Consider the following 143727-nt stretch of genomic DNA (forward strand, 5'->3'; position numbering starts at 1 on the left):
GTCTTTCATGGGCGGACTGGCACCTCACATTGCCTAGGGTGCTTGGCACCTATATTTCATTTCTGGCTTTTGTGGTGTCAACTGACACTTAGCTAGAAACAGGCCATCTCCACACCTGAGATGTCTCAACACACCTCAACACCCTGCGATTCAACATATCATTGAATTTTCACAAGGACCCTGCAACACAGATGTCTTTATCTCTATTTTGTGGATAGGGAAACTGAAGCTCAGAGAGTCTACCCTCTCTGGTCTCTGAACCCAAATAAATGCTCATGAAGTATTTGTCTCTCATTTGCCCTAGAGAGCTACGGGTAATGCTGTCTTCAGCCCCTGGATGCCACCAACCAATGAGTCCGGGTCTGCTGTCTGCTGTCTGCTGTTTTCTGTGTAGGACTCTGCCTCCCACCCTGTCATCAGAACATTCTCTACCCTGCAACTAGGCAGTGCCAGAGGAGTTGCTGACCCCGATCAGCTGGACTGCTTATCCATTGCTGCAATAAGCAGCTTGGTGGGGAGATAAATGGATGTGATTATTAGCTCAAATGAGGCTTAGGGATTATCTCTGGATTTTCTCTATCCCTATGGCAGACACAATGGAGAGGGGAGGGGCTGTGATTTCAGGAGCCAGGGGAGGGGACTAAGTACCTTGAATTGTACCAGCTTGAGGGTGAAGTGGGTTTGGGTTTGGATCCAAGCTCTGTGACTTTGAATAAGTCAGTTCACCTCTCTGAGCCTATTCCCTTTCTCTGTACAGGCAAGTGGAGCCATATTCAGAATGTTCTCCACCAGAAGAAGATGACTCTCAAAGTTCTGCTTTGAAGGATTTTACATACAACTCTAAAGTTCTACATTAATTATCTCTAATCATCTTATCTCCTATTGCAACTCCTCAGCAAATCTTGAGAGAGCAAGCTGAGTTACTATTCAAAACAGCTATAATAATAGCAACCAACATTTACTGAGCTCTTTTTATATACAAGCACTTTACAGGCATATTACCATTTAATCCCCTCGATAATCCTAAAAAAATAGATTCTATTTTATTCTCACTTTAGGTATGAGGAAATTTGGTTTCAAGTGGTTTTCCCAATGTCACATATTTCTTAAGGGATAAGACCAAGTCTAGAACCCAAGTTCTATTCCCCTAAATCAAATTTAAATCTTCTGCTAAATGCCTTATTTTCATGTGCCACAAATTCTGTGGAATTGTTCTGACATGGGCTTGAACTGGCTTCATTGTGCAATCTTTGTGCAATCTGATTAAACTATTTTTATGAGGACTGACTCTACTATGAGCCTCTCTGAGTCCCTATTTCCTCATCTGTCAATTGAAGGTGAGAACACTTTCCTTCAAATGGCTGTTTTGGGTTGAATGAGATAAGTGCTCAAGAAATAACAATGTTTCTCGTTTTCTCCTCAAAAATTAGGAGAATTCCCCTCATAAATTGATTTGATGAAATAATGACAGCTGGGATTTTAAGAACATCAATAAAAATAGGAAAATAAGTCAGGTGTGAAATTGATAATGTTGGAAATTTTCATGTCACACAACACTACAACTTTTGAGACGCTGTGCACTGCACTAACACAAGAGTTGGGTGACGTGGAAAACAGAGTGGAGAAGGTGTCGCTCTCACTGAGTCAAAACCGTTCCTTGAGCCACCTTTTCCAGCACTGTGAGCTCAGAGATAAAAGCAGTTGACTTGCTCTCATGGAGATTATATTCTGGTAAGAGAAATGGAAAACAAATGTTTCAAAGGGCAGTCAGTGTTATTGAAAACAAAACAAGGTAATCATATGGAATGTAACTTGGGATGAGAAGGGGCAGTTTTGGAGAACATAGGCAGCTAAAACTTCCCAGAGAAGACATTTGTAAAAATGTCTGCATGTCAAGACTACTCAACAACGGAAAGAGCTGAGGTCTTGAGCTGTGAATGAGATGTATATATCCAAGGAATGAAAAGAAACGTGCACCTAGTGTGGAGTGAGCGAGAGGGAAAGTGGTGGAATAAAAGGCCTGACTAACAGGGGCCAGACCACATGGAACCTTTAAGGGCATGATAGGAAGTTTGCCTTTTATTCTGGACTCAACAGGAATGATGTATTAGAGATGTAAGAGGCTAACAACTCAATCTGTTTCATACTTTTAAAAGCCACATTGGACCCAAACAAATATGAACACTCGATTTATGACAAAAATAGCATATAGAACAGTGCAAGAGAAAATGGTCTTTCAATTAATGGTGTTGTATCAATGGCATAGCCATACAGTCAAAACAATTGATCTTAACCCCTACTTCATACCATGACTAAAATCAATTCTTTTCGGGCTGTAAATCTAAATATAAAAAATAAAGCAATAAAGATTCTAAAAGATAACAAGGAGAATGTTTTCGTCATCTTGTATGGACAAAAATTTCTTAAACAGAACACAAAAATCACTAACTGTAAAGGAAATTTTGATAAATTAAAAATAAAGCTAGCAACTTTTGTTCCTCAAAAGATACCATCAAGAGAGGAAAAAGGCAAGTCCCAGGCTGGGAGAAGATATTTACAATATATGTAGCCTGAAAGGATTCTTACCCAGCATATGTAAAGAATTCCCACAAATCAATAAGGAAATGACAGATAACACAATAGAAAAGCTGATAAAAGAAATGAACAACCATTTCCCAAAAGAAATTTTCTGAATAATCATTAAACATGTGAATAAGCACTTGATCAGCCATTCAAATTGAAACCACTACATATTCACTGCATACATAAAATGGCTGAAAGTAAAAATAGGTTGACAATGCAGAGTGTTGTCAAGAATGTGGAGCAAGCAGAACTCTCAGACCCAGCTTTGAAGAGTGTAAATTGGTATCTCCATTTTGGAGAACTTTTTGGAAATAACTACTAAAGTTGAATATATATACACACCTCACACATTTATTTCATTCATGGGAATATTAAAAAAAACTTACACATATGTATCAAAAGATCTACACAAAATTTGAGAACAACTGAAAAATCCATCAACAAATTGAGATATAGTCATATACTTGTTGTTATTCAGTCCCTAAGTCATGTTCAACTCTTTGTGACCCCCATGGACTGCAGCACGCCAGGCTTCCCCGTCCTTCACCATCTCCTAGAGTTTGCTCAAACTCATGTCCATGAGTTGGTGATGTCATCCAACAGTCTCATCCTCTGATGTCCCCTTCCTCTTGCCTTCAATCTTTCCCAGCATCAGGGTCTTTTCCAATGAATCAGCTCTTCGCATCAGCTGGTCAAAGTATTGGAGTTCCAACTTCAGCATTAGTCCTTCAAATGAATATTTAGAGTTTATTTCCTTTAGGATTGACTGGTTTGATCTCTTGACTGTCCAAGGGACTCTCAAGAGTCTTCTCCAGCACCACATTTTGAAAGCATCAATTCTTCAGCACTCAGCCTTCTTTATGGTCCAGCTCTCATGTCCGTACATGACTACTGAAAAAAACCATAACTTTGACTATCTGGACATTTGACAGCAAAGTGATGTCTCTGCTTTTAATAGGCTGTCTAGGTTTGTCACAGCTTTCCTTCCAAGGAGCAAGCGTCTTTTAATTTTATGGTGGTGTCATCATCCACAGTGACTTTGGAGCCCAAGAAAATAAAGTCTGTCACTGTTTCCAATTTTTCCACATCTATTTGCCATGGAGTGATGGGATCAGATGCTGTGATTTAAGTTTTCTGAATGCTGAATTTTAAGTCAACTTTTTTACTCTCCCTTTTCACTCTTATCAAGAGGCTCTTTAGTTCCTCTTTGCTTTCTGCCATTGGGATGGTGTCATCTGCATATCTGAAGTTATTACTCTTTCTTCCTGCAATCTTGGTTCTGGCTTGTACTTCAACTAGCTTGGCATTTCACATGATGTACTCTGCATAGAAGTTAAATAAAAAGGGTGACAATATACAGCCTTGACGTAATTCTTTCTCAGTTTGGAACAAGTCTGTTGTTCCATGTTTGGTCCTAACTGTTTCTTCTTGACCTGAATACAGGTTTCTCAGGAGCAGGTAAGGTGGCCTGGTATTCCCATCTCTTAAAGAATTTTCCGCAGTTTGTTGTGATCCACACAGTCAAAGGTTTTAGCATAGTCAATGAAGTAGAAGTTTTTCTGGAATTCCCTTGCTTTGTCTATGATCCAACAGATGTTGGCAATTTGATCTCTGGTTCCCCTGCCTTTTCTAAATCCAACTTGTACATCTAGAAATTCTCAGTTCATGTATTGTTGAAGCATAGCTTGAAGGATTTTGAGAATTACCTTGCTAGCATGTGAAGTCGCTCAGTCGTGTCCAACTCTTTTCGACCCCATGGACTGTAGCCTACCAGGCTCCTCTGTTCATGGGATTTTCCAGGCAATAGTACTGGAGTGGATTGCCATTTCCTTCTCCAGCAGATCTTCCCAACCCAGGGATTGAACCCAGGTCTCCCTCATTGTAGACAGATGCTTTTACTGTCTGAGATGTGAAATGAGTGCAATTGTTTGGTAGTTTGAACATTCTTCAGGATTGCACTTTGAGACTGGAATGAAAACTGACCTTTCCCAGTCCTGTGGCCACTGATGAGTTTTCCAAATTTACTGGTATATTGAGTGCAGCGCTTTCACAGCATCATCTCTGAGGATTTGAAACAGCTCAGCTGGAATCCCATCACCTCCACTAGCTTTGTTCTTACTAATGCTTCCTAAGGCCCACTTGACTTCACATTCCAGGATGTCTGACTCTAGTTGAGTGACCATACACACCACTGTGGTTATCCAGATCATTAAGACCTTTTTTGTACAGTTCTGTGTATTCTTGCCACCTCTTCTTAATCTCTTCTGCTTCTGTTAAGTTCTTGCCATTTCTGTCCTTTATTGAGCCCATCTTTGCATGAAATGTTCCCTTGGTCTCTCTAATTTTCTTGAAGAGATCTCTAGTCTTTCCCATTCTATTGTCTCACTCTATTTCTTTGCATCGCTCACTTAAGAACGCTTTCTTATCTCTCCTTGCTATTCTTTGGAACTCTGCATTCAGATGGGTGTACCTTTCCCACTGTGTGGTGGAATACTACACAGTGAGGAAAAGCAACATGTTGCTGACAAAGGCAACAATATCAAACATGGTACTGAGCAGAAGATGCCAAATACAAAGCGCATGGTGTATGATTTTATAAGTCAGCACACTCCTCTAGAGTGTCAGAATTCAGACATGTGGCTACCTTTGAAGCAGAGTAAGCGAGTAGCAACTGAGATGCCATGAAAGGGCCTTTACTGTCTGGGTGCTGGTTGCACAGTTGTGATCACTCTGTGGTGATTAACTGAACAAACTGTTTTCCCAATTTTTGTTCTTTTTTGTTTGGGATTAGCATTTTAAAAATCACATTTGGGAGCAAGAGTGGAACCAGGGAGATCAGCTTAAAAGCTCTTGCAATAGTCCACGAAGAAGATAATGGTGGGGTGGGAAGATGGGATGTGGTGAAGAGGGAAAGAAGTAGACGAAAACATGAATTATTTTGGTGGGAAAGCTTGAATGATCTGCTGATGGACTGGAGGCTGAGGAGAAGGAAGAATTTCCTAGTGGCCCCAGCAGCTGAGCAGATGTGGGACTGCTGGCCCAGATGAGGAAGACCAGGGAAGGACACAGCACCATTTGGTTGCCTTCATATATTACCTCACTTATTTCCCCACCAACCTGCCTTAGTGGCTACTTTTATCCCTGTTTTACAGAAGAGGAAACTGGGGCTCTCCGAGATTAAATTATTTTCCAGGCTTACACGAGCAGTCTGGGAGGAAACAAAATAGGAAATTTTGTATCTGGGAGACAGTCAGGTATATTGTTGACTATAGACTCAAGTCAAATAGCCAAAGTTTGAGGTCTGCCTCCGTCAGGCAAATCTCATGACTTCTTTTTTTTCTTCATCAGAGTCATACCTACCTCACAGGGTTAATATATGTCAAGGGCTATAAAGTGGGGGAAAAAAAGTGAAAGTGTTAGTTGCTCAGTCATGTAACTCTCTGCAATCCTGTGGACTGCAGCCTGGCAGGCTCCTCTGTCCATGGGATTCTCCAGGCAAGACCAAACCAGGGATCAAACCCTGGTATCCTACATTGCATACAGATTCTTTACCATCCGAGCCACCAGAGAGGCCCCGAGTGCTATAAAGGAACCTAATATGAGTCAGTCATCTGTAAGTTAGCTATTATCAGGGTCCACGTGGACTTTCCAGAGGGGTGGAGAAACAGAAGGTAGATTTGAGTTCTTGAGCCAAGACTGAGTTTCATTAGCATGGTGATTGCCCTTTAAAACGCTGAAGCAAACAACGGCATGTAATGTTATTGCCAAATAATAGAGACCACTGGGACCAAAATCCAGGAGCCAAAAGACATAAAGAGTATACAACAGAGGAAATCCTGGCTTGGCTGGGTTTTGGCCGCCTAGGTGCCAATTTTCTTTTTGGTATGTTGGAGAGGAAAATTGTTGCAATTATTCAGCAACCATTTTGGATAACTATATTCCAACCTCTTGAAGGTGCTTGGAGGTAGGAGGCCATAGGTTTTTCCTTTCCAGAGTCAGTAGTTCAAAGAATTCTACACTCGTGGATTAAGTGATGCTTCTCATCACTTCTCTCTTACTTAAATTATTGCAGCAGCTTCTAAACTAGATTCCTCCAATTTTTTCCTCTTCAACAGATACTTACTTACTGAGCTCCTACATTGTACCAGCTTCTCTGCTAGGTACTAGGAACAATAAGAAAAGCCCAAGGATATGGGGCTGTCATGGAGCTTCAGGTACACCTCACTCTGGAGAAGTATTTCTGTTAGTATTATAGAAAGCACTTTGCAAATTATAAAGGACTTATCCAATGTTATTCTTGAGAGATGATCAAGCTGATGATGGCAGTTATTAAAGAAGAGCTCTTGCCTTTCAATGATTCTCTGCTGCCTGTAGGATAAAGGCATACAGTCAACTCCAAACTGCATCCCAGACTCATTTCCCATCTCTCATCCTTTCCATCAGCCTTAGTCTCCATTCACATCAAACCAAGTCCCTTAATTTCTGTACTTCAAGGATCTTGTACATTCCATTCCCTCTGACTGATATACTTTACCTTTTTTCTGCCTAGAAACTCTTAATCCTTCAAGACCAAGTCTCAGCCTCCCTTCCCCATGGATAGCTTTCATCCCTTTTTCCTCTCCTTCTGCCATACTCTCTACAGGAATGCTTCTCAAAGGAGTTAAGATACAATAGAATGACCTAAAGATCATCTTCAAATTCCAGGCCATCCCTGCTAACCAGACATTCAGATTCAGTAGGTCTGGGGTGCATAATGGTTAGGAATTCAGGCTTTGAGTCAAACAAACTTAAGTCCCAGCTGAGCTGTTTACCAGCCTCATGACCTCAGCCAAGTTAGTCGGCCTCCCTAAGGTTCTGTTGCATGCTAAGTTGCTCAGTCGTGTCCCATTGTTGCAACCCCATGGACTGTAGCTCGCCAGCATCCTCTGTCCATTGGATTCTCCAGGCAAGAATACTGGAGTGGGTTGCCATGCCCTCCTCGAGGGGAACTTCCTGGCCCAAAGGTTCTATTAGCTCTGAAAGAATGGGGATAGAAATAGGTAGGAATGATAAATGGAGACAACATGTGTAAGACCCTTAGTATAGTACCTGATACCTGGAAAGGACTGAACAAATTGAAATAGTTATTGAAAAGAATTTCAGTTTATTCCGCAGCTGGTAGCCTATTCATTTCTTTTCCAACTCAACCATCTCCAGGTTGAGAACCACTACTGTTATTCATAAAACTGCATTGAAAGTTGTTGAAAGTGTTAGTCGCTCAGTCGTGTCTGACTCTTTGAGACCGCATGGACTGCAGCCCACCTGGCTCCTCCATCCATGGGATTTTCCAGGCAAGAGGACTGGAGTGGGTTGTCTTTTCCTTCTCCAGGGTCCATGTCTTAGTTCTAGATCCCTAGCACACAGCACAGTACCAGGAATGGCATCACCACTTACAATTTGTGTGATCTTGGTTAAGTGAGTCTTGCTCTTGTGGCCTCAGCTATTTTTTATGTTGGGGACAACAATATCTACCAGATCAGGTTACTATGAATATCAAATGGGACTGTGGGTATGAAAGTGCTTTCTATGGTATGGAGAAGCAAGCCAGCATGGTGAAAAGAGACTGTGATTCAGGCCTGTCATCTCACAGCCACATATCTATGGCCCTCCACTTCGTCTTCTTCCCCATCCCATGGAATGTCAGTGTGATCTTCTTCCCTTAATATTCTTGGTTAATTTACACCTAGCAGAAGATTGCATAATGACCAGCACAATAGTTAAATCTTCCCAGGGAGAAACGGACTATAGATGCATTGGTATGAGGTAAGTGCCCCTCGGATTGCTAATCACTTAAATACTGCATGGAGTAAGACATTCATGATATTTGCCTTAGTCTCAATTCCAGTTGAAGGAAAGCCAATGATCAGCAAGAAAACCTACAAATAAAATAATGTCAGAATAATAATTACTAAGAAAAATGAAGCAGACAATGTCAAAGAGTAATTCAGAAAGCAAACATTAGTGTCTCCAGTAAGGGCCTCTTTAGGAGCAGACATTTGAGCTGAAACCCAAAAGACAAGAAGGACTCAGATCAAGGTTTCAAGGAGAAAACAGAAAAAAAGAATTTTTTTTTTTTTAAGTTTTAAAAAACAGCTTGGTGGGACTGGATCCTTCAGTCACACTGGTTTGCTCCAAACAGGACCTACTGGATATGTGGCTCTTACCTGTGGGTTTGACTTCCCCCTGGCTGGATAGGAAGATGCACCCTAGGTCTAACTTTTACTCATGGCTTCATATTTTCACAGCTTCCAGAGACGCCTACCAATCTGCCACACCCTAAAACTCGTAGGGCAAGATCTATATTTCACTGGTATGATTATCTGGCTACAATATTTGTTCCCTCTCTGGGAACCACAGATCAGATATTATCCTATGAGTTGATGCTCTGACTAACTTTCAGCCCTTAATGCTGAACAAATACAAATTAGAAAGGTGGTTTTACAAAACAGATTGGCCTTAGAAATTCTAACAGCTGCACAAGGAGGAACTTGTGCCATTATTCATACCCAACATGAGTACTAATGTTACTCACTTTACTAAACACATGAACAAGATGATTCAGACTATGGATTCTCCTGAAGCCTCAGTCACCTCACTTTGAGAAATGTTAACTAGCTCCCCATGGTGGAAAACTATCTTAATCATAATAATTCTAATTGTTTTTGCTGTTTGCCTTACATCTGTAACTGTAAAACAGGGTTTGTTTCTAACCGTCTGAAAGCTTTTAGGTTACAAATGGTTGTCCAAGCTCCTACGAGTGCCACAACTTCCTCCAACTATTACTTGGGGCCCCTGGATTAGAGACCCTCAATATGAGGGTTAGGAGAATATGTTGCCTCAACAATTTAGGGACAGTGCCCCATCACAGCAGGAAGTAGTTATGAAATGAAACAACACCCCTTCCCTTGGCAACATAATTCTCCTAAAAGAAAAGGGGAGGAATGAGAGAGTCAATTTCTAGGCAGGTTGATAAGAAGTCCAAGGGTCCCCAAGGAAAGGGGGGTCTGGGTTTCTCAAGGAGGAGGAAAGGACAAGCATCTCTTTTTCTCTACATTCTTTAGTCTTAGTAACATAAAACATTTTTTTCTTTAAGCCTGGAAGTGATGATTACACAAGGAACAACTCAGTTTAAACTCTGTACTAACATTATATAACAACAATGTATCCTCCTTGAGGACAGTTTCTCCTTCCTGAAAACCTTCTGACTAATCTTAATATCTTAAAATGTAAATTATGGGAGTGGGTCTAGTAAGATCTTTACAACCTTGAGACATTCTTTTGATTTATTGTAACAACTAATTAAAAAAGTTATAACTCCCTTGCTAACACTAGCAAGGGGGGCACTCTCCGTCCCCCTTCTGATGTCTATGTCAGAAGATTTCTCTGCCCCTTTTCTTACTTTAATAAAACTCTGCTACACACACACACACACACACACAAAGAGCAGCTTGGTACAAAACAGAAGTTGCTGTAGCTGAAATTACTGAGTCAGGGGAGAGTTGATGGTGATGAGGCAGGAAGGCTAGGCAAGAATGCTGCCACGTGAGACTTTGCAGGCTGTGATTTTATATATCTATTTAATATATACATACATGTATATATTCCTTTCCTTTATAAGATTGCTCCCTTGAATATATATTCATATGTTGAACGAATTTTCTGTTGATACAATCAATACATATGTGAGTGAGTGAAGTCGCTCAGTCGTGTCCTACTCTTTGCGACCCCATGGACTATAGCCTATCAGGCTCCTCCGTCCATGGGATTTTCCAGGCAAGAGTGCTGGAGTGGATTGCCATTTCCTTCTCCAGGGGATCTACCCGACCCAGGAATCAAACCCGGGTCTCCCGCATTGCAGGCAGACGCTTTACCGTCTGAGCCACCAGGGAAGCCTCAATATATATGTACATATATTCAAATGAACAATCACATGAAGGAAGGGAAGTTCCTTTGACCTCTTTTCTCATGTGTGCTTTCATTCAGCATATATAATTCAGCTATTCTGTTGTGTGTCAATCACCAATGCTAGGAGACAGAGATACAGAGGAAGACAAAATATGAAACCAGTTTTCATGAGCCTGGTAACAGAGGATATAGATACATAAGTAATTATAAAACAGTGTGACAAGAAGTCTAGTAAAGGAATGTAGAGGCTGAGGGGGCTTAGAAAAGAGAGTTGATTGTGCTTTAGAGATTAGGGAAATTTTCATTAAAAATGAAGACACCTTGACTCTCAGACAAAGCATAAGTAGTAAGGGGGAAGAACGTTCCAGTCAAAAGGAGCAGCAGGTGCTAAGGCACTGCAGTGATCCTGTTCAGAAGGAATGCTCACTGTCCCGACAAGAACACAGCTGGAGAGGAGGCCCTTGGTCTTCCTGGTAGAAGATCTTTAAGTTCCACACCAAAGCACTTATATTTTATTACTGGTGCTAGTGCTTAGTCGCTCAGTCGTGTCCGACTCTCTGTGACCCCATGGAGTGCAGCCCACCAGGCTTCTCTGTCCATGGGAATTCTCCAGAATACTGGAGTGGGTTGCCATCCTCTCCTCCAGGGGATCTTCCCAACCAGGGATCGAACCCAGGTCTCCAGCACTGCAGACGGATTCACCGTCTGAGCCACCAGGGAAGCTTGTGTTTTATTACAGATGCACGATAAATAGGGCAGGTTTAGAAAGCTCTCTCTACGGAATGGTAGATGATGGCCTGGAGTTAGGTACGAAAGGCAGCTGGACCAGCGAATGGAGTTTGCAGCTGAGCAGGTACAAGATCTGCATTTGGTCGTTAATCCCGGAAACGAAGAGGGGCGCGGGGTGGGGGGAGAGATGTTTCCAAAGCAGGATGCCCTTTGTCCCTTAAGCAACAGGACCCTGTTGTTTCTAAACTTCAGGACAGAAATGACTCTGGGGAGCTCCCCCATGCCTCCCTCTGGGTTACAGACACCTCTGCTGGCGCCCTCTCTCGTCCCCGTCGCGAGCCCCCGCCTCCTTTCTCAGGAAGCTTGGGTCTCCCTGGGAGCGGGTCTGCCCTTGGGGGAGGCCTGTCGACTCGGCGCCCTGCAGCCCGACGGACATTCGGGGCGGATCGAAGAGGGGCTCGGCGCCCCCTGCGTGCACATGTGCTAGCCCGGGCAGGAGGGAGCGCCTCCGCGGAGGAGTCCAGGAAGAGGGGGCAGGGAGAGGCGCTCCAGAACCTCGGTCCCGGGCGCCCTGGTCGGCCGCGGTGGAGCTGCAGCTTCCAACAGGTTCGTAGAACTCGCGCTCGCTCTCCGTTGCGGAGCCGCCACCTCCTCCGCTGGAGCAGGTTCGCGGGAGAGACCCTAGCCATAGGCCCCGCGCTGCTGCGCTCCCTGAGGGCGGCTTCCTCCGCCCTCCTTCCTTCTCCGGGTAGCTCTGCGCTGCCGCCGGCTCTTCCGGGGCGAGGCGGAGGGCGCCACGGGCTCCAACTCGCTTCAGCACCACCTCGGGGACAGCTCCCGCGCCCCGCCGCGTCCTCTCCCTGGGGTCAGGTCTCGCACAGGCGGACCGCGCCCGGCGGGCCGGCTCCTCTAATGGTTTTGTCTGGGTTCAGTACCACGGTCGCGGAGGACAGTCCTCCGCCCCCGCGGGCTCCGTTCCCCGCGTCAGCACCGTAGCGGCGGACAGCTCTCGCCGGGCGCCAGCTTCCTAGCGAGCCGCGAACAAAGACAGGGGGCTGGCTGGGGCCTCCCGCGTTCCTTGGGAGTGGGTGGTTACCTCCGTGGGGGTCTTTCGACTTCCCCCAGAGCAGTGCCAGAGGCGAGCAGAGGAGGGGGCCTAGTCATATTCGCGCGTTTCTTGGCTTGGGTCTGCAGTTCGCCAAGGCCTGGCGGTGCAATGGCGGGTCCCAGCTGGAAGTCGGAAAGAGGATGGGAGGGGAGACGGCACAGAAAGGTCCCGGGCTACAGTTGGGCAGGTTGGGCCTAGGCTAAGAGGAAGGAGTGCGCCGCCCCCTCTCTCTTCCAAATCCCCGCCTCCACGCTAGCTCGGGACCACGGACTTCATCGGAAAGCCTAACACAGATGCCTAAGGCTGGCAGCTGCAATCACTGACTCCGACTGTCCCCGAACATCCCTAGAAAGTGTGAGGCTGAGTTTCCGTGGGGGGAAGGGGGCCGAGAAACCGCGGGGAAGCCTCACGAAGCCGGCGGCTACACGCTCCCCCTCCCTCCTGCCTAGGGTTCCGCCCCCACCTCCAGAGTGAAGCCCACAAGGAAAGAAGGGGGAAGGAGGGGACCTGGGCAGCTGGTTGTGAAAATGGCTTGACTCTGGGAGGTTGCAAGTGGCCAGAAAAGAGGATGAGAAGCTGGGAGATTCCCAAACAGGGAGGCCACTTTGGCTACAGGAGATCAAATGTGGAAGAGGAAACCTTTCCTCTGCTGAAGCAGGGAGGGCCCTGGAATCACGTGATCCTCGCTTACTGAGAGTCTCCCTGGGAGATGGAAAGACTGAGCTTAGGGGGCAAAGGTAATTTGCCCAAGGTCACTTAGCAATTTTGTAGCAAAATTGAGCCTAAAATTCATGCTCCCCAAATCCTGGACTTGTTGTGTGAGATTGATAGAGAAGTCTTAAAATACCAGATGTGCAAAGAAAGGCCAAGTAGTTTCAGTTGAGTCCAAATCTCAGCTCTGTCACTTACAAGTCTGTGACCTTGGAAGTGACCTTCTGAGAAGACAGGTTAATAGTGCCCACTTGTAGTGAGGCTTTAATGAAATACCTATATAATGAGATTAGGGCAGTGCCTGGCACATAATAAGTGCTCAAAAAATAATAACTACTATTCCTGATATTATTGCCTCTGTAAACACGTGCTGAGGAGTCATGTGCCCTGGCTGTGAGCTAGGGAGACAGAGAAGTGTCCTGAAAAGGACACAGACCAGCACAAGAAGCAGAAAGTAAACAATTGCAATATGATATGAGTGTGCTGTAATTAAGGTGAGTATGCGAGGCTGTGAGATCACAGAGGCAGGAAAGGAGGAAAACTACCTTGGACAGATGGAGCTGTGAGTAGGAGCCCCACGTGTGAAATCACAGCCCCCAGGGTGATGTCACTGTGACACAGGGTCCTCAGGGTGGGGACTAGGAAATGAGAGTGTAGAGAAAGCTGGAGTCAGTCTCCAAAGGCCCTTTTGTGATGAAATATTTCAAACATATTTTTAAAAATAGAAAGAATAGTATAATAAACCCCCCATGTACCCATCATCTAGCTTCAACAGTTGGGCAATTTATTTCATCTGTACCCCCACCCACTCTCATCACATATACATGTACAAACACACACAAACACAGACTTATTTTGAAGCAAAGTTAAGACATCCTATCATTTCATACAGAAGGATTTTTAACATCAACAACAACCTCTGCCATTCAAATGCCATTCCACCTTAGAAGTCACTAACTCAAACCATGGCTTTCTCCTCTTAATGTGTTCTGAACATTCCTGTTCCTTAGTATAAAGTTTTGAGAGAAGCAATCACTGTGGTGATAAGCCACATGCTTTAGAGAAACTATTTTAGGAAAACCAAAGGGTACATCAACTCTCTACAAATTTTACCAAGCCAGAATACTCTCTACTACCTATACTGTGACCAGGGGCCAGTGACTATTGGCAAAACTGATCAAAAGACAAATAGAGCCCCATAAAGAAGAAGAAAAAACTGAGATTCCTTTCAAAGTCATCTGAATCATAAGCTCATAAATACAGAAGGTATGAAGTCATGGAAACCATCCAACCCAACAGCCATATTTTACAGATGAAGAAGACAAGGGACACAGGTGGGGAGGAATGTATCCAAGTTCCTACGGGGCTGAGACCAGAGCCAAGACCTTTGAACTTAAAATTCAAGTTCTCCATTTTGCCCAAAAGATTAGGCCTTAGAGTTTCTCAGCCCCTCCACTTGAGATGCCATTTCCTTCCCCATCTCAAAGAAGGCGGAAGGAAGAGGTAGAAGTAGGGCAAGAAGGGTCCTTTCTGGCTCTCCAGAGGATGACAATGTGTGACAGTTGGTCTCTGAGGTACCCTGACACAGCTCCCTCTCATATCTTTTTGGAGAAAGTTGAGGATGATGGTGCCTCTGTTCTGGCTGCTGCACATCAGCAATAGCTCTGCAGTCAGACACCTAGACCTTAATTCTGTGCATGTGTGTCCATCCCGCCTGCTTTAACCAGAAGTATGTGAAGACTTCCCATTTGCCCTGAATTTGGCTGCACATCCCTCTTGGCTACAGATAGCCACTCCTTTGGGGTGTTAAATGAGTAGCGTTTGGCCCGGACACTGGCAGTGCTCAGCTCTTGTGCCTTCCTGGAGCATGATGTCTCTCCTGTTGTTGATGAAATGTGATGGCTGTGACGAGAGTGTGTGCTCCCATTGGGCTCTGGGCACTTCTCAAATCAGCAGTTTTGCTTTTCAGGGATGTCCCTGCCTGCAAAATGGTGAGGGCAATATCTCACAAGTTTCCTTGAGTCTTAGTTGGACAAATTAAAACATGTATAAGAAGTTTAAGCATCCCTGATGAAGAGAAGTCAGCAGAGAATAGTCAATAAAGTGGCCTTATTTCTAGGAGTATGATTGCAGGTAAGATGTAGGAGGGTAATGAAGATCATGAATTTCAGCTTGTGAAATTATCCCAGCTTTTAGCCTGAGAAGAGACCAAATTAGATAAGTTATATTATATTATCTGGGCTTAATTGAATTGTATCTCCCCAAAGAGACCTTGGAGAGCATCTACTCTTCCTTCAACATGAACTCATTGAGCGGCTATTATGTCAGGCACTGTTCCATGTGCTGAGCAAGACCCTCCAGACCCCTGCTGTCACGGGGCTTACAGACTTGCAATAGACACAGTCATTAACAGTAAGTAAAAGGTAAATATGAAAACAGTTAAGCAAACAAACAAACAAACAATAGGGGAGGTCTGTCTGCAATGGAGACGTGGGACTGAAGCCCAAATTATAAAAAAAGTCAGTCATATGTGGATGTGTGGCAAAACGTTCCAGGCAGAAGAAATAGCTCAACAGAGCATTTGTTGTGAGCCTGGACTGTCTGCAGACAGACAGGAACCAAAGTGGCTAGAAGCCAAGTGAGTGAGAAGGAGAGTGACAGCAGATAAGGGGGTGTGGGCAGGGACCAGACCGTGCAAAGCCTTCTAAGTGCAATGGATCGTCACTGGATGTTCAAGCAGTGGAGTGATAAAAACTAGTTTTGTTTCTAAAAGCTGCCTCTGGTTGCAGCATGGAGAGTGCATGATCTGGGAATGCTGGGCTGGGCAAGAGGGAGCAGAGAGGGTGAAACACAGCCTCCCCCGTTGAGATGCTCAGCATCCAATAGAGAAGACAATACACAAACCAGAACAACAGTATTCCACGGGAAGAGTTACTGTGGGGAGATGTGCAAGGCGTTGCGGGAACCCAGAGACAAGAATAACTCATTCAACCTCGGAGACGTCAGGGGAGGCTTCCTGGAAGTGGGCAATGTCTGTTGAGTTGTATCTAGAAAAGGAGATGGCAGGACTGGTGTCCGAAACAGGCAGGGAGGGAAAGTAGAGGCCGTGGGATTCAGGGAGAGAGCGCCAGCCTGCCTGGTCCATTTAGCAGCTGTGTACCCTCAAGCAAATTGCCTACCTCTCTGTGTCTCTGGGTCCTCATCTTTAAGATGGAGATGAGAATTACAACACATTTCAAGGTGTTTCTGTTAGGATTAAACAGGTTACATTTTGTGAAGCATTTAGACAGTGCCTGGCACTTAGAAAGTGACAAACGAGTGTTGGTTAAATAAAAATGTGGCAAAATGCAATGGGAAGGCAGGGAACATGTGCTGGGAAAGTTCAGCTAGAGCCCAACACTGAGGGGCCTTGGAGCTCAGGCCAGGGAGGCCCATCTTGGTTTGCCTGTTTTTTGTCTGCAAGCCAATTGTTATGGCTGCTCTGGGTCTCTGTTGGAGCACTCGGACTTTCTCTAGTCAAGGTGTGTGGGCTTGTCCGGTTGCAGGGCGCAGTAGTCGTGGCGCATGGCCTTAGTTGCCCTCAGGCATGTGAATCTTAGTTCCCTGGCCAGGGATCAACTTAGGTCCCCTGCTTTGGAAGGTGATTCTTTACCTCTGGACCACCAGGGAAGTTTCCCATCTTGCTTTTTTTTTTTTCTTTTTTTGCAGTGAGAAGTCATCAGTCTCTTAAACAGGGGGGATTAGAGGTGGAGAATAAACTGAAACCCAAAGGCCCAGAAATAGAAAGGAACCTACCCAGAGTCACACAGCCAGTTACTAGACATTGTCATCTGTCTCCCCTACAGATCCATTATTGTAGGAGGGCAAGGACACTGTATATTTTATTTTGTTCTCCGTTGCAGCCTCAGGGTTATAAGAATGCCTAGGATAGTCTCAGTAAATATTTGTAGATACGCTGCTGAACCAATGAACAAATGGGGCAGGGAAAGTCAGAATCCTTGAATCCTCGAGAAGGTCAGGGCATTTTAGACAGTGGAGGAACTGCTCTCAGGAAAATAAACTCCTGGAGATGTTGACTTGGGGGCCTCAAGCCCCTCCAAACCCCAGCTTTCCCTGTGACAGAGACACTGCTGGCCACAGTCCCCCAGGCACCCCCTCAAACTGCAGCAAGCAGTGCTGCATAGGGTTCAGAAGTTAATCTTGGTAAAGTGCCTGGAAGATGAGAACCGTTCCCCAGACATTCAGTGTGGTAATTGCCAATGCAGAGAAAATGTATCTCTCCATTGGCAAGAAGCAGGACTTTGTGTTCCACAAAAACCAGCCATTAGAATTCCTGTCTCTGACTTGTCAGATAGCTGTGACAGCCGGGCGGGCAAGTAGGGTCTTGCAGTTCAAGCAGCAGATGGCAAGATACTCAGAGGCACTCAGATCCAGTTTTCACATTGCTGACTGCCTCCTCTGAGCAAGGCATGGAAGCGGGCACTTCTCCAGACTGGGGAGAACCCCAGCCCCAGACCTTCCCACCTGGGTGAACTTGGGCAAGTCCTTGTACCTCCCTGGGCTTCAGGTTCATCAACTGTGAAATGCGAACACTACAGCCAGTCCGCTCAGGCTGTTTGGCCTCTGATTCTGACAGTGTGGACTTAGAGTTGTACTTCATTTCACAAATGTGGAAACCGAAGCTCAGGATATGGCTCATTGATCCCTCAATACTTACTGAGCACCTGTGATGGGCCAGTAACTCTTGCGGGAGCTGGAGAGTCAGTGAAGAATGAAATAAAAACACATTCTAGTGGAGACAGAGGGAATAAGCGAGTAAACAAGTATAATTCCACCAAGTTACGTAAGTGCTAGGAAGGAAATAAAAGAAGAGGTGTGCTAAGGAGAGTGGGGCTGCTTAGGTAAGGAAGGCTGGGGAGGCTTGACGGAAGAGACATTGAAACCAACATCTGGATAGGGAGAAGCAGCTGGCCATGAAGCAGCTGTCCAGGCAGAAAGTGCAAAGGTCCTGGGGTAGGAATAAGCCTGATGAGATCACAGGACAGAAACCTACTGAGCAAAGGGGAAGGTGGTAGAGAAGAGGGCAGAGCTGGCAGGGCCTTGAAGACTGGTTGAAGCAGAGAGGTGACAGAATCTTTAAGTTCTGAGTCATTTACCTCAATCACGCTAGCCATAAGGGACCTTATGTGACAAAGCCCACATCAGAGAGATCCCTGGGACCTCTTCAGACCCACAGTCCCCACTGCCATCTCCAGAGCAGGTCAGCCAAAAGGCAAGCAAAGTGATGGATTCTCCTGCTGGGAAATAAATCCATCAGCTGGCTGGCTGCCGGGTGGGCACTGCAGTGCCTCGCAGGCAGCATCCTAATGCCATGAGGCAGGAGAGGGAGAGAGAAGACTAGGGGCCAGCCCAGGCTGGGGGGTGGCAGGTGGAGAGGCACCTGTCTTAGATGCAAAATGTAAGGGGATGCTAAAAAGCTCAGCCATCAACATAAATATCATTTTGTGCAGTATTTTTTAATAAGATTAATGCAAAAAATCTATGATGATTAAAATACAAAATATTTTCAAATAAAGACAGGATTCCAAAAGAGGTTGAAAGATGAGTCATTCGTGTACAGGATGTAATCCTGACCCTCAGATGCTCACTCCCCTGCAGGGACACTTCCTGGGCCAGGGCCCTGTTCCCACAGGGAGCCAGCATCTAAAACTAGTCTCTTCTTGATGAACTGAAAGAAACAAACATCCCCAAACAGGGACTCAGAGATCACCGCTTGCTTCAGTTGTGGAGACAGAGCTCAAGCAGGGACCACACAGCTTGGAGGCACTGCAAGGCCCACAACCCCCAGGGCACTACATTAGTCAAGCAGTTCAAACCCATGTCTTGTACATGGTGGGATCCTGAGTAAGGTATATTGCATCTCAAGCCTCAGTTCCCCATCTGTGACCCTGGGGCCAACTAAACCTGATCCCCAGGATTTACTAAGATAAAGTCCCCTGGTGACTCTGAGGGTAAAGCATCTGCCTGCAATGCAGGAGACCCTGGGTCAGGAAGATTCCTCTGGAGAAGAAAATGGCAACCCACTCCAGTATTCTTGCCTGGAAAAATCCCATGGACGGAGGAGCCTGGTAGGCTACAGTCCACGGGGTCACAAAGAGTTGGACATGACTTCAATTTCGCTTTCACTTTCACTTTAAAGTCTTCTAGGACCTAGCTGGGCCTTCCCTGGTGGCTCAGTGGTAAAGAATTTACCTGCGATGCAGAAGACGCAGGATATACCAGTTTGATCCCTGGGCTAGGAAGATCCCCTGGAGGAGAGTATGGCAACCCACTCCAGTGTTCTTGCCTGGAAAATCCCATGGACTGAGGAGCCTGGGGGGCTATCGTCCATAGGGTTGCAGAGAGTTGAACGTGACCGAAGCAAATGAGCGTGCACGGATGCACGCGTGGGACCCAGCTACTCCAGGTGTGATCACAAACCAGGAAAGTCAGTATCTTCTGGGAACTTATTAGAAATGAGGAAGTGCAGCTGCTTCCAAGACCCATGGAATCAGAATCTGCATTTTAACGGGACTCCCTGGGAGGGGGTGGCATGCTTGTGAAAGCCTGAGAAAGTGGTCAATTCTTGGCACTTGGAAGATGCACAAAAAATGACAAGGTTGCCCCTGTACCCACCAGACCCTGAGTTAGATCCTGACTTGAGGCAAGAGGCAAAACCAAAGATGGAGAGACGAGATGCTGGTGTGGCCACCTCATTAAATTTCGAACAGTCAAGTTTTGAAGCCAGGGGGTCTGGCTGAGCTCCTTCTATACTTAACCATGAAGGGCCCCCATTTGTTCACCTGGAAAATGGGAATAATAATAGCTACCTTATTGGTTGTTGTGAATATGAAATTGTTGTGCTAAAGATCACTGAATGCTTGCTCTTGTTTCTGGTGGGGTGGGTGGCTTTTAATACATCATTACTGAGCACTGTCCGTGTGATGAAATAGGTAACATTCGTGTAGCTCTTTGTCATTTACAAAGCACTTTCTTACAAACCATCACCTGACTCTCAACCCTTTGGGTGAGATAGCATTTGATTTATTTACTTTATAGAGAAAAGTACTCTAGGCTCAGAAATGTACAGTGACTTGTCCAAGCAAACCAGGATTTAAATGCCTGCAGTCCAACACTAAAATCCATGCCATCATCAGAGCATCCAACCAATAACCACAGAAAAGATTAAACACAGGGATAACTGGAATAAGACAATATTATACACTAGAGACGGTCTTGTCCAATCTCCTTATTTTACTGAAGGGAAAACTGAGGCCCCAGGAGTGGGAGATACTGGACCAAGGTTACTCAGACGAGCACCAGGCCTTCAGTCAGAACACAGCTCAGGAGGTTCTCAGTCCAAGGCTTGTCCCATGTCCAGACCCACATCCCTCATCACATAGGCCAGCCTCCACCTGATCAGCCCCAGGGTGCTGGCAGTCACGGGTGCAAGGCAAGTCTGGTGGACGGGAGGGACCGCAACTCCTCCTTCCACTCCAGCCCAGCCAGAATAGGGGAGAGGAGAGGATGCAGTTGCCAAGGTGAAGCCTGCAAGGTTGCTAGGACACATTTTGGGAGCAGTCAGGTGGCAGAGGAGGGCTTGGCTGGGCTGAGGCTGGGGCAGAGATAAGGACCTGACCCACTGGTCTTCTCGGAGCTGCGGGAGGGCTTCCAACTCTGCAGGGTGGGTCAGCCAACCAGAGGGCTGACTCACAGAGAACCCACATCTCTGTACTCAACACATCGCCCAAGCCTGGAGGCTGAGAGGCTCTTTCCTCTACCCTGCGCCTCATCAAACACAAGCTTTGCCGCTGAGTCTTCCCGTCCCCCAACTCATCAGCTGTCTCCCAGAGGAGCTCTCTAGAGCACAAAGTCAAGCCCTCCAGGATCCTCAGGGTGAAGCTCACACTCTGCTAAACTGAGACCCCCTACCTGGCACAGACAATCTCCCAGCCTCATCTTTCTTTCTCCCCAAGTCTCTGGCCAAACCTAACTCCTCCAAGTGCCTGGGAAGACCATGCTCTCTTGATGCCTTTGCAGACGCTCTTCCCTCTGCCTGGGAAACCCTTCCAGCCCCACTGTCCCTAAGCCTCAGCTCCAGACTCTTCATCTCAGGGAAGCCCTCCCACTGCCTCCTGACAGTGAGTCTCCTCTGACCAACCCCCCCTCAGGTGGATATCACATCATATTTTAACTATCCACTTTCCTCTTTGGGTCCCAATTAGGTTGTGAGCTTTTTAACACCTCACTCTAGAGTAAACCTGGGTTCCAACTGTGCAAGATTAACACTTCTCAGAGCATCTGCGCCCTCCTCTGTGATGATAAGTATGACCTCGGCTACTCTAATGAGAGAGATGGTGGATGTGAAGGACTTGACGCAGCTCAGTTACGCTGAAACTGCTGTCCCCATCCTGTTGCTTATGTCAATAACACTAACACCCAGCGCAGAGGGCTCACTTGTAAACCTGTGCCAAATGGGCCTTCACCTGCTCAGTGAGCATAATCACCACGGCATGAAAGCTCTGGAAAGAGCAAAGCCCCATTCAAGTGTGAGTCATAATAACTCCAGTAGTTAACACTCTTGATTCCCACAAGTCCCTAGACCTGTGTTGTCCCAACACACTCTCTGCCTACCCTTCACTCACTAAACAAAATTTACTAAGTACCTACTATGTGCCAGGCAACATGCTACCTCTTTGGGACTCAGCAGTAGGTAGACGCAAAGCCCTTGACTGCAACACCTCCATTCCTCTCCTTGCCCTCCCCACCTTTTTTTGGAAGTATAGTTGATTTACAATGTTTTGTTAATTTCTGCTATACAACAGAATGATTCAGTTACACACATGTTCTTTTTTAATTATTTTCCATTCTGGCTTATTCCAAGCGATTGGATATAGTTCCCCGTGCTGTACAGTAGGACCTTGTTGTGTATCCATTCCAAATGTAACAGTTCACCCCCACTGACCCCAATCTGCCTATCAGGGTCAGCCTCCCAACTCAACACGCAGACCCTGCTCAGAGATGCTCCCGGCAGCCAGCACCCCCAACCAGAGACCCCCTCCCCCACCCCACCTCACCAGTGAGGAAGAAGCCACGCTGCCCTTCGGCCAATCCAGCTGCTAGCTTTAAATTCAAGCACTGTCAGCCTCCCCAGAGCAGGCAGCCCGCCTGCTCTGTTCACTGTGCTGTTACCAGCGTTTAGAACAGGGCCTGGCACAGTCATCCAGCCTCTTATTTACTTGTTCATTCACTCGCTCAGCAGATATTTATCAAGCCCTGCTAAGTGCCAGGCTCTGGGGAGCCAGCAGCAGGGCCCGTCCTCACTCGGCTCCTGTCTCAGTGGAGGGGCTGAGGGGGCAGAGGGGATTCTGTGAGGAGGCGATAGTGCCGGGAGCCGTTGAGACAGCGGGTTAGGGCTGTGCTACCCAGGGTGGTCCCAGAAGACCGCCAATGACACGAAGGGCCTGGAGTCGGCTGATCTACTGGAACCCCTGACCTAGGGCCAATCCCCCATCCCCAGCCCTGTTGCCGAGCCCGGAATCTGCACGTCGTGTGTCATTCACAGCAAGCAGGACGCTGGTGGCGGCAGGAAGAGAAAATATTCGAGGAGGTGACAGGCTGTGCTCAGGTCCCTGCAGCGGCTGAGGCCTTGGCGTCCAGCCCAGAGCGGAGCGGACTGCAGCGGGAGAGAGAGAGTGAGGGCTGCCGGGTCTCGCCCCGCTCCCCGCTCAGCCCCGCGCAAACCGAGAGGATCATGCCCCCTTCCAGCCCCTGTGTGCGCACCTACGATGTGAGAGCGGAGCATCGACCTCGTTCTTCCGAACCATGTGAAGGCAAATCTAGCGAACTTGCTGAGCTTTGCTCGATCGACAAATACTTACTGGGTACCCTTTGCCTTTTTAGGTTTATCTGGTACCTCCTAGAAGAGAGCAGAGGAAGGTAACTAGGATTTCAGGGGCTACCATGAAATAGAAACCCTCACAGGCATTATCTTATGTCACACCACCACCAATAATAATAGAAGCTTCCCTGGTGGCTCAAACAGTAGAGACTCTGCTGGCAATGCAGGAGACGCGGGTTCAATCTCTGGGTGGGGAAGATCCCCTGGAGAGGGGCGTGGCAACTCCAGTATTCTTGCCAGGAGAATCCCGTGGTCAGAGGGGCCTGGGGGGACTACAGTCCACAGCGTCACAAAGGATTGGACGTGACTGAGTGACTAACACTAATAGTAACTAACCCAAAATAATAACAAGCAGCTGTATGGCACAGTATATGAGGTGGGTGCTCTTAGTAGCCCCATTCTATACAGGAGGAAACTGAGGCTCAGAGAAATGGAATGGATTTCCCCAAAGCCAGAACTCAAACCCAGATCTGACTGACCGTAAATCCCACCCACTGACACCGGTCAGAAATCACAATGAAGCCAGAAAGCAGTGTGGTCAGTGGTACCGCAGCAGCCTTGCCTGAACCGGTGACCAAGACGGCCGACTGCTGTCAGGAGCAGGTGAGGTGGGGTCAGGGCTGGGTCTCCTGCCAAGCAGGACCCCACCCTGAACTGCCCAGCCCTTTGCCAGAATCCAGAGGATCAGTGTGGCCTCAACAGGGGCAAGGGCTCATCTGTCAGAGGGGTCTGGGGAGGGGTGCCCATTCAGGAAGCCTCCCCACCCCCTGCAGCCCTCTTCTCCCCGCCCTTACCACCCTCGGCCCCCTTCCGGGAAGTCTGTGGGTCTCTGGCATGCTATCTGCTCTGACTGGCAACTGAAGGCTCCTGCATCTCAGCTCAGCCAGGAAGCAAAGGTGAGGGTGCTGTCCAGGCTCATGCCCGTACGCAGTGTTCAGAGCGCCCCCCGCTCCTGGTGAAGGTGGTCATGATGTTACTTCCCCTTGGCGGTCCCCAAGAGCACTCCCCAGTGGGAATGAGATGGGTCAATCTGGCCACGTGTTAGAATGGCACTAGCTTACATTACAACAGAGAAGAACATCTTTGTCTGTGTTACCTTATTCAATGAAGACCCTCCCTCCCCCAAAAACACCTTGAGGTATTATCCCAGGTTACACATGAGGAAACTGAAGCACAGAGCAAGGGAAGGACTTGCCTGAAGACGGACAGCTGCAGGTAGCTAAGCCTGAGCTCCTACTCTCTTTTTCCTGTCTGTATCCCCAAGTGGTCTACGTACCTTTTAGGCGGTTGATGTTTGTTTGACAAATGAATGAGTGAACTAATGAATTGCCTAAGATCAATGGCAGGGCAGGGCAGAGCTGGAAGCTTACTCTCCTCTCACTCCCAGTTCCTATGCCTTTTGTTGAGCTGCTGCGTTGATGAGCTTAACACTCCCCTCTGCACCCCCGCCCCAGGATCCCAAGCGTCTCATGTGCATGTTCATTACCCCCACCCCCGCAGCAGACAAAAGGATGAAAGGTGGACCTGTCAGCCTCGGTTCCTCTTCCAGGTGGCCCCCAAGCTTGGATCACACCCAGCATCCCTTCATCCATCCACCTCGCCTCTTCCTCACCACCCACTACCAGTAATCCAACGTGCTTAGTTGTAAACTTGTTTCTTTAAATAAACAGTCTTGAGTTTCATACCAAATAGTCTTTTAAGAGGAGGAACGTCTCCAGGCCACCTCGTATTTAGCATACACTGAGCCACATATTTGCACAGAGAGAGTGTGTGTGGATATAGAGATCGCTTGATCGCTATAGATATCATTGCTCATCCAGATGGGAGCTATTTATGATGCTGAGTCACTCGCAGAGAATGCCACTGAGGGATTCCAGGCTGGGCTCTGAGCCCCAGCATCACAGACCTCGTGGCTCTTTGCCTCATCCTCACTTTTCACAAATGAGAGAGACAGAGACAGAGAGTGGTCTCTCCCACCGCAGCTCGGGGACAGGAAGAGATGTGCTGGCCGCAGTGCGTGCAGACTTTCTCATAACCAAGCCCTGTTCCCAATCCTTGTCCTCCATCCAGGACACCACAGCCCTTTCATCTCGTCCAACTTCTTCATTGTATAAGAGCAGAAACTGGGAGCCAGAGAGGGAAGGGGCTCGCCCAGAGTCACACAGCAAGTCGGTAGTGGTCCCAGAGCTCAGATTTTCTGATTGCTGTCTGGTGCTCCCTTCCATCCCCCAGCAACCTTCTCCAATTGCTCTCCGAGGTCATGCCATTCACAGGAGCTTCTCTGTAAACCCCTGAGCATCCTCTTTCGTGGGATCTTCCAAGAGGGGAACTGAGCCTGGCTTGTGTGGATACCCCCGTGCTTAATGCAGGGCCTGTACACACTAGGGGTTCAATGCTAGTGCACTGGGTGTTATATAAGACCAAACTTGGTGCCGATTCCTGGGGAATCCTAGTTCCCTGTTTGAAAAAGCACCCATTTATCTCCACCCTCTCTTTCTTGTCTCTAAGCCAGTTCTCTATCCATGCAAAAATAGACTCCCTCCCACTCACCACCCACCTCTGCCCAGTTCTATAATGAATCAATTTTATTAATAGGCTTTGGGATGAAAACTTGACAAAGGCTTTTTGTAAAAGTCACCCTTTATCTCCGTATATAGTTCACTTCTCAAAGCATTCTACTAAACTGGTCAGGTGGGATTTTGCCTCACATAAAATATTCATTAATCCACTCTTTCCCTCCATATAGAATGTGTTTGTTTAAGCATTTGGGGATCTCTATGCTTTATTATGGATTCTACTCAATTGTTCTAAGAGACCGTGGGATGAGACAGAAAGAGAACAGGCTTTGGAATTAGGACTGAGTTACATCCTAGCTGACCACTTAATGGTTCTGCATCCACACTGATTGCTGTGAGAATTAAATGGTATAATGGCTGTAAAGTACCTGGCACGTAAAATGCTCAATACATGTTTGTGAATGAATAAATGAATGAATGAATTATCCTATTCTGAAGTGTGAGAGGCCACTGACTCTGCAGTCTGAAGTCTTGAGGTCAGACAAGTCCAAGGGGAGTTTGAAAAGTCTTATGGCGCCGACCACAGAAATTAAGCTACTGGTCGGACTGTCTCCAAGCCAGAAAGCGACGTTCTTTCTGTGGCCCCTTTGGAAGGTATTCATTCCCTCAGGAAATTTTGTGCTAAATCTAGGTTCAAAATAGAAAACTCCTTGAGAGTAAAGATTGTGTCTTGTTGTCAGATTCTAACTTTTCCCAAACAAGAGCTGGACTCAAGGTAGTAAGACAAAGAGGTGTGCAGTAAGTATGCATTGAAGTATGAATGTGCAGGAATTATGCACTGGACTTTAAGGAGATCCATCCTAAAGGAAATCAACCCCGAATATTCACTGGAAGGACTGATGCTGAAGCTGAAGCTCCAGTACTTTGGCCACCTGATACAAAGAGCTGACTCCGTGGAAAAGCCCCTGATGCTAGGAAAGACTGAGGGCAGGAGAATAAGGGGATAACAGAGGATGAGATGGTTGGATGGCATCACTGACTCAATGGACATGAGTTTGAGAAAATTCCAGGAGATAGTGAAGGACGGGAAAGTCTGGTGTGCTGCAGTCCATGAGATCACAAAGAGTTCAGACTGAGCGACTGACCAACAACAAGTGCATAGAGTTGGGTTGAGTTGGGTAGAATTGACTTGAGTTGACTTGGCTTGAACTGACTTGTTTTGCATTTGTTAATGGACTCAAATTAAGGACTACCAAGGGAGAAGCTTCCTAGAACTTGAGCCTGACTTAGACATGGTCCCTCAGCACAGAGGAGACCCCAAGTGTGCTGTTCTGGGGACATTCGGAGCCTTCCAAAGATGGAGGCATTTCAGAGAGGACAGGGCCATTGCCAAAAAGTAGCAGCACTGGCTTGGTTGGGGGTACCGCAAGGCTGAACATCCTTCAGGAATCTTTAAAACTTATTGGCACTCTGTGAGGATCTTTCCATATTTTAGGGCAACAGAGTCTTCTCTTCCTGGGAGACAGAGGACTTTGGGGGATACCCACTTCAGTGGGAGGTGGACTCTAGCTTTGAGGGGCCAAATCAGCTCCACCATGAGGGGAGGAGGCCCGTGGCAGCCCACAGTTAGGCAGAGCCCTCATACTGCAGATGCTGGCAGAGTCATAAACTGGTCTTCCTGCTGGAGGGAAGGTTTGGGGTTCTTAGCGAGTATGAGTCTAACTCAAGACTTCCATCCGGCAGTGGTTACTAAAGGGAGCAGCGATGCAGGAGCATTAGTGAGTGATCAGACAAGGCTTCTGGCGTCCCAACGCTGATGCCAGCCAGCACTGCTGGGGTCCCCTCTGCTGGCTCCGTCTCAGTCACCACCCATCACAGGATGTGACCAGGCATCTGAGGGAGAGGGAACGGAGGGAACAAATGGGATTCCGGTGAAGTGCGGCTGCCCCAGCCTTTGTTCTGCGCAGCTCTGTCTGTGAGTCCCTCTCCCACGCTGGCTTGAGAACCCATCAGAGGCAGGGCATCTACTCTCCTCAGTCCCCCATGCCGTCTAAGAACCTGGGCACAGGTTAGACGCCAGTGTTCAATGAATGAATAATGAGAGGAGAGTAAGGCTTGCAATGCCAGTGGAAGATTTCCGGAGGGGAAGATGGAAAATGTCAAGATTTCAAGATGGCAAAAGCCCAGGGTGAAGACGTCCAGCCAGAAAGGATAGCATAGATTCAAAAGTTGTCCCTCAGAAGTGTGGCCTATAGGGAAAATTGGACTAAGGAGAGTCAAGAAAGAGTGGTTCTGTGCAGGTTTAAAATAATGTTCCTCAGAGTACCAGGCTTCAGAGGCAGACTCTCATCCCCGACCACCAGGGGATGAGTTTGAGCAAGGGAAATTCCCCTGACCCACTCTAGACCATGCCATTCAAATTTTTAAAACTGCAATTTTATCTATTTTTTACATTGGATTGGACTCCCCAAGTGGTGCTAGTGGTAAAGAGAATCCAACTGCCAATGCAGGAGACATATGACGTGGGTTCGATCCCTGGGCCGGGATGATCCCCTGGAGGAGGTCATGGCAACCCACTCCAGTATTCTTGCCTGGAGAATCCCATGGACAGAGAAGCCTGGTGGACTACAGTCCCTGGGGTCGCAAAGTGTTGGACACGACTGAAGTGACTGCGCGCACACGTATATTGGGTTTCCACACATTTTCATTTTTAAAGGATTCTTTGGATTGAAAAAAATCGTTTGGAAAGCACCAATGTTGAAATAGTCTAGGCATCCGCATTAGGCCGTCTGGATACAAATCTCAGCCCCTAGACTTTCTGCCTATGGACATGAGATGGGGCCCTTCTGAGCCTCCACATTCTTGTCTGTAAACCATCCTTCTTCCAAGGATATGTGAGCATTAGCTAAGATGCTGTTGTATTTCCCGAAGGCTGGTACACATGTGATTGATGGTGTGTGCGATGGTTTTAGGTGGTACAGGGATAAACATTTATTATTTTAATAGCTCACGATTGATGCATGTTAGAAAAATATAAGCAGCATATTAGACTTCATGATTTATGAAAATAATATAGCATTTCCTTTTAAAATAAAATTCTGTGCTTTTTGAAAGGTAAATCGATTTAAAGAAAAACACTAAGTAAATGAACAGCGCTGATAACAGCAGATACATGAATGACTGAAAGGTGGAAAAATCTGAAATGATGTATATAAAACAACTACCACAGTTCCTGTCATTTAAGGTGGGCTCAAAATGGTGAATTCTTATAACTTTCTGTACCTTGCTGGGATGGCTCAGCCTAGAACCAAGCTCTCCACTCGGCCAAAGCAACTGTCCAGGCCTGGTCAGTCTGGAATCCAGTGTTTGATGGGCGTGGGGCAGGCAGCAGTGGTCAGTTTCAGGCAGGCAGCAGTGGTCAGGCCCCAGAGGGCAGCAGTGAGCGGGTCCTGGCCGTCAGCTGGCCCCAGGATCTTGAAGCAGACAGAGGCTGCTGAGGCAGCATCCACAGGCGCCAACCACGGGTGGTCTGTGAGATTGCTTGGAGAGTTATTCAGGCACAAGTCAAAAACCCGCGAGAGAGAGTTACTTCCTTTTCAGCTGATTCCATCAAGGAGGAAGTCTCAGTTGGAGGGTAGCATCTCCTTGAGGCCTCTCTAATGCTTGTTGATCTTCATTTCCAAGACAGAGACCCAGTCTTCAACGACCAAGAGTATCTGGCTGAAAATGAATAACAATGTTGTCTTTTCCATGTATTTTCTTTTTACTATTACTTTCCATGTATAGAACACAATACAGATATTCCGTTTATGAGAAGGATCTCCTGTTCCCTTTTCAAGTACATGTTTTAAAGGTTAAAAAGAGAGTGTGTTACTTTTGTTCAGTATAAAGGTAATAAAAGTACAAGCAGGATAGAGACATAGAAACAGATAAAGGTAGTGGTTGACCAAGAAAAAACCCAGCTTGGCAGAGGCACGGCCCCAGAGTCCAGGCAGGCCCACCAGCAGGATGTCTTCTGACTCGGCCACAAGCTTTGGGGCAAGCATTGTCCTGGGGAGGGCAGAGGAGGCCACATCTTGAGAAGGAGTCAGATTGCTGGGCAGATGACCCTGAGCTGCCAGGCTGACCAGGGCAGAGGCCAGATAGTAGTCAGGACAGCTAGGGATGACCCCAGAGGGTGGGCCTAGGAGGGATCCCAGTTCCTAGTGAGGCCGGGCCTGCAGAAGATGGCTCTGACAGAGGGGAGGAAGGAGCTGAGGACTGGGGACAGGCAAGGCCTTCCTCCACAGCCTGCACCAGCTAGGTGCCAGGGGAAATCTGGTGTGAACCCAAGCCATTCATATCAGCCTTTGAGAGGAGCTGGGTATGAGTTAGGGTGTGTTGGTAGCAAGCAACAGAAATCAATCAGCCTCACTCAAACAGAAGCAGGGATTATAAGAGGATATCAGATAGCTCCCAGAATCAAAGGCCAGGCTGGTTGTCATCCCCAGGAAAGGACAGGGGCTGGGGCAGACTAGGAGTTCGGGAGCAGGAACTGAAGTCATTTTTCCCTAAGTTCCTCTTTGGCGTGCATCGGCCACAACTGCTCTTTCCTCTTCGCCTCAGTTTCCCGTGCTTCACAGCTCCAGGAGGGCACAAGCCGGCTGCCGTGTGTCCCGTGTCCTCCTCTTGGCCAACAGAGAGCATGGAGGTTTGACTAGACTCACTCCAAGTTTGAACACCAAGGAAGGGGTTGTTCCCAAAAAGAAAATCAAAGGACTATTACTAAAAGGAGGAATGGATTCTGGGCAGCCAAAATCCAGTGGCACGTGTCTTCTACAAGGGGTGTGTGTGGGGAGGTGCAGGCCTGCCTCTCTGGGACCATAAGGGGGCTTCCTTTCTCCCACCCTGGCTGGACCAGGGTTCCTCCCACTCTGGGGTCATGGTCAGCCAAGGCAGGACCTCTTGTGCTTCCCATGAGGAGCTCCTGGAGCCTCTGATGGTCTGGGAGAGGGAGGTGGCTGGACAAGCCTGGCTCATGGTTCTTCAGACTTTTCATGGCTGAAAAGGATCTGCTGGGTTGACAAAGTCTAATGAGAATTGCTCACTCAGGGGTTGCAAACCCAACTGTCTGCTGGCTGGCAGGGAGCAAATGCATGAAGGTAACTGAGATGACCTGGCATAGCTGTGTCTGTCTAAAGGGGACGCCTCTGCCGGCTCCAGCCAGTTGTTGGAGCTGGATTCTTTTGGAGGTGGGGGGCTGAGCTGTGTCTTTGCTGTGGTGCATGGGCTCTTCACTGCAGCATGAAGACGTTGCCTAGCTGCGTGTGTGGAAGCTTCTCGCTGGCTGTGGAGCATGCGGGCTTCAGTGGTTGTGGCAGGCCAGCTTAGTTGCCCTGCATCATGTGGGATCTTACCTCCCTGACCAGGGATCGAACCCTCATCCCCTGCATTGGAAGGTGGATTCTTAACTACTGGACCACCAGGGAAATCCCTTTATCCTGCGTTTTTAAAGTGAAGCCCCAAATCCAGAATTTTACGAGACTCCTCGTTTTTAAATATTATTAACATTTAAAATACCGTGCTGACCAAATGGTACAAGCCACCAGTTTGCAGCCATTGGACTGACTTCTATTCATCCACTACAACTCAGCTGAGAAGGGACTTCCCAGCTGGGAAGCCTTCTGTGACTTGTTCCTCCCTCCACCTTGTCCACCCTTTCTTTGGATTCCTCGTGGCTGCTGCACTTCTCCTTGTCACAGTACTGACACTGCATTATAAAAACTCATTTGTTTTCATCTGCTGCCTCGTCAAGGGTGAGGACACCCACCGCGTCTCTTGTCTCTTCCTAGCACGGTGCCTGACATATACGAGGTGCTGTTGGCGTTGCTGAAGGGGGGCTGTGGGGCCTGTGTTTGTCAAGGTGGCTAGGTTATTCAGTGGTAACAAATTAATCCTGCAATCTCTGTGACTTAGTACAACAAAGGCTTGTTTCTCTCTCCTGTGAAGTCTGCTGTGGGACCTGCAGTTCTCCAGGCAGCTTATTTCCGAGCGGTGACTCGGGGAACCAGACTAGCTCCACCATCAGGGAGCAGGGGGAGAGCGCCATGGGAGAACTCACACCCACTCTTACAAGCCTCAGCCTAGAAGTGACACTGACCGGCTCTCTTCACAGCCATTGGCCAGAAGGAGGCCCATGACCAGTCTCACTCTAAAGGCCTGGAAATATGGGTGGAAGGCAGCCAGGGCCCATCAGTCACAGGAAACAATGGGATGCTTAAGGTCACTGCATGGAAACACCTCTTCATTTGTGACATCCAGAAAAGTAGAAACGAAGTAGGGAGAGATTTCATTAGCTTGAGTTTTTTTTTCCCGGTCAGTAAACACTAGGAACTGGAAATCAAATTGATGGAAAGTAGAGGTCAAACACCAATGAGCAAACCATTTATAGTGAAATCCCATCTGGGCCCTTGGCATCTCATCTGAGGTCCATGACGGCCTGGGAATGATTGCCACTGCTCAAAGGGTCTCTCTTCTATGATCAAATGCTGATGCATTCAGGGAACACCTTACTGCCACCCTTGGCCAGAAACTCAGCCAAGGGGGGGTTCAGTGGGCCCCCCGTAAGCTTGGAGACACTCATCATGCCTTCTACAGGCTGGGCACAATGCAATCACAGATGTTTCCATGGAATGGAATCACAGGATGGTAGACATGCTCTAGAAAGAGGGCAAGCTTTTGAAGCCAGAAACACCTAGGTTCAAATTCTAGCTCTTTCCTAACAAGTTAAATTCCAGGCAAGACTCTTCACTTCTCTGAACCTCAGTTTCATCATTTTGGAAATGCAGATAATGGTAACACCTTCCTCCCAGAACAATTGTGCAAAGTCTATGAGGTAATACATGTAAAGGGCCTGGTACACAGTAGTACCTCCATTGACATCATTTCGTTTTTCCCTCTGGGTTGAAAGGACTGAATCTAACCTATCAGTAGCACTCCTGAGTGCAGTCATCGAGTTCCCATTTTCATGCCTCTGTTGATAAGAAGTTCACTGTATATCTGGCCCCCAACCACCAAGCATCCTGCTCCATTTTTTAACCACTCCCAAGGTATTGGTGATGACAGGATCTGACGTCCCTGGGGACTGGGGTTTGAGGGAATGGTGCTTGGTCCAACTCTCCTCTCTAGATGACTGACCACTACCTCTGCCCCTAGGAGAAAGTAAGTGTAATGAGAATGAAGGAGGTGAGGGTTTCAGAGAAGGGGAATATGTGTCCATTTCCAGCTTACAGAGAGAGGAAAGAGAAGCTCATCACATAGGAGACAGGATCCCAGAGAAGAGAAATATCTGGAAGACTGTCACAGGACAATGATGGGGGCCTAGCCTGGGAGTAAATGAGGGAAGCTACAAGGGCGCCAACAGTTCAGAATAAGAATGAACACTCCTTTATTCATTTCGCAAGCATTCACTGTCCTCTCTGCCAGGCTCCATGCTGAGCCCTGGAGTCATGAGTCAGCCATAGGCCTGATACTGGGGAAGAGTATGTGATAATAATATTAAACCCATATGATGGGAGTTGCTGACATAAAGGGAAGTATGGGGACTGTGAGAGCTCAGAAGAGGGGCCCCAGGCCCACCTGGGGATGGGGGATTTAGGAAAGGATGAGGAGGTGGGCAAAAATGGGGATGCTAGGCAGAGGGCCAGCATAGGGAAAGACACAAAGATAAGAAACATCCTGGCCTGTGGAAAGACCCGCGCACTGTCCTGCTGCTTAAGGCAGGGAGTGATGATCGGGTGGCCGGAGCAGGCAGCAGAGGGTGGAATGACAGCGCAGAGCTGAGACCCTGCCCCAGACTAGGAGGAGGCTTGGAAAGGTGTGAGGCTTTGTGGGAAATGGTTATTGCCACACAACCTACATTCGTCAAAGTGTTCATATCATATATTTACAGCTCAATGTATTTTCACAAAACGAACATACCCCTGTAACCAACCAAGAAAGAGAAACTTAAAAGCAGCGCACAAAGCCTCCTTCACTCACCTTCCCAGACACCATCCCCTGCAAAGGAACCCCTGTCTCAACTTCTAACCCCATTGATTAGCTGGCTTGTTTTTGAACGTCATGTAAATGAAATCATGCAGCGTCTGTGTCTGACTTCTTTCAATCAATATTACGTCTTTCATGTTGCTGCAGCATGTTGCGTTCTTTCACAGTGTTCACTCTCATTGCTAAATTTTATTCCATTGTGCAACTGGACCAAAATCTGTCCACTGCTCTCATGCCAAGGGGCATTCAGGCTGTGTTCACCTTGGGCTCTTATGTACTGCTCTCATGCCGAAGGGCATTCAGGCTGTGTTCACCTTGGGCTCTTATGAAAGGTTCTGCCGTGTAGATTCTTGTACTTGGCTTTGGATCAACATTTATGTACATTTCTGTTGTGTTTCTGCCAAGAAATAGAATCACCGCATCCTAGAGGATGCAGGTTCCCCGTGGAGAACAAACATTTTTGTCCAAAATGGTAGTCCCAATTTACAGTCCCTGCTGTACTGCATGAACATTCCAGTGGCTCCATATTCTCATGACCACTTGACATTTTCTGACTTTTCCATTTAAGCCATTCTTCTAAGAATGCACTGATTGTAATTTGCACTTCCCTGATGACTAGTAAGGTTGAAACCTATTCGTAGGCTTGCTGGCCATTTGACCATCATCTTTCCTGAAGTACTTATTCAAGTTCTTGGGAGGGGAGAGACAAGGTCTACGCTGCATTTCAGAAAGTCATCTTGGGTGGCCAAGTAGGACAATGGAGACGGTAGAAGTAGGTTCTCTGAAATTTCTGGCTGATAAATGGCATCTCACATGGGTGCTGGACTTATCTACTTCCTCTGCTTCTTCAAATGCCTCCTTATCAACCTCTCACAGATGAGGTGACTGGGATAACAGGGGGGAATGACTTGCCCAAGGTTTCACAGTTGGGGCTGAAAGTGAAGCCCACGGAGGGGAGCCTCAGACCCTCAATTCATTTCTTCGTCAGTCTCAGATGAGAGTGGGATGTTGTGGAAGGAAAAAAAGAAAAGGAAAAAAAAAAAAACAGAAAGAAAAGTAAAGAAACAACTACAAAGACACTTATCTCACTTATTTTACACCAGAGAGGATTCTCTCTCCCTTTCCGCTTTTCCTTCCTCCTTCTCCCCAGAAGTCCAGCAGAGGTGCAGCCATCAGAAGCTGCCTGCCTACCAACCTCGATATTGTGTTGGATGCCCAGTGATGCGAAAGGAGGAGCAAGGCCCACCCAAGTCGGATCCTCGCCTTCCACCAGACACTGTGGGCCCTAGACCTGTCACTACTTCCCTGGGCCTTAACGCTCTTCGTCCATTTTAATACCGCCTTCCTCAGAGCCTGTGGAGGGGACCCAGCGAGCCAGCTCCCTGCCTGGCGTGAGGTAGCCCCAGTCTAGGTGACACACGCCCATTCCCTCCCTTGAGCCTTCCAGGACTGGGGGCAGGGCTCCCCATCCTGCCCACTGCCCCGTTCTTTGACTCCTGCCTTCCTGAGTGGCAGAAGCAGCATCCTCTTGTCTCTGGCAGCCACAACAGGCCCCAGAGGGCTCCTCACTGCTGGAGTGCAGGTGTGGCAGGAGCAGGAAGGCCGCCCCTCCCCTCTCACCAGGAGGTCCATTTCCCCACAGCTGCCCCGCACGGGCTGACAGCCACACAGTTAACCCCAGAAGGGCCTTTCTCTTCTCAAGGGCTCTCAGCTCTCAGCCCAGACGCCTTTATTTTGGGAGCCTCGCTTTGCAAAGTGCTTTGTCAACGCCACCTCCAAGCAACCCTCCCACGCCTACCACACACACACACACACACACACACGCACATGCACGCACACGCACACACACGCACACACACACACACACGCACACACACCACAGTGCCATCCTGCGTGTCCTACACACACACACGCGCGCGCGCGCACACACACACGCACACACCCCACGGTGCTATCCTGCCTGTCCTACACAAACACACACACACACACACACGCACGCGCACACACACACACGCACGCACACACACGCACACACACATGCACACACGCACACACCCCACGGTGCCATCCTGCCTGTCCTCCACACACACATGCACACATATGCACACGCACACACATGTGCACACGCACACGCACACACACACGCACGCACGCACACACACGCACACACACACGCATACACGCGTGCCCGCGCGCACACACGTACACACACACATACACAAACACGCGCGCGCGCACACGCACACACACTCGTGCACACACATGCACGCACGCACACACACGCACACCCCACAGTGCCATCCTGCCTGTCCTCCCGTTCATTAATCCACTCAGCATCTTGTGAGCTTCCCAAGCACTGTGCTAGGCATTGGGACACCCGCAAGGTCTCTGCATCATGGAGTTTTCCCTTCAGGGAAGAGATGGATAATAAACAAGCAGATGGCTACTGTAAATAAGATCATTTTGGATGGTACTGAGAGCCATGACATGGGGAAAGGGGAAGCTCTGATGGAGGGGGACAGGTGGGCAACCACTCAGTCCCAGAGCGGAGTGGGAGGGTCGTAGGCCCACTGCCTGCAAGGCTATGCCCTTCTCCGGTTTGGGTTCCAAACTCAACTCCTAGAGGGAAGGGTCACACCACAGCCACCGCTGTGGGGAGGTCCCAAGACATTGTAACAGAAGGTCATAGCTGCTGTTGACCCCCAGCTGCTGTGGCCCCTCCCCTCCAACCAGCTCCTTCAAAGTCTGCCTACTCTGGGCCCTAGCGGCAGGGACAGGGTCCTGGGAATTCTTTCTTGATCCACCAGCTTTTACCCTACCCATCCCATAGGTTGAACCCTCCAATCCTACTGGATTCGGAGAAAACAATCTTTTCTAGTTGGTTCCCCCAACATAGCACCAGGGGCAAGGCCAACTGAGCCCCAGTCAAGGCCAGCAGCCCCTCCTGGCTCCCCACGCCCAGGACTCTCTCCTTCTCAGATCCCCTCTTCTTCCTTCTTTTTGCCTTCTTGCTGACTCATTCTCTGTGTGTCTGTCTCTGTGTCTCATTTGGATCACCCCCCGTACCACCTCCCTGTCACTCTAATTCACATCCTAAATGTATGTCTTTTTCAGACATTAATTTACTTCAAATACTGATTTTTTTTTTTAATGCATTGAGCCCCTACTGGGCGCCAGGCATGGGGCAAGGAGCTTGGGTCTAATCAAAGATGAGTAAAGCATGCGCTTCCCTGGAATGGAGATGAGTCATGCACTTAAATAAGTGAGATGGGGAGACTGCAAGTGACCGATGTGATAAAGGGGACACAGATAGGGGCTGAAGGGAATCAAGGAGAGGGGTTCCTGGGGGCTTCACGGAGGAGGTGACTTTTAGTCAGACATTGGAACATGCTCATGTCATGGAACATGGGCTGACTGCGGGGAGGAAGATTGCCTCCTATGGGCTAGCTGCTCAGTGCACTCCTCTCACGTGGAAATCTTGCTCAGTGTCCTCCTTATTTAACCTCCAAGAAATCCTGAATAAAGCATGGACTTTGTGTCTGAAAGACCTGGGTCTGAGTCTCACTGACTCAACATTCTGAGCCTTCATTTCATCATCTGTAAACAGCCTCCTAGGGCTGTTGTGAAAATCAAATAAGACAAAGGATGTGAAAACGCTTTCCTACTGTTAATGAGGCTCTTTACCGTTAATGAGGGCTCTTCTGACTGCAAATGACAGAAATCCAACTCAAAATGGCTTAAAGTAAAAAAGAAAAGTCTGACACGGCTTGTGTCAGGCACTCTTGGACCCAGAGACTCGAATGATACCTCAAGCATCTCTTTCTGCAGCTCTTGGGTCTGCTCCCCGACACATTGGCGTCATTCTTAGGTGTGCGTTCCCACTCTGAGTGGCAGCACAGCAACCACCTTCCACTAGCCGAGTCAGTCCAGTGGAAATAGGATACCAAATTCCCAATGGGGGTTGAATCTCAGGGACCTGATTCCTAGTCCATCCCTATAGCCAGACCTGGATCACACACTCACCCTGGAGCTGGTGATGACCTGATCCTCCCACCCAACCCGTGACTATGAGTGGGAAAGGGCTAGGTCCTCCCAAAGAGGCACTGTTACACTGTTGTAAGTAGGGGTAATGGATATCCTATTTTTTTTACTTTAACAGGTTGTTGTTGTTGTTATGACTTATGACTTATCCTAAGTCGTGTCCTACTCTGTGACCCCATGGACTGAAGCATGCCAGGCTTCCCTGTCCTTCACTATCTCCCAGAGTTTGCTCAAATTCATGTCCATGGATTTGGTGCTGCCATCCAACCATCTCATCCTCTGTCGTCCCCTTCTCCTCCTGCCCTCAGTCTTTCCCAGAATCAGGGTCTTTTCCAATGAGTTGGGTCTTCGCATCAGTTCAGTTCAGCCGCTCAGTCGTGTCTGACTCTTCGACCCCATGAATCACAGCACGCCAGGTCTCCCTGTCCATCACCAACTCCCAGAGTTCACTCAAACTCATGTCCATCGAGTCAGTGATGCCATCCAGCCATCTCATCCTCTGTGGTCCCCTTCTCCTCCTGCCCTCAGTCTTTCCCAGAATCAGGGTCTTTTCCAACGACTCGGGTCTGCACATCAGGTGGCCAAAGGGTTAGAGGTTCAGCTGCAGCATCAGTCCTTCAGTGAATATTCACAGTTGATTCATTTAGGATTGACTGGTTTATCTCCTTGCTGTCCAAGGGACTCTCAAGAGTCTTTTCCAGCACAATTAGAAAGCATCAATTCTTTGGCACTCAGCCTTCTTTATGGGGTAACGGGTACTGGGCGTCAATTCACTTGGGTAATGGAGACAAAGACACAGAGGAAAAGAAGATGTACTCCTTGTCTCTCAGGTCTCAGCCTAGCTGTCAGCGCCTCCCAAATTCTTCTCGGAGCCCTCAAGGCTGTATAGAGTACCATCACGACCACCACCCTCATGGTACAGCACCTTATGCTTTCCTTACCATCATACTCATGACATTCTTTATAACTTTCTATTTCCTTGTCTGTTTCCTTCACAGTATTGGGAAGAAAAACATAGTGCCTGTCTTATGTGTTATGGTAGCCTTCATATTGACAGATGCTAGACACTGAGTAAATAATGGATGGACGGATGGATGATGGATGGATGGATGAGTGGTTGAATGTAGGGATGATGGATAGACGGTTAGAGGAATGGATGATGGATGGGTAGTTGAAATGAATAAATGAATGAGTGGTTGGATGAATAGATGAGTGGCTGGGTGGGTGCAGGGATGGATGGAAGAATGAAGAGACGGATGGCTGGCTAGATAGACGAATGGATGGTCTGGAAGAAAACTAGCAGGACAAGTTTGGGATGTGCTAAGCATAGGCTGCCTGTGAGTACAGAGATGTCCCTTAAGCTGTTGACAGATGAACTTGGAATCCAGGAGGCAGGTCTGGGGTAGAAATAGAGATCTGAGAGCTGTCAGCCTGGAGGCGATTGTGGAGGCCTTGAGAGTTGGTCCAGATCACCAGGGAGGGGCAGGAGGGGTGAGGAATGCGTGCAAGGTCACGCCCCTCACAGCAGCGACGCTTGCTCTTGCGGCTGTGCGGTGCGGTGTCTGCTTTCACTCCAAGGGAACCCGGCCGCTCCTTGACGGGGGCGGCGCAGAGTTAACACCTCCCCCTTCTCCCCTCCCTCCCCCTCCTCAAACCACTCAGCCAGAAGGGAGCAGCTGCCTGGGAGGACAGAGAGACAGATTATGTAAACTGTGATTGCCACCCACAGGAGGAGGAGGAGAAGGAGAGTGAATAGGTATTGAAATGTGCTTTCAATAATGCATGTCCTCCTCCGCAGAGGCCCGGGGGGCTTAGTGGAGGGGAGAAGAGCCTTAAAGGGACCAAGCCTCTGGTCCCTCGGGGCAGCCCACACACAGCCCAGCCACACGGTCCTCTGTCCACAGCTGGAGGGTCCATGGACGTCGGGGGTCCTCAGCCTTTCACCATCAAGGACACTTTTTCCCCCCCTCTCCTGGTCCCAGGAGATTTGAGCTTTTAAAGATTCTGTTTCCCAAACACACTGCATTTAAGTCATGATTAATTCATTTTTCCCATTTTTTATTAATCAAAGACACTTAACTGCCAGTCAGAGCTTTGTTCAGCAAGAAGTAAGTCACAAGGATATCACTCCAACCCCAAAGTGAGAAATTTGACAACATTGTTAGCCAAACCCACCTTGCTGTTAGGGAAAAAACCACCTTCTCTCCCCAACCCCCATTCATTACTGTTTTTGGAAAACAAGAGCTTCCTAGGTGGCTTGCTTTGGAAAACAGGAGCTTCCTAGGTGGCTTGCTGGGTAAAGAATCTGCTTGTAATGCAAGAGATGCTGGCTCCATCCCTGGGTTGGGAAGATCCCCTGGAGAAGGGCGTGGCAACACACTCCAGTATTCTTGCCTGGAGAATCTCCATAGACAGAGGAGCCTGGCAGGCTAAAATCCATGGGGTCGCAAAGTGTCATACACAACTGAAGCAGCCGGGCACACACCCACACGCAAGTGGGGTACAGGGCTTCAGGGCAGCACGCCCACTTCACAGAGTAGAAAACTGAGACCCAGAAAGATGACTGGACTTGCCTGCAGTCTCAGAATCAGTGGGAACTGAAGGCTGAGGTCTGACCTCTCCAGCTTCAGTTGATTTAGAACTTGGCAGTGAGATAGGGATATGGAAGTCAGAGGATGGCAGGGGGGAAAGCCTCATAGCCAGCACCTTCACTGGAACTCTACTATGCAGCTGGCCCAGGAGATACACTCAAGCAATGGCCCTGAGAGGAGAGGTTCCTGCGCCTCGTGATGCATAGGAGGAAATTGGGCATCGAAGAAGCGCTGTGGGTTACATAATCCCCTTGGCTGGAAAGTGAAAGATCAGGATTCCAGCAGGTTCTCCCATTGACTGTGAAATTCATACTCACTCTACCTCACTGGTCTAGCTGGGAGGAAACAAGGCAGCCATTCAGACTGGATCTCAAGTTCTGCCCACCTCTTACCAGCCATGTGATTTGGTTAATGATCCTATCTCTCTGAGCCTCCATTCCTTCACCTGGGGAGCTGGGGTAATATCTTGTTCCTTGAGTGATTGTGGAAGGTCAGAGGAGACAGTGGATGTTCAAGACTCCAGCACAGACCTTGGGGTACAGCGTTTGGAATTGGCTTCTCCTTTCCTTCTCCCCTTTATTTGTTAAAAATCCAAACTGACAGAAGTCAGCGTGAGAGACCTAATTGTTTATGTTTGGGGGCATTTCCTAGACTTGGGATAAGAAAAGTATTGCTCTGTTCTCCCTCTGTTATCAGTTAAATGGACTGTCCTCCTCTGGTCCAGTATTTCTAAGACAAGAGCCAAGTGTGGGACAAGGCCCTGTCCCGCCAGCGTGAATGCCCTCCTGGCCATCACCATCTTGTGCCATATCTGGTTTTGTTGGTATCAGGTCGAGATGTCTTGAAAATTCCACACCTCACCCCCACCCTCCTGAAAACCCCTTTATTTCCCTAAGTGGAAATCTTAGCTCCCAGCAGCTGGAGACGGTGACCTGCCATGGTTGTTGCCCTGGACAAAGGGGAGTTTGAGCAATTGACTCTCTGGTCCCTCCCATCCCGAAATGGTTTTAAATAATTAAGTCCAATAGACATGGTAAGTAGGACAGAACACTAAGAATTGCTTGGGCAATATGCAGTATATCAGAGATTTATGAGGCTCCTCACAGGGCCAGCTGTGGGCTGGGTGCTGAGGACTGACGGATGAGTGGGCCCTGGCTCTGCCCTCCAGGAGCGCCCGAACTAGAGGGAGAAATGGATGCAAAAACAAGCTAGGACCACCAGGCAGTTTAGAGATTGTGCTAGAACTCTGTGCAGGGTGTGGGAGCCCAAGGATAGGTGGGGCTGACTGGGCAGGGAGAGAAACATGGAGAAACTTCACAAAAGGTTGATGTTTATGCTGAACCTGTTTAGAAGGCAATTTCAGACAGTGGGACAGATGGAAAGACAGGGCTATGGGAGAACATTTTAAGGAGGATTCTAGGTTGTATGAATGGAAGAGGGTGGACAAAACAAAAACTGTGTTGGGTTAGGTTAGATAGTGAAAGGTCTCGAATGCCATTGCCAGTGGTAATGGATTCTAGGCTTTGGCCATGGAAAGCCACAGCACAAGAGTGTCTGTGATCAGACTAGCATTTTAGAAAGAGCTCTCTAATTGTAGAAAAAAGATTCACAAGGACAAAACTAGAGGCAGATGTTTTGAAACATGAGTGACAGCTCATGTGAAAATCAGAGGGGCCTTGAACTAGGCTAGAGAGCTTTTGTGGAGGGTGAATGTATTGAATTTTATGGTTGGTTGGATGTGGGGATGAGAGATAGCAAGAAATCTCTCAAGGTGGCACCTTGCTTTTCGGCTCCTACCTGCCCCTCTACTCTACCTGACCTACCAACGTCCAGGCCAACTCAGGTTCCCAAGGAAGCTTGGAGAAGGATGACTTTCTATCAGCTATCTTCCAAATTTGAAGAGGAAGTTTAAATCTTGTACTCTCCTACTGGTCAACACACCCCCCCAGTTGCAAGTGAAAGAAACTCAGTTGAAAGTAAACTTAGCAAAAACACAATTTATTGGCATATGTGATGAGAAATTTAAAGGATGTTTGACTTTCTCCCTAGCTGAATCAGGCAACTCGAAAGCTAAGAGCAGATATCAGCTTCTCAGGTCTTGGCTCTTCTTTCCTTTGGTGCTTGCTTCATGTTCAGACAGCTTCGGGTCACTGCAGTTCTAGACTTAGAGCCGGCTAGCTTAGCAACCCACCACAGAAGGAGGCTTCCCAACAGCTCCAACAGTATTTCCAGCGCCGAGCCTCATTGGCCTCTCATGGGTCACATGCATGCCCATCCTCGAACCAATCACTGTAGCCCAGATGAATGGGCGGTGCTGATTGGCCAAACCCTGGCCATGTGCCATCTACTGGAGCTTCAGGCTGCCAGGCTCATTCTAGTTACCCCATGAAAGGAGACTGGGAGAGGAGCTGTTCCCCTAAAGGAAATGGGGGTGCCTTCCTACAAGAAAGGGAAATGGGTGCTTAGTATGCAAAACTGCCCGCTCTTGACCTCCTTTCCATTGCAGGCTGGAGCTATACAGAAGGGCCACCATGCCTTCTGGAGTTTGGCATCTATATTAGATCTTGCGCCCAGGCCTGCTCAATACATCTTTAAGGTCTAGAGCAAGGAGATGTGCTTGGCCTTTTGCACTTTCAAAGTAACAACCAACTGAAACTATTCGTTCATGTAGTCATTGGCCGTCTATGTGCCCTGGCCAGCTCTGGCTGCTGTGGGTGATGATGGAAAGACTCAGACTCTTCCCCAAGTAATTCACAGTCTATTTTAAGTATAGTTCTCTGATAATTTAGTAGAGTCAGATTTACCCTCCAAAAATTACATTTCACTGCATATTTTTTTTCTGGCACTTGGATGCTTTTATTTACTTTTAGATTAACTGCCTCACATGAAAATCACAAATTGAAAAGGCCTTTAAAATTCCCTTTTTACTTCTGAGTCAATTTTGTCTTTACTAATAAAAAAAATGTAGTTGTTATTGCATTTATTGAACATTCTCATTGAGGCAGCCTCTGGTGTTTTCATGATTTATTCTTTGGAAATCTAGATATGACAAGGTGTGGTGGTCTCTCCACAGACTAAGAGGGTAAAGATCCGTTAGATCAGGGGAAATTTGGAGACCAGACAACACAATACTGGTGGCATGTGATGCCTATTGTCAAATACCTACCTGTGGAAGCAATGCAATGTTGATCTTCAGAGCAGAGGTTCAAGTGACTGGGGAAAAATTTTTAGCTCAGTGTGAATGAGAAATATCTAAGGACAGAGCTATCACAAAATGAATAAGCTGCTATATAAGGTAGTGAGCTCCTCACCCCTGGAGGGATGTAAGCAGAAACTTTTGGATAGGAAGTTGTACCAAAAGATTCAAACTCTTCCAACTGGGAGATTCCTGAACCACGGGTTGAGTTCTACCTCAGTCATTGTCTTACAATGTGGCCTTGGGTGAGGTCCTGCCCCTCTCTGAGCCTCAGTGATCTAGGTAACTCTATCTTCTTCATCGTCTAAATGTCTTGCCTCAGGTATTCAAACATGTCTGTGTATACTCAGGCAACTTCTATCCTATGTATATCCCAAGGCTCCTAGTGCCTGAGAAAAGCAGGCCAGCAAACCTACAGGTGTGAAGCACCTTCTGTTTGTAGAGATGCTGTGATTCATAGCCAGGGGGACAGGCAGGTCTGTGGAGGGAAAGCAGCCCCTGGGGCAGAATGTATCCCACACACATGACTTGGCCTCCAGCATGCATCGTCTCTCTTACCCAGGATGGGCCCTCCACCCACAGATCATCTTGGGAATTGGCCTCGTCCCCCCAGGTCAGACAAAAGGCAGAAGAGGCTGATGCAGAAACCAGTGCCACGGAGGCAGAACGTTCCTTCTACCTTTTCATGAGCGGCCTTAGGCTTCTCTCGCTTTTCTCACTTCTCTTTTCTCCCTGCAAAGGAGGCATCCCCAATTTCTTGGAGATCTGAAGCTCAGAGAAGCTGCCGATTGTCAGAGATCAGCCAGCAAATAAGCAGTGGAGACGGCCCTGGAGGAGGGCCACATGCCTTGCACTGTGCTCCCTTCCCAAGGATGCTCACCCGCTCACCTGCCAGAAGGAAGCATCAGTTCCTCCTAGGAAAGTGCCCCTGTGCCAGGATAGTGGGTGAGAGAGACCAGCACCTCAAGGCCCTCTGTCAGTGTTTGCCAAAGCATCAGGAGGAACAGGCGGGCCTGGAGCAACACCTGCCCTCTGAATTCTGCTGGGCCTTCTGGAACGGCTGTTGCCCTCTCTGGACTGACCTAGTCCCTTCAACACTAAGGTCTAGGATTCCACCGTCCAAAGTCTCCCCACTCCCAGGTCTCCATCTGGGTGGGGATGATGTCTTCTGGCCACATACAGGCTGACAGTATTTTCCATGGCCTGTCGACCCAGAAATGACCCTGAGACATGGACAATAGAGGTCCGCCAGTACAGATGAAAAAACGAGAGGCTGCGTCTCGCGCCCAAGGACACACAGTCGGGAGGCGCAGAGCTGGGGATGAGGCCCAGACCCTAAACTCTGATGGTGACTGCCCAGAACCCACAGAGACAGAGCTCAGGGCCTCGGTGAGGGGAGCAAGGCAGGGTGGCATGCAGGGGGAGCAGATGGGACCTATATTCTGTGGTTTAATGTTCACAATTCATGGGAGAGAGACGATCTGTCCTGTTTTTCAGGTGAAAACACTGATGCTCGGAGACGTTAAGGGATTCCAGGTCACAGCCAGGGAGTGGCAGAACCCAGGTGTAAACCACTATGTCACGCCACCCCCAGGAGGTGCGGAAAGCCCCCACCCTGGGTTGCTGAGCCAGTGACCTTCCTCCAGGAGAGACAGGTTTAGTGGTGAAGCACACCCCAGCGCTCACCGTCAGATACACTCAGCCTCTGCCTCTTGGCCCCAGCCCACAGCCACGACCAGGGAGGCTGGGCAGGCGTGCTGGAGGTCTCTCTGGGGTACTTTGCACACAGCAACACAGACAGCAAGGAACAAGTAAAATCCAGTCTCTGGAGTCTTTATTCCCCAGGGCTTTCCTGGAAACAGCAGGAAGCTATTTTTAAAAGCTGCATCCGTAGGCAGTAACCTGGGAGATGGGTCCCCTGCCCAGTCTTCACCCCTGTTGGTGGGAAGCGACGCTTATCCTGCTCATTGCTCAACCCAGAGGACCACAGGGCCCCCACCTGGCCCAGGCCTGGGAGAGAGGGCAGGGGCCCATGTCACGTGCCAGGGGAAGGGCCGCGTGTCCATTCAAAGCATCCCCACCCTGCCAGCTGGAAGGGGCCTCCGATTCCTCAAAGGCAGTGTGTGTGTGCTTGTGCGCCAACACTCGTGGGTATCAATGAGACTTTGCATCTGTTGAGTACTGTAAAGTGGAGTCTTGTGTATCTGGGGGTGGTGTGTGTCCACGGCAGCCCGAGTATCTCTGTGTCTGGCGCAAGTGTGACGTGCAAGTGGGTGTTTCTGTGCTTCTGAAGGTCAGTATGTTGATGTGAATCTCTGTGTGTGTGTGCGCACGTGTGTGTGTCTGGGTAGGCTCTGTCTGTTTATTTCTGTGTGTAGGTGTGTATACACATGAGTGTTTATGTGTGTCTGTCAGTCTCCAGGAAGCCCAGAAGGTAAATGTATGTAATTTTAGATGCTGGAGGAACATAAGCTATCTCTTGAGCTCAGCCCCTGCTATCTCCACGGCTTAAGTCACAGAAGGAGAATTCAAAGCACAGAGAAGGAAAGGGATTTGCCTGACGTCAGGCAGCAGAAGAGAGGACTGGAATCTGGTTCCCTCCCTCCCCATTAAAGCCTGTCTACCCAGTCACACCATACAAGCTGCATTTCCAAGGTCAACAGCTGCTCCCATGCAAGTAAGGGTCAGTTGAGCCCTTCATTCCCACTGGGCTTTGAACTGGCGACTAAGAAGGGAGAGGTGTCCAGGGCAGAAGCGCATCTGTTCTGGGCTCCGAGCAGAACGTTCACGAGTATAACACAGCCTTGATTCGGGGAAAGAGCATGAGCTGAGCTGACTGGCTACTGAACCCTGGGCCCACAGAGATCCTGAGAGAAGCTCGATGGTGCCTGCCCCAAGGAGGCTGCAGGAGGTCAGGCAGGTAAACCAAAAACTGTGACCTGAGGGTAAAAGCGCCTGCTTGTGAGCCTGCCCAGAAGGTTGAGCAAAGCTAGTGAGGCAGTGACATCTGAGTTTGGATTGAAGAGAGGCAATGTGGCATGTCAGTAAGTATGTCAGACACTGAAGAGAAAGGGCATTCCAAGCCTGGGGCCCAGCCTACACAAAGGGGTCTTATTCACATCCTCACACTTCATTCTAGCTGGATCCAGCTCCTTCCTGATCTACCCTCGCCCTCTGCTTAGTCTGCCCTCCACCTCTCTCTCCTGTGCTCCTGTATCTCCACCACACAGAACCTACTCTCCTTTAGCAAACGTGTCCTGGGCCCCAAATAGGTGCCCGGCCCTGAAAGTGGTGCAGGAGCCAGAGACGGGACTTGAGCGCAGTCCCAGACTCTGAGCAGGAGGCTCGGCCCGCCGGTGGCATCTCCTTATTTCTATGTGCCTGACCCTGTGCTCAGCGCAATGAGAGATGAGAGGACCATGAGGGAGAGGAAGGAAGCTTAGTGAGCACCTTGCCATGCCAGGCGTGAGTCCCCACAAGAAAGTTGAGGCTCAGGGAGATGAACTGACTTATTTGAGACTGAGCACAGTGTGTAGAGGCAAGCCAGGTCTGGGGGACTCTGGAGTCTGGGTTCCCTCTGCCAGGCCCAGCTGGCTGTCTGCATGACTGGGAACATAGGCTTTGGAAACTGCTGCTTCTGCTGTTCTTTTGTCTGTACCCATCTCTTCCCTGAGTCCTCTAAGCTTTCAGCTATGTTCCTTTTGGAAATGCCAGTCAAGTCAGTACCAGGGCCTAGGCAATAGGGGGCTTCTTTGCCCTTGGGTTCAAAGAAAATGGGATCAAACGTCCACCTTTAAGGAGCCAATGTGGGCCCAGAAGATTTGAGGTCAGAGTACACGGGGAGGCCTCAGGGGACACGGCTGGACCTCCTAGTTTTCCATGCCTTCTATTAATAAGGAAGCATCCCTGCCCAGAACCCTTCACTACTCAGACTAAGAAAGAAAGTGCACACAGAGAGGACCCAGCAAGGCCACGCATGCGAGACTCTCAGCATTCTGCTTGCTGGGAGTAAGCTCTCCATAACATTAGCTAAGAAGAAAGTGACTAGTCCACATTGCGTGTCAGCCATAACATTTTGTAGGTTTTCAAAATCTTATTTATGACTGAATCTTCACAATCCGCTCCCCTGTGATTAGGAATGGCCACCTCCATTCACAGATGACAAGCACTGTCTCTGTGGAAATGAACAAACCATGGCCCTCACCCTCAAAGAATCATAGTCAAGAAACACAAACACACAGGGGGCCTCTAGGGTACTCAGTAGCAGAGTGTGCTCAGTTGTCTGACTCTTTTGCAACCCCACGGATGGTAGCCCACCAGGCTTCTCTGTCCGTGGGATTTCCCAAGCAAGAATACTGGAGTGGGTTGCCATTTCCTTCTCCAGGGGTTGAACCCACAGCTCTTGCATGCTCTGCACTGGCAGGCAGATTCTTTACCACTCGCACCACTTTTACCCAAGTGATGATTGAGGGTACTCGTGGCTGTTAAAGAAAGAAGCATGGAGAGGGAAGATAGGGGCACAGGAAGGACTCCTTTTCCAACAGGGAGAACTAGGGAAAGCTTCCTGGAGGAGGAGACCTCTAAACTGAGACCTGAGGGTGAGTCAAAGTTAAGCAGGAAAATATGTATAAGAAGGAATGGTAAGCAATAGAACAAAGCTTCTAGTCCAAAGGCCAGGTTCTACCCCCTCTGAGAAGTCTTAATTCAACAGTCCTCAGATGGGTGTGGTCTGAAAGCTTTGGCAACAAGAGTCTGAGGTAGGGATGGGAGACCAGAGAAGGGATACTAGATCTCATCTCCAGAGTCAGCTGGTCCCCAGACTGGAGAGGACTCTCTTTAGCCCTTTCTGTCATAACCGGCCCCTTTTCGGAAACCCCACCCAGGCCCTGGGCTGAGCTGCTGCCAGCCTCCTGCTGCCTGTTCCAGTCCTCCTGCATCACGTCTCCTTTCCGGGTAAGCTGCGAACGTCTCACACCCGGAAGTGCAGGCTTCTGCAGGATACCTGCTCCAGCCCCCATCACAGACCAATGCTCCTTCCTGGAGCACCACCCCTCCAGCTGGCCACAGTTTCAACACAAGATTTCACTTCGGGGTAAATCCTACGATATTTTCCAAACCAACAGCATCTTGGCATGTGGTGGAGATGGAGGGGAAGTCACTGGATCTAGAGACGGAAAGACTCAGCTTTGAAAGGTAGTTTTGCCACTTACACAGCTTGGGAAGTCATCACACAGCTCTGGGCCTCAGTGTCCACACAAATATAAAATCAGACAATAACACCAGCTGCACAGAATTCTGTGAAGAGTCAGATGAGATGATGCGTGTGAAAACCGCTCATAGACTGTTCAGAGGTATGCATATATAGGGGCTTCCCAGTGGTAAAGAATCCACCTGCCAGTTCAGGAGACGCACGTTAGATCCCTGGGTCAGGAAGATCCCCTGGAAGAGGAAATGGCACGCCACTCCAGTATTCTTGCCTGAGAAATCCCACGGACAGAGGAGCCTGGGGGGCTACAGTCCCTGGGGTCACACAGAGTCGGACACGACTTAGTGACTGAGCGTGGGCACATGTGCACGTGGGTGTTGTTATTGCTGTGATTGTGGGCATGAATAGTGATAAATGCTCAGTCACTCAACAAGCATTCATCCAGGACCCATGTGCCAGCCGCTGTGCTCAGCGCTGGCATCCCACAGTGTACTGAATAGATGCAGGGTCTGCCCTCAAAGACTTCACCATCTGGGACAGAGATAGCCATAGACAAGTTCAATATAACATGATTTGTGCTTGGTTGTGGAAAGGCACAGGGGTTAAGGATAGCCAGGAGAGTCAGCCAGCTCAGCCTGGGAAGTAAAAAAAAAAAAAAACAACTTTGCAAAACCAAGATCCCAGTGGTGTAAGCTAGGGCAGGGTCAGGGAAGAGAGTTGCAAACAGAGGCAACAACATGGGCAAAGGCCAGAAGGGAGGACCAAGGGGTCAATTTGGGACATTGCAGAGTGAAAGAAGTTGAACATTAAGCAGAGCATATCTGCTTTGAGATAAGATCAAAGTTAATTGTATTATGTTAATTTCTTTTAAGCAGGTTGCAAACAGTTTGATTTTTTTTTTAAGTAAAAACAGAAAACCATGACACATAAATTCAGATGATATAACAACTGTCAGCGCCTGGTGCGGCCCAAAATAAGAATTCAGGTCACAAAATATTGCCGTGAGCATCAACTGTTTGTCCCTCAGCTCCTAGCCAGCTGGAAACGCAGGACCCCTTTCCTTGTAACGCCAACAGAAGTCCTAGGTTTCATTCAGATTGGCTTGTTTAGGTCAGAGATCCCCAGCCTCCAGGATCTAATGCCTGATGATCTGAGGTGGAGCTGATATAATAATAATAATAATAATAATAATAATAATGGAAACAAAATGCACAGTAAATGTAACGCACTTGAATCATCCCCAAACCATCCCTTCCCACTGTGCAAAAGTGATCTTCCAGGAAACCAGACCCTGGTGCCGAAAGGTTGCAGACTGCTGGCTTAGGTCACGTGGCCTCCCTAACCTAGAGGGGTGCAGTGATCTGATGGGCTAGACGCGGGTGGACAGCGGGACCCTGGTAGCTCCCCAGGCAATACAGCAAGGGGCTGCTATCAGAAGGGGCACAGAAAATAAGGAGGCGAGGATAATGGCAATGTCAAGATAGCGTACCCAGCTGGAAGTTCTTCCCCTTTCTATTCTGCTTTAAGAAAATTCAGAGTCATCCCAGGAGGCACTCCAGCTTTGGGTTCCATATTTTCTCTGTTAATCTGATCCTTGCTGTGCCCCTTCTGAGGGTGTTAGCATTCCCATTTTACAGATCAGAAAATGAAGGCTTGGAGAGATCAAACTGCATACCCAGGGGCCCAGAGATTAGAAGGGGCAGATTCTCGATTTGAGCTCTGGTGTCTCTGAAGCCCATTTTTATTGCACATCAGGCTGCCCACAGTCCCTCTGCTACCCACATACTCAGGTATATTTTCTGGCCCCAAGGAAAATGAATGGCATAGCTGTCTTGGCTGCACTGGTTTTCCTGCTCAGGTCATTCCCTGCAACTCTGGAATCCAGAGCCCACTTGTGAACACTTGTGTTCTGGGTTCTGGCCTCCTAACTGAAGAGGGCAAGTGGAGAGATGGGCCCAGAAGTGGGGTTCAGCCAGAGTGAGGCACATGTGGATTTTGTCCAAGCCTCCTACCTGCTGCTACTGTCCTCCACAGCCCGAAGGACAGAGGCCTGGAGCAAAAAACAGGAAGCAAACAGAAGCGGTCACTGCCATCCACACATTCCTTTAAAGTTTACAAAGCCAGTGTCTCAGCCAATCTCTATCCTACAAGGCAGCAGAGCAGATACCAGCATCACACCCATTTTACAGATAAGTATCGTGGTCAGGGCTGGAGGAGAGCCCCAAAGCGGTGGAGCCAGAGCTTCCTTTCACATCTCCAGGATTCCACGTCCCAGGGTTTTTCAGTTCCCGGAAAGCCTCTCCAGAGGAAAGCAGACCCAAGCTTGGCATCCTGAAGGCGTGGCAGACCCAAGCTTGGCATCCTGAAGGCGTGGATGGGAAGGAGACCCTGGTTCATGGCTCGGGTGCCACAGCCAGCGTTTTCTCACACTGGGTCTCATTCACTCCCGACTCCAAACCTGCAAAGCATGTATCATTGTTCTGAGGCTTGCAGAGGAGCACTGACCTGGCCAAGGTCAGGCAGCTGGGAAGGGAAATTCAGACCCCAAACCTTGCTATCCCATGACCGTCACGTGGCTTTTATTAAGACCTCCCTGCAACTGCAGCGCGACACCCTGGGCTCCCACACCAGGCAGGGGCTAATTGGAAGGCAGAGCGCTGAAACGTCCCGCTTGGTGTGGCGTGGCCCTGCCCTCCCCTTCTCCACCTGGAGCCAGGGCCATCTGTTCCCTTTTGTCGGGATGCAGGGGAAGATGAAACTAAATTTAAATACTAATAATACTTAACATTTGTCTGGAAAATGTTTTGCACACTAATTGCTGATTAATCCTCCCCAGGCCCCAGAGAGATTCTGTCTTTATATCCCCATTCAGCAGACAGGCTGATGGGACCCAGACCAGGAGGCTGGAGGGCGAATTGGGGGCTTACTGGGCAAGAGTCTAGTCAACTTCCATCTCTGCTCAGCAGGACGAGGGTGGGTGAATAAATTCATCCAATTCATTGTTGCTCCACAGCGAACAGTAAAGCTGTAGCTGGATACAAATTGACTTGGCTGTCTACCAGCTGCCTGATCATGGGCAGCCCCTGAGCCTCTCTGAGCCTCAGTTTCTTCATCTGTGAAATGGGAACAGTGTTCCCCTTTGTTTCAGTTAGTCATTCACCACTGTTGGCTGAGCACCCAACTTGCTGGCCAAAGGCCAGGTCCTGGGAGTCCGCAGAACGTGGTAGACAAGGTTCCTGCTCTCTTGCAGCTGGTCCGTGTCTCACTGGGGAGACAGAGCAAGCAAGATAATCACAGCTGCTGACAGTGAAGCTGTTAGAAAACAAATTCATAAATGTATTTTTTAAAACCACAATACACCTCTAAATTCTTCTGGGTGATAAAGTTGAAACCACACTTCAGATGGAATTTGAACCCAGCCAAAACTCAGATTGGGAGTTGAACCCAACTTCTTTTAGTTGAAATTGCTCATCTGTGTCAGGACTTACTGAAGCTCAAGTTTTAACGTCTCAGCGCAGAAGGAATTCAGTTAGAGGCAAAGTGATAGGTAAGAAGTGGATTTATTTAGAGAGACACACATTCTGTAATCAGAATTCTGTCCGTCTCAAAAGATGAGAAGGGCCCTGAGGTGAGGGGTGGTTAGTTTTGTGGGCTGGGTACTTCCATAGGCTAATGAGTGGGAGGATTGTTCCAACTGGTTTGGAGAAGGGGCAGAGCTTTGTAGGAATTGGGCTACTGCCCGCTTTTTGGCCTTTGATAGTCAGCTTCAGAACTGTCATGGCGCTAGTGGGCATGTCTTTAGATGTTCAGGTATTATAATGAGCATATAATGAGGTTTAAGGTCCACTGGAAGTCACATCTTCTGACATCTTTGACCTAGTTGGTTCTAACCAGTTTATGCCCTATCCTCAAGGGCTATGTCATTCTTTTAAAGACTGTGCCCTGCCGCCTTCCCTCCTCATATTTTTTCCCCTCCTGTTTCAAAATGACTCATTTTTCTTGTAATGTTCATCTAGAAATTAGGCTTCCCTAGTGGCTCAGATGATAAAGAATCCGCCTGCAGTGCAAGAGACCTGTGTTCCATCCCTAGGTCAGGAAGATCCCCTGGAGGAGGGCATGGCAACCCACTCCAGTATTCTTGCCTGGAGAATTTCATGGACAGAGGAGCCTGCCGGGCTACAGTCCATGGGGGCTGCAAAGAGTCAGACACAACTGAGTGACTAACACTTTCACTTTTTCCCAAACTGGAGGGAAGGGTCACGTGGACAGAATCATGGGCTTAAGAATTTTGTTGGAGCTGGGGACACTCTAATATCCTGGCAAATTCAGGGCAACAGCAGCTTCCCACTCTTACATTCCCAGGTAGGAGTCAGCTGTTTCTAGCATTTTCCATATCTCCCCTCTTGTATCAATCACCATTACACTTTCCCAGCGTTTCCAGAGCTAGGCTTTTCTGGTGGAGTCGGAGGAGGCGGGGTGGGGCACGTGGTTTGCCAGCTGTGTTTTTTGAAACACCAATATTCAACAAGAGGACTTGAGGTCCACCTCTGGGATGAGAAGGGACCCATGCAGGGGCCTCCAGGCCCACAATCACCCCAGACAGCAAAGTTATTCTAACGTTCTTATCTATTTTCAAATTTATCTAAAAAGAGAATTCCATTTCTGTGAAAGAGGTTGAAAAACCAGCCATCTTTGTGGAGATGACCCAGAGTCAGGAGACCAGTATTTAAATTCAGATGTATCACTTAATAGCAAATGACCCCTAGCAGGCTGGATGCTTCGCCTATAAAATGAGCTTGCCATCTGACCAAAAGAATGAGACCACATGGAGACAAACCCAGTGCAAAGCTTGGCTCAGTGGAGGCTCTCAAAAAGCTTGTTCAAACCTGAATTTTTTTCCCCTGGGTATTTAACAAGCCAGAATAGAGCTGAGTTGCAATGTTTGACTTCACCACTAGGTGGACCCTGCTCGAAAAGGTCATAAGATCCTCAAAACAAATTCACACCTTCATTTATCAAGCCTGTAGCTCCAAAAATTTTGGTTACCTAGTCATTTAAAAATAGGAAACACCTCTGTCTTTAGTCTAAGAGCTTCACATCTAGCCTTCCACAGAGGTGAAAAGTCTGCACAATTCATGGCAGGGCTAAGTCAATCACACCAGCCACATCGCCCCCATGGCCAAGTGTGCGCTTATTCTCGTATACAGCAGGTCTGACAGGGTCTTGCCTCTTCTGCACTAGCTTGTGTCCAAGAAAGGGGTGAGCGTGGCCAGAAAGTGAGGCGACTGTCTGGTAATGACATCTGGGAAATATCTGGTTTCCACATACGAGGGGAAGCAAGAGAGACTACACTTTGTGTGACAAAACTTCTTTCTGTAACACACTGAGCTCCACGAGCCTCCTCTATGCTGGGCACAGGGCTGTCATCTCGGGGCATCACTACAGTTTGACAGAGGAAACCAGGGCCTGCGAGAGTGGGTAACTCACCGGCCTCCCGCACAGCAGATGGTGGAGCTGGGATTCGAACTGAGAACTCTCTAACTGGAGAGGCCTTGCCAGAACTGCTTGAAAGTAGAGACAAGGAAAAGTGTTACATTGGATCACGTGAATGATTCCAGAAGCAGGGAGTTTGAAGGGGAAGGTGAGACTCAGGACCGTGGCCGCTTCTCACCCTACACCCTAAACCTCCACGTGATCAAACATCCCCCCCAAACTGCAAACCTGTGCCTGGGTACAAACACTCAGAGGCCCAGTCGGAAACCATGGCTGCACAGGTGTGTACTTGGCACAAACCCCCAGCGGATGGACCATAGGCTTACCCATGTGCTCACGTGGGTTCAAACACAGCGACGCACAGAGGCCCACCCAGGGAGCAGTCACACACACGGAGATAACCCAGACACACGGGAGACACACGCCCGGAACACACAGCCTGAACCTACAGGTGGAGACAGCTGGAGCGTGGAACTGCTGTGTGCCTGCGCCTGCTGTGGACAAAGCCCTGATCTGATCCTTAGGGTCCTGGGACCGCAAGCCTCCTCCTCCTCCTCACCCCACCCCTGCCCCCCTGCAGCGCCGCAGGATAGAGGTCCCGGCTTGGCAGGGACACATGGGCACCTCTACTGCAGAGGTGGTTCTTGGATGTGCGCTGCTCAGCGGGCCTGCAGTGGACAGGTGAGGGGTCTGCCTTCTACAGCCTAGGTCAGAATGGCGTCGTGATGGAAACACAGACTGAGTGGGAATCCAGGTCCCCTCTTCTTCTGCTGTGAGTGATCTCAGACCAGTCTCCCTTCTCTCTGAGCCTCAGTTTTCCCATCAGCAAAATGGGAGTATGACACCTACCTTGCAAAGCTTTAGTGAGAAATGATAGGAAGTATGTAGAGCAGCTAGCAGGAGCTGAATAAATCTGATTACCTTTCCCTGACCTTGCCCTTCCATTGTTCACTGCTCAATGCAGCAAACAGACAGACAGACACCATTCAGTCAGTCACAGGCATTTCTTCCCTAGTCCCCTTTTCCAGGAGCTGGAGAATTATGGAGAAGACAGAGATCCAAACTGATAATAATGGTCTGACAGGAAGCACTGGGAAGGAGGGGATACAGGGCACTCTGGGAGCTGAAAGGAGAAGATGGCAGCCAGGCTGCCTAGCGGGGCGATGCCGGGGCTGCCTTGCAGGGTAGTACCACGGGGCCATGCACAGTCAGGAGCAGCTGGTCCACTAGGGCCCCCTCATTATCATTTCCTTGGCGACCCCCAAAGTGGCCGGGTACTTCACACACATGTTCCTGTTCAGTGAACCAGCGCTCCCAACGATATAGCCAGATAGCTATTATTATCTCATCCTACAGAAGAGGAAACCAGGAGAAGGGGTGTGACCTTCTCAAGGTCACTGAGATCTGGGCCAAACCTGACTCCAAAACCTATGCTCTTCCCCTCCATTCCCCGCTCTCAGCTGCTGCCACAAAGGACCCCCCATGACTTGACTGTCTTCCTCCTCATTGACAGGAAGTCACACCGCATCCTCCTAACCCGACACCTCTCTGAGCGCTTGGAGCCTGTGGAGGCATGGCCACAGGGTTGTGCTCCCAGCTTCTCAGCCCTGCTCCTCCGGCCCTGCCTGGCCTGCGACCTCAGTGGCCCTTCTTGCCCCCCTGAAGTTGCCAGGCTGTTCTGCAGTGGCCCGGGCAAAGGGCCCGGCCTTTGGGGGTTGAGGCAGCCTTTCTGAGCCCGGGATCTGCGAGCTCTGCCTTTCCAAGACTCTCACAGCACATCTGACTTGTGGCCATTTCACAGAGGAGGAAACAGGAACGTACAACCAGAAGCCCCAGAGATGAGGTCCAGAGGCCTTGGGGAAACAGTGGGTCTGAAGGTATAAAGACCCTTCTTAATTTACCCAGGGAATCAGAATTCATATCTCCAAACAGCAGCCAGCCCTCAGGCTGAGCCAGACCTGAGGCGGGCTTCCCAGGAAACAGGCTCCTGAGAGAGGCAAGTCTCCCAGCCAGCAGGGTCAGCCAACCGGTGGCCGGGGAGGTCAGCGGGCCGGGGGGACAGCGTCACTGTCTGGCAGGCAGTGTCTGAGTCAGCCGGGCAGGGGCGGCTGGTCAGACAGCAACAACAAGCCAGCCCCGGCTCACACCCTCCTCCAAGGCTCCATCTCATCTCCGCCTTTCTCAAGAGTCTTGGGAGGACTGGCCAAGCTCAGCTGTATCACTGTGGCAGCCTGACCTTTCTCAGCTCCTGATGAAGCCTTGAAGCACCAGCCAGAAAGCCCTGAGCTGTAAACAGTAGCGCTCAGGAGCATATACTATGATTTCGGCCCCTCTCTCCTTCCCCACCCGCCCACATACACGGGTTCATGCACACTGTACAATATCACACACACACACACACACACACACTTACAGAGGCATGTGCATCCACACACGCACATATCCAGGCACACACACCTGCAACACACACGTGTGTACACACACCCCCTCACCAGAGCACACACACCACCTCCTGTCTGCTCGCATTTTTGTAAGGGAGGCACTCAAGTGTCTGCCTAAGTCCATCACCTAAAGGATTGAAGAGACCTTTTCAGGGGAAGAAGGCTGTCACTTCTCACCAGCAAGAGGTTAACGAGAGATCAAGAGAGCAAGACAGGGGATGGTTGGCTGCAGGCCCTAGCGATGACCCTTCAAAATTATGGGGAGGAGGGCACTGGGCAAACCAGCAATGAGAGGGTTTGTAGGAGCCACGGAGCCCTGGGGAGGCCCGACCCCACCCTCCACCCCTGAGATCGCCGTTCACTGCTCCTCCGCGCAAAAGGTTTGCTTCACCGTGTTCTCCTCCAGGGGCTTGCCTGGGGTGGCACGTTCAGCCTCACTCTTGACCTCAGTTTTCTTGTCTGTAGGACGAGGTTAATGAAGCTTGTTATTAATAAAAAGAGGCTGTCTCCGGAGAGTTTTGCAGACTGAAAGCGCTGTCCAAGTGGGGCTATTAGTGGCCAGCAGGATTTGTGAGCAGGGCAAGGAGGAACAGCCAATGGTTGTGTCGCAATTTCGAATCACAGTGGGAAGGCGGTGGGGAGGGTGAGGACCACCGATAGAAACGGGGCCCCAAAGATAAATAGCAAGGTCTCAGCACAGGGAACTACATTTGATATCTTCTAATAAACCATGATGAAAAAGTATGAAAAAGAATGTATGTACATATGTACAACTCATCACTTTGCTGTACACCAAGAACTAACACAACGTGGTAGATACACTTCAATTTTCAAAAAAGGAGAATCGTGAATTAGTAATAACCAAACAAAAAATTCCTGTAAAATGTTTATTAAAAAGTCAGATGTATGGCACTCAGATAATCCTACTGCTGCTGCTGCTAAGATGCTTCAGTCGTGTCCAACTCTGTGCGACCCCATAGACGGCAGCCCACCAGGCTCCCTCGTCCCTGGGATTCTCCAGACAAGAACACTGGAGTGGGTTGCCATTGCCTTCTCCAACGCGTGAAAGTGAAAAGTGAAAGTGAAGTCGCTCAGTCGACTCTTCGCGACCCCATGGACCGCGGTCCATGAGATTTTCCAGGCAAGAGTACTGGAGTGGGTTGCCATTACAGATAATCCTGGGTCAAATTTAAAACATTTTTTATTCTGAAATTTCTTTAACATGAAATAAAGTATTTGCTACTAAAAAAAGAGAGAGAGAGAAAGAAGTGGAGGTGCCAGAAGGCAAGCAGCTTCTGTTTTCTTCATCAGGAAAATGAATGTCTATCTCAATGAGTGTCTATCTCAAAGAATTGGTCATTTATTCATTCAGCAACCTTTATTGATCTGCTACTGTGGACTGGGTGCTGGGTTTATGGAGACCAACAGGGCCAGACAAGGGCCTGCCCCAAAGGTCTTCTGTCTAGTGGGAGAAGACAGCCCACAAGCACACAGATAATGGCCCAATTGACAATAATTACTGGAAAAAATAAAATACAGCAATTATCCCCAGTGACTAGGAAGGTAGCTTGTGGGTAGGAAAAAATCAGAGAGGGCTTCTGAGGGGGTGGCCTGAATTTGTCTTGCCATCCGAATGGGAAGCTACCAGCCGTGTGAAGGTAAAGGAGAGAAGCAGCCCAAGTAGTCAATCAGTTCAGTCGCTCAGTCGTGTCCAACTCTTTGCGACCCCATGGACTGCAGCACACCAGGCCTCCCTGTCCATCACCAACTCCCGGAGCTTGCTCAAATTCATGTCCGTCGAGTCGGTGATGCCATCCAACCATCTCATCCTCTGTCGTCCCCTTCTCCTCCTGCCTTCAGTCTTTCCCAGCACCAGGGTCTTTTCAAATGAGTCGGCTCTTCGCGTCAGGTGGCCAAAGTATTGGAGTTTCAGCTTCAGTATCAGCCCTTCCAATGAATATTCAGGACTGATTTCCTTTAGGATGGGTTGGATCTCCTTGCAGTCCAAGGACTCTAAAGAGTCTTCTCTAACACCACAGTTCAAAAGCATCAATTCTTAGGCACTCAGCTTTCTTTATGGTCCAACTCTCACATCCATACATGACTACTGGAAAACCAATAGTGTTGACTAGACAGACCTTTATCATAAAGTATTGTCTGTTTTTTAATATGTTGTCTAGGTTGGTCATAACTTTTCTTCCAAGGAATAAGTGTCTTTTAATTTCATGGTTGCAGTCACCATCTGCAGTGATTTTGAAGACCAAAAAAATAAAGTCTGTCACTGTTTCCATTGTTTCCCCATTTATTTGCCATGAAGTGATGGGACTGAATGCCATGATCTTGGTTTTTTGAATGTTGAGTTGTAAGCCAGCTTTTTCACTCTTCTCTTTCACCCTCATCAAGAGGTTCTTTAGTTCCTCTTGGCTTCCTGCCATAAGGGTGGTGTCATCTGCATATCTGAGGTAACTGATTTTCTCCCTGCAATCTTGATTCCAGCTTGTGCTTCATCCAGCCTGGCATTTCACATGATGTATAAGTTAGAAAAGCAAGGTGACAATATACAGCCTTGACGTACTGTTTTTCCAATTTTGAACCGTCGCCTGTTCCACGTCCAGTTCTAACTGTTGCTTCTTGACCTCATACAGATTTCTCAGGAGGCAGGTAAGGAGGTCTGGTATTCCCATCTCTTGAAGAATTTTCCACAGTTTGTTGTGATCCACACAGTCAAAGGCTTTGGCATCGTCAATGAAGCAGAATCAGATGTTTTTCTGGAATTCTCTTGCTTTTTCTTTTTTTCAACATCTGTTGGATGTTGGCAATTTGGTATCTGGTTCCTCTGCCTTTCCTAAATCCAGTTTGAACATCTGGAAGTTCTCAATTCACATACTGCTGAAGACTTGCTTGGAGAATTTTTAGCATTACTAGCATGTGAGATGAGCACAATTGCGCAGTAGTTTGAACATTCTTTGGCATTGCCTTTCTTAGGGATTGGAATGAAAAGTGACCTTTTCCAGTCCTGTGACCACTGCTGAGTTTTCCAAATTTGCTGGCATATTGAGTGCAGCACTTTCACAGCATCGTCTTTTAGGACTTGAAATAGCTCAGCTGGAATTCCATCACCTCCACTGGCTTTGTTCGTTGTGATGCTTCCTAAGGCACACTTGACTTCAGACTCCAGGATGTCTACCTGGTTATCTTAAAAGATTGATTAAGATCTTTTTTGTATTGTTCTTTTATGTATTCTTGCCACCTCTTCTTAATATCGTCTGCTTCTGTTAGGTCCATACTGTTTCTGTCCTTTATTGTTCCCATCTTTTCATGAAATGTTCCCTGGGAACCCAAGCAGAGGGAATAGCAAATGCAAAGGCCCTGAGGCAGGAATCACTTGTCACACTCAGAGGAGCAGGCTGAGACCCTGTGAGACTGTGAATGGGTAGAGAAGGGGGGAGTAGAAAAGTGCATTTCCAGAGGAGGGCATTCTATAGACACATTCTGCAGGACAAAATTCCTACAAGAGTCTGTAGGACACTGAGTCCTACAGATGGAGTGTTTGTCAATTGCAGAGGCTGGAAAGAGGCGACTCTGTTTGGAAGCTGGGCTTTATTTTTGGAAAATATTGTTTCAATGCAGTGGCCCCTGGGAGAGACAGAAGAGGCTGGCATAGACTTAGAGACACGGCTTTGTGGGCTTCCAGACTCCCCCTCTGCCTAGAATATCTACTAAAGTGATAAGTTCTTAGAGACAGCAACCCCAGACGGGCCTGACCTGTGACTCCCGAAGGCCTTCCCAACACCCTGGACGGTGTGTGGCTGCAGAGGCCGTGGTGAACCGTTCACTCTCCTGAAGGCTTCTCATGTTAACTTCTCAGCAATCCTGCGCCAGAGTCACCAGCAGATCCCTTTTCTGGAACATAAAATTTAAGTTCTAAGATGTTAAGAGGCCAAACACTTCTCAACACCTTCACTGTCTGTCTCTCCCACCTACCTGCTTCTAACCCATCAACCCCTGTTTCAGGTCCCTGCCCTAATCTGTTCTCTACACACCACCCAGTGTGGCCTTCTTAAAAGGCATCTGGGCCTGTCCCTCCCCTGCTTGTAACTCTGCAAGGATCCACTACACTTACACTAAAATCCAGTCTTCTCTGGGGCCCTCATGGCCCCATGTGGCTTCTCATGGTTCAATTCCCCAAACTCCTGCTGCTCTAAGGCACACTTGACTTCAGACTCCAGGATGTCTGTCTGGTTATCTTAAAAGATTGATTAAGATCTTTTTTGTATAGTTCTTGCCACCAGATCCAGCCACACCGGTCTCCTGTCCATTGCTGCAAAGCATCAGGCTCATTCTTGCCCCAGGGTCCTTCACTTGACACTTGCTTCGCTTGGCAGATCAGCCTGCAGTGCAAATGTTCCCTCCTCAGGAGGGCTTGCTCTCTGAGAGTAAGCCCTCCCACAGCCCCTTCCCCTCATCCCATGCTCACTGTCTTCAGCGCACTTATCACTGTCTGACATTACCTTGTCTTCTGTTTCTTCAGGTGTTGTCTGTTGCCCCTGCTAGATGGAGAGCCTCCTAAGGGCAGGGCTTTCATTGGTAGGGCCTGACATACTGCCTGGCCCAGAGCAAGAGCCCAGGGCAGATGACTGGAATGGATGGATAGACCTGTGTCCAAGGTCACCCAAGCCTTTGACCCTCCAAGGCCAGAGATGGTCTCAGGGGCCCAGGACTGGGAGGGAACTCAAGATAGGTGGTCCTAGTTGTAGGAAAGGGGAGTCACCTGTAACTTCAACCTCTGCAGCCCGAGTGATACAAACGACCAGTCTCCTGGCTCATACCTCCCCCTCCTAAATCACTGGGACCCAACCTCAGTGGGGACAGCAACCCTCCTGCCACCCCTGGCTCTTTATTCCCTTCTCTTTGAGGCTTGTCTTACAGTTACTCGCTGCTGACCATGTCCCACACACCCCTCAGCCTGGTGCCAGGCCAGTCCTCCCCAGCGGTGGGCACAGGACCAGCACTAGCCATTCGGGACCCCCAGAATGCCGACCTGTGACTCCGCAGGGCAAGCACGACACACCAGTGCTCCACCCTTGTGTGTCCCCAGGGGCTCAGGGGAGCATGTGGTCAGCCCCGTGGTGGGATGACGTGACCAAAGGGCCAGCTGGGGAGCCCAGGGAGGCTCCAGGCTTCGCCACCCACTTGTAGCAGAGTGACCTTGGGCAGATCAGTCCCTCCTCTGAAGCTCAGTTCCCTCATCTGCAAAAGGAAAGCAGCTTGGATCCAGTGATTTTTGAGGAAACTTGCAGCTCCAAAGAGGAAAAGCAAAGCCAGTGAGCCCACCTCTCTGAGCCTCAGCTTCCTCGTATACAACATGGGCAGGGGGCACCTCTGATCTTGGGGGACATTGAGATGACTCAAGGAGACCGTGGTGCCAAGGACACAAAGGAGCTTCCAGATGGGGCCCTGAGTACAGAGACAGAGAGACACGAGGCTGGAGGGGGCTGTGGGTGCTGGCAGAGGAGGTGGGCTCGTCCCAGGCAATGTGGGGCCACCACAGGAAGCTTCTGAGCAGGGGAGTGATATGTTGGGAGTATTTTAGGAAGATTCTTCTGGCAACACAGCACAGGTTGGGTTGGAAGAGCTGTGTGGAGGAGTGTGAGCAGGATTTGTGCCTGGAAAACGCTTATAAGTGAGCCCCCCCACCCCTCCCCAGTCCTCCAGCATCCGAGGCAGTTTGAGAAGCAGGTTGGGGCTGGGGGCTTCTTCTTCCCCGACCCAGCTTGCATTTCTGGCCCCAGGCTGAAGGTCTGCTCCATGGAAACTCTCCAGCTGGCTCCCCTCCTAAGCTGCATTAGCCCCTCGGCAATGACAAAGGAAAATAGCAGCCTGGAGAAGGAAATGGCAACCCACTCCAGTATTCTTGCCTGGAGAATCCCATGGCCAGAGGAGCCTGGCGGGCTACAGTCCATAGGGTTGCAAAGAGTCGGACACGACTGAACGACTTAGCACCGTGATAAAGCGCTTTCCTGTGCATCGCCTTTGGCTAGCCAGTCCATCTCAGAGCTGCGGCTGAAGCTGGGGAGCTGGGATTTGAACCCAGGTCTATAGGACATTGCATTCAATGACCCTCCATGCAGTCACAGAAACTCGAAGTAGGTGGGGTAGGAATGGGCCAGTCCCCGGAACCCTGAGTCTCCGATAAGCACTCTCTGCCCTCATCTCAGTCCCGGGCAGGATTAGACAGAGTGGAAAGCCTTGCTCAGCCCAGGGCCCTCCACTCCAAGAGAGGCACCAGCCTGCCTATACAAAACGTGCCTGGATCCAGACAGGCTCCCTTACTTGGTACCAATCACGACGGAGTTAACCCCGGCTTCCCCAGGCCTGACTAGTCAGCAGCAGAAAGAGCTACCTACAGCCGAGCACCCGGTTCCCCACGCCCCCCAGCAGGTTGCGCTTCTGGCCCAGCCTGGGACCCTCCCCAAACGCTGTGCTGGCCAGTGCCCTGTGAGGCTCAGGTCTCCTTGTAATCAGTGAGGTTTCCGGCCAGCGATGCTGTCAGCGTGGCTCCCAGCCGCCACCTGGCAGCCGCCTCGCAGGGCTGACAATCATTGCTTGTTCATTCAGTAAGCTGTCTGCCGTGCTTGCTGGACACCAGGCCCTGGACGTGGCCCTGGACACCAAGGGACGTTTAGACAGATCCCTACCCTCATACAGCCCATAGACTGGAGGGGAAGGTGGGAAGTTGCAGGATGGTAAGTGTGTGATAGGGGTGCACAGCCAGTTTCCAGAGACAGGGGTGCCTCATCCAGCCAAGGAACTCAGGAAGGCTCCCCAGGGCCCACCACGCCTGCTTACAGAGCTGGGGGGGTGCATGGGGAACCAGGTACAGAGAAGGGCGGGGAAGACGGAGGAGCGTCCAAGGCTGAGGCACGGTGAGAACCCAGGGACAGGATGGACAGATTGCTGCTAATGGGGCTCACAGACTCGGTTGTCAGGAAATGTGTCTGGTTGAAGTGGTGCGGAGCTGAGCCGGCCGGGGAGGGAAAGGAGCCAGGTTGACAAACAAGGTGTCCCAGGCAAAGGGAGGAGCCAGAGGCCAGAAATAGAGGCAAGAACAGACGGGATGTTTTCAGGAAATCGCAGGTAGTTCAGAGTAACTGAAGGAAAGATGCCGGGGCAGGGGGCTGGGTGCAGGTGGATTAAGGCCCTAGAGGCTCACAGGGACTAGATGGCAGAGATCCTTGTCCATCACGTGCGGGAGGCAGGATTGTACCTGGAAAGCAGGGAGGAGCTCTTGAGAGCTCTGTGTAGGGGGGTGACACTGGTCAGATCTGGGACAGGGGGGTGGAGGGACTCAGGGGACCCAAGTCCAGCTAGAGAGCTGGAATGACAGCCTGGTGCAGAGGGCCTGGTCACGTGGGGGTGGCCTGGTGATGAGCGGGATGGTGGGTAAAGGAGGCAGCGACTCAGCAGAGGAGCAGGCAGCCGGGTAAGGACCGAGGTCCAAAGCCCGCGGACCGCAGCTTCTACTCCCACACTCCTGCCCCAAGCCCCTCAGCTAATGGGGCCATGACTCCTACCCAGGGCCACCAGGGTGCTCTGTGTACAGGTTACTGAACCTCTTCATGCCTCAGTTTCATCATCTGTAAAGTGGGAATGTCATCTGCCAGTGGATGGCAGGCTGGGATCTGAACCCTGGCCGTTAGCCCAAGTCCACATTCCAAACCACCCCACTGTCTCCCAGTTAGTTGCCCTCTTGTTGGCAATAGGTGAAACAGGTGGTGGGACACAGCAGAGGCGTTTCCTGCCCGCATGGAGACTGTATTCTAGCTGGAGCGATGAGCAATAAGCATGTAAACAAACATCTAAAACAGATAAAACCATTTCAGACAGAGGCAAGTGACGTGAAGGCCATTAAATGGAGATAGGAAGTGATGGTCTCATTTAAATAGAATTTAGATAGAGTAAAAGAGAGGCAGCCTCTGAAGAGAGGATGTTTGAGGCAAATATGAATATCAAGAAGGAGCCAGCCAGGTGAGGATGTGGCAGAAAGGTGTCCTAGGCAGAAGGAACAGCAGGTGCAAAGGTCCTGGGGCAGCAATAAGCTTGGCAGCACAAGGAAGACAAAGAATTGGTATAACCAGAGTGGAGCTAATGAGGGGCAAGTGGTGGGCAAGAGGGCCAAGCTCCCGTGGGGTCCTTGAAGAGCCAGGAAAGTCCTAGGACGTCGTATTTCACTCTAAGTGTAGTTTTGTGTTTTTGTTTTTTTTTTTTTCAAGCTAATGGAGGGTTTTAATCAAAAGCACGCAATGATCTAATTTGCATTTTCTCAGGATTCCTCCGCATGCCAGGAAGACTGTGTTGGTGTGTTTTAATGCCAATCAGTGCTGTAGAGCATGCTGTAACTGTGTCCACATTTCAGCAGGTACCAACAGAGAACAAAAGTTAGTCAGTTCTCTTGTTTGGGTGGGGCTGACCTACCTGTTGTCACCAGCCACCTCCAAGTGGCTGTTTGCAGCAAGAAGTGATGTTCTTAGTCATCAGGCAGATCAACTACCCTGGAGCCAAAGGAGAGGGAAACTCATAGGAATGTGTGATGGTGAGATTCAGGGCACTGGACCTCAGCCTGTATCTTCGCAGGACTGTTCCCACAAAAGCCCAGAATCTTCCTTAGGCCTGGACACATTTATCCCTCCCTCATGCACACGACTTCATGCCTGGAGCCAAACCCCATGCTAGAGACTGGAGGTGTAAAGACAAATAAGACTTGACCTTGAGGAGCTCCCAGCCCAGTGGGGGATACAAACACAGGAGCAGAGGCTCTGGCTGAGTGTGGGCATCCTGGTCCGTGGGGTAAGGGAAGGCTCCTGGAAGAGGAGTCCTGTGACGTGAGTCCTGCTTGGGGACCTTAGAGCAGAAGCCCAGCTCTGGCGCCACCCTAGGCTGGGGTCACGTTTTCACGTTGTTCCCTCAAGCGCTCCGTGGTGCCACTCCTTCTGGGAGCTCCCCTCCTGGCACGCTTCTGGCCAATAGGTGGCACGCCAGGTGTACAGCGTCAAGACAGTGCCATGCACCGAGAGCTCTCAGTAAATGCTAGCCTCTCCCAGAATATTAATAAGATCATTCCTTTAGGGGGAATGAACTTGTGAGCTGAGCATCAGAAGCATGGCTTTGCAAAGGTCCTCTTTGCCTAGTGAATCAGGAGTTCCTAATGCCCCCCCGCCCCCGCCACACACACACATGGGAGGCACTGTCTGTGTAGCAGCCTGACCCTCAGCAGCTAGATACACCAGACATGCATCGTAAGTGAGGGACCTGCACTGACATGGGCTAAAATACTCAGGTTTCCAGGTTTTTAAAAGCAAATTAGAGGGGATCCAAAGAGCTCCCCATAATAAAGTCATGTTCAGAATGACCTGAGGGCAACAAGATTTGGGACTGTGGGGCCAGAGGAAGGCGAGAGAACTCCCATGCCATTGCTCAGGAGAGCCGCTGCCCTTTGGGCTGGGGGCTTCCCTCGTGGCTCAGATGGTAAAGAATCCGCCTGCAATGCGGGAGACCCAGGCTCAGTCCCTGTGTCAGGAAGATCCCCTGGAGGAGGGCATGGCACCCCACACTAGTATTCTTGCCTGGAGAATCCCATGGACAGAGGAGCCTGGTGGGCTACAGTCTACGGCGTCACAGAGAGTCAGACACGACTGAGCGACTTCACTTTCACTCCAAGCAAAGGCGGCTCTGGACAGACGGAAAGAGTGAGCTGGCAGGTGGGTGAGGGGGCGGCAGACAGCCGCAGACGGCACAGGGAGCTTCCGGAGGGTCGCTTTCTGGGTGGAAATTTCTGGATGTTAGTGGACTGGCAGCTGGAAAGGCAGGCTTGGGCTGTGCTGTGAAGGACCTTGACCGCCAGGGCAAGGCACTCAGGCTCCAGCCAACACTGCAGCCTTTCCCAAAGCACACGCCTCAGAACACCCCTCGCCTTGATGTTCCACACCGCAAAGTCCTGTGCTCAAATCAGCTCTAGAAATGCCAGGCTCTACGTTGCCTCTCAGAGAATCGTAATCTAAACAGCACATCAAAGGCCCTGAAAATTCCTGCAGGGAACAATCTGTTTGACTTCACTTAGCCCAGCAATCCCCGCTCACCTGACCGAGGGCTCCCTTCCTCACAGAATCCCTGTGGACACCGGCACGACCCACTGGAAAAACGCCAGTGGAGAAAGGAGTGAGCTGCCAAGTGTTTTGAGCAGGGTCAGCACTGCGTGGTCAGAGCTCAGCGCACAGAGGAGCTGTGAGTCAGCCTCATGCAAGGGATGTGGAGGGAGGTGGAGCTGAGGGAGCCAGGCAGAGGTGGGGAAACACGCCAGGTGGCTGGGCCACAGTGCAGAGTGAGCTGGTAAGGCCTGAGGAGTCCCCGGGGAGGAGGGAGGGGCGGGGGGGGAGCAGGGAAGGCAGAGATGGCATGGGTGGGTAGTCCAGACTCAGAGCTGGGCATTCACACTGCCCGGGGCTTTGGGCTTGAGGAAACAGGGAGACGGCAGAGCGGCCACTTAACAACGGTCCTGATGGTAGATGCAAGAGTCCAATTTGAGGCTCCTTGCACAGGAAGAGCCTATGGTCAGGTGGCTGCACCCTCTAAAGCCGTGAGCCTGTTTCCTTTTCTCCCTGAAGCTACCCTCGGGTTAGGAAGCCCCAAGCAGGCCTGCCCTTCTCTGCTCCCTAACTGAGCACTCAGTCAATCCCTGGGTTTAAGTGGGGAGCCCCGGATGACAATACTCCAGAGCCATTCGTTCAACAGTAAGCATTTGTGAGGTCTACTGTGGGCCGGCCAGGCTCAGCCCAGCAGCGCAGAGACGCCGCCCTCGCTGAGACGAGCCGCTGTGCCAAGTCACCAGGCAGGGGACAGGCACAAGTCCCAAGGAGGCGGGGACCAGCTCTGCGCAGAGAAGGAGCCATGTGTCCTGAGTCACGAGCCATCCTAAGAGGAGGAAGGGCACCCCAGGGGGAAAGCAAAGGCAGCTCGAGGTGCAAAGAAGGGCTTGGAGAAGAGGTCTCATCACAAGAAGTCACTGCATGGCCTGGGCCTTAGATTTCCTACCTGTGAAATGGGTATAACAACCCTCACGGCAGGCTCCTCTGTAAGGACCACAGAGGAAGGGCTGTGATGCCCTCTCATCCACTTCCCAGGCACTGCCAGGCCCTGTGCGGAGATGAATGAGGCAGGGGGTTGGGGGAGTCCCTGAGATGAGCAAGCCTCGAGACCCAGGTGGGCTCCTCCACGCCGCTGTCAGAGGATATCTATTTTTCGCCCTCCGGTGCTTGGGAGGTGGTTATTGTTGGAATCAAAGCAGGGCCTGTCCTCGGCTCCCAGGGGCCCGATTCCACATGTGCACGTCTGGCAGCAGCGCTTTGGTCCTGGCGCCAGTCTGAGGCTCCGTGGGCCGCTCGGGAAGAGGCAGATGTATTTTGACAAGCCTGCCACAGCTTCTACAGCATTCTGAGTCAAAATAAGCCCTTCTCATGGGCAGCCCCTGGGACCAGGCTATTTCTGCACCACGTTCCATTTTCCCACATGGGGGAGGGGTGTGATGGGGGGTGGAGGGTGGGCAGGACTCAGCAGCAATGGTTCCAGCTAAAACCAGAAGCTGCCTCAGCTGGAGCCCACGCCATGCCCCTCTGCAGAGCTATCAGCTCGCGCCTGCCGTGAACTCCAGAAGTCTTTCATGTGGGCTCAAACACAGATAATTTCCCCTGAGGATATTGGCAGTCCAACCTCAGAAACACTTCAACAATCTTCCCATCCCAGAGGGTCACAAATCATAAAAATAAGTCGTTCCATGTGTGCCAAACTTTGCCAAAGACAGTGTTTTCTTGCCCACACAGCAACTTGATGAGGCGGCTGCTATTGTTCCCTTTTGTCTGGGGGGTTTTTTTGGGCTATGTTTGCAACTTGAGGGATCTCCATTCCTGACCAGGGATCTCCTCCCCGGGCCTGCCAGTGAAAGCACCAAGCCCTAACCATTGGACCACCAGGGAATTCCCCGTTGTTCCCATTTTAAAGATGAGCAAACTGATGCTCGAGAAGTGACCTGACCCTGGAGGACACGAAGGAGAGAAGATCTGAGTTCAAGGCTGTCAGAGTCTCTAGATAAAAGAAAAAGAGCCTGTGAGAGAGGAAATGGAATTGCAGCAAAGGTGGCGGCAGAATTTTAAATTAGATTGGATTGGGATAAACAGGCAGGAAAGCACGCCGCCTGAGTCCCCGCTCACTGTGCCAGGCACCATACAAAGTCACTCTGACACACAGCATCTCATTTCAATTTTTCAAACAGTCCTGGAAATAGGAACTGTCATCCCCATTTTCTAGATGGGGAAACTGAGGATCAGAGAGACAAAGTGCCTCCCGCCTGGCTACAGGGAAAGCTGTTTCGACTTGGGGCCTTTCCTCCAGCAACCAGTCTGCAAGGTCGTGGCTTCCTTGGTGCTGGAGGAGCTGAGGCCAAGGAGGCCTCTGGACAGAGGGGAAGCGAGGTGAGCAGTGAGGTGTCTGCGGGTATTTTCCGGGGCCCAGAAGCCTGGGTCCCCCGATGACTGCAGGTCCTTCGGGAGGTGCCCCTTTAGAGAGCAAGTCGTTGGCTGGGTTTACGCCTCCTTTTCAGTTCTCTTTGTGTTTCATCGCGCCTGGGAGACAGGCTCGGCGAGTCCTCACAACTCTCCAATTCGAGCCCCTCCCCTTCACTGCCCTCAGGCGTGGGGTGCACCCGCCCCCCGAGCACAAAGCTGGCCACCTGCATGCAGCGGGGATGCACACTGTTACCCCCTGTTACAGCAAGTGACACTGGTTTTCCGGTGTGAAGTGGCAAGTCGAGGTTTCCTTTTTAAGTGAGCGCAGTGAAGGGTTTTATTTTTGCAAGTGAGTGGAATTAGAGGGTGGTGTTAACTAAAGAGCAGAGGTGCTGTACAGATGTGGCAAACCCGTGAAGGTGCTACTCCAGGGAGTGAGGCTGCTGCAGCGGGCACCTCACCTCTGGGCCGGGGCTGGCACCAACCCCACACGGTGACCTTGGAGCTGACTGGGGGGCCCCTGAGAAGCCGGCTCCAGCGCTTCCCCGCTCACAGAGCAGGCTGGGCTCGGGGTCTTATTTTCCTGGGCCCAGTGCCAGCGCAGGCCCCCACATGTGGGCTGACACATACCTGTCTGCTGCCCCCTGAGATCACCAGGGAGAAAGGGCATGGCCCTAGAGGCAGAACCATGAAAAGAGAAACTTGGAGCCTCAAAGAAGTGATGGTACCAAGCAAGTAACTGTCCACCTGGCCCCTTCTCCCACTGAAATCCAAGTTCAGCCTTCCTGAGAAGAGCACAAGGGTAAAGGGAGGTGTGGAGCCAGCCAACCAGAGTGCGGTCCCGCTGCCTTGCACATACTGGGAGATGCTGAGCCAAGAGGCCACGCGGCCCACCAGGCCCCTGCTCTGCAAGGTGGGCCCACTTCCTAGGGGTCTTCAGAGGGACACCTGAGTTCATGGAGGGGAAGAACTACAGCAGCCCCAGCAAGTGGCTTGCACCCCACCCCAGGCATGGTGCCTGTTGCTTGGTGTCAGACCCTGGCTAGGCAGTTGCCAGGTGTTATGTCAAGGCTGATATCTGCTCTGCAACGTGGGCTCGGAGAAGTGCAGCCCTTTACCCCAGGTCACACAGCCAGCAAGCACTGGGTCAGGGCAGAAACCCAGGCTCTCTAGCTTAATCTGGTGCCCTTTCTATGGCACCCCTGAGCTCTCCCCCTACCCCACCCCCATGCCCTCAGGGTTCCCCTCCTGCCTCACTGCTCAACCTTCCACTGACCTTCACAGTGAAAATGCTTTTCCTTCCAAGAGGGCACAGCCAGGCCTTTTTAGCCCCGCTTCAGCCTTTCTGCTACTCCTCCTGCCTTCCAACCCAGCTCGTCTTCCTGCATTAAAGTCACTAGGAGAGCAAGTTCTCTTTTGAGTGCATGCAACAGAATCTCAGCTCTAAACTAGAGAAGCAAAGGAGACCACATAACCTCTCTGAGCTTGAGTTTGCCCTTAAGTATAAGGGGTCATCATAGTATACACACATACATTGGGCATAAGGATTAAATGAGGCAATGCATGTTTGGGAACGCATGTACACCCATGGTGGATTCATGTCAATGTATGGCAAAACCAATACAGAATTGTAAAGTAAAATAAAAAATAAATTTTAAAAATAATAATAATAATAAATAAATAAATAAATAAATAAATGAGGCAATGCATGTTAAAGCTTCAGAGCTGAGCCTAGCAAATAGTAAGTGCTCATTATTAGTATTATTCCTTGTATTGTTGTTGTTATTATTATTACTACTACTTGAGAGATGATGGTTGGAGACACTGCCCCAGTTTCCAAAGAATGCACTCTCTGGTATGTACACTAAGATAAGTAAGCCTCCAAGGTCACAGGTACCCTACACTAGAATGAACTAGAATAGAGCGCGAGCAAATTTTGCAGTGTCAGAATGATACAAAACTGCAGTCAAACAGGTGCACAGCGATCCAGGGCCACCGTGGGAGCAAAAAAACTGCACAATTCATTTATTCAGCAAACATTTACCAGGCACCCACCACAGGCCAGGCACTGTGCCAGGCATCAGCGCTGCAGAATGGCCAAACAGACGTCATCTCTGCCCCCGTGGGACTCCCACCCAGTAGAAGAGATAAACCTGGAACAAATCATTATTGAAGTTCAGTGGAGCTAAGAAGAAAAAGTACATTATGCCATAAAAATGTCTGCTAGGAAACAGAGCTTAGTCTGAGGGTGTAGATGGGAAAGGCTTCTTTCTCATAGGAAGTGGGGATTAAAGGGGATCAGAGGAGAAGCAGGGAGAGCAGCTGGATGAGATCGGAAAGTAGAGATTGTAAGAGATATTTAGGAGGTAAAACCAGCCTTCTATCATAAGGGAAAGTGATCAAGGTGTCTAGAGTCAAAATGCCTGAGGTCTAATCCCAGCTCTGCCATGAACTAGCTGTGACACCTTCGCCAATATAATAAATCTCTCTGAGCCTCAGTTCCCTCATCTGCATAATGGGCACCATGCCAATATTCTCACTGGATTAACGGTAATAACATACACAGCATAGCTAGCACAATGCCAGTCAATCCTATTTTAGAAATAGAAAATAGTAGAAAAATCAAACAAAGTGATTTAAGGGCAAAAAAGGATTGTATTGGTTCATGTAACTGAAAAATTCAAGTGTAGTGGATTTCAGGAAAGGCTTGATCCAGGAGTCATGCAGTATTATGAGGGGTCGGTCTCTCTCCCTCTCTGTCTATCAGTTCTGTTTATCTCTGGCACAGCTTCCCCTTTAGGCAGGCTCTTTCCACACTATGACCCTGCAGCTCTAGGTTCACACTTTTTCAGCTCAGTAACTCCAACAGAAAGAGAATTTTTCTAACGTTTCCAAAACAAGCTTCAGGACTGAATGTCCCTGGGCCATCTTGAGTCACATATCCATCCCTAGGCCTGGGTTATGTACCAGTCGCTAGAGCTTGAGGGAAAGAGGACCAGAGGACTCCATGCAAACCACACAGCCAGAGAACAAGGGGAGGGTGGGTCCTCAAGAGAGTACTAAGCTGCTGAGCAGAATAAAAGCTACAGGATGAGATAAGACAGCCGTGTCTGCCCCAGCAAACACACAGAGACACAGGGGCCTGTGCTACGGCAGTCAGAGACACACTGACCGTGCTCAAAAATCTCTCAGAGTCGCCGCAGCCTGAGCCTGGTCATGGAGTGAGTCCCACCCCCAGGTAGATTCCCTGGTCCCAGAGAGGTGAGTGCCTACTCCAGGACCAAACAGGCTGGATGCAAATCCTTAACGGCAGCTTCTGGCTGTGTGACCTTGACAACTTTCCTGTCCTGTCTTTGCCTGTTTGCTCATCTGTGAAATGGGCACAGCGGTAATACCTCCCAAGGTGGTTGTGCAGCATAAACAGGTAAAAGCACACGGCAGCTCAGCCAAGCTGGCTGCTATCACGACCAGCGTTCCACAGGTTCTGAACCTCAGGGGTCGTGCTGATTCATCCCTCCCCACAGATGAAGCCCCTTCCCCCCGCTTCCAGAACATCCACCAAAAGCCAATGGAAGGCCATATTTGACCTTCCACTTTGAAATTAGATGGAAATATGAAACTCGGGGCAACAGGAAGTCTACGTGAGTAGATGCTGTAATCTGGGGGAGTCTGCAGCCAGCCCTGAGTTAAAGTGAACTCCCAGGAGGGGGCATCAGAATCCTGGACTACTCTGGCTGCCTCCTCCCAGGGACCAGACTCCCCTCCCTGTTACAGGCTCTGTGCAGGTCTGCTCGGAGAACCAGCTTCTTCACAGGACATTCCCAAGGAGCTCAGCTGTGTTCCCTGTCTGTCACCTGTCTGACCCTACAGGTGCCCTGTGTGTGCACCCTGATCTACCCTTCCCCGACCCAGACGTCTAGGAGGCAGAACTGATGGGAGAAGCAAGAAAAGAGGTAGATCACATTCATGAATCACCCTGAGCCTGTCCCACACTCAGCTGGGCCCTTGTTTACAGATTCTCATTTGATCTCCATCATGAACGTTAGTTACCATCCACAACCCCAGCTTCAGGTGAGGAAACTGAGGCTCAGAGACGTGAAGTGACCTGCCCAAGGTCACCCAGCTAATGAAGGAAAGAGCTGGGGCCCAGCCCAGGCCTTTAGATACAGCGTTGCGGCCCCCACTCCCGCCATGCTCAGCTCTGAGCCACAGAGGGGAATCTAACAACCAGGCAGCCCTAATCCAAAGAGAGAGCAGGTTTCCAAGGAGAAGGAGGAGAGGTGTTGGGAACATGCAGTTATTTACAGGATGCCGTGTGGGTTGCTGCAGGAGAGAGGGAGCCGTCCTGAGGTGAGGAGGGAACGGGAGGTGCTGGGTCCTCAGTTTCCACGTCTAGAGAGCCGAGGGGATCACGCCAGTTTCTCTGGGAGGTGGAGCCAGGAAAGGAGAGAGCATCCATTCAGGGATCACACTGTGCCTGGAGCACAGAGGGGCTTCGGGCGGCTGCGCTCTCCCTCAGGGGGGACCCAAGGGGACTATGGCCTGACCCCAGGGACTGCAGGCCCCAGATTCCCTGGAAGCAAGGGAGGAATCTGCTTAGATCTGCAACGGAGGCTCTCAGTTCTCCCCAAATGGCAATTTGAGAAAGAAATTATCCCGGCTGATGAGATCAGAGCACTTGGGGCTGGGGAGAGCAAAATTCAGAGACTCTCCGTGAGTTTGACCTGACCCTTGACCTCCTAGCAAATGACCCCATCCCAGCTGAGTAACACCCTGGCCTCTCAGTGTGACTGACAAGGACCCAGAGGACGCCCAGCTCTCTACCCCTGGCTCCCTACACTTCCTCCCACCCGGGCTCCTTTCTGTTCCAGGAATAGGCCGCTCTCACACTCAGCTCAGGGAGAGGGGGGTCCTTCAGCCCAAATCTGATGCCCCACATCACCCCACATTCAGGCCAAGCTCCGGTGTCGTCCCCAGAAGCCTTTCCCAGACAACCCCCACCCCATCTTTCTTCCTCAAATCTCCCCGTTCTGTTCCATCAGCGCGCTCACCGCGCTCTGAAACATCTGTCTTTCCATTTCCTTGCTAATTGCCTGACCACGCCTGCCAGAAACACTCCGTGAGGCAGGTCCCTCTTATCTCTTGTCCACACTCGTCCATCACCGAGACATGCCCAGCCCTGAGCAGGTGCCTGGGGAGCCGTGTGACCTGGATGCCACTCTCTCCAAGGCAGGGGGGGTGACGGCCATTCCCTGCGTGCCTCCATGTGCCAGCCAGCGCCTGTGCATCACTGTCTCAGCTCTCCAGTGCATCTTAAAGAAAGTGGCAACGCCCCTTTTTACCGATGAGGAAACATAAGCAGGACAGGCCTGTCCCACGAGGACAGTGCCGTTCCCCCGGGCCAGCATTGGTGGGGAGCCATCACCACCTCTAAGCCCGAAGGGCAAGGAGTAGTTGCCAAACCTGGAGAGGGTACATATGCGGAAAGGACCACTCGACAGGAGCAGTGGCCTTCAGACAAGGGCCGCTTTCATTTTGCTCTAAACATCCTCCAGTCCCTGTCGGTAACTCCCATAAAAAAAAAATAAACCAGAAGCTCAAGGGCAAAGAGAGCCTGGTGATTGGTCCATATGGATGAGCCTTGTGGGCTGGGCAGGGAGGGGGAGCATGGATCTGGAGCAGGAAACAGAAGCGAGCCCACAAGATAGCCTCCCAGCTGGGGCTATGGGAACCTCTGTGACATTCCAGCTCTCCCTTCCTGCCACAGTGACCCTGGAAGCCGCATATCGAGTTGGCAGCATCATCAAAATGGTAAACTTTCCTCGAGCCTCACCAACCTTGCATAGAACCTCCTTCTCCCAGCCACAGCTCAGCATGGTCTGACTACTGAAGTCAGAAACAAAACAAGATAAAACAATAAGCTAAAGAGAGTTGCCTCAGAAGCATTGCAAGGAGAAAGGCAACTTTTGAAAAACCGTTACAAACTAATGACTTAGGCTCAAGAAGCTTACCCAGGACAGCGAGACCTTGAAATGATGTAGTCCAAAGACACACCAGAAGTCACCTTGAGAAGGACTGTGGGGACAAGAATCATAGGTCTTTCACATCCATCAAATGGAAAGAGGTCAGATAAAGGACCAGCAAGATGCTTTCTGATCACAGTTCTGGGAGAGAGCTCAGAGATGAAAAGGAGAAGTCTGGGCTATCTGAGGGAGCCTCAGCGTCAGCCTTGACTGCAAAGGACCTCAGGGAAATTCTTGCTCCCAAATTGCTTTTTGGAAGTGGGGACACCAAAGGCGCTGTTCTGACGGGCAAATGTTCCAACTCCAATTGACAAACAAGATGCAGACAAATCGCCAGAAAGAGATGGCACCCGCCCAAGAAAGCTGATGCCACTCAAGGGTGAAATTGCAGAGCTCTTGGCCAAAAATATGTGCATTTTTGAGGGGATGTGGATATGGGAACTGGAATCTGTGGATATAAAGTTTGGGCTTTGGCAATGTGAGCTCCTTCTTTCGCTGAAATCAACATGACCGTGGGGACCATTGTACTGATGACAGAGACAGAAAATGGGGACCAGGATGGGCAGTTCTTTCTTTCCTGGGATGTGAGAACATTAAACAGAAGGTCCTCCCAGGGTCAGAGCCTGCTTGACTAGAAATTTTCAGAAGGAGGGGACATACAGCTCCAACATCACAGATTCCAGCAAGTCTCTCACAGGTGGCAACGGTAGAAGCCTCATTCAAAACAATTTAAGCAGAAAGATGGCATTTACTGATCACATAATGGAAAAGTACATGAGCAGATGATGCTTAAAGGCACATCGAGATCTGGACACTCAAACGCTGCCATCAGGAATTTGTCTCCTTCCCTACTCTTGGCTCTTCTCTTCTCTGTGTTGGCATCACCCTCAGGCAGGCTCTCTCTGGGTGGTGACAAAAAGGTCCAGCTGCTCAGGCCCACTTTCTGCCAACCTTGCAAATCCCTTAGAAATAGAAAGCTTCTTTCTCATTGGTTCCTACTAAAGTCCCAGAGCTGACTCTCACTGGCTTAACTTGTGTCACTTGCCAACCCCGAGCCAATCACAGTGGCCAGAGCTAATAGTGCTCACTGGCTGGCTGTGAGTCTAATGCCCACCCGGATCATAAAGTCTAAAAGCAGGGAAGAAAAAAATGTCAAAGAGATGCCAAACAGGCCAAAATGTGTGTCACCACAGCAAATGACACCAAAAACATCCCAATGACAAAACACCATAGTGATGGGGCCAAAGCATGGAAGGGACTCTGGGGGTTATGTGTATGGACTAAGAAATGCAAAAAAAACAAAAACAAAAACAAAAAAAGAAGGGGACAGTGAAATGAGGATGCTAGCACTATTATTGTGGTCTGTGGCCCAGAAAGGAGCCTAGATCTTCAAGTGTCCACACCTAAGATGAAGCTCTTAAGGCCCACAAGACACTTCAACCCCAAGTGGCAAGGCGATGCAATGCACAGATGCTGCCTCTGGAGATAGTCACTGAGCGTTCACAGTGAGGAAGTTCACTGTTTGATGTTGGGGATTCAGGAATGAGCAAGACACATTCCTTGCCGTCAAGCAGCTTACACTCCAGTAGAAGACAACCAAGGATATATAAACTAATAGAGGAACGAAGTGAACATCAGAGTGTGGAGTGGACTGCAGCAGGGAGCGGCTGGCAGAGGAGGCCGGAGGCAGATCAAGGGAGGCCCTCGTGGGTGTGGACTTGATGTAGGCAGTAGTGAGTCACCAAAGGTTCTGGAGCCCGGGAGTGGCACAAGCAGGAAGAGGTTTCATCGGCTTTATGGAGCCAGATAAAGTCCAAAGGAGAGTCACAGAGGTGATCAAAGGGCTGGCGACAGGTCTGTGGAGGGAGACGACAGAGTGAGGACTGGAAAGACAAAGGCCAGGCCCAGACTTGATCCAAGTCAGGCAGAGACGCACCCTGCTTTCTGACCTGGGGCCGAGCCACATCACGAAGTCACAGAGAAGGTGGCTTTGTTTAACCCCTATGGGGATAGGTGAGTGTCACACAAACAAAAAATGCCTGTTTATGTCACTGGGACCCCTCCATCCCCACAAGAGGGGGCATAGGCTGGAAGTGGGGAATAAATCACTAACAAAGATGTCCTGGTAGAGTTCTGAGCAGTCTTCATAAAGGAAGGCTGAGGGGCACCCGGGTGTCTGGGAACATTCCATATTCATTCATGAAAAAAACTGCTCCTTGAGGGCCTGCTTTGAGCCTGGCTCTCCTCTAGCCTCTGAGCCCAGAGACAGGGGCAGGCTTCCCCTTATTACCTCACAGCCTGAGCGCCTTCTGAAATGAACCCAGTGCTGTGTTTGTTTACTGGAGCAGCGTTTGCTTCCCCCATCAGACAAGACAGAAATTTGTGAGTTGTTTTTTTCTCTCCGTGCTATCTCCAGGACCCACAGGAGTCCCTGGCCTGTTGTAGACACTTAGTACATATTTGCTGACTGAATGAAGCCCTCATGCTCAGTGAGTCCCCCATCCTCAAAGGGCTCAAAATCTAGGGAGAAAGACAAGGAGATCAACATCCACCGTAAAATCTCAAGGGTGCTACAATGTAGAGGTCGGTGTGGGAACACATAGGACACCCCAGACTCAGCTCACTTTCCAGAAGGGTTCCTTTCTACTTCAGCTGAGCCATGCCAGTCAAAGCGGAATAGGGCAGGCAGGCCTCCACTGGGAGCAGCCAGCGTGGGCAGAGGTGCAGAGGCACTGGGGTCAGGCAGCACAGATGGCATTCATGGAGCTGGAGAGACTGTTTCTGGTCTGGGAGGGCCTGAAGAACCAGTCTAAAAGGTTGGCACTTCCTCCTGAAGGCAATCAGAAGATATTAAAGGACTTTTTGTGTCAGTTAAGATCCTTTTCTTTGTAAGAAGAGAAAAAACTAAAGCAGCTTTAAGGAGAACAAAAAGGGAAGGGGTGGTTATCGGCTCATAAAAATGATAAGATCTAGGAGAGCTCTAGGTACAGCTTGAGCCAAGGGGGAAAAGAATGTCACCAGGCTAGGGTTTTTCCATTCTCCTTTTCTTGACTCTTCCGGTTCTGAGCTGGTCCCCATTCTGAAGCTCCTCACGGTAGCTCTTGGGAAACCCGATTCATAGAGCTCAGTAAAGTGAGAGTCCATGTCCCTTAGTTCAAGCAGTAATTCCAGAATCAAGCGTCTCTGTAGCCCCAGCTGGTCTGACTTGGGTCCTGGGACTATCCCTGAACTGATCTGGGGAACCAAGGAGAACGAGACGCTGATTGGTTTAGCCCAGGTCACGTGGTCCATCCGCGGCTCCAGATGAGATACATAGGCTGGCTTCTTCAGAGCTGATGGCACGCGCGGGAGGAGTGGGTGCGAGGTGGCAAAATAAGCTGTGACCACCATGTGTTTTGAGGAGGATCCTGATGCAGTCAGGCCGTGTTTTAGAAAGCTATGGTTCTCCCACAGATCTGGAAGCCAGCTAGAAAGTCAGCGTGCAGGAAGCCCACAGGCAGAAGCAATGGGGAGAGGCCAGTGTGAAGAGCCAGGCTGAGCCAGCCTGAGCAGAAGTGAAGCCAGGGAGTGAGCCAAGTGTGACAGAGGTGGGGTATTTTTCATTTAAATCCTCAGGGCCCTGACTTACAGCCCCCATCACCTGTAATCACCTCAGAGTTGGAACACCCAGCCCCATGAAGGACAAGCCTGTGGCATGATCCCCATATAGGGGCCCCAGCAGGGTCACCTATACTCTGGGACCAGTTGCCCCAAAGCTGCAGATCCTAGCTTAGTTGCCAGAAACCCACCTAGTCCCCCTCTGAAAATGTGGCCACCTGTACAGACTCACCAAGCTCCAACGCCGCTGATGCTGCCACCTCTCAGCTGTGCTACCCCACACAAGGCCCTTAACCTCTCTGAGCGTGAACATCGCCACCTGAATATAAAGTGGACACGGTGACATTTGAGGTATGGGAGGCGTCGGTGTGGGGATTAAAGCGGATAAAGATATGAATCAGCTAGCACAGTGAGAGGTTCAGGATGTGAAAATTCCTTCCTCTTCAAACCCTTCAGCTTCTCCCTGGTTTCATGTTCCCAAGACCTTTCCAACCCCTTGCTTGTTTGCCAAATAAAAGGTGTTTTTTGTTTTTTGTTTTCCTGCCAGATAGAAACAACTGGAGGTTGAGTGGCACAGGGCAGCCATTTTTAGATTTGTGGGTGGAAAATTCTTCATGTTCTCAGGCCCGAATTTAAGCCCCCTCTGGACTTCCACCAGGCAATTCCCACGTGAGGACATGATGCTCCAACCCCATGTGTGCTGGAGAGGAAGCCCAAGGAGGGGTAAAGATGTAGAAGAAACATCCCCCTCCCCAAACCCAGCTTCCTCTAAGCTTCCAATTCTCCTTTCTCACCCCAACTTGACCAAACTCAGAGGACTCATGATGCAGAGTCCTCTGACCAAGAAGTTCATAAAAGGAGGCTTTGTCTAATGATCACCCTGCCCCAAACACCAGAAGAAATCCCCACCTTCCTCGGCTGTTGGAGGGAAGGAGGTTGCTGAGACTGTGCTGTGATTCCCTAGGCATTGTCTTGTCTGAGTCTAACAATTGCCCTGGAAGCTCAGGATTGTTAACCCATTTCACTGAGAGGAAACTGAGTCTCAGAGAAAAGCCACTGTCTCCAGAAAGGGCAGAGAGCCGCTGAGATTTCACCCATCTCTGTGTGAGCAGAGCCCTTGCTGTCCCCTCCACAGTGTTTCTGAGATGACTCCCACAGCCCCGGAGCCAGCCTCCCTGTCCTTCCCTGCTCTGGGCTTCCAGTCCCATCTGGCTTGCAAGCTGTGTTTTTGATTCTCCTCCTCAGAGCTGGCTCTTCACTAGGATAGCACTTAGTATGTTGACTGTTGGTGGGCACCTCTCCCCGCTCACTCCTGAGTGCTTCAAATCAGAGCCTCTGATCTGAAAAGATCTTGAACGTGTGAATTGGTCCTGCGTCATCTCTCTGGGGAATATTTGCATCTCTCATTGCAGAATCAAGAGGAGAAGAGAAACTCTGAAAGTTCTTATCTTTGTCTGCCTAGGAAACTGCCTGGTGTCAGAGGCCTTCCACACGTTTGATAAATGAATAATTGAGTGAAAAAGACCTACATAGCGTTGTCATGAGCTGAAAGGGTTGATGTCTATAACATCCCTAGAACAGTGCATGGCGTGCTGGAGGTGTTTTAAGAACGTGATGCTGAGTTGCAACTGGGAAAGAATACTTATCCAGGAGTTAGGGGTTTCAATGACTTGCCGTGTGGCCTTAGAAAGTCCCTCCCACTTTGGGGGTTTCAGTTTCTTCATCTGTGAGTTGAATACATCGGTGAGATGGCCAGAAACGTACTTTTCAGTGCTGCTGAAATGCATATGCTTTTTCATGCATGTTTAATTGCCTCCCTTCACTCCGCCCTCGCCAAACACACACACACACACACACACACACATGCATTCCCGTCAGTCTCCAAAACAGCGTTCTGCTGCCCCTCGGCATTGCCTGCCTTTCATTTCCTTGACCAGAAGAAGCTCCATGAGGTTACTAATCGTTGTTGTCCATGTTCCTCAGCTATGACTGCTTTAGCAAAACAGCAGTAATGTCCCCTCAGATTCATTTTATCAAGCAGCAAAATCTGTTTTGTGGGCCAGGGTGTGCTGGTCCTAAATGGAAAGTAAAAGTCATTTCCAGCTCACTTGCTCTGTAAACACAGGAGTTCTGTCCGCCGCCTTTGCACCCAGATGGAAAGAACATTTAACTTCACAAATGTAGGCAACACCATGGAGGCAGCCCTGCAAGGGACAGGGGGAAAAGCCTTCTATTCCAAAAGGAGCTGAAAAAGAAAACTTCCTCCTAGAACAGGAACAAAATCACACTGTAGGATCACTTTCAAATCCGCAATTCAAGACATTATTAAAGTTGTGAGTGCGTGTGTGTGATTAGTTGAATCTTAGCTTGTAAAATATTCTATGATTCCTTGATTCGGTCTTTTTTTTTTTTTTTTCTAGAAGACCCAGGGTCATATGGTAGTCAGATTCTACTGACCCAAGACAAGGATGTTTCAACTAGTGTACGTGCTTAGTCGTTCAGTCATGTCTGACTCTTTATGATCCCATGGGCTGTAGCCCACCAGGCTCCTCTGTCCATGGGGATTCTCCAGACAAGAGTACTGGAAGGGGTTGCCATGCCCTCCTCCAGGGGATCTTTCCAACTCAGGTCTCGAACCCAGGTCTCCCACATTGCAGGTGGATTCTTTACTGTCTGAGCCCCCAGGGAACTAGTGGGTGTATTGGGGTCTTAGTAACCAATGCAAATTCCTGGGCTCCCATCTCTAAGATTGCTGTCCATCCACATGGGATGAGCCCCAAAAGTCTGCAATCTTTTTAACACTTCCTCCCATCTCATGGGATCTGAGTAGGAGGTGACCACTCTTGGACATAGTGTTTAGACAGCCTGTCATTCTAGATTCTGTGATTTTAAATGTGATTCTGAAATGGCCTTTTGCTTATGATTCTAGTATTCTGGAGCTCTTATTCTGTTTCCATATGCCTAAGGACAAGATTCCAAGGTCTAAAGATTATCTTTCTGAGTAAAGGTTTTTACTTGGGGGAGGGGAAAAGGGACCCAATGTCATGGGGGTTAGAGGGACGTTCTGGAAGGGGGACTTCCTGAGAGCACAGCCCAAAGGTTGATGCCCTACCGATGTGCCTGAGAAGTCCAGCGCTAGGACTCAAATGGCGGGGTGTGTTGGCTGGCTCTGGGATGATACACACATGCGGGACCATCGGTGGATTCCTGATGGACAGAGAGATCCAACCATGTCCCAGAGAGCTGGAAGGGCTAAGGCTGGAGGAGTGGAGGCAGTAGTCAAGCAGAGAGCTCAAAAAAGAACCTGTGGCAAGGGAGGAAGGAGTCACCTCAAAACATCCTCCCTGTGCCTGTGCTGGATGGTAGGGGATGTGCAGACTGGTTTGGCAGACATGAAAATGTAAGGTTTCAGCAAAACCCAGGACGAGAGGGAGCCAACTGTGTGGGGATATCCCAGGGTACAATGTGTGGGCTGAAAGAGGACTGCCTTGACATGCTAATGAGTGCCTGGATCTGGGAGGGTGGGGATGGGAGGATGGGTAGGGAGGACCTCTGAGGAGCTGGTAGGCAGCTGCTGGGCTGGGGAGGAGCTCTGAGTTGGGGAGCAGAGTCTGGAATAGAGAGGGTTTCCTCAGAATGTTCCCACACACATTCCACTTGCCACCAAAGGGTCAGGATTCAGCTGAGGAAACAAAAGCGGAGGATGGAGAAGGGAGCCAAAAGTTTCCGGCTTCCCAGCTGGGGCAGGCTGGGTTACCAAGGGTTTCTCTGGGTGGGAGTGGGGGATGGAAAAGAAAGCATTGCTCATCCTTGGTGACACGTTTAGGCTGTCTGCCTGCACGGCGGTGATGACACACTCCTGGCTGCATGCGCAAGCCCCTCTGTCCCACACAGGGACAGTGACATGTGTGCCAACTCGCTGTGACACACGCCTGCACCCTTACCATCAGTGATGGCACCACTCCCTACTGACGCTAACACACAAGGTGTCATGTCTCATGGACAGGAACACGTAGGACATCCATCATCACACAGAAATGGTGACATGCCCCAGAACTTTTGCACCTGGCACGGTCTACATAAAGGGCACCCTCTGTGGCTGTGCACAGCACACCCTGCATTCAGTTCAGTTCAGTCGCTCAGTCGTGTCTGACTCTTTACGACCCCATGGACTGCAGCACACCAGGCTTCCCTGTCCATCACCAACTCCTGGAGCTTACTCAAACTCATGTCCATGGAGTCAGTGACACCACCCAACCATCTCATCCTCTGTTGTCCCCTTCTCCTCCCACCTTCAATCTTTTCCAGCATCAGGGTCTTTTCCAGTGAGTCAGTTCTTCACATCAGGTGGCCAAAGTATTGAAGCTTCAGCTTCAGCCTCAGTCCTCCCAATGAATATTCAGGACTGGCTTCCTTTAGGATAGACTGGTTGGATCTCCTTGCAGCCCAAGGGACTCTCAAGAGTCTCAGTTCAGTCACTCAGTTGTGTCCAACTCTGTGCAACCCCATGGACTGCAGCACACCAAGCCTCCCTGTCCATCACCAACTCCTGGAGTTTACTCAAACTCATGTCCATTGAGTCGGTGATGCCATCCAACCATCTCATCCTCTGTTGTCCTCTCCTCCTGCCTTCAATCTTTCCCTTCATCAAGGTCTTTTCAAATGAGTCAGTTCTTGGCATCAGGTGGCCAAAGTATTGGAGTTTCAGCTTCAGCATCAGTCTTTCCAATAAATAAATATTCAGGACTGATTTCCTTTAGGATTGACTGGTTGGATCTCCTTGCAGTCCAAGGGACTCTCAAGAGTCTTCTCCAACACCACAGTTCAAAAGCATCGATTCTTCAGTGCTCATCTTTCTTTATAGTCCAACTCTCACATCCATACGTGACTACTGGAAACACCATAGCTTTGACTAGATGGACCTTTGTTGGCAAAGTAATGTCTCTACTTTTTAATATGCTATCTAGGTTGGTCATAACTCAAGAGTCTAGCTGCATATAATACCTGTGCCTTACACCCAAACCATCACCCCATGCCATTATCATATTCTACTGTAACAACAACCCACCTACAGCTCTACACAAATTCACACACTCACACCAGAGTCACTTCAGATCAGAAGGGGTACACCACCTCACGCAGAGACAGACCCACACTTGCCCTGCTAGCCCCTGTATGCCCCCACAGGGGTGCTGCCCACTCCCACCTGCACGGTGTCCAGAAGTGGGCACACACACACACGGGCAGCTTTGCACATCCGTGGGTTTGCCTTCATCCTGGTTCACTCCATGTTGAAGGAGAGAGACTGGGACCCTGACCTCACAGCCCGACAGTGATGGCACCCTAGCCTTATCAGGGACAAGAGGGGAGGCACTCACCAGAGGAGTAAGGTGGCCTAGAGCCCTTCCCTGTGCACCACCCTCATAGTTCTGGTCCTGCCTCTGGCATGCAGCCACCCCCTCAAACCAAGACCAATTCTGCCCCTCCAGGCTCTAGTTAGAATGGCAGGATGTAGAGTCAGCATCTGGAGCATTCAAATGTCTCCCTGCACTGGCCAGCTCAGCTCCTGGCTGAGGTCAGGGCCAGTTCAGCAAGACCCTCCCCATCTCCCACATGGCAGCGTTTGGACGGAGGCAGCTGCAGGGAAGAGGCGGGCTGACCTTTGGACAAGGGCCATTCTCACTGATCACGTTATAGTCTCTGACAGCTGTCACTCCTCACACACCAAAGTACTGACATTCTCTCCCTTCATTGGCTTCTCAGTGAGCACTCGAGACATGTACATGACCATTTAAAAAATCTGTTCAAACCTGGCCCCTGCCCCAGCCCACAAGGCTCATAAATAAAAGTAGAAATTCAACACTAGCCAGGGTAAGACACCTTAAGCAGAGCCATATTCCTATTTTACCAGGTGACTCTTAGAAGCTGCCTACAGAGCAGGCTCTGCAAGGGCCAAGGCTCAGGGTGGCGGGTGGGGACTTCAGCAGGCTGAATTAGAGATGCGGGAGATGAAGGACGTGCTGACAACCCGCATGACATGAGGACCCCAATCTGAGTGCGAACTCATTGCAGGTTTCTCTTTTTTCAAGCGAGAAACTGGAGAACAGGGAAGATGATAAATGTCAATGTAAAAAAATATATCGGCAGAGCAAAAGTTACATTTCCATAGGCTGTGGGATGTGTCAGAAGAGAAGCAGCCCAGCTTGGTGGAAGGCCCCTGGAGCCCAGTGTCATGCCGTCATGGGCTGGAGTCTTGGATCTGCCCCAAACTCACTATATCTCCCTGGACCTTGCCTTCTGTATCTTGAAAATAGGGGTCTGTGTGAACTAGAGGAGAGAATGTACTTTATGCAAAGCACCGAAGTGAGCACCTAAGACATAATTGGGGCCCGATGGTCATATGATTAGCAATAATATAATCAGTAGGAAATCTTCACAATATTTAGCAGCATTTTGGCAATTATGAAAGAGTATTTGGGAACCATGTCTACTGGTTCAGTGTTGACACCAAACGTTGTGCACTGGTACAGTGGTAACAATGAACAGGAGCAAGTGTTCATCTTTTTATCACCTTTTCTTGACAGGAAGCATCAGTGGCTAATATCATGTCTTAATCATTCAAAGGATAAAGCCACCAAAACTTGATTGAGCTGCCCTTTTATTCGCCAGTAAGATTTTCTGCAGCTAGACATGACTCATGTCAGCTCATGAAGTTTTAATAGGCTCATAGAAACTGGGGCTCAAAGAGGGTTTCAGCTGTCACTTACCACCCTCCTGCTATCTTCCGGGGATAGGGAACTCAGCACCTCACATGGGCAGTCCATACTATAGCTGTCCAGCTCCAGCTGGTAGAAGGTTCTTCCTCCTAGAGTTTCTGTTGGTCTTCCTTTACCTTTCTCCCATTGCCCCTATTCTGTCATCAGCACTGGTAAAAATGACAGCTCCTTTTTTCCCTTGCAATGGTTACTTATTCATTCAACAACTATTCTTTAGCTCCTTCTTTGCCAGGGGCGTACTAAGTTCTGGAATTACAAATTGAGCAAAACTTGCCAGTCCTTGAAGGGCTAATCCCACTTAAGAACCCTCTCCTCCAGGTAAAATGCATCCTCAAATCCCTCAACCATCCCTCATTTAACCTGATTTCCAGACACTCACCACTTAACCACCCTGCTTCTTTTCTAACCATATTTGAGCCTACTAAAATCTATCTTAAGCTGTTGTGACCAAAATTGAGCTTAGTATTTTTTTGAAGGCTAAGTTGGATTTTTAGCCCAGCTTAGTCAACATCCATGTCAAAGGCGATGCCCACTGTGGAAAAAGCCAAATTGCAACTAGAGTGCTGACAGCCAGATCCACTCGCTGAGCTTCTGTTCTAGGAGAACAGGGAAAAAGAGGGGAGCGGAAAGAGGAGGACTATGACTCTTGAAATGACAGGATGTCAGATCTCTCTGCCCAGAACTCCCCTCCAGGCATTAGTGGCAAGTCTAAGTCACTCTAATCAAACAACCTCCCCTCTGCCCCCTCCATTAGTGTCTGCCTCTGAAAAAGGAAGAAAAATTTTAAATGAGCCTGCTGATGGGCCAACACAGCATGGAATGGAAAACTCAGCCATAAAGGAAGGGACTCCCCTACACCCAGTCTCACAGCCTGTAAGGGGAAAGCAGAGATAAGCTTTAGAAGGTGACTCCATAGGTGAGGAAGGTACGTCTTCCAATGACTTCTTACGTGTGTGGGGGGGGGGGGGGGGGGGGGGGGGGGTCCTGCATTTTGAAGTCTTTGCTGTCAACATGAATAAAGAAATAGTCCCCATTTATTGGAATAAAATCATGCCTCCTGCCTTTCCCAGATCTGTCCTTCTGCTGCTCTTATGCTCCCTTCTTGGAAGGAAGCCATACCTTACAGAAGCAGGAGTCATCTCCACTCTGACATAACCCTGATTGATGCATAAACTCCTGCAAATCTTTCAAAGGCCTGGTGCATGGCCCCTCCTCTCTGAAGCCATTTTCCTACACATTGGGCTGGATTAAAGGAAGCATTTTAGAGCCAAAAGATGCAAGCAGAATAGAGAGGCTTATAAGGGGAGAGTAATAAAGTGAAAAGATGAGTGTGAGGAGAAGAGGAAAGAAAGGCTGGGGTGGGGGGAGGCATATGTTGTCCTGCCTCTTGGTAGCCCCTTTTCTTCCCTGGGCCAATCAGAGAAAATATGGCCTTCCAGAATAAACTTTGCCAAAGAATTCCTCATTCTTATTCTTCACGGAATATCAGTTCTAGAAGGTCCTAGCAAGTGACTTGCCCAAGGTCCACAACAATTTTGCAGCAGTTTTCTCCCTCTGGGTCCGTGTGGAATGTTCCTTACTGCTTATGGAGGCCTTGCCCATATGATCCATCAGTCTCCTGAGTGCTCACATAACAGGACAGGATGCTGAGGGGCTGCAAAGATGATTTGACGGTGGTCCTGTCATCCTGTAGGAGCTCACAGGCAAGAGACAAGCAAATAGAGAAACAAGGGTGTGCCTGGGGGTTGGGCGGAGGTTGAGCGAGTGCTGAGGCAAGTGTGATCAGTTCTGCCTGGAGAAATGAAGGTGGGCTTTCCTAACTTCCCTGGTGGTTCAAATGGTACAATGCAGGAGACCCGGGTTCAGTCCCTGGGTTGGGAAGATCTTCTACCCACTCCAGTACTCTTGCCGCCACCGTCCCGTCCCCCCCACCCCCCAAAAAAACGGCTCAAGGTGGGCTTTCTTGAGCAGTGGATCTTGGATTTCTGCTTTTTTAAAAAAAAACCTTCCCTCCGTCTCCTGACTCGCATTACCCCTTGGAACATTGAAGAAGCAAGCTTGCGGTCCAGAGAGCCTGGCCGGCCGGGATAGGCAGCTCTATCCTGAAACCCTGCGGGAAGGATTGCTGGGGGTGTCTGGAGGAGAAGGTGGAAAGGGAGGTGGAGAAGGAAGGAGAGGGGAGATTTCTCTTTTTTTTAGGAGAGGGGAAAGGAGGGAGAATGGGAAAGAGAAACGGAGAGGGAGGAGGCAGAGGGAGGGAGGGAGAGACAGAATAACGGAGAGAGAGGGAGAGAGCGGGAGAGAGCCGGAGGAAGAAGGGGGGTGGGGAGAGGGGAGAGAGAGATTTGAATTTCCCATCTGGAAGGGGAGCGGTAGCACGTCAGGGCCTGGCTGACGGGCGTGATTGGAGGGCGCCTCCGGCAGCCGCCCGCGGCAGTAGCCGCGGCCCCAGCTCGCCGAGCAGAGTTGCACGAGGCGGCAGTGGGAGCTGGAATCGCAGAAGGAACTGCCTCGCTGAGTTCGGCCGGGGCCCTGCAGTGGCTCAGACGGTTGCGAGGACCGCCAGGTCGGTGCTGGCCGCGGGCCGGGAGGGCGGAGCCGGGCTGTGGGCAACAGGGTCTGGGCTCTCGCCTCGAGGCCGCAGCGCAGCCCGGGAAGCTGCGGAGTACAGCTTTCAGAGGGTCAGCTCCTTGCGACTACCCGGGCGCTGGAGACGGAGGCTGCGCGGCCGCAGCAGGGACCCCCGGGCGCGCTCGCGGTGGTGCTGAAAGGACAGCTCCCCGCGAGGAGGGGACGCCTGCAGGCGGGAGGGAAAGGCAGTGAAGCTCCAGCCAACTGGGAAAGAGGGGTGGGTCCCTCAGCCGGAGACCCTCGGGCAGAAGCCCAAAACTGCCCTGCTCCCGGGGAGCCAGGACCGCCCCGAAGGCGGCGGGCGACTCAAGTCCGAACCTAGAGAACAACTTCGAGCTCTTGGCGGAGGGATGGGGGCACGTCAATCTAAGCTACTTCAGGTTTGTGGTTAACCTGGAGACCGCCAGGGCCCTCTTCGCCCAGGAAGAGAGACGCCCCCCGCCACACCCGCCAAGGGGTACGGTTCGGGTATCCGAGTGAGTCAGAGGGCGGCGGGAGTGGGGCGGACAGACCGAAGGTGGTGGGGAGGAGAGCCCACACGTCGACTGGGGGTGGGGAATCGAGAGGACTCTGTCGTGGGAGGAGGGGCCGGGGTTGAGGCTGCCCCTATCCGCTGCCTGGGGTCAGTTAGGACAGTCGCCGGCCCTACTCTGCCCCCTCCCTCAGCAAAGTTTGAGACCCGGCCAGGTCTTGAGGTTGGAGCTCCGAGTGTTGGGGGGCGGTGGGGAGGGGAGCTTTCAGTGGCCAACCACGAGCTCCAGGTAGAGCAGCCGGCTACGCTGATCTCCGCGGGGGACCGACCAAGGGGCGCCAGGATTTCTCTCTCCCTCTTCTGCTGGCAGAATTACGAAGCCCCCGCCTCTTCCGCTTTTCTCCAGGAGCCAGTTCCTTACCCATTCCCACCCTCCACTGCTCCTTTCTCTCCCCTAGCGCTCTCCCTTCTAGCATGGGGTAGGGGTGGGGAGGGGGTTTGGGGGACATTCCCTGTCATTGTACCGCATTTGCATAGAGTCTCCCGCAAAAAGCAAATGAGTGTTGAATTGAGTTGCTGGCCCGGACATGAGCTATTAAAGAAAAAAAAGAAAGAAAGAAAAGAAACAAAAACGGATAAACAGTCACAAGGACAAACACTGCAGGTGCTCGAGTCTGCTTGTCAGATGGCGGGGCCCAGTCCTAAAAACTGCCTGGGGCTCAGACGGTCGAGCCTGAGGAGGTGCCTCAGCTGCCTTCGGGCTGGGATGGGTTGGGAGAGTCTGGGAGCGGAAGCTGAAGGCGCGTGCTGCATCCCGGGCGCGCTAAGGGCAAGGAAACCTGGTGCTGCAGCAGCATCCCTCCCCCACCCCTCTTTGCATCCCCTCCCCCAGCCTTCCGTCCCCACTACCACCACCACCGTCGCCCTTCCCGCGCAGGGATCGACCAAGCTTCCCGCAGACCCGCTGAGGAGCGCCTCCTGGCGGTCTGGCCAAAATCAACTGCAGGCAACCGGCCGGACCTCAGCACTCCTCCAGGCACGTCTACAGACAGGCCTGCACTCACGCTCACGCAGAATCATTATGATGCCTAAGTTCAGACACGCAGGAGCATACCTTGAACGAGTACACTCTCACATACTCCCTAACACACAACATTCAGTTCAATCCAGCAAACATATCCTGAGGCTCTACCATTAGCTAGGAGAGGTTGTAGATTCTGGGAAAGGAAAAAAAAAGCACAAGATACAGGCCCTGCCCTGGGAAGACTTCAGAGTGGCTGGGAAGGAAAAGACGCATAGGTGGACAGAGCGCATGAGCTGGAGGCAAGCAGGGTTGCCCTAGAACGTGCCATGGGTCTCAAAAGAGGAAGACTCCATCACATTTCACCAAGGATATCTGGGAAATTTTATGGCAAGAATAATGTATGAAGGGAACCTTTGAAAATTAATGCTGCTGCTGATGGTGATGATGATGACAGCTAACATGTACTGAGAACCTACTATGTGCCAAATGCTGGACTGATCACTTTATTTGCATTATTTAATTGAATGCTTACAACATGAATTGGGCATAGGTGTTATTGTCCCCATCTTACAGATGAGAAAAGATGAAGTCATTTGCTCAAGGTCACTCTAAGTTGAGAGGCCAGGGCTTGAACTGGCAGAGATGAGGTTAAGAGGTTCCAGGGCTGTGGAAATAGCTTGAACAGATGCCCAGGAGTTTTTGGAAAGGATATATGTGGAGGTGTAGCTGATACCGAGCCACATGCAAGGAATGGGAAATGAATGGTGAGGCAGGCAGATGCTAGACTGTGCAGGACTTGAAGGTCAGCACAAGGACTCTAGTTGGTTTAACCAGGCCATGGGGAGCCATTGCAGGGTATGTTTGCATGAGCACATCTGCCCTTTAGGAAGATTAATCGGACAGCTTTGTGGAGGATGGATGAAAGGTAGGGGAGGGATAGAGTTAGAGGTTATGCGCAAATTCAGAACATGGAGGCCCTGAACCAAGGCATTAGTAGCCATAGGAGAGAGGATGTGTGGATGCAGGAAACACTATGAAGCTATAATCCTTGGGCTTCTCCCTCAGAAGCCCATCCCAATTATAACTTGCCAATTCCCTTTGCGGTTTTTATTCAGCAACTACCTCCGCAGCTGACTGAATGCTGTGAGATCAAATGCAATGACTCCCTTGTTCGCTGCCGCAGCCCAGCACCCAGAACAATGCCTGGCAGACAGAAGATGCTGAAAGAACATTTGTAGTGTGAGTGAGTGAAAGAATGAATGAAGCATTCACTGACTCTGGAGTTTTCCACTGAGGCCATGGGAACAAGGCATGCCAAGGAAAAGTGGTTGGTGGGGGTAAGGGGAAAAAGAGGCAAGGATGAGATTGAGCTTTAGATAGATCCAAAATGAAACTACCTAGCAGAGAGTTAAATGCACAGGTCTGGGGGGAGAGAGAAGCTTGAGGAAGGGCATAAACCATTAAGGGGAGGTGAAATTTCCCAGGGAGACAGTAGGGGAGTGAGGGGCCATGGAGGGGAGTCAGCAAAAGATAGAGGAAGGCCATCTGAAAAGTAGGATGATGACCACAGGAGGGCATGTCACGGAACTCGGGAGATTCAAGAAGGTTGAAAACAGCAGAGCGAGTGAAAGGGCGGTGAGGGGTCCTCATTGGCCTTGATGCTGCAGAGGGATGGAGGGGGAGGAGGAGGAGAGCCACGGAAACACTCCTGGGTCCGGTGTTAGGAGGACTCTGGCAACTCTGGCCAGGGCAGCTTCAGCGGCAAGCACAGCAGTTGCACATCTCTGACCTCACAGAGACAGAGTTTGACCGGGAGGTGGGAAAGTGGTGACACCAAGGGGAAACCACTTGATTGTGAAGCTAGGAGGCAGAGATTAAGAGAAAGATGGGCGTCAGAGCAGGAGCTGGAGAAGGAAGGGGATGAAAGACACCTAAGGAGAAGAGATTGAAGATGTGAGGCAACAGGAGTAATAAATGGATCAAGGAGAAGATGCAAAGAGAGAAACTCTGAAGCTAAGGCAGATGGATAGGCTTCGAGACTTTTCTCCCCTGGGAGTTGGGGAGGGCATGCAGGAGCTTGCACTAGCAAAACATTAATTGTTTTGATAATGATAACAGCCACCATTTACTGAACTTCTGCCCTATGCCAACTGCATTCCACAGATTATTTCTAAGCCTTCAAAAGGGCTTTATAATCCTCACTCTATAAAGAAGACCGAGACTGAGAGAGGTCGTGTCGATTACTCACTATCACACAGCTAAAAAGTGGCAGATCTGGGATCTGAGTCGGATGGGCCTGACTCCAGACCTCCTGAGCCTTCAGCACCACACCACACAGAGTGGGAAGGAACTCACCTGCTGAGAGGGATGAGGGAGTAGGTTGGGCCTTAAGAAACTGGTCAGGGGGAGTCTCACCAGGCTGAAGAAACGGCTCAGCAGCTGAAAGGGCCGTGCTGGGAGTCAGCCGCAGGACCTTGGTGGTGGGCCCAAGAAGCTGGGCTCCGTGATCCTGGCAAGCTGGGAGTAAGAGGCAGCTGGAGTGACAGGGGTGTAGCATGGAGAAGACTCGAGTCCTTGAGTTGCTTTGCATGCAGGGGCTGGGCGGTGGCAATGGAAGTTTTCTGAGTGGATGCAGAGACAGAGGAGTCTGGAGAAGGAGACGGTCTGGTGACGGAGGTGGCATGTCGAGTGTGGTGCCAGGGGGCATACAGGGGGAGGCAAGTGTATTTCTTGACTAGTTTGCCTATTTCACACACATGTGCACGTGCACACACACTCACTCACATGCACCCCAAAATGTAATCTGCATGAGGGCAGGACTTAGTCTGTCCTGTTCACTATTATCTACCCAGTGCCTAACACACTGCCTGACACGCAGTAGGTGGGGCTCAGCTAATGCTTATTGGATGAATGAGTATCTGGTCTGGTGCCCAGATAAGATGTCTAGATGCCATCAGTGTTAGTGCCCATTAATGCCCCTGGAAAGGATGAGTTCCCCCAGGGAAAGATTAGAGACGAAAAAGAGATAAGGACTGAGGTCAGAGTCCTGGAGAACTCACTTTGAAGAGACAAGAGGAAGAAAAGAAGCAGCAAATGAAGGGAGGGAATAAGGAGCAGGAGGCGAGGAAAGAACTGAGTCACAGAAGCAAGAAAGGAGAGGGCTTTGGGGATACAGTGGGGTGGGGAGCAGTTCAAATGTTTCAGAACTGCTTCAACAGAAGAGCTGGGAAAAGGGCCCAGTAGATCATCTGACTTTGGAGAGAAACTTGCCAGATCAGCAAGTTAGGAATGAGGCAGGAACTAAAGCCCAGGTGCCCTGTGGACCAATTTGAAACATCTCAAATTAGACTCCTGCGTCCTCCACCACCACCTGGCAATTCCTTGAGCTGCATGTAAACACAGAGAAGGAACCCAAGAGTTCCTGAAATCATTTGATTATTATTCGTTTCCTGTTCTTAGAAATGCAGTCTCTTTACAATATTTTTAGTCCAATGAAAACATCTTGATTGACTGAGCTGAGCCGCCTTCAAACTCAGAATTCTGGATCAGGGTGGGTTCTCCTGCATTTCCTGGAAATCCTGTTCCTTTCTGGAGTGTCTTCATAAACATGCAGTCAGTGATGGCTGACATTAAGGAGGACCAGCCACACACCAGGCACCTGACCAGTATCTTATCTTCCCCTTCTAACATCGGTGCAGGGTTAGCCTTTAGCACTCCTTCATTTTGCAGGGAATAAGCTGAAGCTCTCCCAGAGAGCCACAGCCAGTGAGGACTGGGGGTGGGGGCAGGATTTCAAACCAGGTATGTCTGATACCAAAGTCGCTGGGGATGGTTTTCAACTCCATCATGCCTTTTTCTCCTCAAAACAACCCATCAGGTGATGTGTTCATGTAAAAGTCCTCAGATGAACTTCCAGGGCCATTGTATGCAAAGATCTCAGTCTGCTGATATGTCTCCTCATTTTGAAAGAAATGAGGAAAATCCATCATCAGAAAACAGCCAGTGACCTTGAACTCAACCTGGTTGTAATATCCGGCCTGACTCCTCTGCCACCATTTCCTAGGACCCCTTTATCCTCCTAGCCAAGCATAAAGACCCCAAGGCTGTGTAGAATAAAAGGCCTTGGGGAGTAGGTCTGGCTTCAGTTGACCATCAGGGTACAGGACACTTTGATTAGCTCATGGATGTCCCCTCCACACCTGAGAAAGGATTTGTGGTGGATTTGCCTACAAAGGCACCAGTGAAACTGAATGATTAAAATAAAAAGAAAGTGTCTGAGAGTTAGAGCATCTGGGTTCAAATTCTCAGGGATGCAGGAAGAACAGCGTAAGAAGGAGGCCAAGGGTAGAGAAAGGCTCTAGGCTACCCCTCCACTCCCACCACTGCTGGAATAGTTCCATTTTTATGTGTTTTGCATAATGAGATTCCCATTAAGAGTTTATTTGGAGAAAATCTTCTGAGGCAAAAAAATAACAATAAAAAATATAATAGAAACTGAAAGTTGGTGATTTAGGGAGAAGGAAAGGAGGACTAACATAAGCTGAGTGCTTACAACACCCAGCACTTGGTACTTTAAAGGCCTAAGCCCCAAGAAGATTACCATGTCTCCAACCCCCTATGCATAATTCAAAATGAAAATCAGTATTAAGCTATAAAATAGAAAACTTACATGTATGATGCAATGAAAATAACTTATTTCTCCATTTGTCTAATTTCAGAAGCCTGGATATGTTCAATATAAGCTGGCTGCTCTCATTTTTCCACCCACTTCTGATTTGCTGGGGCCCCAAATGCAAGCTCACTCCTTCTAGGGCTTGACGCAGCAACCCAGGCTGGAATTCTCTCCAGTCTCCACAGCAGCTCTGAGAAAGGAGGCACTGCCATCTTTGTCTTACAGAGGAGGAAACAGGGGCTCAAAGAGATTGGATTACTTGCGTGGAAGTCACACAGTAAATAAAGAGTTAGGGTAGCAATTAGAACCCAGCTCCACCTGCATCCAGATTCTGCACTTTCTACAGCTTTCCTGGACTCAGTCAAATTAAAACAATACAGAAAAGATGAAGGCTTTAAAATATGGATCAGAAGTCATTTGACAGCACCTATGTGCCTGGCACGGAGAAGGCGATGGCACCCCACTCCAGTACTCTTGCCTGGAAAATCCCATGGATGGAGGAGCCTGGAAGGCTGCAGTCCATGGGGTCGCTGAGGGTCGGACACGACTGAGCGACTTCACTTTCACTTTTCACTTTCATGCATTGGAGAAGGAAATGGCAACCCACTCCAGTGTTCTTGCCTGGAGAATCCCAGGGACGGGGGAGCCTGGTGGGCTGTCGTCTATGGGGTCGCACAGAGTCGGACACAACTGAAGCGACTTAGCAGCAGCAGCAGCATGTGCCTGGCACAGGACTTCACAATAGCTCAGTGGTGAAAAAAAAAAAAAAAAAATCCACCTGCAATTCAGGAGACATAGGAACCATGGGTTGGATCCCTAGGTCAGAAAGATCCCCTGGAGGAAGAAATGACAACCCACTCCAGGATGCTTGCTTGGGAAATCCCATGGACAGAGAAGCCTGGTGGGCTGCAGGCCATGGGATTGCAAAGAGTAACCAGACAGGACTGAGGGACTGAGCATGTTCACACACTCACGCCTTGCACGAAGCAAGTGCTCAGGAAACAGCTCCTTTCCACCCCCTTTCCCTGAAGTACCAAGCACTGGATCTTAGCGTCTGACTGATGGTGCCTGATGCTGAACTAGAGTGAGGCCTTCCTCTGTCTGACTCCACCAGCCTGCCTATGCATAGGCCTCATCCATCTGACCTCCAACTCCTCTTTTTGCAGGTAGCCGCATCACCCCCAAGCCAGGCCTGCCTGGAGCCCTGCATGCAAATTCAGCCGCTGGCTAGGGCACACTAACGCGCATTGTAGGCATGGACTTCGTCATGAAGCAGGCCCTTGGAGGTGAGGCCCCAGCCCTACACCCCCTTCTCCCTGCCCCCCACCCGCTCCCCACTCCCAACCCAGGGGCCTCAGTGCCCCGGGGCTCCCTATGCCAGCCTTGCTACCATGACGCCGCCTCTTCCTCCCCCAACCCTCCCCGACAGGGGCCACCAAGGACATGGGGAAGATGCTGGGTGGAGAGGAGGAGAAGGACCCTGACGCACAGAAGAAGGAAGAGGAGCGGCAGGAGGCACTTCGGCAGCAAGAGGAGGAGCGCAAGGCCAAGCACGCCCGCATGGAGGCCGAGCGTGAGAAGGTCCGGCAGCAGATACGAGACAAGGTCAGCGCCACCCTCCTGCCCGTCCTAGAGTATAGGGGGTAAAAGAGGTCCCCCACAAACTCAGCTTTCCCTGAATCCCAGCGTTCGCCTTAGACCTAGTTCTCTCTGAGCCTCACTCTTTTCATCAGAAAAATGCATGTCACAGAACACCCTCCCTCAACCGTTCTGGAGATTAACTAAGTGCACACAGTACCCACTCCCGAATGTTTGCTGCTATAGGTCCACGACCTTGTGCCCGAAATCCTGGAGACCATACAAGTTTGGAATCCAGAATTTAGATGTTTGGGGGAAAGACTACAGTGCCCCAAGCACTGACATGCGTCACTTCCGGTGGGTTTGCAGCTGCCACCCTGTGCCAAACAGTTCAATACTTGTCTGCTTGCCCTGCAGAAAAATCAAGGCTCTAAGTAGCCTTCCATCAGCTCAAGACAAGTCTTGTCACCAAAATTGGGCCCCAAGCATGTGGGAGACCCTTCAGTTTTCAAATCTTGAAAGATTTCAAACAAAAGCAGAGAAATTATGGGGGCAGGTATTTATTTTAAAAGAAACGCCATGCATCATCTCTCTCTTGTTAAAAACCCACAGAAGACAGGCCCAATCCCACGAGGAAGATGCCCTTATGCCCATTTTACAGATGAGAGGCCCGAGGCTTAGCAAGTTCCCATGGGCTGCCCCAGCTGCACGTGCGTGACTGTGAGACTCAGCTCTCTCCTTGCCCCATTCACGCCCCTCTCCACCCTTCCCCTCCCCAGTATGGGCTGAAGAAGAAGGAGGAGAAGGAAGCCGAGGAGAAGGCGGCCCTGGAGCAGCCCTGCGAGGGGAGCCTGACCCGGCCCAAGAAGGCCATCCCGGCAGGCTGCGGGGACGAGGAGGAGGAGGAGGAGGAGAGCATCCTGGACACGGTGCTTAAATACCTGCCCGGGCCGCTGCAGGACATGTTCAAGAAGTAACCGGCCCCCCCAACCCCCAGCCCCATCCACTTGTTACTTTTTTTTTTTTGGTTCTTTCTTTTCTTTTTATTCTGTTAAGTCTCAGTTCTGAAGGGGAAAACCTCAGTTGGCCTCTGCCCCACTTCCCCGGCCAGGGGCTCCTCCCCCTCAGCACTCCTTCATGGCCCCCTTCACCCAGGGTATCCCGCCTCCATCACCTCACTCGCAAGTTGCTTGAAAAGAAGAAGACAGCTTCTCTCCAACAGGAAGTGTTGAGCCCAAGGCGGGAGGCGCTGGAGGCCCCCCCAGAAGCCTGAGGTTTGTGCCGGTGTGGTGATGCCCATACATTCCTTCACGCGCCCCACTGCCAGGAGGATGACTGTCCCCAGCCAGCCAAAGTAATGACACATTCCAGCCCTGCCCAGCATGCTGACCTTTGGCCTCTAAATCCCCGTGGGCCTCCGGGTCAGGGCAGGGCTTGAGTGGCCTGGCTCTGAGAAAGGGAGTCAGGGTAAGTCTGGCCTGTCAGGGCCTAGCCTGAGGCTGGCCTGCTCTGTTGTGGCCAGGCCCGGGGCTGGGCAGGAGGCTGGGGCTCTCCTCCTTGCCTCCCTCTAATGACACCCGGTCCAGGAGCACCCCTCCGCCACCACCACCCGAAGAGGCACAGCCCCTGCCAAGCCAGTCCCTCCACACGGATCCTCTGTGGACTCTGACTCATCTGTGGAGGGACCCCAGGGTAGGGCAGCCCCTTGTCCCTCCTCCCACTCCACTTGGGTCTGGAGCCCCACTGCCAGGCTGGGCCCAGCTTGCCCAGCCAAGGGGCTGCCCGGGCCCCCAGAAAACACTTCGAGCCATTGGGCGGCGACAGCCCACGCCATGGGGCTCCCCCACTGGCGCAGCCTCGCCGCCCCCATTCTTACCCACCCCTCGTCCTCACATTGACCTGTCCACGGGCTTCCAGGGCTCCACAGTCCCCAGGAAGACCCCTGTTGACCTTCCTGGCCAAAGCCCCAAGCTTTGGGGGAAAAGCCAGTTCCCACTTGACAGAAGGTGTCTGTTCATTCATCTCACTGGCCAAGAACAATCTCTCCTCTAGGATGTGAGACGGACATTTGTTCCCCACACCCCAAATTTTCAAGGCCTCCTTCTCAGTCAGTTGTGTGAGAACGAGGGAATCATGGAGCACGAGAGAGGAAGGTGTGTGTCCAGCCGTGCATGAATGTGCATGGTGGAGACCGCATCAGCAACTGTGTGTCCAGAGGTCATACGTATAGCCAGCCCTATGACTACAGTGTCTTGAGATTTTGTGTGTGTGTTAGTCATCATCCCTGTGTCAGAGACCCATGTATGTTAGGCAGCCTTGTATATGTATGCTTGTTTGAGGTGGTACGTATGAGTGGAGATTGTGTCATATGTGTGAACTAACCATCTTGTATGTGTGTTACAGCTTGCATGAGTTAGCGCGTATCTGCAATTGTTTTCAAAAATAGTGTATACATCAGGAGTGATAAGAACGTGTTAGATGTTGTAAAAGTACATGTTTGAGAGAGCTGTCAGATATGCCGAGACTATTGTATGCATGTGTGTGGGCTCTGAAAAAGCAGTTGTGTGCTGGATGTGTGCTTGGGGAAAAGGAATATAGGTAAGATGACTGCTCTTGGACCCAAAACCACTAGTCACGGGTGCCCACATCCAACAGGAGACCTTGTCCTTGGCCTGGAGTCCTCCTGCCCTTGGGGGGTTCCTGCCTGAAGTCCTAGAAGTCCACTGAGACAGACCCAGGCAGTGCCCCAAGAAGCCATGCTGGCCCCCACTAGGGCCTACCCCAAAAGCAGGGGCCAGGGAGGGGGCGACTTGCCTGCCCCGAAGCCCCTGCCCCATGGGCCCCAGTTTGCATTCTGCAGGTTTTCCATTTTAGTGAATTTATGCTTTTATTTCAGAGACAGACATGTGTCTTCTCTGTCTGTTTCCAATAGTTAAAGCCATATCAGTTAGACTGCAATACTTTAAAGACAAGACAAAACAATCCATATGTTTAGGGAACCTGAAAAGTCCCCTGGTCTGTCCCTTCTCTGGGGAGCAGGGCCTCAGCAGCTCCAGTTCCCTGGACGTGCCCTTCTCCCCCACCCCTACCACCTCCGCTGTGCCCCTGTGTCCTGCCCCCCAGGGGGCCTGTGTCTGTGCCTGTGTCTGTGATGGGGAGCCACCTTGCACCCCTGTTGTCTGCTTGTCTATCTGTGTCTGTTATCCTGGGCAGGATGGTCATTCTCAGGGGCCCCAGGGGCCTGAGGCAGAAACAGACGGGGTCTAATCTTGGTTCCACCTAGACCCAGGGATGGACCCCAAGTGTTTAGAGAGGTCTCCCTTTTGACAAGGGCCCACAGACCTCAGAGGTGGTACCAAGGCACAGAGAATGTGAGATGGGCAGTGGAGACTAAGGCGCAGGGGGCTTCAGATGCACAGGGGAATCTAACCACACATGCAGGACATCCCAGGCAGGCCCGAGGGGCACCAGACCCTCAGATGGTGTCTCTCACAGTCTTCACAGCCCCTCTGCACCCCCAGAGTGGGCTCAGGGCTTTTCCCAGAGGAGAGTGCCTTCCAGGCTGTCTGGCTTCAAGCTGGTGCACATCCCGGACTCCAGCCTGCTTCTGAGCTGCAGGACTAGCCATCTTTCTGGAGGAGGAGACGGGGGAAGAATTTCTGCTGGGGCATACACTTCCAGGGGATGACTCCTGGGTCCAGAGAAACACGATGACCGTCGTTCCTGACATAGACCCCACTGCGGAGAGAGGGTAATATGTGACCAGAGAGGATGTCATGGGCACACTTGCAGGGGCACAGAATGTGGGGCACTCTAGTCGGGAATGGATGGTCCCATGAAGCATGTGGGGTGAGAGGGATGTGAGGCCGCTGATGGGAGGACACAGAGCATACATCACACCCAAATGGGGCAGTGTGCATGCCACACACTCAGGAGGTGGGCCAGGGAGGGAGGAACCCCACAATCCACACGCGCACACACAGCACACAAGGGAGGCATCCCCTAGCTAGGAGAAAGGAAGGAGCAATCAGCGCCCATGAGTGAAAACAGAACAAAAGGCCAGGTTGGCAGGGAAGGCCTCCTTCTTGCTGTGTGCCTGGGAACTGACCACCGAAGAGCAGAGAAGGGGCTTCTCTAGGCTCCCTGTGCTGGGCACAGGTACATCCTGCGTTCCAGGGCTGGAAGGTGTCCTTAACTACGAAGCAGTCTCCTCCAAATGCAAGGTCAAGAGACCCTTTCGGCTGTGAGAGAGGGCAAGAGCCAGAGACAGACAAGGGGACAGAATAACTCCAGCTCAGGTCCCTTTCAGATGAGACAGCTGGTGAGCAAAACAGCCTCCCCACAGGCTCCTGGCTAGAGTAAAAGGGGGGCAAAGCAGCAGCCCCAGGAGCCCCTGAGCCCAGCTGGCAGGGCTGCCCACCACCACCACGCAGCTGCTCCATCTGACTGGGTCCCTCACGCCGTTGACGTGGGGACCAGCTCAGGGGCTGGGGTCAGACTGGCACTGAGGACAGGCCCCCCCACACCACCCCGGCTCTCCTCCCACTTCTGTGTCCCCCATCTTCACTGCAGAGAGTAAGAGGCGCTCCTGCTGGCCCTCGGGGCGGGGCTGGGGGTCCCAGTGAGGCCCGGGCGAGGACGGCCATCCTACCCATGTGGGGGAACCCCTTCCCCACCTCTGTGCTGTGTCCTTGTTGCTCTGCTTCCTTTAAATGTGTCAGTGCCTGGGGGGAGGGGAGGGGCACCCCTTCACGCCCCCCGAACCTGACCAAAAGCCATGGCTGTTGCTCCCCCTTTGTATGACGCAGATGCTAAGATGTACCAAACCAACCATGACACAAAGAAAAGACCTTGTACAGTAGCTCTCGGTCTGTCCTCTTCTGTCCATCGGCACCGCCTGGGCCACGTGCGACACCAGCTGAGATGAGAGGCCAACCCACAGAGCTGGAGAGGCCCCAGAAAACCTTCCCTTTTACCTTCACTTCTGGCCAGGACATTCTGGCAATGAGTGACCCCCAGAAACCAGCTGAGGCCAGAGTGAGGCCTGGCTCCAGAGATTCAGAGCCATTCACATCCTGCCCTTCAAAGCCAGCTGGTAACCCTAGGAGCTGGTGGTTCAGCCTGACTGTAAGCCCCATACCCCATCTCTTGCCACCCTTTCCCACAAGTTCCTTGGGTGTGGCATCCTGACACAGAGTCAAGTCACATCAGTTCAGTGCAGTTCAGTCGCTTAGTCGTGTCCGACTCTTTGCAACCCCATGAACCGCAGCATGCCAGGCCTCCCTGTCCATCACCAACTCCCAAAGCCCACCCAAACCCATGTCCATTGAGTCAGTGATGCCACCAACCATCTCATCCTCTGTCGTCCCCTTCTCCTCCTGCCCTCAATCTTTCCCAGCATCAGGATCTTTTCCAATGAGGCAGCTCTTCGCATCAGGTGGCCAAAGTATTGGAGTTTCAGCTTCAACATCAGTCCTTCCAATGAACACCTAGGACTGATCTTTAGGATGGACTGGTTGGATCTCCTTGCATTCCAAGGGACTCACATGAGTCTTCTCCAACACCACAGTTCAAAAGCATCAATTCTTCGGCGCTCAGCCTTCTTTATAGTCCAACTGTCTGTCACTGGTTGTCTCACCAACATTGATGGAGTTTCTACCTCTGCTAGGCTGTGTGCAGGAGGCTGGGGACCCAGAGAAAGGATGCCATTCAGCATTGCTCCTGGACACAGACACATGCCAGGCCTTGTTGAGGGTCAGGACTAGACCACCTTTGGCTACCCCTCCCCTGCATAACCCTTCCTTAAGCTAAGCCTCTTCTCTCTGCTTGGACAGACATTCATTCCCCACACCCTGGTCTCCTAAACTGTATCTCTTCTCTTCTACCCACCCTCTCCCCACCAGCCCATCCCACCTAAAAGACTCATCTAAAACTCAGACTTAGCCATGTCACTCTGCTGCCCAACATCCTTCAGTGGTTTACAGGGCAACATCACCATTGTCAAAATGGCCGTGTGTGACATAACCCCCACCGGCTAGGTCTGACCCCACCTAACTGTGCTCCAAACATCGGCCCCCCCCACAACTAGTTCCCACACATCTCATGCTGTTTCCTGTTTGCCTATTCTGTCCCCTCTGCCTAAATTAACGGTGCCCTTCCCCTCCCTAGCTTCCCAAGACCCAGTGCCACTGTCACCTCCTGGGTGACGCTGGAAAGGACCCTGATGCTGGGAGGGATTGAGGGCAGGAGGAGAAGGGGACGACGGAGGGTGAGATGGTTGGATGGCATCGCCAACTCGATGGACATGAGTTTGAGTAAGCTCTGGGAGTTGGTGATGGACAGGGAAGCCTGGCGTGCTGCAGACCATGGGGTTGCAAAGAGTCGGACATGACTGAGTGACTGAACTGAATTGAACTGATTCGTTAGGAGTCACAGGATCCAACCACAGTTGCAGGGAAAGGACTGCACAAGGGTGCAAACACTGGGACAGGGATCACTCAGGTCATCTTAAGAGTCTGCTCCCACAGAGGCCGAGGCAGCCCCTTCCCCACAGAGGAGCAGGAGTTAAGCAGAGCTTCAGTGGAGCCAAGCCACAAACTTCTTCCGCCCTGGGTGGTGGAGGAAGTGTCTCAGAGCAGGGCAGGGGCCAATGCTATGCTCTCTTGGGGCTTCTCCAAGACTGAGGCCATTCTCAGAGCTGGGGTCCAGGTTCCGAGGCCCTTTTCTAGCCTGGGAGTTGGAGAAAAATGGTCCATGAGGGCTTCTTGCTTCCCTGGGAGTCCACCTGTGTGCTCTACCAGTATGCCAGCCAGTGTCCCTCCAAGGCCCAGGTCCCTCCTCAGTAAACTAACAGCTCCAGGCATTGAGATGTTTATTCTCTGCCTCCCTCTCCTCTCTTTTACCTCAGATGCACCCCAACGTGCCCTGGTGGGAAATGCCAGCATTCTCTGACTCTGGGCCTCGAATGTTTTGTCCTAAAGAGTCAGTTAAACAGTACTTACTGTGCTCCCACCACCTGCCAGAAAGCACTAGGTAATTCTAGGTACCAAGAACATCAACTAACAGCCCTTCCATCCAGAAATCTACTCATAAGTGGAAGAAACAGGCAGATAAACAGACCTATTACCCACCTAAATATCTGCAATGATACAGGCAAACTCCAGGCACTTGAGGAAGGGTCCCAGGAAGAGGTGGCATCTGAAATGAGTCTTAAATGAGGAAGAGTCAAGCTGGTAGAGGAGGGCACCACAGGCAAACAAGCTGGCATTGCCTGACATGGGTGGTGGAGGAGGGTAGGAAGAGGTGAGGGATGTCTACAGGAACTTGAGTTCTTGGTGGAAAGCTGAGAGTCTGGGGACACCAACCAGGGTGGGATATCACACAGTGGAGCTTGGGCTCTTCCTGCAGGTGGTGGGGAGCCCTTGAAGGGTCCTTAGAAGAGTGTGACCTGATCAGATTGAGGAAGACCATTAGGGTTGTGAAGAGGATGAACTAGGAGCCTAGGGAGGAACTGGGGCAATATCAAGATCAGACATGGCAATACCTGACCTCAGGCAGTGGCAAGTGAGTGGGGAGAAGTGGGTAGACCAGAAGGCCATATAAGAGGGAAGATTGGCAGGACATAAGGATTGGCTGTGAGGGGTATGGAGAAGGAGGGTGTAGGCCAATGCTTGTGTCTCCATCTTAAGAGTCGGACACGACTGAGCAACTGAACTGAATTGAATGAGTTTGATCTGGGTTTCTGGGTTTGAGGTACATGAGGAAGAGTCCAGTAGGGAGTCTGGAGGGCAGGAGAAGCACAAACCATGTGATTGCTGGGCTAGCCCTCCAATGGAGTGATGTCTTGACCATTTAGCTCACCACAGGGATCAAAGCACAGGATATCAAGCAACCTGGACTGGGAAGAGGATTTAGCTAAATTCGTCCTCCCATGCTACTCAGGAGTCCCTCCTGTGCCATCTCTGGTACAGGGCACTCTGCTTGCACGTTTCCCAACCCCCACCCCACCAGAGTGAGGGAGAGACCCTTACAGAGAGAAGTGGACAGGTCCTAAATCAGGAGCTGCCAGGAGACAGGGAGTTAATGAAGCCTCCTCCAGCATCCCTTTAATTGGCTGCAAAACTCTGCTTTCAGAGCTCTCACTTAGTGCCTGTAATTAATTGGGGCTTTCTGCCTTATCTGAGAGATGATTTGATACCCCCCAAGGACAGTGTTTTCTTAGCTGGATCCTCTAGCTGGAGCTGTGTCTGCACACTGGCCTCTCCATGGTGCACTGACTGTGACTGCAGGCTCCTGCAGGGCTCTTCCCCATTCCAGGCAGGAACCGAGTGGTGCAGACTCAGGGTACAGGCTGAATGGATGGGGCCAGGAGCTCACATTACCACATCCTTGGGCTCCAGGGCCAGGCACCCACTCCATCCTGGGACAGGCCCATGGTCTCTATCTCTTGGCCACACTGACTCACATTAACTCTCATAGTAAGAGGCACTTGGCATGACCTTGTCTACAAGAGGGTCAAGGCAGTGCATCTTAAAGTACATGGGGCTGGGGGCAGAAGCTTCCACTTACTAAGCCCCTGCTACATGGCATCCACAGGGTTGATTGCTTTAAAGGCATCACCTCTGCTCATCCTGACAGGAATCTCTGAGGTCAGGTTTGTGCTCGTTTTCCTCATGAGAACACCAATGCTCAGAAGTAGAGGTTTATAATGGGAATAGGCACAGGCTTTGGTTTTCAGACAAACCTGGCTTTGAATCCTGATTCTTTCTGTCTGGTCTTGGGTAGATGATTCAACTCCTCTGAACTTTGGTTTCTTTATCTTTAAAAAATATATATTGAGTACAATAATGCTCAACCTGACTAACACCACCAGGGTCTCTGAAGGAATTAAAGAAAATAATGTCTATAGGTCTACTGGCACAGCACCCGGCATGGAGCAGGTACCTAAAAAGAGACAGCCATTACTACAAAATGCTACTTCCACCATGGGCAGACTGATGAAGACAAATAAGAAGAGGAGGACAGGAAAGGAGGGAGAAGATATGAAAACAAGAAGGAAAAGAATTTATTTCCATAGTAAATTGAGAAGCCTGGATTTAAAGCCAAATGTATTTCATGTCTTTTCTCTGTAACACAAGACAAGCTGGGAGACAAGGGTCACAAGTGAGAAGGGAGGCAGAAGGGAGTAACTGTCTTTTCCAGGAAGCTCTCTTCAGCTCAAAAGAGACTTAGGAATATGTGTTAGTTATCTGTCACTGCATAGCAAATTACCCCCAAAACTTAGTGTCTTCAAGCAATGACCATCTCTTTTCTCTCACAGTTGCTAGAATTCTGGAGTGACTTGACTTGGTGGTCCTGGGTTGAGATCTCTAGTGAAGTTGGGGCTGCAGTCTCATCTGAAGGCTTGACTGGGGCTGGAGGACCCCCTGCCAAGATGGCTCAGACACACTGCTGGCAAGCTGGTACTGGCTGCTGGCAGGAGGCTACCTTTTCAGGAGGGCCTCTCCTGAGGGCTTCTTGAATGTCCTCACAATATGGCAGCTGGCCTCCCCTGGAGTGAGTAATCCATGAGAGCAAGGTAGAAGCTGCAACATCTTCCATGACCTAGGTTCAGAAGTCACCCACCATCACTTCTGCAATATTCTGTTTGTCACATAAACTAGCTCTGATTCAGTGTGGGAGGATACTGCATGGAACATGGGCACCAGGAGGAAAGGGCATTGGAGGTCGGGGGGCACCCTGGAGGTGGACAACTTCACGATCCATGCCTCAGCCCATCTTTACACTCTAGTCAACAAACATTCCTTCCTTCATCCATCCACATGACAAACTCTTCCCAAGGGCCTCCTCATGGCCAAATGCTGGGCTAGGCACTGACCCTCCAATCTGAATGACATAGTCACAGGAGCTGAGAATTCAGACATACACACCAACACATGGTAAACCACTGTGAGCAAACATTCGGATTTTTCCCATCAGTTCTCGCCCCAAACCCAGCTTGTAATGTTGAAGCAATTTGACCTTGAGCAAATTATTTTACCCCTCAGAGCCTCCATATAAAAGGATAATAGTATCTGCACTGCCACAGCAATTGCAACAAGTGTATTAAAATACCTAGCACATAGCAAGTTCTCAATAAATGATGACTAATACTTTTAGTATTATTACTTTAAGTAAATGGAGACTGCACTCCCAAATCTGGGCAGTGGCCCCATCTAGGCTTCCCCTGCCCCACAAGAGAAAATTAGGGCTCTTTGACCCCAAGGCTGCCCCCTGGGTCCTGCCTGTCACCTCCTCCCAAAGCCCTGCAGTGACTCTGGCAGTCTGAGGCTCCTGGCTGCCAGCCCTAATCAGAAGCTTCAGCCGAGACCTCAAATTGATTTGCCATTGTTTAGCTAGGAAGCGAGAGCTCTTCTTGACTCACAGCCAAAATCTATTCTGTGATAGCAAAGTAATCACCTCCGTGGCGGGTGTGCGGAGTCTGTGATAGAGATCTCAGACAAAAGTCTCCATCCTGCACCCAGAACCCAAGCTCACTGCAGTTCGTCGCTGGTCCCCCTTCTCCTGCCTGTGTGTGACCTGCTTTGTGCGTCCCCACGAGTGGCACGTGCACCCCCACCCCAGCCCTGGCACACACACATCCACACTTCACGTGGTCTAATGTAGTGAGCAGTTGGCAAATTTTGCAGAAAGTGCAATGACCTGGGGATCCTTAAAAAAATACCGATGCCTGGCTCAGGCCTCCAGACATTCTGATCCAATTGGTAAGGGGTGCCCCCTGGGCACTGGGGTTCTCGTCAGTTATCCTGGAGGTTCTATGGGCAGCAGGGTTGGGCAACTGCTAGTCTGGTGCACACAGCAGTAGCTTCACCTAGATGCAGGTCCCTCCACATTCATTTAGCACTCAACAGTTGTTTACTGAACATGGACAACGTGCCAGGCACTATTCTAGGAGATGGAGAGTCCACAGAGAACAAAGTCACTGCCTGAGCTCATGGAGCTGGCATTCTGATCAAAGAGGCAGATGAGAAATTATGACAAAATTATAAGGAAAACACATAATATGTTAGATGAGAATAAATGCCTGAAAGGTCACATGTGGCCAAGGCCACCTTTATATGACACCTGGATCACCCACACACCAGCTGGAGCTGCCCCCTACAGCTGACCAAACCCAGGCTGAGTCTCCACTTCAGCCGTATATGAACCCAACTCTCACAAAGACCCCCACCTGGTCACACTCTAAGCCCTGACACCAGGCACAGGGTGAGGCTTAGCCCCAGTGGCAGATAAGCCCTAAGTCCTGGTAGTCCCTGACCATCTGCTCAGGCCCCCAATTCTCACATGAACCCAGGACTTCATCTGGAAGACTAAGCCTCTCTGGCCCCACTGCAGATGCCAAACTTAGCCCTACTCTCCGAAACTTCCCCCACAGAAAAACAAGGTTTTCTAAGAATTCTTACTACTAGTATCTAGAGGCACAAGAAAACAGATGGACTAAACAGATGGGAAATGCCCCCAAGTGGTAGGGTTGTTGATGCTGGAAGGCCCTTTAGAAAGCATCCCACCTCTCCCCTTCATTTTACAGCCAGGCCCAGAGAAGTTAATAAATAATTTTCTCAAGGTCACACAGCAAGCCCACAGCAGAACCAGAATGGGAACCCGGGTCTCCTCTTAATTCAGTGCTCTCTCTGCTACCCTCTGTCCTAAGACAGTGTAGGGAGCATTGCCCATCTGGTAAAATAGCTCCCAGAATTTCCTTTGGGAACCCACTCTTCCCCTGTTCTGTACCCAGGATTGGGTCAAATCCAATCCACCCAGCGCCAAGTATTCCCATGACCCTGTGATCAGTTGTGGGCAAGACTCAGGAGCCAGGGGAGGCAAAGCAGAGACCCAGCGGCTGCTCTGGAACCTTGAGCTATGGGGCAGGAGTGGCTGCTGCCATACTGTTATTTCATGTGGACTGAGGACTAAGCCAACGTGGAATGGATAGCCCATTTGGGAGATGAAGAGAAATGGAGTTGTAGGGACATCCTCTGACCCCAACCAAGCCATGCTGAGAGGAATTCTCTCCTCTGGTTCTTTTTTAGCTTCGTGAGTCAAAAAAATCCACCTTGTGCTTAAAGCCAGTTTAGAGTGGGTTTTTCTTACCTGAAAATCTGACCACTAGAGACAGGAATCCCTTTCCAGCTCTCTAAGAAACTCTCTCACCTGCATCCAATCACCTACTCTCTGACCCCACCCCACCTCTTTGCTCTTGGTCTCCCCAACTCTTAGAGTTTCACAGAGTCTGGTCCCTAAATTCACACAGTACTACTTCTCCCTTCTTCCACATTGTGTTGCGCAGAACAGGGTTCCCCTGCAAAGATGTATACATCTTAATCTTTGGAACCTGTGAATATGTTGTTACTATACACAGCAAAGAGGAATTAATCCTGCAGATGAATTTGAGGTTGCTAATCATCTGACCTGAAAACAGGAGATAATCTTAGAAACTCCAGGAATTGGTGATGGACAGGAAGGCCTGGCATGCTGCAGTCCATGGAGTCGCAAAGAGTCGGCCATTACTTAGCGACTGAACTGAACTGAACTGAATACAGTTGGGCTCACTGTAATCACCAGGGTCCTTAAAAAAGAGGAAGCCAGAAGGGAGAACCAGAGAAATGGCAACATGAAAAAGACTCAAGCCAACATTCCAGACCTGGAAAGTGAGGAAAGTGCCCACAAGCCAAGGAAAGCGGAAAAGGTCCCATAAGCTGGAAAAAGCAAGGAAATGGATTCTCCCCTAGAACCTCCAATAGGACCCTAGCCCTTTCCACCATTTGAGGCTGGTCCAGTGAGATTGACTCCCATTGGATCTCTGATCTCCAGAACTGTAGAAGAATGAATGTGCTGTTTAAACCACTAAATTTGGGGGTGATTTGTCATAATAGTGATGCTGTTGTTGCTCAGTTGCTCAGTTGTGTCTGACTTTTTGCAACCTTATTGACTGCAGCATGCCAGGCTTCCCTGTCCTTCACCATTTCCCAGAGCTTGCTCAAGCTCATGTCCATCCAATCAGTGATGCCATCTAACCATCTCATCCTCTATCATTCCCTCCCCCTCCTGCCTTCAATCTTTCCCAGCATCAGGGTCTTTTCCAACAAGTCAGTTCTTTGCATCAGGTGGCCAAAGTATTGGCGCTTCAGCTTCAGCATCAGTCCTTCAAATGAATATTTAGGATTCCTTTAGGATTGACTGGTTTGATCGCCCTGCAGTCCAAGGGACTCTCAAGAGTCTTCTCCAACAGCACGGTTCAAAAGCATCAATTCTTTGGTGCTCACCCTTCTTTATGGCCCAATTTTCAGATCCATACATGACTACTAAGTAATATACACATTAAAGGATCCTGATGTTACATTAAAGAGATTGGTCAACATCTCATTTCTTTCTGCAGTTCTGGTCGAGCATTTACCATATGCCTAAGCTGGATACTGGGAACACCAACCAGACACCTGACCCTGGCCTTCTAGGCTCCCACAGCCAGCTCGGAGCAGAGGACAGGATCTGTAGTCAGTCTGAATGACGCAGAAGCATAGGGGATGCTATGAGAGCCCACCGGACATGCACCTAAACCTACCAAAGGCAGGGAGAAGGGACATATTCAGGGAGCATTTCCTGGAGGAGCCAGAAGCTGAGGTCACAACCCAAAGCAGGGAAAGTTGTTCCTGGGAGATCCAACAGCAGACACAAAGACTCAGAGTGTCAAGAAACACGGCACATTGTGGGACATGGAGCATGCAAAGGGTGGGAAGGGGCTCCAGCAGGGGCTCCAGCAGGGGCTGGGCCATGTAGAGGCCAGAATGCCAGGATGAATATAAACGTCATCCGCAGGCGTGGGGCATGCATGCATGTGTAATCAACACCTGGTCTCCTGCATTGCAGGCAGATTCTTTACCCACTGAGCTACAAGGGAAACCCACAGTCACTCACTCGTGTCCGACTGTGTGTGACACTTTGGACTGTAGCCCGCCAGTCTTCTCAGTCTGTGGGATTCTCCAGGAAAGAATATTGGCATGGAATGCCATGTCCTCCTCCGGGGGATCTTCCCAACCCCATGGACTGAACCCATATCTCCTGTGTCTCCTGCATTACAGATGGGTTCTTTACCTGTTGAGCCATCAGGGAAGCTCACAGGTGTAGGGAGTCATGGAGAATTTTAAGCAGGAGAGAGATATGAACAGGGAGCAAGGAGGGTCAAGCAGAGGTTCAGAGACCCACATGGAGACTCCAGGAAAGAAGGAAGGGTAGATGAACTAGGGCACACCCATGGAGAAGGGCACAGAGAAGGAGACACTGAAGAGCTAATGAAGAATGGAACAGGCTAGGTGTGGCTTGCCCATGGTGCATCCAGGAAGGGAGGGAGTTGGGAATAACTGCATTTCATGGTCTGCTCTAGTGGGAGCCCTTCTCCAAGATGGTGGCGCAACAGAGGCAGAGCAGACTTGAAGGAGAAATGAGAAGAGGTAAAGTCAGTGGAACCTGGAAGCAGCCCCAGGAAATGTCCAGGAGGCAACTGTTCAGCAGTGAGTCTGAGCCCGGGGGGAGGAATGTGAGTTAACACAGATGAGCTTCGAGGTTCTGGAAGCCAATGGCCCAATGGAGTACTGGGAAGAGAGGAGAGGCCAGGCAATTCAGTCACTTAACAGATTTCTCAACAAATGGGAGCAGGAAGACACTTCAAGACTACAAAGAGAATTGTCAGGATACTCAGAGACAGACAAGACAAAGACTGAGGGTCCGCTGGACCCCACAGCTCCCTGCCTAGCCATCATGGCAGCCAAGGAGACTCCAGGATGGCCATGCATCTTGGAGAGGCCTAGGGATGGCTCTGGGGTCAATCTACCATGACTGCATCCGAGGATGCTTAGGACACCAACCCTACTGCCAAAGAAGTTCTGGTACCATGGTGACAAGTTTAGAGCCTGGAGAAACCCAGTCTCAGCCGTGCCCTCATATAATGAGAAGGGGTTCCCTGGTTTGGACAGAGGCAAACAACCTCCCGCAACTTCCACAGTTGCTTTCTTCCCTCCTCTGCCAAGCTCACCATCCTAGGGAGCATTTAATAACTGGCTGCCAGGTCTCCTGGGGACAGACTAATGAAGCCGCCTTCTGCCTCCTGCAGCCCTTGGGGCTCTGAGCCCTGCCCCTCCCCGCCTACTCCCACCCCTCCTGTCAAACCTCCCACTCTCCCCTTTGAAGCGCTCAGGCCTGGGAGCCTCCGTCTGGGCCCTAAATTGCCAGGCTTTAGATGACAAAGGGAGCTCCAGGCTCCAGGAGAGGCCACAAAAGGAGGCACCTGTCTGGGGCAGGGGATCCTGGGGCCAGAACGTCCCTTCCTGGGTCTTACATCTGAGTGTTCTCAGAATGTCTGCTGAGTGGCTGCAGGAAACAGCCAGCACACCCACCGGGCATCAGGCTGCACATGGGTCTCCATCCCCCAGCATCAAAGGGGTCCCGGTTTGGAAGAACCAGGGTTTGCATATTAAACGCATGTCTCTGCCTCACAATGTGTGACCTTGGGAGCCTAACTTCTTGGAGCCTTGGATCTCTCCTACTTAAAACAGGGACAATGATACCCCCTCACGCAGAACGGATAAAAGGAGGTCATGTGTGTAAAGCACTTGACACAAGGCCTGGGGCACAGAATGTTCGCAATAAATTATACGCCAGAATGTTTCAAATTGCACTCCCTGGCAAGGTAAGGTGTCCAATCAGGATGTGGCTGTTGCCCTGGAAACACAGGTTTCTCTGTACAAAGGGCGAGTGGATGCTGCGGGACTGGCCTCCCCTCTCTGGCTTCCCCTAGGCCGGTTTCTGTCCCTCCAGGGGTTGGTACTAATTTGGAAAACCCTTTTCCTCCTCTTGCTTAATCACCGTGAATCCCTGGAGTGATTTGTCAGACGGATTCCATGGTTGGGCCCATGGATCACAGACGCTCAGATCTTTCCATTAAACCTCCTTTGTGCATGAGTGCATAGCCGCTTCAATCGTGTTCTACTCTTTGCGACCCTTTGGACCGTACCCCTCCGGGCTTCTCCGCCCATAGGATTCTCCCGGCTAGAATACTGGAGTGGGTTACCGTGCCCTCCTCCAGAGGCTCTTCCCAACCCAGGGATTGAACCCGCAGCTTTTTTGTCTCCTGCATTGGCAGGCAGGTTCTTTACCACTGCACCAACTGGGAAGTCCCTTTAAACCTCCTTACTCCAAACTGTAATCCACAAAGTGTGAGGAGGAAACAGGATGCTGCCTCCCCACCCGCGGGGCTGCCTGTGACCAGGCCAGTCCCTAGCAAGGGCTATGGCACTCCTGGGTGTGCTGCTGTCTGGGGCCCTGACTGCCTTCCCTACAGGACTGCATGAGGGCTTTCCTGACGCCCAGATTTCCCTCAGCCAGGGTCTAAGGAGACCCAGGGGCAGGTCTGTCTCCACAAACCTCTTCTGTGGGCTGCTCTGGGCCCTGTGAGGAACACCCACTTAGTCTGCTTCCATGTCATCTCCTCTCCTTCTAGATGTGGGACCCAATATTACCTCGCGGAACGGCTTCTCCCGCACTCTCAGCTCCTGTAGTGCAGGACGCCAAGGCTTTGGGTGTGGTCACATGACCCGGGTCTGATCTGTGAGCGGCTCACACCCTCTAGCCATTTGATTGGCTCAGAAGTAGCCATGTGACCAGGCCTGACCTGTGAGAAAGCCACATTCTTTTAGCCAATTGATTGGTTCAGGGATGGTCACATGACCCAGGTGTGACCAATGAGAGGGCCCCATGCTCCTAGGCACAGTGATTGATTTGGCAATGGCCTGTGACCCAAGTCTGACCAGTGAGAGCCCTACCTGGGAGTTTACCTGAAACCACCAGGAAAGAGGCTCCATCTCTCCTGTGCGGTGGCTGAGTTGGCTTGGCCCAGTAAGAGCTTTGAGCTTCCCGCAGTCATTTTACTACTTATGTGGAAAACTCATCTGTGAGGGCCGCTTATACAGAGGAGCTCAGAGCTAAGCTATGGTGAAAGACACTGATTTGAGCTCTTGAGCACCAGGCGATCACCCCTCCTTCAAAAAGCAAAGTTGCCCATGTCCCACAGCAACCAACTTATAAACTCTGAGTTGCCACCTGAATGAATCTAGGGAGTGATAGCACTCCCAAGTGCCGAAGTGAGCATTGACCAGCAGGCTCAGGGTCAGATAGCCTTGGTTTTGGGCCCCAGCTCTGCATTCCTGCATGCTTAACCTCAGGCAGGCTACACCTTTTGTATGAGATGCAGTTGCATTCTTTTTGAAATGGAGTTAATACCTGAAGGCTAGCTAGAAGACCCCTTACTATTCCTTGGTTAGCGTGTACTACTTCCACTTCTCTATCTTGTGAACTCCCACTTAGCCTTCAAAACCCCGCTCATTGTAACCTCCAAGCAGTCTTATTATTCCTTCCAACCCTCCCCCTACAGAGATAATACATATTGAGAGCTTACTGTATGCCAGGCATTGTGCTATTGCATTAAGGTACACAATAACCCTAAAAGGTGGGAGCTAAAATATCCCTATTTTTCAAATAAGGCATCAGAAACTCAAAGAATTTAATTAACTTACCCAGAATCATACCTTCCTCTCTGGTGGTATGATGGTCCATTTTGTTTCTTGTTATTCTCCCAACGATTCTGAGCTCCTTGACCTTGTGCAGCCCTGCATCCTATCCACTCACCAAAGAGCCTTTACCATCAGTCGGAAGCATTCACACACAGGCTGACCACCAAGAAAGACTCATGAATACTCCTTCCTATTTATCTAGCCATCTTTCTCCTCACCTGCATCGCCCTGACATTCACCAAGTGTCCCCAGGAAAGATGAGGAGGGTGCACTCTAATGCTGATGCCAAAAGCTCAGCTTCTCTGTACATCAGTGCTGAATAAAATCTCGGAGACAAGAGTTTGGGTGAAGTAGAAGAGGAGAGCTTTATTTTTGCCAGGCAAACGGAGCAACAGCAGGCTAACACCCTCAAAACCATGTGCCCCAACTTGCGGAAGACAGTGAGAAGTTTTCTAATAATTGTTCAAAGAGGGTGTGAGCAGCTTGTGGACATTCCTCTGATGGGTTGGTGGTGAGGTAAGTGGGGGTCTGCATCATCAACCTTCAGGTCCAGCTGGTCTGAGGTCTGACTAATCATTAACCTTCCCACCTGGAGGGGGTTTGAATATCTGCAGAATGGCTCAGAGATATCATTGTGTGTATCTGTTGGTGGGGAAACAGAACCTTGCCCCAAGGCTGCTCTTGACTGCTTGTTTCTCCCTGGTCTCGCATCCCCTCCCTTCCCTAGTTAACAACTGCTGGAGTCCACCGATGGGAACTCAGGGAAGGTCATGGAGGCTAAATGAAAGCTGCTTCCTATAATCAAAGAAATGAGGGACACAGAAAGGCCTTGTGCCCTGGAGCCCAAGGGGGCACAAGGGGGCACCAACAAGGTCCCTGCACAGTATCAACACCTCAGGGACCCAGTGGGTCTGTAAAGAAGAAAGTGGATGGCAAGGAGACTTCAGTTAAAGGAGAACTGACTTCTCTGGGTGGCCAGCGACTCTCTAAAGATTTGGAAATATCTGCTAGATACATCATTAATAGCTCAGTTAGTAAATCATCTGCCTGCAATGCAGGAGACCCGAGTTCAGTTCCTGGGTCAGGAAGATCCCCTGGAGAAGAAAATGGCAACCCACTCCAGTGTTCTTGCCTGGAGAATCCCATGGACAGAGGAGCCTGGCCGGCTACAGTCCATGGAGTCGCAAGAGTCAGCCACGACTTGGCAGCTAAAACCACCACCATTGTAAGTTAAACTCAAAGGAATATCTATTCTTATTGTTTGTTTTCCTTAAACAAAACTGGGAGGATACACAAGAATCTAATACAAGGGTTTATTTGTAGTGAGGGGTTGAGAACAGACTGGATGGCAACAAGTGTGGGAGTTTAGACTTTTCTTTTTATTCTGTTTTGTACTGTTTTGATTTCCAAACTCTAAGAATGTATTATCTATTTAAAATAAAACAAATAAAAAATGTTAAATAACAGAAGAAGAAAGCCCCATTTATCTCCAGCTGACTATTGCCACGCAAAGATGTGGGTCCTGCATTGCCAGAGTTTGCAGTTCAGAAGAAAACAGAATACAGGATTTTAATGTGAACTAGCCCTTTTTAAATGTCGGGAATGACGTTTTCACATTTGAAAAATCACTGAATTTGGGGTTCATCTTGCAACTGATGGCATGTCAGGGTTTGTGAGCTTTTCTTCCTTAATGATACATAAAATGGAGGTACATCTTCAATCAGTCTCATAGTAGGTTTGATGAAATAATACAGTAATGGTAATGTAAATAAAGGACTTCCTTTGTAGCTCAGTCGGTAAAGAATCTGCTTGCAATGCAGGAGACCTGGGTTCAATTCCTGGGTTGGGAAGATTCCCTGGAGAAGGAAACAGCAACCCACTCCAGTATTCTTGCCTGGAGAATCCCATGGACAGAGGAGCCTGGCAGGCTACAGTCCGTGGGGTCACAAGAGTCAGACATGACTGAGCAGCTAAACCACCATCAATGTAATTAAATGTGTGAAAACACTGCCCAGCCAAAGAGAGCACACCCCAGATAGGCTGGGGGCTTCTGAGCCCGACTCCCCTCAACCATGAGCTCTGAGCTGCCTTGTTCCATGAACACGACGTGGCCAGGCCCTCAGGCACCCCCAACCTCTCACTGGAGAGGGGCCATCAGCTCCCACTACCAGGGCTCAGCACTGGGGCTAACAAAAGCAGAGGCTGAAAAATGTGTACTGAGTGGATGCAAGAATGCAGAAGGAATGATTTAAGGACAAACTGGAGTGGGAGGTGGCCTCTCAATCCACCTGCATTTAGCCTCTGTCCCAGGACCCAGCCTGACGTTCCCCAGAGCCAGGTCCAGCGGGCCAGGAAGCCATATAGATGCTTCCCAGGTAGACATGTGAGACACACCCTTGAAAGCAGCACGTGCCCCCAAATAGACAAGACCAGTCTGATGCCCTTCATCCTCTAGATAGAGTGAAAGAGGCCTTCCCAGATGGAGAGGGCATGGATACTTGTCTTTGGGTTGTTTGCTTTTGTTTTTTAACTAGCATCTCCCTTTTATTTTGCTCAGAGTTTCTCAGTTTTCCTTTGGGAAACCTCCCCAACTTCCCATCAAGAGGGGCTAATCTCATGCCCCATCCCCCACCCCCACTAGCTCTAGGGCTGGGCACATGACCCAGGCCTGGACAATGAGTGTCAGCTCTGAGATTTACCTTAGAACTACTCATGCCTGGGTGGGATGAGGGGTGAGGGGTGGCTCCCTCTGTTGCTGAACTGGCAGGACATGGGCTAGAAGCTGTTGGTGGCCATCTTCCAGTCCACAAGGCCAGACTGCCTCAGACTCCAGCTGATGCAGAGAGACTGGGACTTAAGAGACAGAGAGACAGGTGTGTGAATGTGGCGAGAGATTAAGACCCATCCTGATAACATCTTTTGAGCTCCTAGACCCATCCATTTCTGAAGTCCATGCCATCTTCTTAATTATGAGAAAGTATATATCTTGTATTACTTAAATTACTTTGAGTTGAAGTTCTATCACTTGTTCAGTTCAGTTCAGTTGCTCAGTCGTGTCCAACTCTTTGCGACCCCATGAATCGCAGCACGCCAGATTTCCCTGTCCATCACCAACTCCCAGAGTTCACTCAAACTCATGTCCATCCAGTCAGTGATGCCATCCAGCCATCTCACCCTCTGTCGTCCCCTTCTACTCCTGCCCCCACCCTCCCAGCATCAGGGTCTTTTCCAATGAGTCAAGTCTTCACATGAGGTGGCCAAAGTATTGGAGTTTCAGCTTTAGCAGCAGTCCTTCCAATGAACATGGCATCTGGTCCCATCACTTCATGGGGAATAGATGGAGAAATAGTGGAAACAGTGTCAGACTTTATTTTGGGGGGCTCCAAAATCACTCCAGATAGTGATTGCAGCCATGAAATTAAAAGATGCTTACTCTTTGGAAGGAAAGTTATGACCAACCTAGATAGCATATTAAAAAGCAGAGACATTACTTTGCCAACAAAGGTCCATCTAGTCAAGGCTATGGTCATGTATAGATGTGAGAGTTGGACTGTGAAGAAAGCTGAGCACCAAAGAATTGATGCTTTTGAACTGTGCTGTTGGAGAAGACTCTTGAGAGTCCCTTGGACTGCAAGGAGATCCAACCAGTCCATTCTAAAGGAGATCAGTCCTGGGTGTTCTTTGGAAGGAATGATGCTGGGAGGGATTGGGGGTGGGAGGAGAAGGGGATGACAGAGGATGAGATGGCTGGATGGCATCACCGACACAATGGACATGAGTTTGGGTGAACTCTGGGAGTTGGTGATGGACAGGGAGGCCTGGCGTGCTGCAGTTCATGGGGTCGCAAAGAGTCGGACACAACTGAGCAACTGAACTAAACTGAACTTCCAATGAACTCAACTTCCAATGTTGAGCTTTAAGCCAACTTTTCCCACTCTCCTCTTTCACTTTCATCAAGAGGCTTTTTAGTTCCTCTTCACTTTCTGCCATAAGGGTGGTGTCATCTGCATATCTGAGGTTATTGATATTTCTCCCGGCAATCTTGATTCCAGCTTGTGTTTCTTCTAGCCCAGCGTTTCTCATGATGTACTCTGCATATAAGTTAAACAACCAGGGTGACAATATACAGCTTTGACATACTCCTTTTCCTATTTGGAACCAGTCTGTTGTTCCAATCCAGTTCCAATGGTTGCTTCCTGACCTGCATATAGGTTTCTCAGGAGGCAGGTCAGGTGGTCTGGTATTCCCATCTCTTTCAGAATTTTCCACAGTTTATTGTGATCCACACAGTCAAAGGCTTTGGCATAGTCAATAAAGCAGAAATAGATGTTTTTCTGGAACTCTCTTGCTTTTTCGATGATCCAGCAGATGTTGGAAATTTGATCTCTGGTTCCTCTGCCTTTTCTAAAACCAGCTTGAACATATGGAATTTCACAGTTCACATATTGTTGAAGCGTGGCTTGGAGAATTTTGAGCATTACTTTACTAGCGTGTGAGATGAGTGCAATTGTGTGTTGAATGGTTCTATGAAGACCTACAAGACCTTTTAGAACTAACACCCAAAAAAGATGTCCTTTTCGTTATAGGGGACTGGAATGCAAAAGTAGGAAGTTGAAAAACAATGGGAGTAACAGGCATATTTGGCCTTGGAGTACGGAATGAAGCAGGGCAAAGGCTAATAGAGTTTTGCCAAGAGAACGCACTGGTCATAGCAAACACCCTCTTCCAACAACACAAGAGAAGACTACACATGGACATCACCAGAGGGTCAACACCGAAATCAGATTGATTATATTCTTTACAGCCAAAGATGGAGAAGCTCTATACAGTCAGCAAAAACAAGACCAGGAGCTGACTGTGGCTCAGATCATGAACCCCTTATTGCCAAATTCAGACTTAAGTTGAAGAAAGTAGGGAAAACCACTAGACCATTCAGGTATGACCTAAATCAAATCCCTTATGATTATACAGTGGAAGTGAGAAATAGATTTAAGGGACTAGATCTGATAGAGTGCCTGATGAACTATGGATGGATGTTCATGACATTGTATTGGAGACAGGGATCAAGACCATTCCCATGGAAAAGAAATGCAAAAAAGCAAAATGGCTCTCTGGGGAGGCCTTACAAATAGCTGTGAAAAGCAAAGGAGAAAAGGAATGATATAAGCATCGAATGCAGAGTTCCAAAGAATAGCAAGGAGAGATAAGAAAGTCTTCCTCAGCGATCAATGCAAAGAAATAGAGGAAAAAAACAGAATGGGAAAGACTAGAGATGTCTTCAAGAAAATTAGAGATACCAAGGGAACATTTCATGCAAAGATGGGCTTGATAAAGTACAGAAATGGTCTGGACCTAACAGAAGCAGAAGATATTAAGAAGAGGTGGCAAGAATACACAGAAGAACTGTACAAAAAAGAGCTTCATGACCCAGATAATCACGATAGTGTGATCACTCACCTAGAGCCAGACATCCTGGAATGCAAAGTCAAGTGGGCCTTAGGAAGCATCACTACAAACAAAGCTAGTGGAGGTGATGGAATTCCAGTTGAGCTATTTCAAATCCTCAAAGATGATACTGTGAAAGTGCTGCACGCAATATGCCAGCAAATTTGGAAAACTCAGCAGTGGCCACAGGACTGGAAAAGGTTAGTTTTCATTCCAATCCCAAAGAAAGGCAATGCCAAAGAATGCTCTATCACTTGTAAATATCCTCAAATAACTACCTATCAAGTATACAATAGTTTATGGGGTCCTTATTGATTAGCCAAACACCAGCTAAGAACTTTTTCATCTTTCTTTTACAAATAAGTACACTCCTTGCATGGATACTGTGATACAGCACTCAGGTACCCTTTCAAGAATAAAAAACTTTTTATCCCAACTGCAGAAAATTGCCTCCATCAGACAGTCCTCAGCTATTAGCTCCTTCAGGGATTGCCTTACAAGAAGAGGGCCATCTTACCTAAGGTGACATCCTGTTCTCAGGACTCCACACATCCTGTGACTGATCAAAATGGGGATATAAAGGCCAGGCCCATTTGCCCCAACTCAGGACACCTCTTAACGTACTAAGGATATGCCGCTTACAGAACTCACCCCAGGGTCAGCTGAGGCTTTGACTGTCAGAGCAGGGCCATGCAACTTCCCTCTCTGCCCCATCCTGCTTCTTTCCCTTTCCCTCCACAGGTGTTGATTCTAAGAATAATTCTTAATAAATATCCTACATGCTGAATTCTGTCACAGAATCTGCTTTTTGAGAGCCCAACCTGTTACATACAGCTGGTACCAAAAGTGGGTCAGGAAAGCAGACACTAGGATGAGAGCTTGGAGCTGAAATACCTGCTAACCAGCTCGCAACACCCCCCCGCCACCCCCGCCCCAACAGATAGCCCCCGGCATAGGTGATAAATTAGGATGGCAGCCTGGAAAAGAGAATTCATTAACTGGTGTGATACATTTGAGAAATATGGTGGGAACAGTAACTAGCAGGACAATTGAATTGGGTGGCTATTGTTAAACCCAACTGATCTGGAAAAACATAACAAAGGGTAGAGTGTAGTCAATCAGCAATTAAAAGCTAAATGGGAAAGCCAGAGGCCCTGCTGATGGCATTTAGAGAAGCTGTCATCTCACTCCATGGCAGGGCAGAGAAATGAAAACTCATCCCACGCTCCAAAGAAGGCTTGACTCCAGCCAAGGCAGGTCCACTCTGCCACAGTCAAAGCCCCAGCTGGGAAAGTGGCACCCTGACACCTGGGATGGAGACCTCTGGATTGACTCTCCAGATTCTCCTGAGCCCTCTAAGCTTGCAGAGGATCCACCCCTTCCTGTTGGGGGCTAGCGCTGCCTCTTCACTGGAAGACTGCAGAGCCCATGCAGACACAGGATCTGCCCCATTTCTCCTGCTGCCATTGGGCCAACAACTAGGCTTAAGTCACAACAGAAACTAGCTGTGTGCATGTTGGTCCTGATGTGGAAAGATGGGGGTTATACCCCAAAGGAGCAGCAGTACAGTCAATGTGGGCCTAGATTTGGACAGAGGGTATTTGGTCAAGAGCCCTAGATCATAAAGTTGGATAAAGGGTGAAAGTAAAGTGAAAGTGAAAGTAGCTCAGTTGTGTCCAACTCTGCGATCCCACAGACTACAGTCCATGGAATTCTCCAGGCCAGAATACTGGAGTGAGTAGCCTTTCCCTTCACCAGGGGATCTTCCCAACCCAAGGATTAAGCCCAGGTCTCCCGCACTACAGGCAGAGTCTTTACCAGCTGAGCCACAAGGCAAGCTTATCAATTTGGGAGCATTCTTCCAGGATGCAGGATTTAATACTCTGACAAGTACCCCAAGAGACTTGAAGTGGGCAACGCAACTTGAAGTGAGAAGCAGCCTGGCACACAGGAGAAGAGGGGATGGAAAGGCTCAGAGAAGTGGGCATGCCAGAGGAGATGTACTTTGTAAGGCTGGAAACCCCACCCCACCTCCAAAGGCCAGTGTTACACCCAGTATCCAGAGGACACCCCACTCAGCCAGGCTGTCAAGAGAGTGCAGGTGAGCAGTCCACCCCAGCCCCCATCACTTGGAAGTCCAATGATGGCTCTTCCCTGTAGGCTGGGGCTGGAGATAGATAGATGCTGTTACAGAACTGGACTTGTTCACAGCAATGGGGACTAGATGAACCAAAAAAAAACAGAAGCCATCCCAAGGCAGAAAGACGCAATTTTGTGATGTGTGGTAAGGTGCAGGAGCAAAAAGGAAGTCTTGCAAAGAGTGGTGGAGTTTCTGGAATGCATCCCTAGGGTAACATAGATGGGCAGCTAACAAGGGTACAACTCCATCTGCAAAATCAAAAGAGATCAGGGATGGGTGGTCAGGAGGCTACCAGTAGTCACCCCAATATAAAATAATAATTCCTTCCCTAGTTTCATACTTGAGCAGGTTTATGGACCTGGAACTCATTAGCTAAAAGGAAGAAGGACCCCAGTCCTTCCCCAGAGTTACTCACAACTGAAGGCTGTGGAAAGGGGTTAGCCAAGCAATTCTAGAACAAATGGACACAGAACTGAAACTCACATTGATACTTGGAAAGCTAAGCATCCTCATGGTCCCTGCTAAGATGGGGGGATTGATAAATGGAGCTCTAGCCCAGGACCATCTCACAGTAGTTCCAGCTACACCCCACCCCATGGTCTCCAAATGGATAATCAGAACTGACATGCTTAAAACATCTGCCTGCAATGCAGGAGACTGGGTTCGATCCCTGGGTCGGGAAGCTCTCCTGGAGGAGGGCATGGAACCCACTCCAGTATTCTTGCCTGGAGAATCCCATGCACAGAGAAGTCTGGTGGGTTACTGTCCATGGGGTCCCATAGATTCAGACATGACTGACTGGTACAGACACACACACACACACACTCCTCCTAATCCTATGAGGTTAGAGCTGTCATGATCGGAAGGATGGATGAAAGCTTTGAAACTGCCGCTTCTGGCTAAAATAGTAAATCAAAAACAGTGTTACATCCCCAAGGGATGACAAAGATTAGTGCTGTTTCAAAGATCCAACGGGTGCAGGATGGTAATTCTTTGTTCCTTTGAACTCCTGGGTTTGGCCCCCATGGGAACTGCAGACAACCAGGAATGTGAAAAGTGGCAGCCTTGTATCGCGCCTTACCAGGAATGACACGGCCGCTGCAGAGGTTAACGTGAACTCTGGAAAACTGTTATGAGGCCATTCATTTGCTGAATGTATTCTCCTCAGGCTTCCCTGGGGGCTCAGTGGTAAAGAATCTGCCTGCTAATAATGCAGGAGACTCAGGAGATGTGAGTTCCATCCCTGGATCGGGAAGATCCCCTGGAGAAGGAAAGGGCAACCCACTCCTGTCCTCTTGCCTGGGGAATCCCATGGGCAGAGAGGAGCCTGGTGAGCTACAGTCCATGGGGTCACAAAGAGTTGGACACAACTTAGCAACTTGACAACAAACCATCCCAGTCAAGAAAGAGAATCAAAGAGTCCACGCTCACGAGGAATAGATGACAGTATGCATCCGCCACTCTTCACAGGGCACTGCCTGGTGGTCCAAGGAGATGAGCACCATTCGGCCTGCTGCCAAGCGCCACACTGATCCAGTACACTGCCCACACTGTGCCGATAAGACTGAGGAACAAGAGATACCAGGGAGCTGGAGGCCAGAGGCAAGAGAGAAAACTAATAAAGACCCAGGGGCCCACCACATCAGTAAAATTTCTGAGACTCCAGTGGTCTGGTAAATAGTGGAGCATGTCTCCAAAGTAAAGGCAAATTATTTCATCTTTCACTTCCCATCATGAAGAAGAAAACAAAACACCTGATTGATGAGTCTGGAGGCAACATACTCCATTAGCTGGGACTCCTGCTCCAACTCCCCAGGCAGGTGACGTGAAGACCCACCACGGCCCAGAGCAAGGAAGGGCTCCACAGAAGTTTCCAGCTGCTGCTAGTGTTAGCCTTGTGGCTTGGGCCGTGTGGCCCCGAAGCCCCTGTGGTGTCAGACACAAAGGACAGTGACATGCACAGAATCAGGTAGTGATAGGTTCAGAGGGTAAAGAATCTGCCTGCAATGCTGGGAACCTGGGTTCAATTCCTGCGTTGGGAAGATCCCCTGGAGAAGGAAATGGCAACCCACTCCAGGACTCTTGCCTGCAGAATCCCATGGACAGAGGAGCCTGGCGGGCTACAGTCCACGGGGTCGCAAGAGTTGGACACGACTGAGTGCTATCTTTCTTTCTTTTCTAGTCATAGGAAGGCTGCCACATGACGTGCGGCAGACTCTAAGGAGAGAATCACAACCGCGGTCTCGGGGATTTCACAGCAAGGAGATCATTTACAGCCAAGAATTACATACCTTCTTAGAAAGAGGTTGTGGTGTGCTCCTGAAAACAGAGCACCCGATCACAAGACACTGAGCAATTCTGGCCAGGTCTGTCAGACCCACCGCCTCAGAAGGTGGGCGCATCTTGAGCGCAACACGAACAGGACTTGAGTTCACAGCAAGCTACACCGCAGGTAGAAAGACCCCCGGCACCGCCACTATTGCACCAGCACCAGCTCATACTGCCAGCCACATCGGGGTCCTGTGCCACCTAGCTGGAGAGGAAGACAAACCTCTGGATTGGTTTGGGTCAGTATGTGGCAAAACTATACAGGACTGACCCTGCCACCCCTGAAAGACCAGGAGTAGAGACGTGTTTCAGCAGAGACTCGCCTTTCCTGCCCATGGTTCTCTACCCAAGGGCTTATGAAGCATTTGATTCAATAGCATATGACCCCCCATAACCTCACCTCAGACCGAAAAACCCACCTTAAGGGCTATAATCTAGGAAGTGTGGGATGGGCTCGCCCGCAACCGTAGGCTCCACCAGTAACAGCTCACAACCCACCACCCCAAATCTCCAGCCAGATGGAGCAGTGTGATGGGGTGGAGCTGAGACAGTGGAAAAGCCAGCTCAGAGACAATACCTCATGAGGCTTTGGCACTGTCCTCCGGGAGGCAGGATCACCTTAAATCAAACACCTTGTATTGCACTGTGTGCATGGGTCTAACAGTCAAGGGGTGGAGGCCAAAATGGCCTTCTCCGCACCATTCCATGGACCCCTCTCCGCTTAGGGATTCTGTGGTCTCCATCCCTCAGCTCCGGGCTCTGTGGGTTTAGATACCCTTGTCTCCAAAGAAAGAACACTCCTGCCAGTGGACACAGCAAGAATCCCTTAAACTATAAATTTCAGTTGCCTCCTTGGCACTTCAGGCTCCTATGTCAGGGGACCGGCAAGCAGGAACAGTCACCATTCTGGACAGAGCAACTGTCCCTGGACGTCAGAAAGAGGTCATCCTTGGGGACAAGGAAGAATGCGCTGACACCTCGGTGGTGCCCTTGGGCGCCTCTTGGTGCTTCCATGACCATGTGGATAGTAGACTGACCAGTGCAGCCACCCTGGCCTGAAAAGGACGCGGTGACCAGAGTCTCCGTCCCCGGAGAGATGAAACCCAAGGCGGGGGGTTAGTGAAGAGGGCTGCAGAGGAGCGTCCTTGCTGCCCTGAGACCACAGCCTCGGCGAGGGAGCAATCGTTCACCCACTAGCCTCTCCCTTCCAATGCCCGGAGAGGTGCATCTCCCAGAAGAAGGCTCTGTCAGGCACCGCCCAGGTCTCCCTGAACCGATAGAGGACTTACCGCCCTGGCTGCTGGGCAGCCGTTGGTAGGTGGCTGTCAGCCCCTCCCACTTCATTCCCCGGTCCGGGAGGCATACATGCCATGATAGACCAACACGCAGGCACCAAGGCTCAGCCCTTTCACCACAACTCAGGACTCCCTGAAGTGCCATCCTGTCCTCGGAACTCCCTGCAGGACAAGCTGAGCTTCTATTGAGACAGCGTCATAGGTGGGCATCCCCTCTGGCCCAGTCCCGTGTCTGTCCTCTCCCTTCCAAAGACATCGATCTGCAGAGCATTCCCTAATAACCCCCCTGCCTGCTGCATCACAGAGACCAGCCCTGAGTCATTCCCTGAGTCCTAGCAGCAGAGACCGCGCTGCAGAACTCTCCTGGCCCAAAGCCCATGCACCTTCCTCTAGAGCATCAGGCCTTCTTTACCCAGAGACCCGAGAGGTCAGCACATGCAGGCCCCAGAAGAGGAGATGCCGAGCAGGCCTCTTCACGGAATTCACAGCAGCCAGATTTGGGCTCCATACTAGGAATGTCCACCTGATTCCCTAAGCTGCTGCACGGTGATGGGCAGTATTGCTGAGTCCCACCCAGAGCAGGGGAGGGCAGACGCTCAGCTTCGGTTTCCTCAACTCCAAAATGGGACCAGTAAGGCTGTCCACGTGCATGTTTGCACGCCTGCGGGGCTCCTGGCAGGCAGACACCTCTGAGAATGCAGCCATTATCATTCAGGAGCCGTGGAGCTAATTAGCCTCGCTGCTGATGCAACAGGAACTCACAGCGGCAACTGGCCTGCGGAGAGGAGGAGAGGCTAGAACATCTCATTTTGACAAATGGCTTTTGTTTACCCATGACTGGCAAACAAACGCTCCACGCCGTGTGGCTAATCACCTAAAAATAACAGCGCATATGTTCCCTCTGAGGAGTGTTCCTTGCTAACAAGCACAGGGGCTGTAGGGTGTTGGCGGGGAGGCTCTGTGCTCCCTTCCCTGCCCCCCACAGCCCTGTGAGAGTACCCGAAGGCTCTGGACACCCAGCTTCCTATTCTGGACATCCAGCCGTCACCCAGTCCCTCCAGCCCCAAGAAGCCGGCCCTCCCTTCTGCGGCCCCAGCCATGGCCCCCCAGCTGCACTCCTAGGCCAGGCCTCGCCACTTACTTGCCAGGGCTGGTACCCCACTCTCCTCATGTCTCTGTCCCGCCCAGGTCAGGCCTCCTATAACACACAGGTCTGACCACTGCCTACAACCCTCCCTGGCTTCTGGCCCTCAAGACCATGCCATCCTGGTTTTCCCCAGCTTGGCTCAGCCATCAGCACTCAACCTTCCTGGTGCCCTGAGCGCATCCAGACTCTCAAGTCTCCAGGCCTCTGCAGATGCCAGGAGCAGGGCCGCTTCCATCTACAGTACCCCTCAGTGCCCTCTGCCAGGGGCACAGAGACCAGAATGCTGGCTCCAGTGGTGACAGATGAAGGGAGTCTTCTCCCAAACTCCAGGCCCATGAGTCCAACCACTCACTCGATGTCTCATGTTGGTTGTCAAGATGCATCTCAAGAGTGTGTCCAAACACACACACATACACGTATGCACACTCATGCATGTACAAACACACAGGCACACACACGCACTCACATTCCTCCTGCTATCACCTCAGCCCTTCCAGTTGCTCAGGCCAGAAGTCCTAGGGCTGCCTTTGACTCCTTTCTTCCTCTCCCAGCCCCTAAGCAACCCTTCAGCACATGGACCACTCCATCTTCCAAACCCATCAGACTCGCCCCCAGCACTGCCGACCGGTCTCCACCTCTGGCCTCTGCCTCAGCCCACCAGACAGCCCCCAGGGGGTCCTTTTAAAACTGCTCACAAACTGTCGCTCCTCCTCTCCAAACCCTCTTGCAGGTTCTCCATCTCAGAGTCAAGCCAAGTCAGGGAAGGTAGCCAAATATAGCAAGTGAAAATACAGGACACCGGGAATACACGACCTCTGAAATCTGAATTTCGGAGACAGGCAGATTAGACTGGGACATGCTTATATTAAAAAGTCATTTATTGTTTAACCGAAATTCACATTTAACGGGGTGTTCTGTATTTCTCCAGCAGCCAGGCCCGCCCCCACGCTCCCCTCCCCCACGCTCGCGTCAGCCCCACCCTCCCTGGCAGCCCAGGCTGGCTTTCCCCAGGGCCCCTCAAGCGATTTTTCCACATCCCGGACAGTTTCCTGCCTACAGAATTTTCCTCTGCATCACTTTTGACCTGCCCCCTCGCCCGCTCCAGTCTCTGCTCAGACGGAACCTGCCACCAAGGCCTGCCCGGACCCTCGAGACCCAACAGCAAGCACCCTTGCTGCTTTGCTTCCTCTTTCCCCACAGCCCGTGCCCCCGCCCACCAGAAAGTCGTCTCCTCGAAGGCAGAGATTTGTCTGTTTTGTTCACAACTGTACCCCTACACTTAGCCCTGTGCCTGGCACATCATCGTCAGTAACTATTTGTGGAATAAATGACGTCTCTGCTGTCCCGCCCCCACGTTGCCTGGCAACGCCTCCTCAAACTGCAGGGACCGCTGCCCGGCCGCTCCTGACCACACTCGGGGGGCACCAGGAAGGAAGCATCACCCCTCGTCTGTGCTCCCGGCCCCCGGGGCTGCCCCCAGACACAGCACAATCCAGCCTATCCTGGCTGATACACTCCCACAGCTCCAAAGAATGCAGGTGTGCTGGCCTCATTTCCTAAATTAAAATAAAAAAAAAAAGAAAGAAATGTGGAACTTCCCTGGAGGTCCACTTAAGAATCTGTGCTCCGAATTTCGGGGACGGGGGTTCAATCCCTGGTCGGGGAACTAAGATCCCGCATGCTGCATGGCGAGGCCTAAAAAAAAAAAAAAAAAAAAAACTGGTAGGGATGAGCCACGTGTTAATGAGGATGGTGTGTGAGACAGTAGATTTAAAATATCTGGAGAAAATCCAGGCTGCAGAGTCTGAAATCAACAGCTCTCCTTAACCTGCATTAGAGCCGTTCTCTCACCCTTTACAGGCATCCCCACTCGTCTAGGGGCCCTACCAAGTGGAAATCGTGGCCCATTCCCCTGGTTATCCCCAATGCCTGATTGATGGGAGGTGCTCAGTAAATGTGAAGGAATGAGCGAAGTGCACATGTAAGTGAGTAAATAATTAAATAGCTTAGAAAACAAAGAGAGTTCTAGTCTAAGGCTTTCAGAGGGGCTGGTTTGAGACCCCCACCCCTAAAGGTAAAGAGTCTAGGTGTTTAGCTCTGCTGAGCAAAGAAGGATGAAGGAAGAGGAGCCAGTCCTCCCTCTAGCCCACATCCCGTCAAGCTTATCCGTGTTAGCATCCTCTCAGCAGCCCCGAAAGGGCTCCTGAGACTCCTGGTCCAGATGGAGAGACTGAGCCCCAAGGAGATGCAGCCGTTTGCAGAAGGTCACACTGTGAGTGGTGAGAGGAGATGGGGCTGGGGTCTCAGCCATGGCCGAGCTGCCTCGCCCCAGGTTACGTGGCAGAAAGGGCACTCTGTTCCCTGGATGCTCTTTTGCACAGTTCAGGGAGGCCCCCTGAGCGGGGAGGCGGGACAAGTCAGACTGCACAAGAGAATAGACCCTGTGGCTTTGCTCCAGTCTTCCCACTGGCTGTACAGCGGACCTGGCCTGGCTCTCCTCCTGCGTCTACACTGTTCCCTTCTGCCTCTTACCATGGTTCCTGGGCCCACACTAGCTTCAGAGTCAGGCTGATGTAGGTGCCTGCCCGGAATCATTGCATTTGTCTCAACATTTTTTTGATATTAATATCATTCTGGACTAATGAGTCCAGCCCACTTCATCCCAGCTGGAGCCTCGGATGTCTGCTGATTAATTTGTGCAGAGCTCGCTCGTGGAGGGAGGTAAGGGGGAGGGGGGAGGGAAGAGAAGGGAGAGGGAGAGCTGCGTGGCTTCCAGAGTAGAAACAGGTTTTCTCTGCTCACCAGTGATTTTCCCCATGTTCTTAAGCCCTCTGCCAGTGATGGGCACAGAAGTGAGGAGGCCCCGCCCTCCCCGGGTACTTGCTGTCCCAGTTCAGGGGGAGGAGATGTGTGCTTTCTCCAGGCTGCAAAAGCATGGGCTAGAGGAGAGCCCTCAGCAGGAACTGGAAGAGCAGGCTTCTGGCTCATGCCAGCCCTGCCCAGTGTTGCCTGGGGGCAGGCATTGTCCTCTCTGAGCCTTGTTTTCCTCATCAGAGAAACAGGAGCAAAGATCCCAGTAGAGCACAGTTAGTTCGAACTCAGATTTGTCGACTTGGCTTCCATTTCCAACTCCCCCATTTGGGGCCAGGTGGCCTTGGGCAAACCACTTAACCTGTATAACAGGACAGTGAACAGCAGCTACCTGAGCTGCAAGGATTGAACAAGCTCATAAAAGTGCAGTGCTCAGCCTGGCACTCAGCAGGACCCAGTGCTAAATGATCAGCAGCTAACTGTCTCCACACGCAGCGATAGTCAACTGATGAAGAAAAGCCTTGTGACTCCACTCAGTGGTATTATGCAGCTACCAAAACGGATGCACAGAAGTTTACAGGGTGGCCCAGGAAATGTCCCTGTTCGAATGACTGTGGAATATTACACAGCTACCAAAAAGGATACACAGAAGTTTACAGGGTGGCCCAGGAAATGTCCATGTTCAAATGACTGCAATATACCTATTTGAGAGAATCTCATCTCCCTTTCACAGCAAGGGTAGCCAAGCCTCAGAGAAAGGATTGGATTTGTCCCAGGCCCCTGTGGAAGCACACAGCTGAGCTGGGGGTCAAAGACAAGGAAGATCAGCCTCACAATGAAATCTCTTTCCTCTTTGCCACGATCCCTGCACATCAGATTTTAAAAATTGATTTATTAAAATCATGAGTCTGTGGACATTTCATTCTGGTTCCTGTCCATGTGACTGTGATATTTATGTGCCATAGATAATCATTTTTTAAGGAAGATAATAATCCCCACCCCATGTTCCCCACTTGGCTGACATGCTGATCAAAGGAGCTAATGGCTGTGGGAAGGTTTTGGAAATAGGAAATGGCTGGGCCCCAGGAAGTAATGGTCAGCATCATTACAGGACCTGAGTGACTGAGCTTAATGTTACACATCCATTCATTCATTCAACAAGCACGCATAATGTCTAAAGGTACATGTTCTAGGCTTATGGCAGAAAGTGAAGAGGAACTAAAGAGCCTCTTGATGAAAGTGAAAGAGGAGTGTGAAAAAGCTGTCTTAAAACTCAACATTCAAAAAATTAAGATCATGGCATCCAGTCCTATCACTTCATGGCAAATAGATGGGAAAACAATGGAAACAGTGACAGATTTTATCTTGGGGGGCTCCAAAATCACTGCAGATGGTGACTGCAGCCATGAAATTAAAAGATGCTTGCTCCTTGGAAGAAAAGCTATGCCCAACCTAGACAGCATATTAAAAAGCAGAGACATTACTTTGCCAACAAAGGTGCATCTAGTTAAAGCTATGGTTTTTCCAGTAGTCATGGATGGATGTGAGTTGGATCATAAAGAAGGCTGAGCACCAAAGAACTGATGCTTTTGAACTGTGGTGTTGGAGAAGACTCTTGAGAGTCCCTTTGACTGCAAGAAGATCAAAGCAGTCAATCCTAAAGGAAATCAGTCCTGAATATTCATTGGAAAGACTGATGCTGAAGCTGAGGCTCCAATACTTTGGCCACCTGATGTGAAGAGCCGACTCACTGGAAAAGACCCTGATGCTGGGAAAGATTGAAGGCAGGAGGAGAAGGGGACAACAGAGGATGAAATGGTTGGATGGCATCACTGACTGGATGGACATAAGTTTGAGGAAGCTCCAGGAGTTAGTGATGGACAAGGAAGCCTGGTGTGCTACACTCCAAGGGGTCACAAAGAGTCAGGCAGGACTGAGCAACTGAACTGAATATGTTCTAGGCTTAGAAGATAGAGCAGTGAACAAAAGAGATGATACTCCTGGTCCCTTGAAGCTGACATCCTTCAGCTTCAGGAGACAGACCATAAACAGACACAAGAGTTACGAGGAGAAGAAAGCAAGATAAGGGCACTGGGGAGTGCGGTCCTTTGTCTATAGCGTCACGGAGGGCCTCTCTCATAAGGTGACTTGGAGGCTAAGTGTTTTGTTTTGTTTTTCCTTTTTTTGGAAGCTAAGTTTTAAACAAAGTATGAAGGTAAATGATGATATCAAAAGCAAATGCATTCTAGTTCAAGGGAGCAGCAGCAAGTGCAAAGGCCCTGAGGCAGGAGTTCAAGAAATGCCAAGGCCAGTGTGGCAAAGGTGAGTGAGGGGAGAATGATTAAGAAAGGGGGGTCCAGCAGGGATGCAGAGAATGTAGGGCTTTGTAGGCCACTGTAAGAGCTTCAGGATTTATATGGCTCAACTCAGGGATTTACTTTACCATTTTCTCATTTGGTGTATTATTTACACTGCCTTTTCCTTCCAACAATTCCCCACTTCTGACTGGATCAAACCAAATTCATTGACATAGCACTCAAGGCCTTTCAGAGTCCTGGCCCCCATGTAACTTTCCAGCGTCCAGTCTCTTGGTTTCCCATGCCCTGCTCTCAACCCCTCCACCCACCTCTATGCCTTCACCCATGCAGTTCCCTCTGCCTGGCTTCACTCAGGCTCACACTTAACAAATATCTGGTGAGCTCCCATTAGGTGCCAGGCCCTACGGGAGGTATCGGGGGAAACGGAAACATCTGCCCTGTTCTTCTGGCCTCTAGCAGAGAGGACAAACCAGGAAAGTGTGGGGAAATGAGTGTGTGATTCCCAGAGCTGTGGGGCCATGGCAAAGGCTAACAGGGCCCCCACTCTGGGCTCGGGGGCGGTCAGGATGACCCAAGAATGAGCAGCAGTCAGCCCAGGGCAGAGGTGAGGAGGAAGAACCTACCCCTGGAGAGCAACCAGAGGAGAGGGGAGAGAAAGAGGCCAGCCTCACACGACCCTGTGGACGAGCTCAGGAGTCAGGCCTTGATACTGAGGCCCGTGCAGGGCTTGGTGGCCAAAGGCTCAGCTGACTGCCCACCTGGCACATCCTCTGTGCCCAGCTTCCTCCTGGGCATCTGAACCAGTCCAGGGAGGCAGCTCAGCAAATAGGCAGCACTAACCCGGCTCAGCGCTGGGTAAACAGGACTCTGCCCTGCAACTGCTGCCTCAGCTCAGCCCACAGCTGCCCGGGGATCAATATTTGCCTAGAGCCCCATGTCTCCTAATAAGTGTTGGGGCATCTGCCAGGCAGACCTGACCCGAGGGGAGCTGGCAGGAAAGGGATCAGCCTCAGGGAACCCCCGTGTCTCACTCTCTGGGGTGCTGGGGTGCAGGACCCAGACCTGGAAGACCCCCAGCCAGGACACCCTTGAAGGTCTCTGCCTGTGTTTCAGTGGGGTTTCGGGAAACCTCATGCCAGCTGGAAAGCCAAGAACAGAGAGAGCTGGAGGACAATCCACTGCCACACCCAGCCACAGAGGAGCAGCCAGCGCCCTCCGCCTTTCTCACTCACTTCCCCTCCCCCTGCTCCTTCTGAATACAGTACATTCTACATCTGGCAGGGGAGATGCACTCCTCCTCTCTGTGCCTTTTGAATGACTTACCTTGTGCATTATTCAAACGAGTAATCTGTAAGGTAATATGCGTTCATAATTTTGGTTATTTTACAGTAGGTCCCTGTTGGTTACCTACTTTAAATACAGAAGTGTGTACATGTTAATGCCAAACTCCCAATCTATCCCTCCCCTCCAGCCTTCCCCTGCTGGTAACCATAAATTCATTACCTAAGTCTGTGAGTCTGTTTTTGTTTTGTAAATAAGTTCACTTGTATCATTTTTTTAAGATGTTCATAGTTTTTTTTTTTTTTTAAATTGTAAAGAAGAGTATATGAGTTGCAAATGAAAGTTCCCTCACCCCCTGATCTTGCTTTCCAACGGAACCTCATCTGAACTTGGGTGAGATTTCATTTTTGCTATAAATAGCATCACGTGGTACATTCTGCTTTCTACCTACATGTACACCCGGGACTCCCTGCCACACTCACACATCCGGGGTCTCCTCCTGCTTCTCACTCACTGAATTTGTTCTGTAGTTTGGATGTACTGTGATTCATTACACAGTCCCCTTTTGATGGGCAGTTGTTTCTAGTTTGTTGCCATTACAAATATTACTGTACTGAATGTCCTTTTACCTGTATCTTTGCATATTTGCTGAAGTTGATTTATGGAATAAATTTCAAGCTGGAGGCCTCGTGGCTTGTTCATGTTCACATTCAACAGAATTGCCAAATTACCCTCCATAATGCCAGTACCGTCCTCATAAAAGTGCTCCTTTCCCCATCCCCAGGTATAAGACAAACTTTAGCTCTTTGTTAAACTTATGGGTGAAAAATGGTACCTTGTTTTTATTTCTATTTCTTAATTATTAGTGACGTTAGACATCTTTCAGGCGTGTGCTTGTTATTTGCATTTCTTTTTCCGTGAACCGTGAACTTCATACACTTTGAACAGTTTTTAGGTAGGGCTTTTCTTTCTTTGTTTCATATCAACAGTGTTTTAGCACCTAATCTGTGGTGGATATTGTATTCAACAACCTCTCAAGAAATAGGAAAAAGTATGTCCACACCCAGGCAAGGGATGGAGGCAGTCCCAAGACAAAAGACAGTCAACAAGCTTTGAATCTTATGAAACTCGAAGCACCTGATTATAAGTGGACTGGGTCTCCATTTTCTTGTCAGTAAAGTAGAAAAATACAATAATTCCTGTTCATTAGTGAAAAAAGTACAAAATTGTTTGTATAAATCAGAATAATTCAGAAGCAATTGACAGAAAACCAATCAAAACTGGTAAAAACACAAAAAGGAAACGTATTGACTCATGAATAAAACCGTGGGTTTCAGGAATGCTTGGCTCTAGGTGCTCAAACAACATCACCAAGATGAGGCTTCGTCTTGCAGTTCTGCTTTCCCTTGTATTCTCAACCTAAACGTATTAAGATGGCCCTCAGCAGATCAACGCATATCTTTTTGGTTCAACAGCCCATGAAGAGTAACTATTTTCCAGCAGCTCCAGCAAAAATCCAGAGACCAGTTTTGATTTGTCCTGACAGGGTCACAGGTCTGTCATCAAGCTAATCATTCAGGTCTGACTGATAGATTACATAAGATGAGGGATAAGAGTGAGTCCTGTATGAAGCATATAGCTGGAATATGAGAATGGGAAATTTTGACTGCCATTACTAAAAGAAAAAACAGGCTAAAATTACAGCTGTCTCTACACTGGATTCCAGCCCTGCCTTGTCTGTGTACCCCTGGACAAGTCATTGCTTCTCTCTGGCCCTTGAGTTCCTCACCTGTAAAACTTGGACATTAAATTCAATCACTGATTTTGATCTTTTACAGATCAAAAATCTGTCTCTTGGCAGATTTCCATCTCTCTGAATCAGTGACTTATATCCTTCCTCTTACTATCTTACGACAGTATCCAGTTAACCTGCCTCAATTCAGACGAAAGGGACTCTGGGAAATGCAATCTTTCTTTACCAAGAAAAGGAAAATGATAAAATTTTTGGTACCTCTGCCGCAAACTCTGTAACATTTACTTATTTATAAGGTCAATCACTTAGAACAATGATGTTGTTTTAAAGGATCAAGAAGAATAGGAAATTAGATATTTGATATGGTTGACAGATACAATCATGTTTCAGCCTCAGCACTGACTTTTTAAAGTCCTGTCCTTTTTAAAATTGTAAATATCAAGAAAATCCCAAGTTGCAAGGAATGCGAGGTAGAAATGCTCATGGCATTTAAAAGTTTGCTTTGCAATTTCAGTATTCTCTGTAATTACACAAACAGAGACAGAGGAGAAACTTTAGTGTCAAGCCTGCACTCAGCATGGAGGAGAAAATGGCAGCCCACTCCAGGATTCTTGCCTGGAAAATACAATGGACACTGGTGCCTGGCAGGCTACAGTCCATGGGATTGCAAAGAGTCAGATACGCCTGAGGGACTGAGTGGGCAGGCTGCACTCAGTCCAGGTAACCGAACATGTAAGAAGCTGTGCTGGTTGTCTCTGCAATATTAATATTTAGCATGCAAGATATCTGAGGGGTTTTGTTGCATTGGCTGCAATGTTTAAATAATTGAACACATTTAGACTGTGAAGTTCAAATATGACATTCATGGAGCCCTCTGCTTTGGCGAGCACAGTACCAGGTGATCTGTGAGCTTTCCAATGCGTGCACCTAAGTGGAGTCCTGCTGGGTGTCCTCCTGCAAGATGCTTCACTTCATTAGGCTTTGGTTTCCTCATGTGTCATGGAATCCCTTGCAAACCCAAGGAAATCGAACAGAGAGACAAAAATTTTTTAAAAACAAAGGGACAGACCAAAATGTGTCACTGTAACATGCAGACATCAGTGACTCCACGGTGGCCTTTAATTTAACAATCGGCAAAGAGCATTAAGCATGAAGCTCCAGTTTTAATAGATCAAAACAGCCAAATAAAGGCAATTTTGCATACAATACAGTTGACCCCTGAACAACATGGATTTGAACTGTGAAAGTCCACTTAGTGTAGCCTTTTTTTCAGTAGTAAATACTACAGTACCACATGATCCACAATGAGTAGATCCATGGATGCAAAATGGCATGTACGGAGGAACTGTCAAAATACAGGGCCAACTGGAAGTTATAAGCTGATTTTCAACTGTGTGGAGGGTCCTAACATATGAAAACTGGTAGTTCGTGGTTCTTTTCTATCCCATAGACATATTTTATTTTAAAAACACAAACTGAGATATTTCACTCTCTCTTTAGAAGAAAAAGTTCCTACACAAACACATATGAGGAAATCGTCGTGATCATGGGTTGGGCAAAGACGTCTTTGCTACACAACAGTAAAAGAATGACCAATACAGTACAAGAAAAAGTTGATAAACTGGCCACCATCAAAATTAAGAATTTCTTCTCCTCAAAGACAATGTTAAGAGAATGAAAAGATTTCATACTTGAGAGAACGTGTTTGCAGATCAAATATTTCACTTAGAACAATCTGTATCTTGACATACAGAGAACCCTGAAATCTTTGAGGCCATAAATCTTTTTAATCTATCATATAAATAGTTCAGATTCTATTTATATGAAATGTCCAGAATAGGAAAATCCACAGAGAAAGAGGGAGGGGGAATTGGTGATGGGAGTTGTGGGTGATAGATAAAAGGTATGAGATTTCTTTTTGAGGTGATAAAAATGTCTTAAAGTTGACTCTGGTGATGGCTACACAATTGTTTGAATATACTAAAAATCATTGAATTGTATACTTTATACTTAATTGGAGGATAATTGCTTTACAACAAATATTGTGTTGGTTTCTGCCCTACATCAACATGAATCTGCCATAGTTACGTCCCCTCCCTCCTGGACCTCCCTCCCGCCTCCCGCCACGTCCCACGCGTCTGGTTAGTAACAGAGCTGCAGGTCTGAGCTCCCTGTGTCAGAGAGCAAATGCCCGCTGGCTGTGTTTTCCATGCGCTGACGCGTGTGTTTCGGCGCTACCCTCCCACTTCGTCCCACCCGCTCCTTCCCCACTGTGCCCACAAGTCTGTTCTTTATAGCCACATCTCCACTGCTGCTCTGCAAACAGGGTAATCAACACCATCTTTTTAGGTGCCATGCACATGCATTAATGTATGATATATTCTCTTTCTGACTTACTTCACTGTATATAATAGGCTCTAGGTTCATCCACCTCATTAAAACTGACTCAACTGCATTCCTTTTTATAGCTGAGTAACATTCCATTGTGTGTGTATGTGTGTGTGTATATATATATACCATAATTTCTTTATCCATTCATTTGTTGATGGATATCTAGGTTGCTTCCATGTACTACTTATTGTAAATAGTGCTGCAATGAACATTGAGGTACATGTGTCTGCTTCATTCTGGTTTCCTTGGGGTATATGCCCAGTAGTGGGATTGGTGGGTCATATGGCCGTTTTATTCCTAGTTTTTAAAGGAATTTCCATATTGTTCTCCATAGAAGCTGTATCAGTTTACATTCCCACCAACAGAGCAACAGGGTTCCCTTTTCTCCACACACTCTCCAGCATTTATTGTTTGTAGATTTTTTTTGATGATGGCCATTCTGACCAGTGTGAGATGATACCTCATTGTAGTTTTGATTTGCATTTCTTTAATAGTGAGGGATGTTGAGCATTTTTTCATGTGTTTATTAGCCACCTGTTTGTCTTCTTTGGAGAAATGTCTGTTTAGGTATTTTGCCTACTTTTTGATTGGGTTGTTCATTTTTCTGGTATTAAGCTGCATGAGCTGCTTGTGTATTTTGGAGATTAATTGTTTGTCAGTTATTTCATTTGCTATTATTTTCTCCCATTCTGAGGGCTGTCCTTTCACCTTGCTTATAGTTTCCTTCACTGTGCAAAGTTTTTAAGTTTAATTAGGTCCCACTTGTTTATTTTTGTTTTTATTTCCATTACTCTAGGAGGTGAGTCATAGAGGATCTTGCTGTGATTTAGGTCGAAGAGTGTTCTGCCTACGTTTTCCTCTAAGAGTTTTACAGTTTCTGGTCTTACATTTAGGTCTTTAATTCAATTTGAGTTTATTTTTGTGAACAGTGTTAGGATGTGTTCTAAGTCCATTTTTTCACATGTCCAGTTTTCTCAGCATCACTTATTTAAGAGACTGTCTTTTCTCTATTGTCTATTTCTGCTTCCTTGGTCAAAGATAAAGTGCCCATAGATATGTGGGTTTATCTCTGGGCTTTCTATCAGAAAGAGATATTAAGGGAACAATCCCATTCACCATTACAACAAAAAGAATAAAATACCTATGAATACACCTACCTAAAGAGACAGAAGACCTATATGCAGAAAACTATAAGACACTGACAAAAGAAATCAAAGATGACATGAACAGATGGAGAGATATACCATGATCTTGGACTGAAAGAATCAATATTGTGAAAATGAGTATACTACCCAAAGCAATCTGCAGATTCAGTGCAATTTCCTATCAAAAACTATCAACGGTATTTTTCACAGAACTATTAATAGAGCAAAAAAATGTCACAGTTTGTATGGAAACACAAAAGATTCCAAGGAGCCAAAGCAATTTTGAGAAAGAAGAAGGAGCTGGAAGAATCAACCTTTCAGACTTCAGACTATACTACAAAGCTACAGTCATCAAGACAGTATGGTACTGGCACAAGGACAGAAATATATATATATATAGATCAATGGAACAAAATAGTCCAGAGATAAATCCATGCACCTCCTAGAGTAATGGATATAAAAACAAAAACAAGTGGGACCTAATTAAACTTAAAAGCTTTGCACAGTGAAGGAAACTATAAGCAAGGTGAAAGGACAGCCCTCAGAATGGGAGAAAATAATAGCAAATGAAATAACTGACAAACAATTAATCTCCAAAATACACAAGCAGCTCATGCAGCTTAATACCAGAAAAACGAACAACTCAATCAAAAAGTAGGCAAAATACCTAAACAGACATTTCTCCAAAGAAGACAAACAGGTGGCTAATAAACACATGAAAAAATGCTCAACATCCCTCACTATTAAAGAAATGCAAATCAAAACTACAATGAGGTATCATCTCACACTGAGCAGAATGGCCATCATCAAAAAGTCTACAAACAATAAATGCTGGAGAAGGTGTCTTACCTGTTAGTGGTAACACAACTGGTATGGCCACTATGGAGAACAGTGTGGAGATTCCTTTAAAAAACTAGGAATAAAACTGCCATATGACCCACCAATCCCACTACTGGGCATATACCCCAAGGAAACCAAAACTGAACAGACACATGTACCCCAATGTTCACTGCAGTACTATTTACAATAGGTAAGACATGGAAGCAACCTAGGTGTCCATTGGCAGACGAATGCATAAGGAGGTTGTGGTACATATATACAATGAAATATTACTCAGCTATAAAAAGGACCACATTTAAGTCAGTTCTAATGAGGTGGATAAACCTGGAGCCTATTACACAGAGTAAAGTAGGTCAGAAAGAGAAAGACAAATACTGTACATTAATACACATATATATGGAATTTCAGTTCAGTTCAGTTCAGTTCAGTCACTCAGTCATGTCCGACTCTTTGTGACCCCATGAATCACAGCACGCCAGGCCTCCCTGTCCATCACCAACTCCCAGAGTTCACTCAAACTCACGTCCATTGAGTTGGTGATGACACCCAGCCATCTCATCCTCTGTCGTCCCCTTCTCCTTCTGCCTCCAATCCCTCCCAGCATCAGAGTCTTTTCCAATAAGTCAGCTCTTCTCATGAGGTAGCCAAAGTACTGGAGTTTCAGCTTTAGCATCATTCCTTCCAAAGAAATCCCAGCACTGATCTCCTTTAGAATGGACTGGTTGGATCTCCTTGCAGTCCAAGGGACTCTCAAGAGTCTTCTCCAACACCACAGTTCGAAAGCATCAATTCTTCAGTGCTCAGCTTTCTTCACAGTCCAACTCTCACATCCATACATGACCACAGGAAAAACCATAGCCTTGACTAGACGGACCTTAGTCGGCAAAGTAATGTCTCTGCTTTTCAATGTCCTATCTAGGTTGATCATTACTTTCCTTCCAAGGAGTAAGTGTCTTTTAATTTCATGGCTGCAGTCACCATCTGCACTGATCTTGGAGCCAAAAAAAAAATAAAGTCTGACACTGTTTCCATTGTTTCCCATCTATTTGCCATGAAGTGATGGGACCGGATGCCATGATCTTTGTTTTCTGAATGTTGAGCTTTAAGCCAACCTTTTCACTCTCCTGTTTCAATTTCATCAGGAGACTTTTTAGTTCCTCCTCACTTTCTGCCATAAGAGTGGTGTCATCTGCATATCTGAGGTTATTGATATTTCTCCCAGCAATCTTGATTCCAGCTTGTGCTTCTTCCAGCCCAGCATTTCTCATGATGTACTCTGCATATAAGTTAAATAAGCAGGGTGACAGTGTACAGCCTTAACGGACTCCTTTTCCTATTTGGACCCAGTCTGTTGTTCCATGTCCAGTTCTAACTGTTGCTTCCTGACCTGCATACAGATTTCTCAAGAGGCAAGTCAGGTGGTCTGGTATTCCCATCTCTTTCAGAATTTTCCACAGTTTATTGTGATCCACACATTCAAAGGATTTGGCATAGTCAATAAAGCAGAAATAGATGTTTTTCTGGAACTCTCTTGCTTTCTCGATGATCCAGCAGATGTTGGCAATTTGATCTCTGGTTCCTCTGCCTTTTCTAAAACCAGCTTGAACATCTGGAATTTCACAGATCATGTATTGCTGAAGCGTGTCTTGGAGAATTTTGAGCATTACTTTACTAGCGTGTGAGATGAGTACAATTGTGTGGTAGTTTGAGCATTCTTTGGCATTGCCTTTCTTTGGGATTGGAATAAAAACTGACCTTTTCCAGTCCTGTGGCCACTGCTGAGTTTTCCAAATTTGCTGGCATATTGAGTGCAGCACTTTCACAGCATCATCTTCCAAGATTTGAAATAGCTCCACTGGAATTCCATCACCTCCACTAGCTTTGTTTGTAGTGATGCTTCCTAAGGCCCACTTGACTTCACACTCCAGGACATCTGGCTCTAGAGAGATGGTACTGATGATTCTACTTGCAGGGCAACAAAAGAGATACAGACGTAAAGAATAGAATTCTGTGCTCAGTGGGAGAAGGCGAGGGTGGAATGGTTTGAAAGAATAGTATTGAAACATGTACATAAATAAGATAGACGACCAGTGCAAGTTCAAAGCATGAAGGAGGGCACCCCAAGCCAGTGCTCTGAGACAACCCAGAGGGATGGGGTGGGGTGGGAGTGGGGGCGTCAGGATGGGAGGGACACATGTATACCTGCAGCCAATTCATGTAGACGTATGGCAAAAACCATCACGATGTAATTATCCTCCAATCAAAATTAATTAAAAAAAAAACTCTCAAGCAAACCCATGAGGGATGAGGAAGGAAACTTAGAAGAGGATCAGAAAATAATTTGGGACCTGACTGAGGAAAGCTTTTAATGCCAGTATAAGAATTCCAGCATTTATCCTGTGAGCCACAAACAGTTCTTCATCTTCCCTCACATGTGGCAAATTATTCTTTTCCCCCTCTGCATGGAAAGCTGTCCCCTCAATAGCCATGTGACACTCTCTTCATTCAGGTCTCTGCTTAGATGCTCATCAGAGGAGCTTCCCTGCCCTCACTATATAACAGTGCTCAGTCTCACCCAGCAGCACGCCTGATACCCTTATCCCACTATTCTTGTTTCCATTAACACTTAGCACCACCTAACAATCTTCCTGTGCACTGTCTTTATCGCCTCACTACAACATAAGATCAATGACAGCAGGAACACTGTTCACTGCAGTGTCCTCCGGGCCCACAACAGTATCTGAGTCAGTACGGAAGTCTGATAAAATATTTATTGAATAAATGAATCCAAATTTTACAGATGAGGAAATGAGGTCTTTGCAGCTAGTAAGTGGTAGAGCTGGGACCCAGACCCAGAGATTATATCAGTTGGTTGAAAGAACGTTCTTTTAACCAGGATTCCACGGAGGGATCTCAGGGTCTAGGCCGTGGAGTCAGAAAGACCTTGGCTTAAATTAGTGACTTTTATCATTTTGGAATCACTGATCCTGTCAAGAATCTGTTGAAGATTTTAATCTTTTCTCTTAGAAACAGACAAAAGTGCAAGCATGAAACATTTTGCAGGTGACTTTAAGGCACTCACGGACACTGTTTGGTGTCTTTGATGAGTGTCCTGGCTTGTGTCTCTGGACGAGTCACCTCAGCCCTCTGAGCCTCAGTCACTGCTCTAAAGTGGAGACAATGAGGCTGATCTCACAGGGTTGAGAGAAGATCCAACCAGCTCAGCACAAACACCCAGTGTTCAAACCCATCATTCGCCATCCCCATCTCTACCTGAGCCACCTTGTGGCTGGGGTCCCAGGCCAGCTCATGTGACTCTCAGACCCTTATTTTCTATAAGCCCTGGTTGCCCCACCAGGGAAGATGTATTATTGCTCATTTAGCAGAATGGATCAAGTGAGATAGTGAAAATCCTCAGGAAACACTAAAGCCCTGGAAATGTTTCCCAAGACATCTCTGAGTGCCATAAATTGCTTTATTGTTTCAATTTCGGCTACAAAGAACATTCTGCAGACCCAGGCCTAAGGAGTTCCAAGATAATGCAGGTCAAATCCCATTACACCAAATCCTATTAGAGTGCCACCCCCTCATGTAGGCTCTCTCACCCCTGGCTTAAGGCCCCCCTGGGGAGGTCAGGCCAACTTGCCTTGTCTCCTGCCAAGCCTGCACAGAGCCTGGCACATTGTGGGAGCTCCATGACAAAAATCTCCTCTCGCTTGCAGTCAAGAACTTGTTGTTTGGTTCACAGGATTTCTGTTTTAATAAGATGCCAACATTTAATAGTTGAGAGAGTTCATAAACAAATTGAGGGTTTTGGCCTCTCTTGGGAAATCGATGCTTTCCACCCTGAGGTCTGGTTTCCACATGTGGAGACAGTCAGCTGGGGATGAATTGCAGCTGCTCCTGTCTCTTCCAATGGCACCTGTCATGTGTCCTCTAGTCCTTGCAGTCCCCATAGTTCTATGCATACGTGGCATATATGTCTAACTCCAGCCTCACATCAACAGACATGCCACCAGGTCCCCTATTCTATATCCTAGGAGCACTGTAGAAAGCCCATCCCAAGAACCAACTTCTATAGCCCATAAGAAAGTTCCATGAACTAACTACTAACAACCCAAGAGATAAGAGACAATAAGATAGATATTTACAGACAGAATTGAGACTCAACCATGAATTCCTATTAACCGAGTAACCTATAACAACGGTCCTACTGATTGAAAGCAAAAGTCACTGCAACTACACTCTGCCCTAAAACTCTGAGCCAACCAGACCTGGTTTCAAATCTGAACTCTGCTGTATGCAACCACAAGACTTCACTTCCTCTATCTCGTGTCTCTCAAATGGAGCCTGGAAGAATTTCCTTTCAGGATTCTTCCCTCAGCCTTCATGATATTGGTCAATGAATCCAGAAAATGCCACCCTGACCCAAGAATGCAATGAGAGTCAGCATAAGGTTTTGGCTTGCCTTGGTTCTATACAGCCTCTCTGAGGAGCTGTAGAAAAAAGGCAGTTTCCTAAAAATCTTTGAGCCAGGCAGTCATAGTTGAAACTGAGGCCTAAAGAAGTTATTTGGAGTATCCTATCTGATTGGAATAATATGATGAGGGAATGGTAATTCTCTGGGACTTATACTGGTGGCCAAAACTCGTTGGGTTTCCCCAAGCCTCATCTTCTTCCTCCTGGTCCCATGGCTAGGCTGCAGGTCCCAGACAGCTCCGTGCAGCCCAGTGACCGAGTTCAGGCCAGAAGAATGTGAGCAGAAGTGGTGCACGTCACTTCAGGACTGCCCACAAAGGCCTTCCCTGCATTGTCCCCCATGGCCTCCATGCTTTCCTGTGGCCTGCTGCAGGCAAGCATCTTGGCGGTCAGGCTTTGAAGCTGGATGGTGGAGCCACTCAATGGCAGGAACCTAAGTCCCTGCATCAGCAGTTGAAGGAGAAATGTGCACCCATCAGAAATATCTATTCTGAACAAAAATAAACTGATTTTATATGACCCATTTTATATTGGAGGGGGGCATATTTGCTATAGAAGAGAGTGTTGACCCAGACTAATACAAAACCAATATTTCTGTTATGAAATGAGGAAGGTAAGAAGTCAACAACTGTCCCTCTGGGTTAGACCACAGACTGTGTGGCTTAAACAATAGGAATTTATTTCCTCTCAGTTCTAGAAGCTAGAAGTTCAAGATCAGGTGCTAGTGGGTTCGGTTTCCTCTGAGCCTCTCTCCTTGGCTTGTAGATGGCAGGCTCACGGTTTGCTCAGTGAGCGTCTTCCCTGTGTTTCTGCACGTTTCTGGTATTTCCCACTGTCCCCATCCTCACTGCCTTTTATTAAAACGATGCCGGCCACATTAGGTCA

General features: G+C 49.5%; 1 protein-coding gene across 3 annotated transcripts; it reads left to right on the plus strand.

Moving 5' to 3' along the window:
* Positions 1-11620: 11620 nt before the first annotated feature.
* Positions 11621-100712, plus strand: LOC120853620 (complexin-2). Of its 3 annotated transcripts, none has more exons than XM_040227584.1 (4): positions 11621-11862; positions 95440-95559; positions 95703-95878; positions 96631-100712. In XM_040227584.1, the coding sequence occupies exons 2-4, from the start codon at positions 95529-95531 to the stop codon at positions 96826-96828; spliced, it is 405 nt and encodes a 134-aa protein (XP_040083518.1). In that variant the 5' UTR covers positions 11621-11862; positions 95440-95528; the 3' UTR covers positions 96829-100712. The 3 variants fall into 3 exon arrangements, with proteins under 3 accessions (XP_040083518.1, XP_040083517.1, XP_040083519.1); XM_040227583.1 differs by lacking the exon at positions 11621-11862 and adding an exon at positions 87754-88040; XM_040227585.1 differs by lacking the exon at positions 11621-11862 and adding an exon at positions 88225-88562.
* The last annotated feature ends 43015 nt before the right edge of the window (positions 100713-143727 follow it).

This window comes from Oryx dammah, unplaced genomic scaffold, assembly GCF_014754425.2.
Source record: "Oryx dammah isolate SB20612 unplaced genomic scaffold, SCBI_Odam_1.1 HiC_scaffold_26, whole genome shotgun sequence".
Classification (NCBI taxonomy): domain Eukaryota; kingdom Metazoa; phylum Chordata; class Mammalia; order Artiodactyla; family Bovidae; genus Oryx; species Oryx dammah.

Coding starts and splice junctions, on each gene's coding strand:
- LOC120853620 (XM_040227584.1), top strand. CDS start 95,529: ATGGACTTCGTCATGAAGCAGGCCCTTGGAG. Junction 95,560..95,702: donor CATGAAGCAGGCCCTTGGAG/GTGAGGCCCCAG, acceptor CCTCCCCGACAG/GGGCCACCAAGGACATGGGG. Junction 95,879..96,630: donor GGCAGCAGATACGAGACAAG/GTCAGCGCCACC, acceptor TCCCCTCCCCAG/TATGGGCTGAAGAAGAAGGA.